The sequence below is a fragment of the Dermacentor variabilis genome, chromosome 7, assembly GCF_050947875.1.
Source record: "Dermacentor variabilis isolate Ectoservices chromosome 7, ASM5094787v1, whole genome shotgun sequence".
Taxonomy (NCBI): Eukaryota; Metazoa; Arthropoda; class Arachnida; order Ixodida; family Ixodidae; genus Dermacentor; species Dermacentor variabilis.
In genome coordinates, this window is record NC_134574.1 from 68658219 (window position 1) to 68802397 (window position 144179).

Below are 144179 nucleotides of genomic sequence, written 5' to 3' on the forward strand. Positions count from 1 at the left end.
AATTACCATATGTCTACGCTAGCCTTCCTGCATGAGGTCGATGGCGCTGCTCGACACAGCGATCACTGCGGTTTGTGAACCAGCACGGTACATATGTAAGCTGTGCGCTTCGGCATTGCCTTTTTTGCCGGCATACAGCCATAATATATGAAGGATCGCATTAAAAGAATGCGATGCCTATTTTTGAGGACAAAATTTCCGTAATGCGTGTGAGTGCGTCGTAGTGAACGGAACAAACACAACCGAAAAAGAAATTCGGTTATAATCCTCTTTCTCGAAAAAGCAAGAGAAAACGGGCTAACGCCGCAATAGGGCCTCGCATAGTCACGCCGCACAACGTTTATAAATATATAACCGCTGATGCGGTATGCTTGGACCATGCGGTATATAGAACAAAGATATATGTAATCCAGCACTTACCACTGCTTAGGACGCTCGCGCAGTTCGTAAACAGTCCCTTTGCTGGACAAGCGTAATTCAGACTGTAAGGTATGCTCCTATCACTTGCCAAAACTATTTTATTCAGGTGCGGAAACCTCACCCATCGAACCAAGTAGTCACGCAATGTAACCTGCAGCGAACAGTTTGAACGCTTGCCAAAGTATAACATCACAGCTCCTATCGTGGCAGAACGGTACCCACGATCACGCTGTTATGATCGTCGCGTATGTTTCCGCAGCTTAGAAATAGAGGATAATACTGCAATAAGGTCACATTAGTGACTGGAACATTCAGAAATACACAATTCATCTCCGAGGCTGATTGCAGACTCGAATATGCGCGCACACATCGCGTTGCGTGTTCTGTCCACCTCAACGCCAGAGAAAATTCCGGCCATGATGCCTTAAACCACTTCAGCACGTCTCACAGAACCGTTTACTACGTAGAAGACGCACGTCATACTAAACAGACTGCACGACCGCGAAAAAAGACGCCAGAAACTGCCGCCAAGCGTATACCTGCCATGCAAAAGACCGCTTTCACCCAAGCCAGTATGGCGCTGCTCATAGGCGGCGCCACTGCGTTCGCAATATGGCGGCGCCTACGAAAAAACGGTCTATACGCCATCCGCAGCGCCTATACGCGTAGTGCCCGCCGATGGACGCGCCACTGGTGGCGGCCTTGCGCAGAACACACGCGAGAGGAGCCAGCCGCGCGCCGTAGTTTGTTCTGTCGTTGATAGTGCTTCTCTGTCTCATTCACGTTTTCATAGCAAAACAGGCAACACCCTTCGCATGTGTTGGGCGGACAAAGCTTCCGAGGAATGTTGAAGAATTGTTGCAGGGTGGGCGATGTTGGGGGGGAGGGGGGCTCAAATACAGGCAAGAACGTGCCGGCGATACGGTTGTAATCATTCCCCACAAAGCATCATCAGCGGTAGCAACGGTAGCAATGATGACGATGCAATGGCTCAACGCTTCGCCGGGAAATTTCTTGTTTTCATCTTTTTCTTTGTCGCGTCGGTGTTTTTTCCCACTCGATCATAGACGCGTGAGCGACACAGTTCGTCTGCAGTGCAGCATGCGGTTTAAAGGCATTTCGCTAAAGTTCGAAATGCCGTTTGCCGCTTCTTTACCGCGTTGCGCTAGCTAGGCAGCACGACTGCATGAGCATATTGTGTTGTGTGCTACAGCTACTGAAGTTTGCAAGAACTGAAATTGTTGGTTTTATGTGGCCCGGTACATCCTCGCACCCGCTGTCGCGCACTTCATGTTCTTGCATCTATCTTATGCGTGGTTTCGCACATGTTTAACTGTTGCTAGTTGCTTCATGCGTAACTCTTCTTGATCCTTTCGAGCTGCGAGGATTTCACCCTGCCTTGTTTGTAAAGGGTATAAATCACGCTGTGTCTTAACGGAACGATACCAAGCAAGTAATCCTTTAACAGCTTTATTCTTTTCGCCCGAGGGCATCTTAGATATTGTGGTATTTGGTGAAATGTGTTTCCCACACACATCCTTGCTGCAAAGGGTTGTCGTCTGCTACTGCTCCTGCGCGTACTGTTGGAAGCGGCCGCTTGGTGGCTATCAGTGGCGCCTCTATAGGCGGTGCACGGATGGATGGATGGGTGGATGGATGTTATGAGCGTCCCTTTTGGACAGGGTGGTGGGTTGCGCCACCAAGCTCGTGCTATTATACTGCCTAATGTTCTACGAAGGTTAAACAATAAAAAAAAAACACTACGAACTCCCGCTACCAAATTTACTGATCCCCTATTGCGAACTGTGCTTTTGTATGTCTCCCTCTTTTGTCGTTTCCCTACTTTCGCCCACCAATTCTCCAATCGCCTCTTACTAATTCCTATTGCGGACATGTTTACTTTTCCACTGCTCTCGTTGAACCCAAGGGCTTCAAGGAGGCCTCTGGTGCCCAAATCAACCGCTGGGTAGACGTCTTCACATTTCAATAAAACATGCTCCGTCCTCTCCCTAGCTTTACCGCAGCAAGCACACCCTTCTTCTTCCTTCTTATATCTCGCTTTAAAGGTGCGTGTTGTAAGGCGTCCCGATCTAGCTTCGAAAGGTAATGAGCTTCTCTCTGAGTTATCGTAAATTGTTTCTTTTCTGATTTCGTTTTTTTCCTTTTAAGTAGTTACTCATGGCAGGTTTCTTTTCTATTGCCGACACCCATGACATTATTTAGTATAGGGGCGCCACTGAAAACCGCGTAGCAGCGGCCGTTGGAACCGCAGCCGGGCCTCGTGCCGGAGACGCCTGCTTCCACTGCAGGCTTGACTGAAGTGTGTGCGGGTTATTTGCCGCTTGTGCGCGTCCCAGCTACTTACTTACTTCTGCGGTGTCAGTGTGCGCAAAGGAATCGCGGTGTACACTAGTGGACAAGCGTGCGACTTCAGGGCTGTCTGGGACAACGTTGTCTCCAGTCTCCTTAAATCGCGCCAAGTGTTTGCCGCGGATGAGCACCAACAAGCTTGCCTACGAAGTGGAGCTCATCGCCAATATGCCGTTTTCATTATAACGCTCCGGCCGCTAATGGCTTGATTTATTGGTCCATCAACCAACGTTCTTTATACGCACACTTGCTTCGTTTACATGCCGTGTATTTTTATAGTATATAAGCTGAGGGAACGCCGTCGTGCCTGCGAATGCATGGTTCGTACAGGCGCGGCCACGTGAGAAGCCAGCGGCGGAAAAGCTCAAAAACCAGCAGGATGAGCTTGAGAAAAATAGCAAATATAGGATTTCGGCAATAATTAGGGTTGATTCTCTTTATGCTTGCGTCTTACCACTCACTGCACAGCATGAATTTTACATCTTCCATCGTTAAACAGACAGAGCGTTTCGATGATTTCACGGGGTCATGCGAGTGAGATATCAGAAGACGCCATAGTTGAAAATTTGCCTCCCTGGTCAGTCAAGAGCATATTGCTTTTATATTTTATGTTATGTTTTATTGTCACCACTATTTTTACTAGTATCATTTTCCCATGCGAATACAGAATTAACCGCATGTTCTATCGCCTGTTTAGGTGCCCCGAGTCTGAATAGCCAGTGCAGCGCTATTTAATTATTTAAAAGAGTACACTGACACAATATTAAGTTTGAAAGCAAATACAAAGCATGACATTAAATAATTCTTGTAAACCACGTGCTAGACTGAAATTATTTTCAAAGCACAAACAACTACAGCGAAGCAACATGATCATATATTGACCCATTTGATGCAAAAGAAGAGAACGAAAACATGGTGGGGGTGGTGGTGGTGGTGGTGGTGATGTTGAAGCAGGCGGGGTTAGCCTGGCATACATAGCCGGCAATTGTTCCGCCTGATCCTCCTTCGAGTTGAGATCAGGGGCTGTCACCAGGTGTCGATGAGCCCCGTGTCTCGCAGGAAGGCTATCAGCAGTCGTTGCGCTCTCTTCCTGAATGCCGCGGGCCCTCCGGGGAAAACAACGTCTTCAAAGGTCCTGTGCGTAAGAGCGCTCTTTTGTAGGTTGTCGACCATCGCTTTTCTTTCTGTGTCAAACTGCAGGTATAACCAAATGAAATGTTCGGTGTCGCCAATGTCACCATAGAAAACACAGAGAGGGGAAGCGCGAAGCCCAGTTTTCAATAACCAAGCTGGGGTGTACGCGGAGTCGGTCCTGATGCGGTACAAAAGCGTCGCTTGTTCGCGTGTAAATCCATGAGTCACACAGGATTCGTGTGGATTCTTGTGCATCTCTCTAAAGTGAAGGCGGATTGCACCCTTAGGGTTTTGAAAAGCTTTTGGAGCTTTCACTTTTGGGACACATGTCGGCGCTAGGCGTGCAAGGGCGTCAGCTTCCTCGTTTCCATCAATTCCTACGTGTGATGGAATCCACTGAAACCTTATGTCAAATCCTTTGCTCGTTATGTCGTCAACCAGTGCCAGAGACTGCCTTGTAAATTTCTCTAGAGGTAGGCCCCGATGTAACCTCTGTAATGCTGACTCGGAATCCGTCAGCACCACGACATCTCGTGCAGAAAAGGCCCGTAGTTTGCGCAAAGCCGCGGTGATTGCAGCGCCTTCTACTGCTGTAGAGGAAACTACGCGATCCAATCGGCCAGACCATGACACATCAACGGATGGTATGCAGAATGCCGCTGCACAGCTATCTGTTTGTGCGCACACCGAACCGTCTGTGTACACTTGTAGATGGCTTTGAAACACAGTGCGCAAGTGGTCCAGCACAATAAACTTTGCTTCGGCAGTTGAAATGGTGCGTTTCGTCGGTAGGTGGGGTACATTGAGGCTGCAGGTAATTCCCGAAAAAGACCATGGCGGGTCAAGGCGACTTCGTTTAGGCCATTCCAATCCTAAAGATCGGAAGGTGTTCAGCGCCGCATGGAAATGTGAGCGAGTTTTTGCTCTTAGCCGCCCGAGAAGCGCCGTGCCTGCGCGTGACTCGCCCAGCCTTAATAGCTGCGTCAGCAAGGCCTGAGATGCCAAGAGGTGGAGTGGAAGAGACTCTGCCTCATTAGTAACTTTCTTGTTTGAAGCCGCCGTAGGAAATCCCATCGCCAAGCGAAGTCCCTTTCTGTGCACTGCCTCCAAGCGCTCGAATTGACTCGATGACGGTGATATCAGAGGGAGCTGATAGAGAATGCGGCTTGTTATCAGTGCAGCGTTCAGTTTAAGCATGGATATAGGATTGTTTCCCCAACGTACACCTGCCAATGGACGAAGTGCGTTGACTCTTTGCACTGATGCAGCCACAACACTTTGGACCGCACCATGCCATAGTAGCTTGTTGTCGATGGTGACGCCCAGGAATCGAACATGAGTTGCACGAAGAATTGAATGCACTCTGATATTCAGCGTCAGACGTGTTGACTTGCGTCTCACTCCCGGGAAAAGCATTAAGCCAGATTTTTCTGCTGATAAAGATAGGCCAAGCGTCGATAAGTGGCGATCGATAGTGGAGATTGCGGCCTGGGATATCCGGGCCAAACGTTTGTTTTGGTACCCCGAGATCCAAATGCAGATGTCATCTGCGTAGATGGACATTATAACTGCCGTCCGACCTACTTTCAGGGCATCTGGAAGGCTGGCCATGGCAACGTTAAAAAGCAAGGGAGATAGGACACTTCCTTGTGGGACGCCGAGGGAAATTCGTCGCTTGTCCCTCATTATACTTCCGAACTTAACTTGGACACATCTATCAATGAGAAATTCATGGACGAATCGAAGAGCATTTCCCGAGACGCCCATGGCTTGGAGTCCGTTGATTATGCCTGTATGAAGCACACAGTCGTATGCCTTGGCAACGTCCATAAAGATGGCGAGTGTGGAAAGGCCGTCTACGCGATGGTGCTCGATATGGCTTAATAGATCCAAGACACTGTCCTGGGCACTCAACCGTGGACGAAATCCGGTCATACATGATGACGAAAACAAGCACTCGCTAGCACCACTAGCAAGAAATGGAAACACAGACAAAAAAGAAACATGATGGTTGGAGCATTGACCTCAACGCATGACACAGCTGTCGTAAAGTGAATCCGCATTACTTGCAGACAACAGATTTTCGAAGTTCAGGCGTTTCCCACTCCCGCAAAGTCATATTATGTGGCATTCAATACGAGTTTGAATGCCCTGTCAAAAGTCTTTAATGCTCACAGACGCCAGGTTGTACCGACAACATGCAGATAGGTGAGGCGAGCGTACACCGAACGTTCTACACCACAGGTCGCATTTCAGTGCCATCGATAAGTAGAGCAACAGCTGATTCCGTGCAACGCATGGGAGACTGCGTGACACCTTCTTCAAGGCGCCGTCACCTACTTTTTAATACGTATCCCTTTGTTCAAATCGTCTAAACACAATGAGCGCTTCACAGGTTCCCCATGTTCACCATTCGTTATGTTCTATGCCAATGCCCGCTGTACTGTGTGCACAGATAATCGCTTTCTGTCGTGCTGGACCAGTTGAACGACCAGCCTCTGTCGGAAGAAAGAATTTTACATCAACGCAACTTCACATCGCATCAGAAGGCCGTGCAAGCGCTACTGTGCTTCTTGAGATCGACCGGCGTGTGTGAACGCCTGTGATTGGAACGCCTTTTCTGTTTTCTTTTCCTCCTTTTCTTTCTTTTCTCCTCTCACTCTTTGTCGTATTTGCGAACCCTACAAGCCCCGCCCCAGTGCAGGTTAGCAAACTGGAAACTCGCCTCTGCTTAACCTCCCTGCCTGTTCTCTATCTTTCTCTCTCTCTCCACAGCTTCGCTCCGCATTCTCTGGCTTAGCTTGTCGCATTTTTTTTTTGCAAAGGGGGACATCCCGTTTTATCAGTAACAACCTAATGTTTATAGTATCTTCTGGACTGTAGACAAGGCGACCATGTTTAAACGAACCGCCGCGGTTGCTCAGAAGCTATGATGTTGGGCTCCTAAACTTGAGGTCGCGGGATAGAATCCCGGCCACGGCGGCCGCATTTCGACGGGCGCGAAATGCGAAAACGCCCGTGTACTTTGATTTAGGCGCACGTTAAGGAACCCTAGGTGGTTCAAATTTCCGGAGTCCCCCACTAAGGCGTGCCTCATAATCAGATGGTGCTTTCGGCACGTAAAACCCCACAATATAATGATCTAATCCAAGTTTAAACGTGGAAGCGTTCCCTAAAGGAGCAGCGACATCAAGCAAAAAAATAAAAACATAGTAATTGCTCTAAAACTGCAGGAAACAAAGCGCGATTGCTTATCTTCTCCGTCGAACAGCTGCGATCCACCGCCGCCGTCGCTCTTGGTAGTGAAGCAGCCTGTTGCGTTTCGCCTGCGACACGCGGTTTTGCCGGCGCGACTGCGGCGGGGCGGCAGACATTTTGGCCCGTTCATCGTCGCCGCAACGCTCCCCGTCAGGTGTTTCCAGGCGTTTCCAGGCATGTTCCGATGCCACGTGTCTTCATGTGCGTGTGTGAGTGTATGTGCCATTGTGCCCAAACCGGGCGATGCGAAAGCAGGGGTCACCCTCTCATTCCAGTCATTGTGCCCGAACCAGGCGGTGCGACAGCAGGGACCACCCTCTCATTCCAGTCATTGTGCCCGACCGGCGGCGCTACGACAGTGTGCGTCACCATTAGCCCATTGTACATTCACGTGCTCGTCTATTGAGGGGTTCCTTCTTGCCCTCAACTGCGAGAGTATAAAAACAGCTGCCCCCGGACGCCAAAAGGAGGGCTCCGATTTCTTCTGTTGAGTAAAGTGCTCTCCCGTCTCTCTACTTCGGTCAACCTGACCGCCAACTCTTTGCGATGTTAAAATAAACAAGTTGTTTTGTTGTTACCAGTCGACTCATGCTTTGCCGGGACCTTCGGATGCTTCCAGTTGTACCCCAGGCCGCCAGGCCAACGCTACCCTTGGGGCTTGCGACCCAGGTACAACCACGGGCGTCAGCGCCGAGTTCCCAACAACCGATCGCACCAGCGGTTCGATCCAAACATCTGGTTGGCAGCGGTGAGATCGCCTCCGACTTCAAACAACTGTCTGCCAGCGGTGAGATCGCGACAACGGAGGCCAGCAGCGAAGATATGCAGTTGACTGTATGCTGAGCAGCTCAACAACGATCCGGGAGCAGTGCAACGAGCCCTGTGTGACGACTGGTTGCCTGCAGCGGAAGGACTGCGCGGAATTCCTGCCTGCGAGGTTTGGTGAGTGCGGGACTTTCTTCTTCTGAGCTTTGCCAGGCTTTTGTTAGTGTCAGAAACAGAGCTGGTAATTGTGGTTGTCGTTGCTGCCGGGTTAGTTTGCGGCAAGACAATAGTAAGCAATAGAGAAAGCAGCATTCAGAGCAGCCATGGATTTGAAGTCGTTGCGCAAACCGAAATTGTTGGAGCTTGCAAGAGAGTTGGGTCTGGATGTCTCGGACAAACTCAGAAAACCAGAACTGCTAAAGGCTATTCTTGAGTTAGAGGCTGAGGATGACGAGCTGTCGGAATGCCTTGAGACTATTGAGGAGAGGTCAAAAAGAGAAACAGGAGCGCGAACTTAAAGAGCAGAAAGAAAAAGAAGAGCGCGAACACGCTTTGGAAATGAAGCGTCTCGAGGTAGAGATGGAACGCGCTCGTAATGGAAGTCAGGCACACGGTGCAGGAGAACGCGTATTGTTCAAAATGACTGACCTGATGCGGCCGTTTAAGCTTGGAGAGGACATTGGTTTGTTCCTGGTTAACTTTGAGCGAACGTGCGAGAAGCAGGGGTTCTCTCGGGAAACGTGGCCACAGCGCTTGCTCACTTTGTTACCCGGCGAGGCGGCCGACGTAGTCGCTCGCTTGGATAGAGAGGAGGCAGAGGATTTCGACACAGTGAAATCGAGTCTTCTAAAAAAGTACCGGCTGTCTGCGGAGGCGTTCCGTCGGAAGTTTCGGGAAAGTGAGAAAGGCAAGAATGAGTCATATACAGAGTTTGCCTACAAGCTAATGTCAAACATGCAGGAGTGGCTCAAAGAAGAGAAAGCGTTTGGTGACCACGATAAAGTTCTGCAGTGCTTCGGGCTAGAACAGTTTTATAGTCGGTTACCGGAGAACGTGCGATACTGGGTCTTGGATAGGCCAGACGTTTGTACGGTGGCTAAAGCCGCTGAGCTAGCCGAGGAGTTTGTGACGCGTCGGGCTCGCGGAGCTAAGGACGGTCAAAAGGGTGAATTTGGCTCGAAGTTTGAGAGGCCGAAGTTCACACCCATGAGAGCAAAGGGGAACACGCGTAGTGCGGATGCGAGTGGAAGCAGTGCGACCGAACCTAAGGAGACGGCGGCAGCCGAAGCCGAACGCAGAAAGCGGTTCGAGATGAGGCAAGCGCGCGTTTGTTATACGTGCCAGAAGCCGGGTCACTTTTCGGCGCAGTGTCCGGAAACAACACCAAAAGTTGTGTTTTTTTCAATAGGCAGCACTGACGAGAACATGAAGCTTCTCGAGCCTTACATGCGAGACCTCCTCGTGAACGGGAAAGTGTGCCGAGTGCTTCGCGATTCCGCAGCTACGATGGATGTAGTTCACCCGTCTTACGTAGAACCCCATATGTTCACGGGCGAGTGCGCGTGGATCAAGCAAGCCGTGGAAGCTCATAGCGTGTGTCTGCCGGTAGCAAAAGTGCTTATTGAAGGACCTTTCGGAGCGCTTGAGACGGAGGCGGCAGTGTCATCTATGCTGCCCCCCCAGTACCCGTACCTATTTTCAAACAGGTCCGATCACCTCCTGCGCGAGAAGGGGCTTTTGTTTGGTGAAGCTAGTGTTCAGGCCTTAACCAGATCGAAGGTTCGGGAGCTCGCTGCAAAGGCGGTAGTTGCGGGGCCGACGTTATCAAACAACGAAAAAGGGTCAGAGGCGCAGCAAGCTGATATTCAGAGCACGCCCGAACTGAATAAACTTGAGTCTGTAACGTTAAAGGCGCCAGATACTGGAGAGGAAACGCCCGACACGGGAAAGTTAGAAGAGCTATCTACTGATTTGCTCATCGCGCCTACGTCAGACGGACTTAATAGGTTGCTAAAAGTCAGCCGGTCGGCTTTGATAGCCGAGCAAAAGAAGGATGGTAGCCTAGAAAACATACGCTGCAATGTCAAGGCAGGTATCGCCAGGAAAACTGCGCGTTTTGTGGAAAGAGGTGGAGTCCTGTACCGGAAGTATCTAGACCGCAGAGGAGTGGAGTTCGATCAGCTGATCGTGCCTCAATGCTATCGTCAGGATCTGTTGCGCTTGACGCATGGGGGTTCGTGGTCCGGACAACTAGGAGTTAAGAAAACTAAGGACCGTCTCTTGCAAGAGTACTATTGGCCAGGGTGTTTTCGGGACGCAGACCACTTCGTGAGGTCATGTGACACCTGTCAGCGGGTGGGCAAACCAGGGGACAAATCGAGGGCGCCGTTGAAATTGGTACCTATCATTACGGAGCCTTTTAGACGGCTCATTATTGATACAGTGGGACCTCTGCCGGTAACAGCCACGGGGTACAGACACATTTTGACTGTGATCTGCCCAGCGACAAAGTTCCCTGAAGCAGTGCCGCTTAAAGAACCCAGCTCAGTTGAGATAGTTAATGCACTACTGTCCATATTTGCGCGAGTTGGTTTTCCTGCAGAAATTCAATCAGATCAGGGCACAGTGTTTACTAGCGCTTTGACGACAACTTTTCTCGAAAGGTGTGGGGTAAAGCTGCTACACAGCTCAGTGTACCACCCACAGTCGAATTCCGTTGAGAAGCTCCACTCCGTCATGAAGCGCGTGTTGAGAGCGTTGTGTTTTGAACATCGAACTGACTGGGAGCTGTGTCTGCCTGGGGTGATGTTTGCTTTAAGGACCGCGCCGCATGCGGCTACGGGGTTTTCGCCAGCTGAACTGGTGTACGGTCGCTCGCTTCGGTCTCCGCTTCGCATGCTTCGAGAATCATGGGAAGGTAGGGGCGACCACCCAGTCGTGGTGGAGTACGTACTTAAGCTCCTCGAACGCTTAAGAAGGGCACAGGAGTTGTCAGGTGAAGCAATGACAAAGGCCCAGCAGAGGGCCAAGGTTTATTATGATCGGACAGCCAGGGCCCGTCGTTTTGAGGTGGGCGATGAGGTCATGATATTGCGCACATCGCTAAACAACAAACTAGACGTGCAGTGGGAGGGCCCAGCACGAATTGTTCAGAAACTGTCGGACGTTAACTACGTGGTAAGTCTGCCAGGAAAGCGGAAAGCACAGCAAGTTTACCACTGTAATCTGCTCAAACCTTATAGACAAAGGGAAGCAGTGGTGTGCATGATGGTAAACGTTCCTGAAGAGCTTCCGGTCGAGCTTCCGGGACTAGGCTCAGTGACGAACAGGGAAGACACCGGTCAAGTCATTAGTGACCTTATCAGTAAAGCACCGCTGTCGCCCGAGCAGAAAACCGAACTACACCAGCTATTACAAGAGTTTCAAGGTCTGTTCTCTGAGAGGCCTGGTAGGACTTCTGTACTTACTCATGATATAGAACTTACCTCCCCAGAGCCAGTAAGATCCAAGGCGTATCGGGTGTCACCCCGCCAGAGCGATATTATGGAGGCGGAGGTAAAGAAAATGCTACAGCTCGGTGTTATTGAGGCAGGTGAGAGTGATTATACCTCCCCTTTGATTTTAGTTGAGGTACCGGGCAAGGAACCTCGTCCTTGCGTCGACTACCGCAGGCTTAATTCCATCACTAAGGATCAAATTTATCCGATCCCTAACATCGAGGAGCGCCTTGAGAAAGTTAGTAGCGCTCAGTTTATTTCCACCCTAGATCTTGTCAGGGGTTATTGGCAGGTTCCACTTACAGAAGAGGCTAGTAGGTATGCGGCGTTCATTTCACCAATGGGAACATTCCGTCCTAAAGTGTTGAGTTTTGGTTTGAAGAACGCGCCATACTGTTTTTCAAGCCTCATGGATAAAGTGTTGCGGGGACAGCAAGAATTCGCTTTACCGTATCTAGACGACGTAGCGATATTCTCCGCATCCTGGTCTGAGCATATGGCACACTTGCGGGCAGTGCTAACCCGCCTGCGCGAAGCGGGCTTGACAGTCAAGGCTCCTAAGTGCCAGTTAGCACAGGCCGAGGTTGTCTACCTCGGTCACGTGATTGGTCAGGGTCGTCGCCGCCCCTCTGAAATAAAAGTGGCCGCTGTGCGAGACTTTCCGCAACCGCGCACAAAGACCGATATTCGGTCGTTCTTAGGTGTCGCCGGCTACTATCAGAGGTACATCCCTAGGTACTCTGATATCGCGGCTCCCCTGACGGATGCTCTAAGAAAGACAGAGCCTCAAACAGTCGTCTGGGACGAGACAAAGGAAAGAGCGTTTAGCGCCCTAAAGAGTGCCCTAACAAGCCAGCCTGTGCTACGATCGCCAGACTATACAAAAGGGCTCGTTGTTCAGTGCGATGCTAGTGAGCGAGGCATGGGCGTTGTACTGTGCCAACGGGAAAATGGAGAAGTAGAACACCCCGTCCTGTATGCTAGTCGTAAGCTGACCAGTCGTGAGCAGGCGTATAGCGCCACCGAGAAAGAGTGTGCATGTCTCGTGTGGGCCGTTCAGAAATTGTCATGCTATCTAGCCGGCTCGAGGTTTATCATTGAGACGGATCACTACCCTCTCCAATGGCTGCAGACCATCTCTCCCAAAAATGGCCGCCTCCTGCGCTGGAGCCTCGCTTTACAACAATATTCCTTTGAGGTGCGTTACAAAAAGGGGAGTCTCAACGGTAACGCCGATGGCTTAAGTCGAAGCCCCTAACGTAGGAATCAGCCTAAAAATTGTTTGTTACTGATGTTTTTCTTCCTGAGGCAGGATTTTTTTTAACATATTGCTTTTGTTTAGTGTTTCAAAGTGATGATATGCTTTCTAGTGCAATTTTTCAATTTGTGGACGCGTTCTGAGTGATGCTAGACTACTGTAAGGAACTAGGCAGTGGTATAAAAAGGGGAAAGAGCCTGGCAGGGCTTAGTGAGGGTTGTGCCGTGCTTGCTGACTGAGCGGTTGAGTTTCAGCGTAGTTCTAACGCTTGCCGGGAACGAGAGCAAATATGTGAACTCTCCCGAAGTCACTTTGCAGTGTCCCGTGCGAACCTGAACGAGAGAACGAGGCCTTCTCTGTGCGCTGCGCTCAAGAAACGTCGAGGGACGCCCGACTTCGGTTATGAGCATCATCGAGCGACATCCCTCCGGACAGCGGATGCAGTCCCCTGTCCATCGGGATCTCCTTCCCCCGACGGGGCGGTCTGTTGCGTTTCGCCTGCGACACGCGGTTTTGCCGGCGCGACTGCGGCGGGGCGGCAGACATTTTGGCCCGTTCATCGTCGCCGCAACGCTCCCCGCCAGGTGTTTCCAGGCGTTTCCAGGCATGTTCCGATGCCACGTGTCTTCATGTGCGTGTGTGAGTGTATGTGCCATTGTGCCCAAACCGGGCGATGCGAAAGCAGGGGTCACCCTCTCATTCCAGTCATTGTGCCCGAACCAGGCGGTGCGACAGCAGGGACCACCCTCTCATTCCAGTCATTGTGCCCGACCGGCGGCGCTACGACAGTGTGCGTCACCATTAGCCCATTGTACATTCACGTGCTCGTCTATTGAGGGGTTCCTTCTTGCCCTCAACTGCGAGAGTATAAAAACAGCTGCCCCCGGACGCCAAAAGGAGGGCTCCGATTTCTTCTGTTGAGTAAAGTGCTCTCCCGTCTCTCTACTTCGGTCAACCTGACCGCCAACTCTTTGCGATGTTAAAATAAACAAGTTGTTTTGTTGTTACCAGTCGACTCATGCTTTGCCGGGACCTTCGGATGCTTCCAGTTGTACCCCAGGCCGCCAGGCCAACGCTACCCTTGGGGCTTGCGACCCAGGTACAACCACGGGCGTCAGCGCCGAGTTCCCAACAACCGATCGCACCAGCGGTGCGATCCAAACAATCCTCGGAAACTAAGCGTGCGCCTGGCTAGTTTTTGCACGTTTTAAAGCCCCCGACTACGCAACAGTTGTCTGAAGACATCGCTGAAGGTTGACAGAAGTGTCAAATCACGGTTACGAACGCAAGCTGGACAACAAGCGCATAGGCGCTGACGGGAACAGTGCTCCCCCGAGCCCGCCTACGATTCGCAGCCTTAGCGATAGGCGGCGTTGTCGGCGTTTTGCGCAAGGCGTATAACGAAGGGTTACAGAGAACCCAAGCACTTCGTTGCAAAGGCGTTCAACTGTATTACACCTCTTTGACACGCCGGACACGCATATGCCACGTACCACATAGCACAAGCTAGAGCCCTTGTGTGCCATCTACCTTTCATACGGACTCTGAAATTAATTACTTTCTTCCTTGCGTCACGAGCGGGAACGTGTCAGATTGTACAATTCTCGCCTCGTGGCAGATAACGCTTTGGGACGCTGTGCTAAACTACACCCCCCCCCTCCCCCCCCCCCCCCCCGTCGGGGTCGGCTCTCATTCCCCAGTCATCTCCTCGTAGCAGAACGCTCCGAAGACGCTGCGAGACATCGTACCGCTTTTGGGTTCGGCCGAGCTTGTACCGTTTCTTTCTGGAGTAAAAAAAAATCACCAACGATTACGACATTCCCTAATGCAAAATCTATACGTGCTTTCATTCTATGATATATTAGATGGCGCGAACAATCTGTCTCGAGTGGCACATTGCAAACGGAGCGAAATGCGGCGCAACTATCTCGCAAATCGGGAGATTGCGAGAAGCAGCGCGTGAGTGACCCATGCGCGCGATTCACAGCAGCCGACGCAGACAGACATCCGCTCATGCAGCCCTTCGTTTGCCTATATGGTACCGCTGGACGCACTCTCTGCATGCCAACGGTGAACAGACGATGGTACGCTACTTTGGCGCCATCTCGTGTAGTTGTCGTCGCCGCAGAGCCCGTCTTACACAGCACTAGGCTTTTCTTCTCGCACGTTCGTCATTCCCTCCTCTTAACATTTCTTCCTCGCGCTCTCTTCGCTATCGCCGCCGCCTTTCATACCCTTCTGCGCTCCGCGCTCGCTCTTTCACCCTTATTCGATGGGCTCTTTCGCTCGGTTACGCCGAAGCTCAATAAAGGAACGGGCACCTAGGAGCTGCGCTCTAAAATTATGGACAAAAAAAGGAGACATACGCCGCCCTTTTTTTTTTCTTGAGCTGCTTCGCCGATCGCGCATGTCTCGGTAAGATCCCGTTCTCCATCCGTTATAATTATTTTTATCTTTGCAATGCTTCGTCATTCTAAGGGCTCAATCCTTAACGCTTCCCAGGCTTAAGCCTCCGAAGAAAAAGCGATGCTAGTGGGTGCGGCAGTGCCTACGTTCGCGATAAGTGGCCGGCCACGGAAGCAGCCTCCTGCCCGAGAGTCACATACGTGATAGGAAACAAGAACAACTCCGCGCGCATGACGAGCAGTATTATCGAGAGTACATTGTAATTTCTAGTTCGCGTTGCGTGAGAATCGGCGCATAATTTGTGTGCTTCTTTTTGCTGCTGTTTAGCTTCCTGCGAATGCGCACTGCTTACTTCTGACACGTTGCTGGAACTGCTGCGCCTCAGAATCGCAAGGCAAGACACAAATTAAAGGGCTGCAGTCTGCCATAGTGGCGGGTGAGGCCGCAATGAAAAACGACTGAAGTCAATGGCCTAAGCAGCTACAGTCATGTTTGAGCAACTATTCGCGCGCCCATACACTAAACATGTTCGATCAGATTCTATCGGTTTTACGTGATATTTAACGGCAACGCAAAATAAAGAAAAAAACGACGGCATATATTCGACAGTTTTAGATTAGGGGGACGCATGCGTTTGGGGCTTGGGATCACGCAAGCTTGGGACCACGCTGCATCGCATGTGCAGGCCGTCTGCGCATGCGCAGTACCATGGCCCCAAGCGTGAGGGGGCCGCAAACGCATGCGTGCCCCTATTCTAAAGCTCTCTAAATAATCAAAGCACCTGGCGGCAGCGCCTGCTGAGCCCAGCCCAGCCGTTACATGCCATTACATTCGCGATGCCGCCGCATGAAAACGCCACTTGTCCAAACTCATCCCGCACCCGGTTTCTATTGGCGGCGAGGAGTTACGGAGTCGCCATCTATCGGAAGCGCCTCGCTGGCGTAGTATGAGGGATCACGCGGCGCGCTCCTCATATGCTTTGCTGTCAGCGCTCACTGAAAACACCACGCGTGAGCTCTCCCGGACATTTCTTTAAGTACTTTCGAAACGAGAGAAGTTTTTTACTGTCTAAATAATAATTTTGGGCACACTGAAAGCACACAATCGTTTACAGACGCTATCCCTTTATCGAATACGTATAGTGAACGCCACTGCTCGCGGTTGCCGCAATGGAGTCTCCCGAACCGGCTTCTTGCGTGAAAGGTAGGTAAACGCTGTGAGCAAACTATGTTAAATATGTTCTCATACTGTTTGTATAACTAAATGGAGCGTAATAGAACGAAGCCTCAATGCAGCGATCGCGCAGATTCGCAGCGACCGACTGCGCGTCTGCATGCTTGTCCGCGCACTGTTTCGCTTACTCCGCTCGCGCGTTTTCGCACCGTGTCATGAGCTTTAGGCCGCAGAATATGAGCATTTGACGGTATACAAGCAACCGTTGTTGCATGGGCGCTATCAGAGCTGTTCAAAAATAATTTCATTGTAGAGACTCCGAAGCCTACGGGAAATGTGATGTGCCGTCGCGACGATTCAATCTTTTATTTTCTTCTAAATTCTTTGACCTTTCAATATTATTTCTCGAGTTGCGTCGCCCTGTATGTTTATCGGTGTTCCCAGCGTGCAATTTCCCGCTGCTCCTTTTTTGTAATCCAGTGCATTAATTTATAACACAAACATGGCCATATACCATGTTTTTTTTTTAAATGTACTTCTTACCACTGCCTTTCCACTCCACTGAACTTGCCAGTATCTGTAGCATCGACAAGTTCATAGACCAAACCGTCATGACATTAGTCGGGCAGCGGACTCGGGCGAGCGTCTCAGTGCGCGTTTTCAGAACATCGCAGACCGGGCGCCGTAGCAGAAATCTTGCTCGCGTCTGCGCTTGCTGCATAGCCGAGTTGTAGCCGATGACTGTTTGCCGGTTTTATATTTCGCGAGCCAAGCTTCACGCAGCTTCTTGTCCTGCGGCTACGTATGAATAAGGCTGACACCGGCCTTCGTTACGTGCGTCCGGCACTGCGGTACCGAGCAGTTGCGCGCCTTCAAAGGCTGCCACTACCTATTGTAGTGCTTTCAAGCGTTGTAATGAGACACTCGAAGCGGGAAAATTTCGCCACTAAATGAGGACCGCAGCTCGCTTCGGTGCTCCCGAAGCAGCCGACGCGGCCGCAATGTCCACGTGATCCCTCCTAGCACGTCACGCCGACGGTGGCGCCAGCTTTTCCAGGGGTGGAGCTCGAGGCCAATACTTGTCAAGTGTTCGAGCGACTAGTTACAAACTGCGCGAGCGTCCGAGGCAGTGGTAGACGATGTGGTACATATCTGTTTTTTTTTATATAGCGCATGGCTCAAGCAAGCAGTATGACCATTGGAGGCCTTATAGTGGCGTTAGCCATTATTTGTTTTTTTGTTTTCCTTTCTTTCTGCCGAAGAAGAGGATGAAAGCGTTTTTTCTTCATTATTTTTATCAGTCTTGTTCGTCTCGTCCTCTACGACGCAGTTCCCCGTTTTAGAAAAACTGTGTCCTCATAAATATAGCCTTTGAATTCTTTTTTTTTTTTTTTGCGATCCCCTCTGAGTATTATGCTTACAGGTGAAACAAGCAATACCGAAGCAGAAACGTTACATGTATCATGCCGGTTTACCAACCGCAGTGATCGCTGTGTTGGGCAAAGCCATCGACCTCACACTGCAGGCTAACGTAGACTAGTACAGTTATTTCCAGTCTACCATACTTGAAATGCGTGCAAATGATGCCCGTTGCTAACGCAAGTGCTTCATAACTATTGGCGCTTACACGTTTCGACGTTGCATTTGGCTGGCCCTACATGAGCGCTCTTATGTTTTAGTGCCCGCGCCATACAATCAGACAGTGAGAAGATGTTCCGCCACACTGGCAATTCAGAGGCACCGGTTCTGTTTGTCGAGTGAAAACCTATACAGTAAAAACAGTTCGCAACACATAAACACAGCGCGGCCGATTATGCATGTCGCATTTTTGCACAGCCAAGGGACATTGTTGCATGTTGCACAGACAAGTGCAACAGTAGCTACTGCTGCACTTAAAGGCTACGCAGTGTTTGGTCAACGACCTCGTTTGAACTGACGTCACGTAAATTATGCGGAGAACGAGCTAAAGACATCGCAAAATCTTTCCGCAGCACGAGACGGCAACATATTCATGGAGTGCTGCACCACTCTCGCAAAAGCCAGGAAGGAGAGAAGGTTCCTTCAGCGCCCTTTCCTCCTCGCTCCATGAAAAGTTTTCTAAAGGGCAGAAACAAAGTAGAGACAAGCCTCGGTGCGCTGTAAATAATTTATCGTGACAACTTTTCTGTAGCCAGCTTCGGTTACGTTCCCCAGGTGGATATCGTGTAGTGACGTCATGACAAAGTAGGTGGTCACGTGGGAGCAGGAAATTGCTACGTTTTAACGCTCCCTTCTGCTCGCTCATTCGCCTCTTACGCTGCTGCTCGTCGTGAGTAGCGTAGCAGACGACTGACCGAACCGCACCCGCCGTGGTTGCTCAGTGGCTGTGGTGTTGGGCTGCTGAGCACGAGGTCGCGGGATCGAATCCCGGCCACGGCGGCCGCATTTCGATGGGGGCGAAAACACCCGTGTATTTTGATTTAGGTGCAGGTTAAAGAAACACAGCTGGTCGAAGTTTCGGGAGTCCTCCACTACGGCGTGCCTCATAATCAGAAAGTCACCTCTGTCACCCAAGGATTTCGGAAGGTTTCTACTTTGCCTGTTTTGTGCTAGCCAACACAGCAGTTAAAAACAATTACAAAATTTCCTAAGAGGAAGTTCAGCGTCGAACACAGCGTTTTTCTCAGCCAGTTGCGCTTCTGAAATAACTTTTCCTCATTAAAAATACTTGTGACAGAGAAGACTTAGCAACTGGCGAGGAAGCAATAAAAGGGAGAAAGACAGGACAAAGGTCCATTGTATTATTCTCAATCACACCCATGGAAGTACGTGAAGAAAAATAACATAATGCATGGTGTATGGGCATGGGTATGGGTGTATGAGTATGAGTGCATGGGTATGTTCCCATGCACTCATTCTGTTAGTTGCATGGTTGTGTTGGTGACTCAATTATTGATTAAAATCCCTATCCTCTAAAACATTCAGTACATGCCACAGTGGCATGACTCAGTTGATCCAGTAGATGAATATTGATATCTCCCGGTAATAAAACGTTTTTGTTCTCAAAAGTTACCTTTTATGGTATGAAGTCAAGATTGCTCATGAATTCTGAAGATGACAATGGCGAACGATGTATGCATCCAGTAGTTAGGTTTCTTCTATTACCACATATGCAAGGCACATTAGAACCAATCCAAACGGCTTCAAGGAACGCCAAAGGAGATATATACAGGAGTACGAAATGTCCGATGAAATGAAATTCGCAAAACGTCCACGACTGTCTGACTAGCGGTGACTATACTAAGCTTGATAACATGCGAAAGCAAATAGATTTCCATCTCGTTCACTCAGCTAAGTCTTCGGTATTCAGCGCTCGGCTTCGATTCTGTTGCGCCAACCACAACGTTTACTCGGGGCAGTCGAGATCGAGAACATAGTACCCAGGCGTCGTTCTTGGTATCTTCACTTTTATGCTCCTTAGCCTGGAGCTGCTTCAAATATACGCTCGGAGCTTTTCGGATATGACGGCTGAAAATAAGTGCGAAAGGCCAGAATCCCGAGCTGGTTTGCGACACCTTATGATAAACGAGCAAAAGAGGCGCTAGTAGGGAATCTCAAAACATAGCTGTTCGTGAACGAGCTTCCGTAGCATCGGCACACATTGGATGACACGAACTACAAGAGCTGATTAACCCGTTTCATGAGGTCACACGTGTAACATGGCGCTTGGTGACACAGAACGTGGCGTGGGAAGCCAACGCGAGAGAACATCGCAATGAGGCATTCCGTATCTATTCGAAGTCAAATGCTGCCAATGGCACAAGGTTTGGGCAGCGTGTCGCAAAGCCCACGAGCGTAAAGATGTACCGGTAACATCCTGCGGATGTGGCTGTTAAAGTATCAGTAGGATCATTGGTATCGATGGCCATACGTTCAAAGGGCGTGTCGATCAAAGGCGTGCATCCGAGAGGTGCGTTTACAAAACCTTCCTTCGTGCAAAACATTTGGCAGACGCCACATGATCTGACGTATCTCAGAATTATGCATTCCACAGCAGGCCAATAAAAGGCCACGAGAATGCGATTCACCGCCTTTTGAGTGCGCTGGTGTCCAGAAGTAGAATTCTCACGCAAATTCCACGAGTTTCTTGCCCATTTAACCTTATATTAGTGTAACAATTTGTTTCTTTCCAGTTTACGAAAGTTCTGCCAGGATATTTGAAAAAAGAAAGAATTGACTTGGTGGCTATTTCTGTGATACCCAGCAGCTTTTATATAGATCAATAGTGAATTTGGCAAATTTTCTTTCTATGTGCGGACCAACTTATAAGTTTTCGACTCATCGGGGGAAGACTATTTTTTTTTTTTTTTTGCAATTAGCAGTCTGAAAGACCGGCCTCAGGCGACCCAGGCACATTTCCCTCTATGGCACCAAACAGTGGCAATACATCATACTTGGCAATGACTGTTCCCGAAAACTAGGGAGATCTTATTTGCGCCTCAGGCTCGGGACCTACAATGCTACTACCATCACCCAACAAAAAGAGTAGAAGCGCCTGCATACAAGCTTTGCTTCTTCTGCAGTTATTCATCAGTGCACGATCAAAGTGTTGCTTCCGGTTTCTCATAGAACAGAAAGGTCTCGCCCGAAGACTTCGCCTTGCAATACCGCCGTGACAAGCACAATTATTAACGGTTGCGTCTTCACTACACTGGTGGTGATTTTGCCTTGTTTCTGGGTGTCACAACGTCCTGCGGTATACCGCTGATTGAGCTTACCCTAGGGCGACGTAAGACAAAGCGAGGACAGCTTGAAGGAGTCGTCCTTTTCGGTGCGACTCTTTAGATTGTGTCGATGGCGGTAAATAAACAAAGGTTAAATTGAAAGGAAAGCACTGACATATAGACCATTCACCGCAAGAAACGAGGCGCAGTGGTTAAAACAGAGGCATGTGCTTATGCCATTTATATACAACCTATTTTGCATTTGTTCTTCACCGTGTCGCCGAAATTTCGCCTCCAAGGTGGCAGAAGTAAAGCCCGCAAACATCAAAAGGAACGCTGAAAGCGAATAGTCTTAATTCTTCGGCTCTTTAGGCCGTTTTGGTGGTCGGCGATAGTCAAACTTTTACAGCCCATGCAAAGGCTTGAATGCAAAGGGCACGTGGCCTTGCGCAGTTGAGTTGCGGGGCACATTTATCGCCGAATTCCAAGTGTTATAGCTCTTCCAGACGCATGTGCTGCTGTGCGAGAGTTTTGAGGCATCTGAAGGTTTAGAGGCTGTGGTGGAGCGGTTGGGAAGGACAGCCCCTCTCTTCTCTCGCTGCCCTTTGTGCCGGACAGGAGGATGGCAGTCGCCTTTCAGGCTGGCGTTCATTCCACTCAAGACGACACATAAGACGATTCGGCTTATATGTATAGAGATGTCTCGACCAGCACCTTGTATAGCCATGTGCATATACTGTGGTGCAGGTCGAGGCATGTCTGATTCAATGCCTCACTCACGTTATGCCTCATATACTACCGCGACGAATGCGCTCGGTAACTGATCTGTTTTCTACGGAATAATGCAATAGGACAACAAAGTCTACGAAAATATACTCAGCACAAAAATTCACCTTCACGTGTGTCGTTTCTTTAATAATGAGAATAGCTTTCTAGAAGCACTCGGCTATTCGCTTACATTGACAATCATCATCGACGATTTCTGCGCGTTTTTGTAGAGCTTAGACGATTCTTTCAAAAACTTTTGAAACATTTTGACACTTCTGAAACTCTCATGGCTTTAGTTATCCGATCAGCTCACTGCTGATGTAATGGCGTGCCAGCCTGAAAGGCCTTCAAGCTGAAACATCAATCAAGTTTGGCGAAGCCGTTAGTGGCCTAAAAAGAATGGTGGAAGCAATGACACCACATAGTTTTGTGAATATTTCCTCACAAGAGATCGGTGATATGCTGAGCAGCAGCAAAATCACGAAATTTGAAATCAGTGGTTTGTAGTGCAGCAAAATGGCAAAGGTGGCGCAGGAATCGCATTCCCGATCAGTATGGGAAGTTGACTGCACTCAAAATAGAAGTTAGGGGAGGGGGAGCTGCCTATTTGTCAGCAATTAGCAAAGTGACGAGTCGTATACCCCTAACCACTGCGTACAGCGTACCACACATTGTTTGAGTGCGCAATAGCCAGGGCAGTCAGTCACTTGGTGCAGCAGCTCTCCGGCATCAGCAATCGTGAAAAGTGAGCTTGGCCTCTTCGCACAACTGGTGATGACAGTTACTATAAAACACATTATTTTAACGCCTCTTCCTTAACGAAATTTCGCGACTGGAAAGCATCACGAAGTTTAAGGTCGCACGATAACTTCAGGGAAGAAATATGAACACTATGCTGAAAATAACACTTTGTCGGATATATCTACTGGCTATACACGCTCGAAAACGCGGTATATTTGATTTACATGCATGGCTGCACAAGCTTGCACTATGCCACTCCTCTCAAATGGTGCACGGGATATCTCTGGACTCGCCGAGAGGGCGTTCCATACGAAAGGCTAAATAGTTAGCGAGGCTAAACAATGTGACATCTGGAGGGGCCACCTACAGATTAGCTCTAGTGGAATGCTACGGGGTGTGTAGGTGCTGTAGTGCGGCTCTGCCTCCACGATAAATCTGTGTTACACACAACATTAAAGCCCTTCAAAGAACACGCATCATACACAGGTATCGAGATTGGCCCAGCAATTAGGTAAGAACCCTTGATTAAACCGTCTACAGATCAGCCGTGCTTTGACTACACTCTCGAGGAGCAACCCGGTTTCCTTGGCCAGACAGCTGTCCACACGAAGTAGGCGGAACAGCCAAAAAATGGTTCGCTTAAAATTTTTTGCTCTGTAGCACAACATGACATGACAATAAATTGCAGCGAAAGAAGGTGCACTTCACTGAGAAAGAGGGACAATGTTCTAGTTTATTTGCGAACATGGAAATGGTAAAAAACACTGGTGTGAAAGTAACAAGTAAAGGAACATCCGATAGCAGCTTGTCGCTATCCTAAAGTGCCATCAGCGAAGCTAACGGAACTCTTAACAACAAGCAGTGTAATCACTGGTAGGATCTTTCGGTCGTGTCCTAACCGATAGCTAGTGCTCAAAGGAGCACTGACATGACGATTTTCACTAGTCGTTCTACTGTGATACGAATTATATGGACACTCCTAGGGAATTTTCACCATCGTCGTCACTGTGATGTTGCATATATAGTCCATGTGCGATAACATCGCAGTCGCGCGCCGTATGCTCACTTCACGGCAGCCCTTCGCTAGCAACTTTAGCATCAAACTGAAGCACCTTACAAGTGTTTGCCAGCCTTCACATAAGCATCATCCTTTTACGTGCAGGAAACATACAGTAGAGTTTGTGCAGCTTCGAAAATAGGTGTCAGTGCTTCTTTGTCACATGGATGGAAAATGAGAGAAGCCCTCACAAAAAGTTATGCAAATAAACAGAAAACAACAATGTAGCACGCGCAATAACAATGTTGCTACTGGTAACAGGTGAACAAACTTCCGGTGTTGTTTATGACAATGTAAGACAGTTATTATAAATGGTACATCACATTTAAAGTAAGCCACTCGTAGGAAATGCAGGTGATCTAGCACGTCCACAGCGAATGAAGGCACAAACTACTTCAGCATTCTTGCCCTCCAATATAACAACAGTGCACTGCAAAGCACTGCGACTTTGCTCTATGCACGAAATATTTTCTCGCCAATAATTTAGTAAGAATTTAATAAGAAACGCGAATAATTTAAACACCGGCCCCCTAACCAGGAGAAACGCATGGCTTGTTTTGGAAGTTTTGACACAGACAAACACATATGGTTGGCTTTCATTTGACGGGTGGGAAAATTTTTGAAGTTTTGTATTGCTTTATTGTTTTGTGTATTGTTGAAAACTAGCATGCTCAAGATGCGCTCAGAAGGTTCGCTGTCTGTAAGAGGTGTTATTAAGTGGTACGCAGACAAGAAATTATGTTTTCTGCAGTTGAATAAACATAGTGTTTGTATGAATGTTGCACTCTTTTTGATTAACAAAGCTCTTGATATAACTAAATAAGTTCTGGGTCCGACCAACCTCATTATACCTATACCTGTACTTGTATGGCAAAAATAAGCACAATTCTCATGTCAGTACTCCTTTAACGTCACATCACATAATTTCCATTATATTAACGAAAAGCCCAAAAACAAGCACTGAGTGGTTTTTGTTAATCAGGCCTATCTACGAAAGTTGTGTAAACAGCTGCAAAGTACACCCGGTCACAGAAGTTTACGGGCCACGAGATCTCAGAAAACGTTCCATTCCCGAGCAGCCTGTAGCAGTAGCCAGCAAAACCGTATACGACAACGTTGGCATATTGTAGTCGAAGCCCAAGATGCAAATACCACGTTGCGTTGTGAGGTGGCGGAGATGCTCAGATTTCATGGTCCGGAATATTTTGCAGCCAGGTGTACCTTCAGGCACGAACTGTGACTTCAACAAAGGCATGCGTTAGGTACATCCATGAATCAAGCATGCGTCCAGTCTTGAAGCAATGAATTGTGGAAAAGTTGGGCCATGCGTGTTGTTTTTACAACAGCAGAAAAAATTCACCTCTGCTCTCTTTTTCTTCTCATTTTTCTTTCCCTTCCAACAAAAAGTGAGACTATTATCACTGGGTGGTAGCGTCACTGGCCTGTTGAGACTGGGCAACAAAGCGCAGACTCATGCTGTTGGCACTCCCAGACTCAAGGACAAATCCGTTGTTGGCATAAAACTTGACCACGGTGTCCTTACAGTCGAGCGTGAGCCGGTAACAACCAAGCCGCTTGCCAAGTCGTACTAGCGTCTGGATCAGGCTGTCAAAGGGAAGAATACATTTGCTTTTGGAAAATGGTCTGGCTAAAGAAAAGTAAAGCAAAATGAATAAATACTATTCATTTATTTATGGAAAGACCTTGACTGTGTAATACAACTGTTTTTCCATTGGTCCGGCTGTATTGACGTAGCGCCACCGCCCCCCCCCCCCACCATAAGTAACCCTAGAAATTATTGCATTCCATTGGTAGTTAAGCCAGCAATAAAAAGGTCAGAATTAATTTGAGATCCCTAATATTTAGCGTCGCGTTCTCTTACTGCGTTATTGTAAGATGTTGAACCAGTGACTGGTAATGTTTAATTATGTTCCTGTTACTTCTCGTGGCGATGTCGCCCAGACTTTTCATGTGTGAATGCACCCCTGCTGCTAACTCGTCGGTCCTGCTACTAATTAGTTGGCATGATTTTATTTCATCCATTTCCATTTGCACAAGCAGCTGATTTGTAAATATTGCGCATGTTAGGATTGCCCTGTAAACGTCTGAAATTATTTGTCAGGACATGTTTGGCTAAGCGCATTATAGACTGCGCGCCTTTTGATTTTTCATGCCGCATGCCTTTTGCTTAATGACTATCAAGTCAAAATTCGACAGGCAGTAGCAGTGAATGAATAGTGTCGTCTGGTTTCTCTTACCAAAGAGCAGGTCTGCACATTTTGCCCCTCGATCAGTTATCTGCACCTCTCAACTGATTTACTAACGTGCACAAGTGTACAGTCAGCGCCAGCATGAAAGGAAACACGTGATATACGTATTCATGACAACGCATTTTTCTTGCTTTTACAATGAAAATAATAAGGTACAGAAGGTGTTATTTCTTCGGAACGAGAGTTACCTAGAAAGTACTTGAGGGCAAGGTCTGAAGTCAAACTGCTATAATAATCGTTGCTTCAGGACAGATTAGATGCTCCTTTTCACGCTGTCACGCCCTGTACAAATCGCAGTTCCTCTTTATTTTCGATCACTCACTAAGCTTGTTTAATCTCATTCGTTCACTACGCACCAACGTGAGCAAACAGTATGTGTACTCACAGCTTGCCCAGGTTGCGACCACGGTACTCGCTTGAGACAACCACATCCTCTATGTGACCCCTCTGCAACAACACGAACAAATTTGGACTTTATTTCTTTGTTTTAGACAAAAAGAGAAACATACTACATGTAGGTAGAATAAAGTGAGGTATTTATGCATAATGTGACATTTCATGCATTACTCTGGCTGTCAAAGTTCTTGTATCTGCGCATGTATTTACGACGTCGCGTCCGGCAATGCTAATGCAGAGAAAGATGACGTGTGAGAAGCTAAGAAGTTGTACGTGAGATGACGGCGGTGTCTGCCACGAAACGTTGCTGCTTCTATCGTAGTTAATAAACTCCAGGAATCAGAGACAGCCCTTTTTGCCCTATCAGAAATCATTTTTATAGAAAATCTGCATGGCTACTGCAAATGAACTTAAGGGAGAGATGAGAAATAACCAAAGGTTAAAAATAAAACAATAACGTTTGCGTACTGTTATCGCTACAATTTCGCGAACAGCTGGCAGATATGGTTATGTGCCACTGAAATTGAATTTGTAAACATGTAACAACCATAAATGTTGTACTAGGGTTCTTAGCAGGGCTTAACTGCTCATTTACGAACATTAAGGCGAAACAGCACCGACGACCAAACATGTGAAAAAAACGCACAGCACAATATGCTCACCAACAACTGCTTCTTTGTTTTGATTCAATATGTGCACTAAAGTGGTCGCTTAGACTGTTAATTAGCAGAATTTCACTTTTAGTCACTCTCTCATTTCAATTTTCCGTACAGGAAATGTTTCTATGTAATCCAGCACAACAAATAGAACTGTGTTATCTGCCAAAACCATATAAATATCGTTTTAACATTCCAATAGAACATTTGGTACACCGAAAAAGCCATGTAGATGTCTACCTTTGTAAATATTGCTATGATGATCTCTTGGCCACATTGCTTTAAGGCCACTTCAAAGGCGCCTAAATTTCACAAGCTCTAGTACACTTATAATGATTCATCATCATCATCATCATCAGCCTAGTTACGCCCACTGCAGGGCACAGGCCTCTCCCATACTTCTCCAACTACCCCGGTCATGTACTAATTGTGGCCATGTTGTCCCTGCAAACGTCTTAATGTCATCCGCCCACCTAACTTCCTGCCGCCCCCTGCTACGCTTCCCTTCCCTTGGAATCCAGTCCATAACCCTTAATGACCATCGGTTATCTTCGCTCCTTATTACATGTCCGGCCCATGCCCCATTTCTTTTTCTTGATTTCAACTAAGATGTCATTTACCCGCGTTTGTTCCCTCACCCAATCTGCTCTTTTTTTATCCCTTAACGTTTCACCCATCATTCTTCTTTCCATAGCTCGTTGCGTCGTCCTCAACTTCAGCAGAACCCTTTTCGTTAGCCTCCAGGTTTCTGCCCCATACGTGAGTACTGGTAACACACAGCTGTTATACACTTTCCTCTTGAGGGATAGTGGCAACCTGCTGTTCATGATTTGAGAATGCCTGCCAAACGCACCCCAGCCCATTCTTATTCTTCTCGTTATTTCAGTCTCATGATCAGGATCCGTGGTCACTACCTGCCCTAAGTAGATGTATTCCCTTACCACTTCCAGTGCCTCGCTACCTATCGTAAACTGCTGTTCTCTTCCGAGACTGTTAAACATTACTTTAGTTTTCTGCAGATTAATTTTCAGACCCACCCTTCTGCTTTGCCTCTCCAGGTCAGTGAGCATGCATTGCAATTGGTCTTCTGAGTTACTAAGCAAGGCAATATCATCAGCGAATCGCAAGTTGCTAAGGTATTCTCCATCAACTTTTATCCCCAATTCTTTCCACTCCAGGTCTCTGAATACCTCCTGTAAACATGCTGTGAATAGCATTGGAGAGATCGTATCTCCCTGTCTGACGCCTTTCTTTATTGGGATTTCGTTGCTTTCTTTGTGGAGGACTACGGTGGCTGTGGAGCCGCTATAGATATCTTCCAATATCTTTACATATGGCTCATCTACACCCTGGTTCCGTAATGCCTTCATGACTGCTGAGGTTTCGAGTGAATCAAATGCTTTTTTCGTTATCAATGAAGGCTATATATAAGGGTTGGTTATATTCCGCACATTTCTCTATTACCTGATTGATAGTGTGAATATGGTCTATTGTTGAGTAGCCTTTACGGAATCCTGCCTGGTCCTTTGGTTGACAGAAGTCTAAGGTATTCCTGATTCTATTTGCGATTACCTTAGTAAATACTTTGTAGGCAACGGACAGTAAGCTGATCGGTCTATAATTTTTCAAGTCTTTAGCGTCCCCTTTCTTATGGATTAGGATTATATTGGATTAAAGATTAGTGAACTCTAAATACTGAAAGCGGAGTAGCAGGAGGGGGAGTTAGAACTTTTTTAGCCAGGAAAAGAAACATAATAGTAATTTGTTTACAACCTGCTACACTTATATAAGCAGCAGTGTTTACGCACCCATAAAGTGAAAAACACAACTCAACATAGCCCCAATTGCTTGTATTTCTTAACTCAATCATGCTTCCTACACAGTGCACATATTATGCTGCTTCTACATTTAATATAATTCAGCAAAGCGTTGTATCGCACAATAATAAATACCATCTGCTTCCTTAAAAATTATTTGTTGCAGCGTGTTCCTAGGGCGTTTATTTAATTGTTCTTAGTACCTGATACAGTGGTGTATGCACCTTCAAGTATGTCGCTTATTTGGAGCTACATGGAATGGTGTAGTGAAGAGCTCCAAGCCAATTTAACTGCCTAAATGTGGTCACTAAAGTGCACTGAAATCTCAGCATGTAGGCATATGTTGCGCTGTGTTGCTGCCATTGGAATGCGGTAGCCAAGACTGGATATAAAACTTGCAACTCCATGCTCAGGAATGTATGTGTTATGGCTACAGTTGGTACTACACACGTCTACAACATTTAACTTAGAAAATACGGGTACAATATTTAACAAGAGATAATGTCTGTGCTTTAGTGTTCTCTGTTTCTTGCGCGCCGGAAGGAGAGGAAAAGACAGAAAGGTTAGCTAGTGCTAACTATTCTGGCTATTCTGTGCTAGGGTAAAGGGAATAAAATATGACAGAAAGACACATGACCGAGCTAAACCAAAAGAACCCCCCCCCCCGCCCCCAAAGAAACTGCATACAAGCGCAATGTAGCGCACGACGTTTTACAAAATATGTCATAATACCACATGTCCTCAAGAAGTGCAACAATGCATTCAACGCCGTCTGTACTGAAGAAGGCCTCGACCAGCACCCGAAGGTTTTCACTTGCGACAAAAGACCCTGTCTGTCTAACGCAATTGAGAGTTCTCTTTTCGAGGCGTAATATATAGCGAAGGCGTTCACAAACACGAGCAATCTTCTCCTCGCAGTCACGGTCTGCCGCACGTAAAGCTGCCAACCATTCCGATGAGAAACGAATAAGCATTTGGAAAGGCCACACCAAGCTGCAAGCGGCACAGAGGCGTTAAATGTGACGCTCAAAGCTCAGCACCAGAACAGTGAAGCTACTGAACCATAGCGGCGGATGAATTATAGCTCACGTTAACTCTTTAACCATTAAAACCTGAGCAGGGCTCACCGTGCAAATTTGTGCCAATATTACCTATGATGAATCCTACGTGTCCATGCTGCAATTTTCTCTGCTTTGGTTGCGGCGAAGGAATCGCCCGTGCCTGCTGATTCCACCGCCCACTCCCGAGATTGGGCACAGGTACGTATTATGTTTTTATTTTACACTTGTTCTACGGCCATACGTTCAGAATCGTGAGAACGTTTGCCTTTTTCGAAACGCGATTTGCTGTTCAGTGTCTTCGTAGGGTACAAGGAACGAAGGATATATTTAATATTTTTTTTAAAAAGCACGCTACGTACAAAGTGTCCGAAAGAAAAATTCAAGAAATCTCTTGACTTTTCAAGGGAAGCTTTTGGAAATTCACGGACAAGAGGAGAAAGGCGTTCGTTGGGTTTTCAAGCGAAATGACCTCAGGACACGCACGCACAACATCACGACACTAGCTGCCATGATGTCAAACGCATTGCCCTCACCGTGGCCAGTCCGCGGATGAACTTGAGTTCCGCGAAGAGCGTCGCCGAGGCAACCACCACTCCCCGGTCGGTGTCCTCAATTACTGTGACGTAGTACGTGGCAGGCGCTGTCTTCATTGCCCGGAACCTGTCTGGGGAATGAGAAGGACCGCCGAGGTAAAGTTTAGAGCAATTTCATGAAGTCTTAGCACACGGCTTCGTGATAATGCAGTTTGTGAATCAGACAGCATTACACGCGAAAATGCGTGCAGTTCATTTCAGCGAAAATGGGCATAGAAACAGCCTGCGGTTTTAAGTCAATAAAGAGTCACGTTTATCTAATGTGCAGTTCTACGCCACCAAGACAGATCAAGTGATGTGGTATGAAAGGTCCTAATGACTAGTAACTTTCCTTATTTCTGAGTCTTTTATTACTTTTCTGATGTACCGCGGTACTGTACACAAAGAGGCACAAGATCTAATATATGACTTTATTCCTCTAATAACATATGGTTCGGGGCTAGTTGTGCGCTCAAAAGGAGTCGAAATTAGCGAGACTCGACGGCTGCAACTCATATAAGCAGGGTGGCCAGCGCTTAATTCCTACGTGGGTGGCCGCGGCCTATCGTGAGCAAACTGTAGTCGTCTTTTTCCGAAAGTACGTAGTTATTATCGAAATTCGGAAGCACATTTTCGCTTACTTCAACCTTTTTACCAAACCAGCTGCGTCAATAAAGAGACGCAGTAACAGTAGGAGCAAGTGCAGTTATCCAAACACCCTTCTTGACTGATGTCAGCTATCGGCCAATAGCAGCCGCGTGTGGGAACCTGCTTTATCACAAAGTAAAGCGTCCAGAAAAGATTGAGGAGCCGGCTTCTGCTGAAGGAAAAAGCGCGCGCTTGAGAGAAAGGCGACTTCGTGCTCCGCTTCCGAGCGTTGCGTACGGCTGCAAAATTTGGCTGAGATGCTCACCGCAGCGCGTGCTATCCCTGCACTGCAAGGATAGCATGCAAACTACAAACACCAAAAACCATACATCTAAACAAAAAGGCTAAATAGGCGAAAACGGAAAAACATCGATTCTGAAGGCCTTCCCCGTTCATATATATTTGATTCCACGGCAAAAAGAGGAAAGAGACGCCGAGCACGGTGTTGTTTTTTTTAACTCACCTTTCGGCCTCCAGACGGGAGCGTTATTCAAAATCAGGAAAAAAAAAAACCCTTGGTCGGCGTCTCTTTCCTCTTTTCGCCATGACTACTCCCGACCAAAAGGGATTTCGTCAGACCCTGGACTTCACAGTTCATTCAAGATGAAGCCGTGGAAACCTGGTCGCAGTAGCGAACTTCAGCACAACTACCCCCCCCCCCCACCCCCCTTCCTTCAAGAAAAAAGGTAACCGGAAGGCGAGACTCTTCACAACACGGTAGATCCCTTCAGCTTACCTTGCTTACTTACGTTTGTCTGTGAAACACCGAGTCGGCAATATGTTTCAATGTCAATCACTCCACTCTCCGCCCTTGTACTCTTAGTTCTATTAGCCCAAGTCAAGACCACAGAGAGCGCAATTGTTTAAAAGGACTTGCGGCTGGGTCGGCCTGTTCGAATGCCAAGAAGGCACAATAAAGCAAAATGGGACAAACAGTAAGAAAGAAGCAGCACAGGGCGAGTGACGCCCCGTCTGTCCTTTCTTTGTGTTTCTCCGAGTTCGCTCTGCTATGAGAGAGTGAGCGATAAATAGAGCTTATCAGCAGTGAAGTAGCATTAGATGCATCTTACTCTTACTATCCACTCTTCACAAGACATAATTGCCAGTAGAGCGGCTGGTGAGACTTATGTTAAATATTCGCAGTAGCTTTCACAAATGACACAGCAACCTGGAGGAACAACGTAACTTGTTGCTGGTCTGCTTAATTCATACTTTATTGTGGTGCAAAGAGGAGCAAAACTACAAAAAGTAAAAGGAATTGTGCAGAATCCCCTGGCAATGATTGTCAACGTAGGCCAATAGCGAAACGCTTCTGGAACGCTATTTGCTTTACGAATGGAAAGATGCGTGTGACGGCAAATATTTCTTGCAGTGAGGATACTTAGACAGTACGAAAAAGAAAAAACAAAGAAAAGAAAGCGGTATACACGATAAACAAGACGAAGAAGACGACGGGACAGGCTGGAATTTACAACTAAGACTTGTGACAGCAGAAAGAAGAAATACGTATACCCTCCGGAAAGCCTTTCGGGCACTTGCGCAAGCAACCATCGTTGCCAGAGGGCACACTTGTCTTTCTACAGTCATAACTTTGGGTTGTAAGTTCCAACCTGTCCAGTCGCCTTCTTCGTCTTGTTTGTCGTGTTTACCGATGGTTTCTTCTCTACCCCATCGCGTGCCAACTGGCCCATTTCACTACGTTGTTATTTAGGTAGCGCTTGCTGTTTCATTGTATAATTCTACGGAGAACAGAGTCGTTAACCAGCACATCTATTGCAACAGTATAGGTGGACCGCACTAATTGCACCTCCGAAACGTGTAGTACTTGGCGCTCAGCGACAAGTGTACCCCTCAACACCGCTGCGCGAAAGCGTTCTTTGCATCAGCGCTCTTGTATTTGCGGTGAAAATCCAGCCCTAAACCAGCGACCACGAAAACAGGCGAAAGAGTCAAAGAAAGCCATTGGCATTAAAGCTATAGGCAACGGTAAATGGCTTTTGTCTTTTGTTTCTTTATGTCTGTATTCATTCGATTCCAACATACGCACCAAGCTTTTAGGGAAAAGGTATTAAAAGTTACATGTAAGTTATAACTGATTTGAGCATGATGTGTGAAAATCAGTGCCCGTATTCACAAAACGTTCTGATATACGCTAAAAGCGTTCGTGCCAGCCAATAGTGATGTACGACACATTATTATCGAAGGCGATCAGCCAATGATGAACAGCACTTATACGAACGAAAATCTTTGTGAATTCGGCCCCAGGTGTGCACTAAGATCCTGGGTTCCCCAGAATCGAACAAACGGGGTAATTTCACTTCTTTTTACAGTACAAAGAAAGGAAATCAATGCACAGAATTTGCTCAATGGAGAAAAATGCTCTGTGCAGTCGCTGAACAAGTGGCAGGTGCCAACAGGCTGCGATAGAGCTGTAGCACATTCGAACTCTGCATTGTATACGAAACGATGTTCACGCAGGCACTGGCACTTACCAAGGAACTGTTCTCGGGAGACGTCGCCACCCACTGTCAGCTGGGTGAGGAGTTCCAGGAAGCCTGCGTGTAATTTACGCTCGGCATTAATAACTCGTGCAACAAAACGACACCTCACATTCCTTGATATGCTCGTGTTTACAATAATGCATCTAGATGAGCCTCCAAAAATTTTTGGAATATTTTAACCTAACAAAATGTCCGCTTGGGTTGGCCTCGACTAACTAAAAGACCCATAGAGACATGCCAATGCCATTTGAGGCACAGTCAATAGACACACATCACGCATCCTTTAAATTTTCATGTAGGGAGTGTCGTCGTGACATCAGAGGGTATCCTTCTGTACTTCGAAGTTGCAAGCTCCGAAGTACATAGCACAGGATTACGTGCACAAATTTTGCGAAACATTGCCGAATGTGTACAGGTCACATTGAAAATGACTGGCACTTTATCAGCATGCCCTTGCAGCTATAAGCTAGGGTTCCAGAAAGCGATAAACGTTGTCTCCAGCAACTGTACTTCCTAGTCGTCTCTAAAAGCGCGATTACACAGACTGCGAAGATGCACCCCAAATGGTCTCAATAACGGGTAAGTGTTACCATAAGCAGAGGCTTATCCAGTCATAATGGACGCAAGAACGACTACCAGAAGCCAATACCAACTTGAGGTTGCACTGTAAAAGTCACGGGTTTTGACAGCAACAGCTCAAGGTGCTGAATCCGGAGGAAAGCAAACACCCAATGTTACAACAGCATTTTCAGTCTGATTCTGCATATAGACGACCCAAACGCATGAGAGTCGGCCATGTCAAACTGTCGTTATCAGCGACTGACATCATCGGCACCACGGTTTGGCCACAAGAGTTACAAAAAAAGGAAGGCTGGCTTGATTTGTGCAGTTAATAACCAGACTTTCTCCTCAAGGAAACGCAAACTGAAATTTAAAAGAATACTGTATGCGGTGTCACATGAGGTAAAGGTAAACTGGAGTGACATTTCTGACAGCATAGAAAGCCTAGTGTCAAATCGTGTGCCCCCCCCCCCCCCCCATAGCGAGCAGCTTCCATGCAAGAATGTTACGTTTGAAAAATGAGTGCATGCATCACGAAAAGCCGGCAAGAGAAGTTTTTGAGACCGAAGCAGGTAAAAAAATGTCGCGATTACCGCTTGCCGTAAATTATGTAGGGCTCGGAGCATTAGAGAAGCCATAAAGCTCCTTAGCATGACCTCTGAGATGCGGCAGCGCCCAAGGTACACTGGAAACCTTACAGGCCATGGTCTACGATTTACACCGTATCCCCTAACCACAAACCCCAAACGTCATCTGCTTAGGTACAATTTAAAGGCTGCTATTAAGTATACTAGACAATTACCAACTCTGCAGCTTTGCCAAGATTGCTTCATTACTCTATACACACACGGCTACGCACACACACACACACACACACACACACACACACACACACACACACACACACACACACACACACACACACACACACACACACATATATATATATATATATATATATATATATATATATATATATATATATATATATATATATATATATATATATATATGCTTGTGGAAGCGTATATTTGTGTCTATGTCACAATAAGAGCCTGTTGAAGTTTGCGCATGTTGTGTGTCTCTTCTTCGTTCGACCACCTGTCTTTGTGCGTGCAAAAGTCTAATAAGATGTCATCGCGCAGTTGTGGTGTAAACGAAACGTTGGCTTTCCGACTGCGGTCTGTCTGAGCCAAGCCGCCGCCACCAACAGAGTTCGAGCATGGACGACTCCATTACTGCGGCTCACAGTCTAAGCTGCAGTTGAAATCCAGTTGAAATTTGCGCATGTTGTGTGTCCATTGTTCGTTCGACTACCTGTCCTTGTGCGCGCAAAAGTCTAATAAGAACCATGTACAACGAACTCGCCCAAAACGTAACGCTTTCGATAACATCTATCGCACGGTTGCGACTTCGCGGCAGTATTGAACGCGTCTGTGAATTTTAACCTTGTTCCCGTGTCTTGTATCGGCCAGGCACAGTGCCGACGGGCCATCACATCCTGCAAAAGAAGTTTTTTTTCTGGCCCGCCGGAGGGATCCCGTTTGCATTCGTTTCGCGCAGACCTGACCGATGTTTTTATTTTCTTTCGATAATATCGAATGTAACCAATGTATTTTCGTGGCCGATTCGATTTCGTTAATGAAATTCGACTGTGCTACTCATATATAACCAAATAAGCAAAAGTAAAATTTTATTGCACTTAGCGTTCAACGTTTCTCCTTGGTGTCCCCCTTCAATCTCCAACGAAACACTGTGGGCGATTTGCGTAGCTCGAACAAATGATCGTGCTCCTGGCTCCTTAAAGAGTTCCCTCTCAAGGCCAAATCAGAAACATTCCTTATAGTACGGAAGTTGTAAAACGACCTTTAGGAAGCGTTTATACTGCAAGAACTTTTAACAAGGGTTTACGAATAGTGGAGACCGAAGGAAATGATTGTACGGTGGTGATGATGCAAGAGGGTGAGCTATCCGGTCTGCATAGATTCCCTATTTTCTCCCTTATTGATGCTGAAGGCCCACGTGACGTTTGCGTCATGACATCCACCTCAGCTTTTTTTTCTATTGGCTATAGATGCTTCCACCTACAGCCAATAGGGTCGGGCTACAGGTGGCAGCATCGTCGCCACCCTAGTGTGGCGGTCGGCGGCACGCATCGAAATGTGCACGAAGACGCTTCACTGAGGGCAATTTGAGCTGTTTGGTTACGAGACGCGCTTACTGCACTGAACTGATTATATACTGCCCTCCAATGCCACGTTTTTGTCACGAAAAGCACGGAACATTCCTACCATACGTGAAAGGAGTGTAATACACAGTTTCTGTTACGGTACATCCATGGTGTTCGATCCATGTTACGATCCATCTCGTTGGTGTTCGGCTTGCGTTTAGCCTATTCTGTTGGCACTGCTGCTGTGCCACTCTGCTTTCTGCTATTCTTACACTGGTTTTAAAAATGACCGTATTCCTGTGAAGTCAAGTTAAATAGCTAGTTATTGTGACTACTTCACCACTTGCACGCACGCATAACTACACTTGTTTTTTTTTTCGATTCGCAGTCAAATACAAGATTGTTACTAAGTTTAGTGGAGCATGGAACATGTTTTATTAGAATGTCAAGACGTCTTCCCAGCGGTCGATTTAGGCACCACTGGACTCGTTGAAGCCCTTAGGTTCAGGGAGAGCAGGGGAAAAGTAAACATGTCCGCAATAGGCATTAGTAAGAAGCGACTGGAAGATTGGGGGAAGAAAAGTAGGGAAACGACAAAAGACGGAGACGTACAAAAGCACAGTTCGCAATAGGGGATCAGAAAATTTGGGTGTCGTATTTCATACTGTTCTTTTTTTCCTTTTTTATTGTTTAACCTAGGTAGGACATTAGGCAGTATAATAGCAAGAACTTGGCGTCGCAACCGGCCGGCCCGTTCCAAAGGGGACGCTCATAACATAACACAACATAACATAACATACCGTACCATAACATACCATAACATACCATACACCATCCATCCATCCAGCGGCCAATACCTTTCTCACTGCTGCGCGCTATTCCAGCGGACGGCTTTGCGTTCTCTGTGTTTCACGAGAATTCCCGTGTTGTTCGCGTTGCTACCAGCTATTTGTACGCTATTTGTGCCACCTATTTGTGACAAAGAAGCTTGAGAACAAGTTAAGGACCACGCAGAGAGCGATGGAACGAAGATTGCTAGGCATAGCGTTAAGAGACAGAAAGAGAGCGGTTTGGATCAGAGAGCAAACGGCTATAGACGATATTCTAATTGACATCAAGAGAAAAAAAATGGAGCTGGGCAGATCGTGCAATGCGCCTGTTAGATAACGGTTAGACCATTAGGGTTACAGAATGGGTACCAAGAGAAGGGAAACGCAGTAGAGGACGGCAGAAGACGAAGTGGAGCGATGAAAAATTAGGATATTCGCGGGCGGAAGTTGGAATCGGTTGGCGCAGGACAGGGGTAATTGGAGAACGCTGGAAGAGGCTTTCGTCCTGCAGTGGACATAAAACAGGCTGATGATGATGACGATTTGTGCGCTGCAGGTGCGATGAGTGACGTAGTGGCGTGAGCTGTGACGTCTCTCTGCTGGCGGGAGACGGGCTCTTCTGAGGAGGAAGACGCGTAGGCTTTTGTTTGAATTTTCGGCCGATTTTACTACATACACCAGTGCAATACTTCGCAGGCACAATCGTCAGCACGTGATCTACGTACAGCACTTGTCTGCGCGTGGTTCGTGCAGTATTGCCATATTGCCATGTTGTCCGCGCGTGGTCCGTGCAATATTTCCATATTCGGCGATGCAGTGAGAACACGTCAAAAGCAGACTGATTGAAATGCGGAGAAAAAAAAAGAGATTCATCAATAGGTACGAATAAAAGCTTTTCACCTTTGCTGTACAGCGCCATCGACAGTCAACGTTCTGTATCCTCCTCAGACCAGAAGACAGCTCCAGCACATAAACGCGCTTCAAGTCCTTCCTTAATCATTATTCTTAAAGATTGGTATGTTACGAACGTGAAAAACCAGCGTCTGTTTCAATATCCCAATTGTACGTGGAAGCATCTCCAGTTAAGTGCGTCTCCTCAGGTTCACTGCCACAAAATACGCTTCCCTTTGCCAAAACGGTAAGATATGAAGCTGCAACATGTTCCAGCTAGGTTGGCTTGTTAATGCTACATCCTGGATTTTCATGTCAATTTCATGGTTGCCTTCTTGTTGTCTGTAACGACACAACAGTTTAGATAGAAGCAGCGCCATTTGTTACGAAATATTATGGCAGAAATAGATTCAAACCACTTCCATAGAGCTTTGCCTATACAACACTCAATATAAGGACTAACTTCAATTCAACTAAAATAAATTTTGGGCTTTTAAGTGCCAAAGCCACGACCTCATCACGAAGAACGCAGTAGAGGAGGACTCCGCCGGATCGACTTGGAACATCTGAGATTCTTTATAGTGCCCCTAAATCTAAGTACACTAGCTTTTTTGCATTCCGGCCCCATCGCAATGAGACCACCACGGCCGGAATTAAAACCCCGCGGCCTTGATCTCAACAGCGCTAGACCACAGCCGCCAGGCTATCGCGGCGGATTCGGAGTTAATACTGCAGAAAATTAAAGTCACTGTATAAGTGCCCGCACGAGGATATGTATAACTGACCCCGGTCGTAATCCCCAGAGCATAGGGGCCGGACCCTGAGTGGAGGCTCGGTTGGGGGCAGCTCCACGCTGATGCCTTCGACCGTGTCCAGGCTTTCCAGGAGCTTCGGGTCGAACAGCAGTGTGTCCTCTGGCTCCCCTCCATTCTGCGGGCGACAACCAAACACGACCGTAAGCATCCATTAGTATCAAGCGAGGCTGAAGGCACGTTAAGTTCACTGTGCGAGGCGATAAAAAGTTACTCAATACCGCTTTCTCGTCTACGGATGGTCGTAAGTCATCGCGTACTATAGAACGAACAATCAGGCTAAGAACAAGCAACGTTAAGCAGCTAACACTATCATTCTTTGTTTTCAAAGACCAACTGAGCAAGGTTCATTGAAAAACCAACTGCAAAGCAATTTCACTTTGGCTAAATATTGTTTTAAGGCTAACTGAAAATACCATAAAAGCCTTTGAGGAAAATATGAAACGCCTAATTTAGTATAGCGTGGGTGCAGAGAAGCCTCCGTACGAAATTCAACGTTAGAAATCCCAGCGGAAGCTTCACTAAAAACTTCTAAAAATAGCTCTTTGCGAAAAGGGGAGGGGGGAGAGGGGAAACACGCCACCATTGCCGCTCGCAAGAGGTGACGCATGACCTAAAAGTCGCGGCTCCTCACCATGGCAACCGAGATAGGGCGGTACCCGCAGCCCCCTGAAAAATCTTGGAGGCGCCGTGTTGGCGCTTACGACGTTACAGCGGCAACCACTGCAGGTGCATGCTTCGCCTACTTAGCTAGCGTTCAAAGAGTGCTGACACGAAAACTACACAATAACTAATCCTGCGGCTTTGTCAAGGTTGCTTCGGTAGTATACATATACCCGTGTTCAGAAATGCGTCTTAACTAGAAGCCCACGCTTGACTTCATTTAAATGACGCCTGTCGTGAACGCACCAATGGAAACGCAATGAGCGTCTTGGGCGCGTTCTCACCAGGGGTCGCTTATATCAAGTCAAGCATGGGCTTCAAGTTAAGATGCATTTCTGAATGCCGGGGACAGTGTTACGATCGCCAAGCGGGGGTAGTGATTTATAGAAGACCGCACGCCAAGTTTCATCCTAGACGCCAGCGCTCGTTTCTCCCCTGGCGGAACGATTTCATCTCCAACGGGTGTAGGCTTCCGCCGCCGCTTCCCTTCACGGTCGCGCGCGCGTTCAGTTCGCGCTGCGCGCGAAACGTCTCGTGTTCGCGACGGCGCCTCTTCGGATGACCGGAAATTATTATTGTGTTGTTAACTGTCACAACAGCAATGTAAATACGAAAGGGTTCATTCCACCAGTGAAATTCTGCCGATTCACAAGAAAATGGTACGAAAAATGCAGACGACAGACATGGATTACTGCGGTGCGCCGAGCGAAGTAAACAACTGGCAAACGAAGCGACCTCGTTCATTGATCACTCCTAAGTGTATGACGGTTTTTATATGTAACCCACATGAATTTAATAATTACTCGGTACATGATCCTTTTATTCATATAAAAACTAAGTTGTTCGACGAGCGCTTGTCCTGTCTTCTTTCTCGTGTTTCGTTTGTGTGTGCGCTGCCCAAGAATGAAAACCACTTCTGTTGTATGCGCTAGCAGTGGCCGAAGCTCACGCGTCCCGAGAAATTGAATATGTGCACGATGCATTGAACATGACCGGAGTTCGTTCCCGCTTCACCACTGCACCGATCGATCGAGTTACTGGACGATACGCGCCCGCGTCTTGGTCGCGTCGGCATTGGTGAAGCAGGAATGATTACTAATACTTTCAACTTCCGTCTCTTGAGCACTGTTAAAAAATGGCCAAGCTGTCTACATTGCTGTCTATATTCCATATTGTAGGGGACGTACTAGTTAAAGTTGTGTGCGCATGTCGTACTTGTGCTATGCAGCGATATATTTTGTTTATTTCCGCACAGTGTCGATGGAAGTCCGTTGTCGCCATCAGAGGCAACACAGATTTGTAGCAAACATATTGTGAGAAACTGCAAAAATGACTTTTTCCGGCGGCACATACTGACGATTTTTCCGGCGGCACATACGATGTCGTTTCCAATTACCTGCTCAGCGTCACTTACATGGTTAAGCAGACGCTGCCCTTTCGCCGCATTGCAGCCATAAAAATATACGTCAAGCGTACCCATCTTCTTAAAGGCAAATAGAAGCGTGTACAGTCTGTTTCACACTTAAGGGAAAACTCGGAACGTATTGCATCGCGATGCGGCAAGGAATTGAGTCGTGCGGCGGCAGCAGCTCGAGCAGCCGCAGACGCTCGAGAGGCGGAGTCGTGATCTGCGTCGTCTGCTACGGCGGCGCGCGCTGGCCGCATTGTCGGGAAGCGTGCTACTGCCAGGGGCAGTGCACCGATTTCATCGGTACTGCGGGAACTGAGCTGATATTCTTTACTAAACGTTGTGCCTCGCCAAACTCTGAACCTTCATCGGCGATAAAGGAGTTCCACAAACTTCTTTTGACAGCATGCTTCGTTTGTTCTTTCGAATGGCCGGGGTACTGAGCGCGTGCACGTATTTCTTCACTGTGTGTGCTACCGTAATAAGCAGCGACAAGACGCACTAAGATGTGCGCGCGCAACGTGCTCAGTCTTTGTTTGACTCGAAAGGAAAACAAAGCACTCAACAATGATAACTGTGGGGGTCGAACACAATAAAACAAACGGATACGATTAAAGGAAAGGTTTAGGTTAAGACAATGAGCTGGAAGTGATTTTTCCCGACAATCATTCGCGGCACCAGACAGACCCTGCTCGCCGGCGGGGAATTGGACACGTCACGCTCGGAACTTCAGTTAGTATCTCGTCATGTCCCCAGCGGCAACGATGACAGCGCTCATCCTGGAAGGCAGTGAAGTGTAAAATGACTTGATCAGGGATGTGTTCATTCGCAGCACGTCTCAGTCGCTGACGATGGTGGATCGAACCCTATCCGCGGGCGACTGATAGAGGGGATGGTGCGGCAGCGATACTTTCAACGAGCCCCAGACATTTTAAATGATGTTGGCGCCCGGGGATCGAGGCGGCCACTCCAAGAGAGTGACTGCGCGCTGCTCTTCCAGCAGATCTTGCACAACACGAGCAGTGCGGATCGGCCACCTATCGCGTTAGAATATATAGTCGTCTTCCAGAAACGGGCCGTCAAGAATGTATGGAATCAGTACGTCATCTATGACTGCCCTGCAGCGATGAACTTACCTTCGAGGCGTATCAGTGGGCGTCGCACAACGCTTAGTAAAACATACTGGCTCATTTCACGCAGTAACGATGAGATCGGCGCCCTGCAACTGACAGTAGAACGCTTCCCGACAAATGCGGCCAGCGCGCGTCGCCGCAGACGACGCCGTTCAAGATCCCGCCCCTCGAGCACCTGCGCGAGCTGCTGCCGCCGCCTGACTCAAGCGCTCGCCGCATCGCGATGCAATGCGCTCCGAGTTTTCCCCTAAATGTGAAACAGACTGTACTACACCCTTCGAATGAAATGTCCACGCGCGCACACGTAGGCACACACCGCGCGCCGCACGAAACGTGCCCAAACACGCGCAGTGCAGGAGGCAATCAAGGCGGTGCGAACGAGAGGTGGGAGAGGGGTACCACCCGCTAATAGAATTCTGCTTCGCATGCGGCGCTCTCAACGCCGGCGCAGCAGCGCCGCTCTCGGTGCCGTTCTTGTCCATAGTCTCTACTGCCCCATTGCGACAAATCGCCTCGTGAAGCTAACAACGTGTCCCCCTAGGACAGAGCGGTGGCGCCAGCAAGATGAGACACGTATTGGCGGATCAAGTGTTTGTTGGTTCACTGTCGCCGTCACGGACCGATGGGAGCAAGAAAATTCCTGGAAAAGTGTTCTACAGCGCTTCTTCACCGCCTCCTGTAACCGCCACAGTCCTTTGACAGACGCTCCAGCTAATTGCTGGGTCATCCCAGGAACCAAGACGCGCCAGCTTAAGCGTGACAATCCCCGTCTACGAAGCTCCCCTCTTTTCTTCTGTGTGTTCACTGAACAAAGGTGAGGGAATGTACGTGTGAACCCTCGCCCTCAACGCGGGTCCTTCGACGACTTTGTACGCTCCGATTGGACAAAGGCCGGGCGGCAGTTTTCCCTGACCTAGAGATCTAGGGAGGACGGAGGGGGTCTAAGGGAACTTTTTCGGCTGCTCAGTGTGCTTAAGTTCAGTCACGCTAGACTGATGAGACAACGTTCTCCACTCTTCATGTAGGTATTGTAAATAAACCAGTACTCTTCGTTCTCGATGAGAACATGTGTCTCCCTTCAACAAACGTTCTTAGCGTGGATGAGTCGGACAACGGCATGGGCCAGCTGCCCCTTTTGAAATGCCCGAACCCCAACTCTTACAATAGTACTACTCATCTTAGCCAAAGTGAAATTTCGCTGCACTTGGCGTTTAAGGGGACCTTGAAACACTTTTTTGAAGTGGTCATAGTATGTCATCACTATTAGGTAACGTTGCCTCACTACTCTCCTGCCGCAAACTTTTTTTATATCGAAGGCGTCAAGCCTAAGGGAATCATATCATGAGAAGCAAACAAAGGCGCCAAGGAAAACATACGGAAAATTACTTGTACTTACTTATTGAATTAATGAAATAGCAAATTAATGGCAATGAAAGTGGACGAAAAAACATTCTGCTACAGGTGGGGAGCGATCCCACTTCATCGCATTACGCATGCAATGCTCTAACCAATTGAGCTACCGCGGCGCCGTTTCCCCATCTACTTTCTTGGGTATTTACGTTTTTTTTTTTAATATTGCAACTAACCTTGGGAGTGTTAGCCAGCGCCACCACTCACAAACCTTGGCGGCGGAAGTGGAATATCCTTTCTGCCGCAGGTGTCACGAGTACGTGATCTTTTTGGGTGAAGGCAACTGGTCAATAAACCTACACATGCTACCTGAGGCATCGATGTTGCCGGATTCGGGACTCTCGTTATGTAATGAACGAGAAGAAAGGGGTTTAACTGAGGGGCCCGATTTTCACTAATCATATCATGAGAAGCCAACACACAAAGACGCCAAGGACAACATAAGGAATATTACTTGCACTTAATGATTGAAATAAAGAAATTATAAATTAATGGCAATGAAAGTGGATGAAAAAACAACTTGCCGCAGATGAGGAACGATCCGTAATTTCCGCTATGTTGTCCTTGGCGTCTTTGTTGGCTTCTCATGATATCATTAGTAAAAATCGGGCCTCTCGGTTAACCCCTTTTCTTCTCGTTCAAGCCCAAGAGAAGTTAGACGTAGTTATCGGAACGAAAAGCAGCTTGTTTTCTTTTTCTTGTTTCATTTCCATTAGCGCGCTGGAAGCTGCGCAAGGAAGCAATACCCCGCTGGCGCCGCCGAAAATTTGAACCCATCGGCGGTGAGGTGGCTCGCGACGGGATCCCGTGGCAGCCAAAGTCTTTATGTATACGCTACGTTTTCAATCTCCTGGTCCACGCGCAGCAGACGGAGCAACGCCCTACAATCGTGCGTAGACCGGCAGTGCAAAGATGAAATGGTCTTTCTGTGGTTTTTCAGATCGCAACATATTTTTCATTTATTTATCTCGTGTGAGCACCAACTGAATTAGTGAGAATGTCCTCGGAATCACGAAATCAGCCGACAAATGTGCGTCCAGCTGCTTGCGATGACGCTGAATGACGCCATATTGCGAAGGAGAGAGCAAGCGATTTTTCAATGCTTTGTCCCGAGATTGTAACTTTCCTGCTGCGCGCAGTGCAGCAATATTTGGCCCACACGTTCGCAGGAGCCTCGTTAACAGATCGGCAACGTTTTCTTCCTTTGTTCAAACCGTCTTCCAGGGCCCCTTTGATTAACCGAGTAGTCTATACTATTGGAACAACCTCGGGAAAGCTGCAGGGCTGGCAATCGTATAATTTTCTTATTAGCAGCACTTAAATGGCGCCTAAACAGACGATATGCCACATAGTGGTTAGAGGACAGGACGTAGGTTCCAGCTCGGCGCCTCCCGAGACCTCTCAGCGCGCCGATGGCTCTGCATGATTTCGAAGGTCATTTGAAGGAGACCTGCTGGTTCTCAGCGCTTGGGGTCATGCGCCATTTCTGGCGAGCAGTAATGGCGGCGTTATTTTTCAGTTCCTGTACCAAAAATGTCTGTTTTTGCGAGCATTACATGAAGCGTATAATTTAAACGCAAAATGTTTGACCGGTGACTTACACTATCTAAAGACAAGCTGTCTGCACATTCCGAAATTTCCTTGGAGTCGGCCTTAACCAGAAGTTACCACACGTTGTAGTTCAACACCAGCGCTAGCACAATCGTCGAGATCAGTTATACTAAAACATGCCTTATTAACCGAAATCCCGGCGCCGGTGCGACAGCATTACTTCACGGATTTCAATGTGTTTTTCACGTCCCAAAGCCGTCGTGGCGCTGCAAAAGTTCCCGAAACATGTCAAGCAAATGCTACTCTAATACTATGATATAATTTAGCCTTTATCTTTACCGGTAAAATACTACCTATAGGAATGAGCAGACATCGTCAAAATCTATGACGTCGCGGCGACCTTGTGACAGAACTTCAGGCAGCGTCTGGATCCGTCTTTCGCTTTTGCGTCTTTACCGGCTCAGGCACTGAGTCATGCTCTCTAATGGGCTGCAGAAAATAGCGCCTTTTTCACAATCTGTCTCTCTCTCGCTCTTCCCGCTTAGGAAGCCTCCTTCGCAGTAATAGTGGATTTTCTGTGTTCTAGACACCTAAGTTACTAATGTGTGCCGCTTGGCTCACATTCTTGTCCCTTGAACACACACACACAAAGAAATAGTGGCTTTAACGTAAATGAGAGTAGATGTAAGCATGGAATGGCTAGTAAATCAGATTGGTTGGAGATGATACCAGCCGCAAACTTAAAATGGCTGTAGTACATGTTCGCAACGGCACACCCCACCGCACCGCGCCATACTGTGCACTGGCCCATATGAACGCAATATAGTTTCTTGTCACAGACAGAACCTCATTACAAGTCTCGTCTCGGCCAAACAGCCATCGGCGGAACGCCGGACGTTGCCGGTTTGGACGTGCCGGCGCGCCCGGTGCGCCGCGGAACTCATGGACCGCTGGTACCGCTGGGTTGAAAAGATCACAGGCAATCCTGTCTCAGTGCCAAAGATGACAATCAAGTGTATAATGCCCTGTTTTTGCATTTTGGACTTCGCTTTTGGAAATGACAAATCTTCAGCGTACTAGAAGAGATATTTGAGTGATATTGTGAACAAACATTATGAAGAACTTGGAAGCAATTTTTTTGTTACTTGTATGGGCAGTAACTAGCGCAAGTACTGCGGTCATGTACAAAGGGTTGAGGAGCAAAAGGTCCCATTTTCTTGCTTTGAATGGTTGCCCGGATGATCTCGTTTTGTCTCGCAACGATGCCCGGATGTTCTCGTTATATTATCATCTTAAGTGCCCGGATAACGGCTCAGGATTTTGGCTCAAGGTCACTTGAACGTTGCCAACAACAGGTAGTAGTAGTAGTAGTAGTAGTAGTAGTAGTAGTAGTAGTAGTAGTAGTAGTAGTAGTAGTAGTAGTAGTAGTAGTAGTAGTAAAAAAACTTTATTGGGGGTCCTGAGGAGCTAAGCGGGGGCCTGCAGGTCTCTAACCAGCCGTTGGCTAGTCCCATATCGGAACAGAGAGGCCATGCCTCTCCGCTCGTTCACGGGCCCTCTGGACAGCCATAAGCTGGACGTCCTGTCTCGGGTCTGTGATGGCCTTCGTCCAGTCTTCTTCTCTGTTAAAATCCTGTAACACAGGGCACTGCCAGAGCATGTGATTTAATGAGCTAAATTCAGTGCCACAATCTGGGCAGAGTGGGTCAATGTCCGGGTGGAGCATGTTCAGAAAGCCCCTAGAGGGGTAGGAACCCGTCTGGAGCATGCGGAGCGTGCTAGCTTGTGGCCTGTTGAGCTTATGATGGGGGAAATGAAAACTCTGCCCATTCCCTCTGTAATAAGAGGTGATTTCATGAAAAGTAAGTAGTGGATCACTGTCGACGAGCTCTCCCGAACTCACCCGAGACACCATCCCATCGCGGCATACGAAACCTCGCGCACGGTCGTGGGCTATCTCATTGGGGTTCAGGTGACCCGGTAATACGTCTGGCCCCATGTGAGCTGGGAACCAGACTATGTGGTGAACAATGTCAGAGGGGTGTTTGCCGTTTATAATCCTGGCTGCTTCTTTGGCTATCAATCCCTATGCGAACGCTCTAACGGCTGCTCGGGAGTCCATGTACACCGTAGTGCGTTATGAGTACAGTAATGCGAGAGCTATAGCAGCCAGTTCCGCCACATCGACCGAGGAGGTCTTCAGCGAGGCTGCCGAGAGGAGTTCGCCCCTGTCATTCACTATGGCTACGGAGAACTTGTTGGCACTGGCGTGTCGCGCCGCGTCAACAAAGGTCTCTGTTCCGGATATGTTCTTTAAGAAAGTTCTAGCCCTCGCCAACCTTCGACCTTTATTGTGTTGGGGTGGACATTTCTTGGAAAAGGGTCTACAAAAAAGGAGTTCCTTGTTTGAAAATCGAGTTCCGTGGTATTTCCCTGATTGAAGCTAGGACGGAGGCCAGCCGCATCCAGAAGTCTTCTGCCTGGTTTGGAGTTTGATAATCCAATAATTTGTGCTGATATTTGTGCTTCTATTAATTCCGAAGTTGTGTTGTGTACTCCCAATGTCACGAGTTTCTATGTGCTAGCCGTGATTGGTACTGGCTTTTGCCCGCCATATTGTAGGACCTACTCCTTCTGAGCGACTCGCCGCCCGCACGAGCGTACGCGACCTTCCGGGAACCCTTCCACGTGCGCCGCGCATACACGTCCGACAACGTGCACGCCGTGACAAAAGACAACCGGCTGGCCCTGCACGAGGAAGCGACGACTCGCGTCACGAACGGCCGTCTCGGAAGCAGCTACCCAACGCGCAACCGAAAGACCACGCGTTCGTCCACACAGCCGGCCTGTACAGCTATATACAGACCAGAGAGCAAGCGGTGTATACATCTGAGGCAGGAAACAGGTGAATAGGTATACGCATGCATAATTAGGTGATGGCTATCACCAGCGGTGACTCAATGTGAACGTCGTTCTGCTGCGCTTTAAGCACGAGGTCGCGGTTTCGATTCCCTGCTGCATCCCGACGGAGGTGGAGTGCAAAGCCGCTGGTCTTGGATCACGTCAAATAACGTCGGGTGGTCCATAAGTTATACAGGAACCCATCACTAAAGCATTCGCGTCGTTTTGAGGCATGAACATAAATCAAGCAATCGATGGTCGAAACAAGCAATGAACTGTAATTTGTTGGCATCTGAAGAAGCACTGACAAACCGAAGCTATATAGCTATACAGCCCTCCATCACGCCGTTCCTCAATAGCCCACTTTACAGACTTTGATATATTTCATAGTGATTTCCTTTGATTTTTCTACTTCTTTCCTCGTCTACGTCCTCTTCATCAAATTTTCTCCTCTCCTCCCATAGCTACACCGTTTTTCCAGCGTCAGGCTAAAGATAGTACAACGCTATGCGATTAGGGTGCAGCCAGAATGATTTCCACTTATTCTTATACCATCTCGGGTAAGTAAACTGTAACTTACTGTCATATGCTCCGACAAGTTGATCCCTCTAAAGCCGTGTACCAATCGCTCGTAGTTAAAGGGGTTGGGACACCAAATTTTGAGGCTATAAAAAGCATGTTGTAGGCTGCTTCCGTATGTAAGGACACCCAGAACGAGGTATTGGACGCTGCAAACATTTCAAAATAACTTTAATTAAGCTCCAAAAAGTCATTAAAAACTCCTCCTCGTGGTCGAGACCCATAGCTAGCGCGGCAGTTATGACATCACAGAGGAGGGACGAAAACATTGACGTCATAGCACACTAGCACAAAACGTGACGTATGATGAGTAGCGATGAAATGCCGATTACGGAGCCTGCTGGACCGAGCGACCGAGCATAGCCTCCACTATGACCGAGCTACAGGCATATAGAAATCCTTTCTTAATGCAAAGAAGGGGTAAGGCGTGCAGACACGGACACAAGAGGAGAGAAGTGGACCACACGAACGCCGCACGGCGGCCCGGGAACGGCAAACTGCGTGTAACACTAGCCGGCCGACTCCGAAAGGGACCGGGATATGCGGCGTTCGTGTTGTCCGCTTCTCTCCTCGCATAGTCGCATAGTTCGGCAGCTCGGAGCGGTCTCTCGTTCGCTTGGCCTTTCTCAATGTGAGGGCCCGTCCACGTCACCGGCACGGGGACTCGCCGCACGCCGTTTGCCATTCGTCGGCCCCCGTGCGACGGCGGTTTTGCTCGCGAACGGTGAGATTTCCTTGCCGTAAAGAGGACGGGCCCGGGACCCAGCGGCCAATCAGCGACCGAGGAGGGGTCACTCTGGCATCGACGGCAGCCTCACCGCCTCTGATCGTTCGGCGCCGTCGATATCGTCGCTGGGCGTTTTTCGGTTCACTTCAAAGCTTAAAGCTTACGGCGCTTCGGTATGAATCACCGACTCTCACAAGCCGCAATATATTCTTACCGTTGTTGTCGCTCTTCGCAATAATTATAATAATCGCGACATGCACTTCCAATCGCCAGTTGTTTACCTCCGCTGGGAGAGCAAGCGTACGCGCGAGCAGACGACGCAGCATCGTTTTACGTCACTATTTTTGTGTGGCCCACGTGACCAAGCCATGTTGCGTTTCCTCCTCTGTGACGTCATAGCATCCCCCCCGGAGCTCAGAAACCGAAATCGCTCAGTATAATAATGCTATTATTAAATTATTTATCGGATATATATGAATCCCGCTGTGTGTATAGTGCTCCCTGAAGCATGACGCAACGTTTGAATCAACAAACGCATGAACGAAAATTTATGTCTCCACCCCTTTAAATAACTGGTCCGGCGTGTCCATGGAGCGCAGCTTGATCCTACCGACAGGATGACGCGCGGGAACAATTCCCCTGCAAATGCTGCGTGTATACGCTTTCTCGACGGAGCCGCAATAAAACACCACCATGTGTGTTTATTATCTGATAGCCTTCTGCGTGGCCGGTCATCTCATCACCCCCACCTGCGTGGCTTGAGGCCGCTATCTGCTCCGGCGCACTTCACCGACCGACGTGCGTACTGCGGGCTGAAACCCGGTAGCTGCAGAAAGAAAAAGAATGCGCGCAACGTCGCGCCCTGTACACGCATGCGCCAAACCAAATAAGCACGCCTAAAACATGGGCGTCCAAATATACTGCGCGGTACCAGGCGGCAGCACCGGCACGTGGTCAGGTATACGTTGCGTGTGCATACCGATTTGTTTCTTGGAGTTAAGTTATATTTGTGGTTTGAGAAAATATTGCACAGTATGGAAATATAAAGCTGACTCATTACCGTAGGGATTATCAGCGGGATCATCAGAATTATTGACTACTGAATGCCATATACCAATTGCCTATGTTCAAAGGCTAGGCATTCGTGCTCTAAGTGAAGGAGCTGCACTACGAAAATATTTATCTTGTTCGCCTATATACTCCGTCTGACAAAGCGTTTTCGTATACAATGCGCAAACGCCAAATACGGCGATCATTTCACGTGAGCCTATATGCCGTTTTTTTTGTTAAGTTCACACAGATATTTAAACAATGATCTAGGACAGCGTTGCGGTACGTTTTCAGACAGGTTTGTGGAAGGAACGAAAATTTACTGAGTGAATATTTGCAATACTCTAATACTCGCAATAATAGTTAATGAAAGTATCTTATTACTAATTAGCTTTTAATCATTTACTTCAGGGAACATATGCAAGAACTGCGGAAACAAAGCCTACAATAATAAAGTTTTATATCCTGAACATATATTTCTACAACAGCGTCAGTTTTGAGAAATCCGTCCCCAAGTCCCCAGTCCGTCCCCAGGCGTGATCGCCTGGGGCAATGGCGTCGTGTGCATAGTCGCTGGTCGTAAGCGTAGCGGAAGGATACAGGATGTCCACAGGTAAAGCGGGATCGCAGCCGAACAGCAAATAAAACGGCAAGTATCCGGTTAGATCATAGGTTGACGAATTCCAAGCGAACGTCGTGAAGGGTAAGCTGACGGCGCAACCGCAGTGGTTTGAACAAACATACATCCAAAGTCTGCCTCTGAGCACGTGCAATTCAAGTGTTCTGGATAGCCCGTTGGACTGATGGTGGTGAACTGTTGCAAGCTTGCGCCGGGTAGCGCACGATCCAAGAATGTCGGTGATGGCCTTAGATAACAACTGCGGGCCCCCTGTCCGTAAGGAGTTGCTTAGAAGCGCAGCGATGAAGGATGACGACGATAGTCGGCTATGTTAGTCGCACAAGTGGTCGGCGAGGCGCGCGTGATCGCATACCGTGTGGTATCATCGGCTGCCATTGGGACACACTCGTTCCCAGAGTGCGACACGGTGAACGGGCCAAGCAAGTCGAGGCCAACGCGAATGAAGGGCGCCTGCAGGATGTGCAGGGGTGGGAGGGAGCCACTGATGCACGCGCCCACGATTTGTAGGCGACGAAATACGAGTATTCCTGAAGCCGCAAGGCACAGCGTCCAAGGCGGCCTGTCACGTCTTTCATATTGTAAAGCCGGCGTAGCGCGTGGTGGTCGGTGACAACTGAGACCTGTCGGCCGTATAGGTAAGGCCGAAATTTTGCGACAGCCCAGACAATCATCTTTCAACGGCCCTGCACGCATTTAAAGAGCTTCCCCGACATCGCTCGCGGCCCGAAGTTCGTCCAGTCACACTGCGGTGCGCACAGTTTGCACACAACGGGGCTCCAGGGTGACAGAGTTGCGCAGTTCAAATTTGTCAAGGTCACTTCCAGAAATCTTTGCTGTGCAGTTGGCCTCTTGTTGCACCACCTTGCAAGACACAAACTTCGAAGGCGAACACTTTCCCCCTCGTCGGTGCACCTGGCCCGTTCGCCGAATGTTTCGGCAGGGGTGAGGTCAAGAGGCGACGGGTCGATTTCAAAGCAACGGCACTGCTTTCGCGAACCCAAAGTCGGCTCCGCCAACGTTCTGCCGAAAGTACCGCCTCAGTCAGCCCGCTTGCGCGCTCTCCGTAAACCCAAGCTGCCCCAGTGACCATGGCTCTCCGCGGCCGGGCTTGTTGTCGAGCTACGCGTCTCATTTGGCAACATCGCGTCCTACACGTAGCCGCCCGCACAGAAAATGCGCTTTACACTCTTCCAGCGTATGCACGTAAAAATATAAGAGAAGTAAGTTGTGGCAACTAGCGCAATTCCGTTGCTTAATTTTTGGCGAAATGAACAGCCAAAGGGCACCATACCGAGAAATCGAAACATGTAAATAGGTCATTGGCCAACTTATACAAATTAGCATACCTTAATTAATAATTCGAGCTTGTAGGGCACATGTTACATTCACAGAACTGAAGCACCTCAGTGCCTTTTACGGTGGTCGTAATATCTGACGGCTATGTTGACGAAGCAGTTTCATAATCATGACATTAAAAGCGTAGCATTCGTGAATGATTAAAGGCAATGCGCAAGAGACCAGGACTGAAGGAGGACACAAACGACCAACCAGCCCAAGCAATAGTTTTACTTGTAGCACTCGTACCGAAAGTCGGCTGTATAGCGGCGTCTCGTGGCCCTTCCATGTCCCGTCACAACAAAAAGAAGAAAAAAAAAAGCTATAAAATTGCACGATCCCCGTCAGCCAATGGCGACGCGCGGAGCTGTCTTCAGACCTGGATGATCCGTGAAAATGCGGCGTCGCAGTCCCTGTCGCTCAAAGTTCCCTATCGACAGTCTGGTGGACTGCCTGCGCGCGATACCACCGGCATCCGACCTGGGACCGAGGTGTAACACGACTCGTGTTACGCCTCGGGCCGTCAGCGTTAGTGCGTATCTCAGGCAGTGATAGCGTGAACGATAGCCGGCCGAGCGCTCCACTAAGCCTGCCGCTCGGTGCTCTAGCAGGTAGGCATCATAGCAAAACCCAGGGCTTGCGCGCTGAAGAGCTTATCGTTTCGTTTTCTGCTGGTACAGCGCTGTGTTACCGAAGTTTTATCGTTCGGTTATATTCGCTTAAATTACTTCTATCGGAACACTCGTCCCTATCGGAATACTCATTGCCTTGAATCAAGGCACTGAGCATGATCTCGTAATTCACTCATTGAGAAAAATAAGTACTATGCTTTTATCGCTACTTCCCTTCGCAAATTTTCGCATGCGAACCAACACTGTTATGAACGATTACGAATCTTTCTTTTTCTTTTTGTTCCGGAGCAGGATCGGAACATAACTTTTTTTGGTGGAATGGAACTAAAACAAGAAAGAAAAACATTTCATTCCGACACCCTGAACACGGGGCGTCGTGCATACATTCGCGGTCCTCGGGATTCGATCCTGCCACGTCTCCCATGCGCTCGATCCAGTGTCTTACACTAGTCGTCTACGCACTTCTGGTGAACATAATGGCCACCAGCGGGCTTATATTTGTTTGAGTATGTTGCAAAAGTGTACCTCGTATCGCGCAATGACCTGCTGGCGCCACATTGCTTCTTACATTACCACAAGCGCTTGACAGGCGTCAAGCGTATCAAATCCGACGCTCTTGGCGGTGAACATTTTAATGCGAAGCATTCTTTGCCTCAAACCGGGCACGTTGCGCTGGGCTGTTCTGTCGCTTCACTGTTCGGGTCTCCTTTAAATTATTATCACAAAAAGGCTATCACAAAAAAGTTCGAATCAGGGTGCTCCGCCATGATACGGTGTTTTACCGCTTTACCGTTTGACTTCTAGCGCCTACGACAACTGGCACTTTGAGGTGATCGGCGCGTCCTTGACGACGCACAGCAAGGGTTTGCCTCTGAAAGCGAGAGCACATGCGCGCCCGTCATATTCCAGCGAGGCACAGACGTTAAAATGGAATGCGCGAATATACCACCCCTCATCGCCTGCACCGCGTCACGTAGCAAAAACTTGTTTTGAAAGCTTGACCGTCTCTCCTGCACCTACTGCTCAGCGGCCACTTGCTTTTTGTGATCTGTCCCAGGAACACCTGTAAGTCGTTTAAACATCAGACTCGATGTGCCTTTCATTCTTTCTTTCGCGTGATATTTGCTATTATAACGGAAGTGCGACTTTTATTTTTTTTCGAGCACAGTAACAAAAGCGCGCCGTGAACAGAACGTGCGAGCCACGTTTTACCACGCTGCGGGCAGCAAAGCCCCAAACTCGGCACAAAAGATCGCTCACACTCTCCTTCGGCTTTCAAGGCGCCCTTCCCAGTGATTCGGAACACGTGACATCATTACAGAAGGAATAAGAAGCGCTTATTCTTTCAAACAAACGAGACAGTGGTGATCAATATAGATAACTCCTTCAAGGCGCCAAAGAACAACATACACCACACAAAAGAATGACAACGGGACAGAGCGACTCGATTAGTTACAATGAACCGATACCAAGTTGCCTGGCAACGACAAAATTATGCTGTTTTACGCGCGAAAACCCCGATCTTCTTATGAGGCACACCGTAGCGGGAGACTCCGCATTAATTTTGACCACCTGGGGTGCTTTAACCTGCTCCTAAATCTAAGCACACGGCTTTTTTTCGCATCTCGCCTCCATCGAAATGAGGTCGCCGTGGCCGGTATTCGATCCCGCGACTTCGTGTTTAGCAGCGCAACACCAAAGCCACTAAGCAACCAGGGCGGGTATCTTGCCCAACAAGTTTTCAAACAGATACGTCATCAGCCGCGTCTTAGAACAGGCATTCTTCATCGAAGACTACAGTCGTCAAACGCTTTTGTAACGAAGCGCACGGGACCTAAAAAATACTTCGTTATACAGGTTACATCTTTCTGAAGAGCGCACACCGTACTACCCGAAATAGAGCAAGCTAAACTTTTCGCAAGAAGCTTTATTTCCCATGAATTCAAGTGATAATTACTGAAAAAAAATTCCTTCTGCATACTTTGTTGATCATCACCATTTATTTATTTATTTATTTATTTATTTATTTATTTATTTATATTACCCTTGATGATCTCTTTAGGCTATTACATATTGACGGCGACACCCGCCGTGGTTGCTCAGTGGCTATGGTGTTGGGCTGCTGAGCACGAGGTCGCGGGATCGAATCCCGGCCACGGCGGCCGCATTTCGATGGGGGCGAAATGCGAAAACACCCGTGTACTTTGATTTAGGTGCACGTTAAAGAACCCCAGGTGGTCGAAATTGGCAGGAGTCCTCCACTACGGCGTGCCTCATAGTCAGAAAGTGGTTTTGGCACGTAAAACCCCATAATCTTTAATATTGGGTCGAGCTCCGCCACTGGGAAAGCTAGCGCTGCCGTCAGCGTGACGTGGGATGAGGAATCACGTGGACACAGCGGCTGCTTCGGAAGCGCCAAAGCAACTAAAAACGAAAGTTTAAAGTCCCACCTGCACTGCGGTTTGATTAAGTGGGGATTTTCCCGCTTCGGGTGTCTACTTCACAACACTTGAAAACACTATAATGGGTAATGGCTGCCTTTGAAGTTGTCCAATATGGAGGCTACCGTACGATGCCGCAGTGCCGGACGTACGCAACGAAGTCCGGTGTGAGCCTTCACACATACCTACAGGACAAGAAGCTGCGTGAGGCTTCGATTGCGAAATTTAGAACCGGCAAGCAGCCATCGGCTACAGCTCGGATGTGCAGCAAGCACTTCCGCAAGGAATATTTCTGCCACATCATCGGGGCTGCTATGTTCAGTGAGTTAGAAAAGCGCGCACTGAGAAGCTCGCCCGCACGCGTCCCTGCCCGGTTAATGTCACGAAGCTTTGATCTATGAGCTTGTTGATGGTAGACACTGGTAAGTTCAGTGGAATGGAAAGCCAACGGTAAGAGGCACATCAAAAAAGGCATGGCATATGCTCACGTTTGTGTTAGCACCACGCAATTAATGTATACTGGATTAAGAAAAAGAACCACCGGGAAGTTGCTCACTGATAACACCAATAAACATAGTGTGTGATTCAACTTGAGAAATAATGATATTGAAACGTCCAAAAATTTGGAAGAAGCGACAAAAAAAGTTTGAATCATCGCAACGGCTCATCACAAGTCGCCGTAAGCGTCGAAGTCCCTAGTTATAACGAAAATATTTTTGAACAGCTCTGATAGCGTCCACACAACAATAGTTACTTGTGTACTGTTGAATTCTGATATGCTGCGGCCTAAAGCTCACTAAACGATGCGAAAACGCGCGCGCAGCGAAAGCAAAACATCGTGCGTGGACATGCACGCAGATGCGCAGTCGGCCGCTGCGAACCCATGCGATCGCTGCATTCAGGCTTTATTCTGTTATGCTCCATTTGGTTATACAGACAGCCCACTATAAGCACATAGTTAGCTCTCAGCGATTGTCGACCTCTCACGCAAGAGACGGTTCGGGTGACTCCATCGTGGAGACCACGCGCAGTGGGTGGTGTTTTTACTGGGCGCCGCCAGCCAAACCTATGAGAAGCCCGTTTATCCCACAAACTAAGCAAGCGCGAGGCGCTTCTAACAGATGGCGATTCCGTAAGTCCTCGCCGCCAATATTTAGGACAATGTATATGCCACGCTTTGCTATATGACATGCGGTATATGTGGGTTATATTGCCACACCACCCTTTCGCTAAAGTTGCTCGTACCTTGTCTTACATTCTTGACAAAGTTAATCTCCGTAATTTTGGCAATGACAGCCCGCAAAAAAAAAAAAAATGTCACGAAACAAAACACCTACAGCGCATACCTTTTACGTTAAATATTCTCAGACTTAGCTATTAAAAGTTCGAAACTGTAACAGCAACCTGAAAATTAAGTAATTTCCTTGGCCCGGCTGTGCACTACATCCGGGATCGGCCACGCTAGAGGCCGCGTTTCTACCACAAAGCTCGCCTTCGTGCATAGCGTTCGCCGCCAGTGTTTCATGGTAAACGTTACGATTACATAAGCTACAGTTTCCAGGAAGCGTGAGAAGCAGTCAGGGATCTTTGAATGCTATCGCGTTCCACTCTTAAAGGCGAAGCTTAAGCGTCCTCCAAATCTTTTTATTAAACAAAAAAACCTTTTTCGGGGGGGGGAGGGGGGCCTGCATTTGTGGTTGTAGCGATGCAAGCGGTGTTCAAAGACTTTCCATTACCGCGTAAAACAATGAAACGCGTCACTTCGCGCGACTGCCGCCAGCCAATGGCGACGCGCGTAGCCCTTCTCACTTCTGCATGGATAATCCAAGCGAAGGCGGGACGCGCCGCCGACGCCTGCGCGCGCAAGGTCCCCCCCCCCCCCCCCCCCTGGACAGTGGGGCGGGCATCCCTGCGCACGATGCCACCGGCAGCTTACCTGGTATCATGGTTTTAACAGAAGATACGTGTCGTGCACATCCTGCCGCCCCTCGTCGGTCGCGGCAGCAGTTTACAGCAAAACATGCGAATTTTCGCATTTGTCGAGTGAAAAACATCGGAGGACTGAACCAACGCTGAAATCGAGACCCTTTTCTCTTCTGTAAACTGCCTGACTAAAGTATGTTGGTTGACGCCGGTTATAAGAGGTAGTAACTTAATATGAAACGAGTTGAGATCTTCACCTGTTGTCACTACACGGAAAGACAGTGGGCAGCATTTATTCCCTTTTAACGTTGCGCGTTACAATCAGGTCCGTGATTTACAGATTTATATTGCTTCAGTAACATTTTTGAAAGTCTCATGTCACAAAGCTGACACAGCTTCGACGTTTTCACGAGAAGTCGAATCCTCATAATTAGTTGTGTGGAAAAAACTGAAATTATAATAATTCCCTAAGGTGTTCAACATAAAGGACATTCATAGCAGGCTTGTGGTGTATTTTTCGTAGTTGTACTGAAATGAAGATGGTCGGAAACAGCTCGGTGCACAACGTAACATTAAATACTAAATTTAGTCTTCCTCCATAAGGCAGCAGTAGCTCAGGTTTAAAGTCTACATCATAACCTAGGCACTCCAACTGGCGCCATAAAGGACTGCTTCGTTGTTTCAATTCGAAGTTGTAATGAACGCATGGATTTCGCGAGCAATTGATACATCCGCATTTAATGACGGCCGGTCGGTGCCGTTGCGATAGGGATGTGGCGAATTGTCGAACGAAGGCAGCTGCAATATATATGGACCATTCCGCCGCCTTTCATGGCTTGGCTCTCGATCATAAAAGGAGGCTTCAATTTAGCACCTTCTATATGAGTGCAACAGAACGGAGTAACTACTTTTTTTGTTTTTCGGCACCCAATGCCCCGATTTTTATGCGGTCTGTTGCACTTAAAGAAACGTTAAAATATACTAAATGTAGGAATTCCTAATTTGTATAAAAATTGTTGAAAATTTCAAATAATCAAAATAGTCAATTATCAAGTTCACTACTCTAACTCGGCAATAAAAATAGATATCGGAATTCTGTAAACTGCCCCTATAATAATACATCTAGAACTTACAAAAATGATGCATCATACACCATTCTACAGATAATTTTTGAGTAGGATTTCTGTGAAACCCTCGTAAACACTGTGACGATTCCATGTCAGCTGTAACTTCACATATAAAATTTGCCCGCTTGAGAATGTCTAAATGATGCAATTTACAGAACAGCGGTTTCTGCTTTTGGTGCAGAGTCATGGAGTTGTAAACTTGCTACTAGTATTTCTCTGAAACGGAATTTTCGCTCATTACCAAAAACTTGCTAATTACCTTTTTTAATAACTGACGTTAGGGCGCGCGTTCCATGGCGAATTCGAAGCCGAAGAGTAGTCAACTACCATGTTTGCTTAGCAAAAATCCCGTAACTAGCCGCACTATTGAACAAAACGAGAACAAGGTGAAAGCAGGAGCCAACGTTTCGACAAGGGGACTTAATTGTCTTCTTCAAGGCCTGATATATGTGACCTTAATATGTGCTATGAAATTCATGGGAGTTGCAGTTTACAGCTTCATAATAGAGTGCCTCTAACAGTTCGGAACGGTCTTAAATGGAAGGCTTACGCATGTTTTAGCAGATCTTGGGGACGGATATCTCTGAAGTGATGCTAGCCCTAGGATTTCTGCTAAGCAAACAAACTACTCCGCGGCTTCAATGTCGCAACTAAAATGTAGGCCCTAAAGTTAGTAACTTGAAAAATATATATCAGCACGTTTTAGCTAATTCGCGAAATTATCGTTGAAATCTTGCTCGATGCTAATGTTGGCGTAGCCTATCGAATAAAAAACCGCAGGCGCCTGGATATGACACTTGTAAAGAAAAAGCGTTCCGCATAAAAAGCAACACGTGGTATACACGACTTTAAAAAAAAAACAAAGAAACCCACACGAATAATGCTCACAGTTCTCAGTAGGCAGCTGCCGCAGCACAGTCTCATTCCGCCGATGCTTATGCAGGCGCACGGCTCCCCGAGAATGAAGGCTCAGGTCGCACCTTGTCAAACAACGGCGCACACAGAGCCAGTGAAAGGTCGGCGCGTACACGCTTTCTTGCTAGACGAAAGGACTCACATACGCAGACTCGTATTCACAGTTTCTGTCCGATGTTTTTTTTTATTCCCCCCTCTTTCTTTCCCCCTGTCACATTCGCTGCGGCAAATGGTTATTCTCGTCAAGGTCTATATTGGCTGGTCACACTCGATTGCTAAGCTGCAGAGGCGAACGAGTGCTCGCTTTTTTTTTTCTCGGTTTACTGCGGAAACACGCGTTCACAGGTGAAGCGTGAACGTTGCCCGGCCTTTTCCGACTCTCCCCGCTTCGATTTTCAAGGTGAACGTGTCAGTGAGACCGCACTCCAATCTCGCAAGCGTGCGGTATCGCCGGCGGCCGCGAACCGGTGCGCGATCAAGCTGCCGTTTCAGATTGTGCGGAGGTCTGGGTGACGTATAGGAAACGTATATGCGAAACGTATATACGTGCGCGGGTTCAAGACCTTCGTAGGCGCGTGCGCCGCGCTCCCGCGTCGGCCAACGAGTCGGACCTGATCGCGCGGCGGGAACGCACTCGTGCGGCTCCTCCGAGATGGAATTCCACCGCGCGTGTAACTTCCTATTCGCGCATGCGCACTGCCGCACGCGTGTCGACAGGTATGTGACCGCGGTGGTAGCTTGGCACTCGTGAGCATCGCTGCAAAGAAGCCGGCCCGGCACATCTATAGCTGACCGAGAGATAATTGAAGGCGTGACACACACAGGCGTAGTACACATCTGCGCGTGTCCGTGCCTGCTGAAGTTAATTTTATCTGTCAATCGAAATTCTTCACAGCGCGGTCCCCGCACTTTCGAAGAAAACTTGCGGCGATCAAGTCGAGTACTACGCTGTGCGATCCTTGAAATATAATGGCAGCTTTTCGTGCCCGTACACACACAGTGAAATGCGAACGCGAGAAAGTTCGCAAGAGGGACTTCGTATCATTTACGAGTTAGAAGGCGATCAACGATCCTACTTTATCAAAATTTTCTCGTCTCGACATTACATTACGTCGAGTCATATGCACCTAGTTTCCTCCGCCCGGAACTCTTCCTTTGGAACTCAAGATAAGCGCGACATATTATCTGGCACTTAAAGGGAAGCTGAAAGGTTTTACAGAAAAAATGAGTGAACATCTGTATATAATGGTTTTCAACCCTCCGAATTCGAATCGTATCGAAATTGAGCGAAAGAAAGCGCAATTAAATATATTTTATTTCGACGAAAAGTGCAGCTGCGGACACGCCCAGCTCGCGCGTCTCGTTTCCGCCTGTGATTGGTCGGGCGCCTCGTGACGTCAACACTAGTGTTCGTCCGAACCGACCGCTACCGCTACACATGAAGCGCTGTGCCAGGTAGTTTGGTGCTGCTTTTCTGAGACGGTAATGGAAAATTTAGAGAGACTGCGTTTTTCTGAGGAGTTCGGCGTTACTCCCTACATGTACGAGCCGATTGCGAAGAGCCGGCCTCTCGAAGAAGCAAACGATGCTGGTGCGAGCAGTGCTTTCGACGCGAAGGAAAGCGAAGTCTTGGGATCTCCTTGTGTTGGAAATGCTCTTTAGTGAGTATGTTTTTTGCAAAGCAATCTAGTGATCTCTCCGATCTCTCGCCGATCTAGTGAGCTCGTTTCCGGTCAAACAACTGTAGTGTTGTGTTCCTGCATGCCTCCTCGTGGAACGTAAGCGGGGATGCGATCGTCGGCATTTGTGCGCTGTCCAAAGCTGTCGGCAATCTACAAAGACCATTTAAACGCGTGAAAATTAAGCTTCCCAGTTCATGCAGTACGTGTAATGACCTGCACGTAAAACCTAGCTACGCGTGCGAGTAAAATTATGGACCATTAATTTGTACGCATGCGTTTATTAGTGGCACGAGCATCGAGTGACGCTCTCGTTTCTTGCGCAGCACTTCCGGTTCACCTCTTGTAACGACTGGGGACGAAATTAAAATATAAATCAGGAAAATATAGTACAGTGCAAAATTCACGGGTTTCTTTATAGATATATCAAAGCATAACTTCGTTTACAAGTTGGGTTTCTGAAGTGTCTCGAATAGGTAGAATAAATCAGAAATTACTGATTACCGCACACTAAAGCACAGAATCGTAGAATTTAGCGACCCGCCACGTGAGCACGATTTTGGCGAAATTCCTGAAAACCAGGAAGTAGAAAGGGGAAGAACGACGTTGCCAGTGACGTCACACGCAAGAAGGTGACACAGCATTTAACTGAACGTCGAAGTCCGGCGCGAGACGTTAATGAATATCCGGATAACATTCGAACAATTACGTCCAGTACAGAAAGTCCTGTGGAGAAACAAGGCACATAGCATTTCGGGCCGTTAAATAAGACCATCCGATAAATTTTATTCCGTGTATATCCTACTGACGTCATCGTTAGGCTATCCGACAGCGTACACTGCACGGAGGTATGCTTTTTTCGGTCTCACTCAAACAAATTTAAGCGTTGATGTACGACTATATTTAGCGTTAGTTGTATCTTCCTAACAGTGTGCTATGCAGCAGCACTTTCACAGTCGGCTGGCAAGTCCCCAAAGGACACAAAAAGTCTCAAACATCCCTAAGAGATACAGACGTCCGACATTCCACTGAAGAACAGTGGATCTCTCTGCCACGTCCCACTCGGCAAGGTCCGGAAAACGCGTCACTGCCGAGAAGATTGGGATGCGGAATCAGCATCCGAAATTTTTTGCGAGCGTGTGTCAGCAGACGGCCTGGTAGATGGCCGTACGTCTCCTTCCCAGACGGATGCTCTCTCTAAATGTACGCAAAATTTTAGGTTATGTTACTAGGGACATCTCAGGACATCGCGCCCGAACCTTTTCGGCCCACATAAATGTATGCTGATATGTTCCAATTATAGAACAAAGCTATATATATCCACCTCATGCACACACCGTGCTTGATGTGTTCTCTGATAGTATCGACCTTCAAGACTTTAATTAGCCGAATATTCCACTCGTGCTAGGTAGGACTTGAAGAAAGGAACTGAGTAGTTTACTGTCATAAGGTCACGTGCGCGTTTGTGCACACAAGATGTATCTGTGAAGAAGTTTTTAGATACGTAGACGACTTTTTAATTACGATGGACCAACAGTATTCTTTAACTAGCCACGACAAAATTAACAGGACTTTGAATCTTTTTGAACTCCACGGCAATGGCTGTCTTTTTACGCATGATCATCCGCTTCCTAATGAGTTGCCGCTTTTAGATTTAAACATCAGGTTTTCAAGTGAACAGGCCTGCTAGCGCTGTTCACCGTGCTCGCGAGAAGACGACTGTTGCTCTACCGACTCTGCCTACTCTAAACTTGTTAAAAGAGCTATCGCGAGGTTGCGCCTACGGTCCGCGCTTGGAAGGTCCACCAGCTCGAGTCTAGTTTCGAACATCAGGTCCAGCGGTTTTCAAATGCCGGATTCCCGCGTTCGCTATCACCTCAGGTGGCGGAAACCTTGCTGCAGAAGCTCAAACTTCGCAATAATCCCAAGGTGGACGAGAAGGGTGAGCAGGATACCCGAAGAAAGGCAGAGGTACGTGGTACCTTATTTACACAAGGTGATCCACCAGCTCCAAGAAGGTGGCGATGCATGTTTTCCGCCCTGTACAAACTGACCCGCCTATGCCTCCGAATCCACGATGTGCTGCGGAAAGATGCAAAGTCAGGCACGAACAACGATACGCGCAGTGTTCCACTGGAGTGGTCTACACCAGGCCCCTCCAAGTTGCGGAAAACACCTACGTCGGGCAGACCGGCCGTTGCGTGAACGACCGAATGAGGGAATACGCTAACAATTTATAAAAGGATATGAGGCCGCATTTTTATGCGCAATGCAGATCGTGCTGCTCTATACCTGAACCGGGTTTCTTGGAGCTGAGGATCCTGGGCAGGAGTAAACATAAAACCGCTACAGACACATCATATTCATATCACTCAAACACCTGTTTCGTTATATGATGCGTAAATGAAATTGACATAGGTTTGTCGCATACAAGATGACTTGTCCTTCGCTCTTTGCCGCCCCGTGGTATCGAGTGTATGCGTAATATATGTGTAACAAGCCTTGTGCTTAATTAATAAACAGTTAAAGAGTGTATAACGTCGTCATTATTTCTGCTCAGTCTGTGCCTGGAAATGTTACCTTTCCGGCATCTCTTGCGTTACAAAATCACGCCGTTCGGCACACGCTGCATGCTACGCATTGCACAATTATGTCTAATGTGGTCGTAATGCGTAGCAATCACGCCGTTCAGTGTGTTCCGCGTGCGCTTATAGTACCCGCAAACATGGATATCCCGTGGACGTGTCAAACATCTGTGTGCTGCATCTGATGGACGACGTCCTTCGGATTTCTAAAAAAAAAAAAAAAAAAAAGAAAGAAAAACACGGATTTTAACATGTCCTGGGCATTTCAAAAGAAAATTACGTGTTTTAATATCCGAGAGGCGTATTAAAAAGGGCCAGTGCATGGCTTCGCAAGCCTCTACAACGTCCGAACGCTCGGTTCCGACAGCCGTCGGGACATTCGACGCATGGCCAATTTTCTAGAGCATACTGGATTTCTATGGATATCCGATGGGCAACCAAATGGCCGAAACTGGCTGACCCTGGGATGTCCACTGGTCATTTGTGGCCCCATTGCAGAATCTGCCTATCAGACCAATTGATCTCTCCAACTCGCTGCTACCTGCACCGTAGTAAAAAAGCATCACCACTTCTATTACTTTGCTCACGTTCACTCATTCATATAAAAACGCCGACCCCTACTTCCCGATCCTCTATCGGTGGCACTGGTCACGCAAGTTCGCGACCCGAACGATGAAATCAACGGCGGTAATCGTCATAACCAAACAAGGAACAGTGTGTATTAACATAAACAACGATTAAATTTACATCAATGCTGCCAAATTGCAGCGAGCACGCTTGAGTATCAACTAGCCGCCCGGGCCGGCCTCGAGAATGAATGGAGAGTGAAATGGGTTTCGAGAGCGCGTCTTCATCTGCGCGCGCGGTTTAGCGCTCTCGGCTGCGCGTTGGGGGGCCCCCAGAAACGGGCCCCCTAACTGTATCGAAAGGATGCGAAAGGGTGCCGGTGAAACAGGAGCGGCCGCCGCTGTGCGTTACATTTTCGCCACCGGTCCGGCGACCAACGTAAAACCCGTCCGCTCCGCAGCGGACGCGACGCGGTTCGTGTCGTTGATGCGAAGACGGCGTAAGTACGTACCGTTACGCGCATGGTGAGGCCGTTGGCGTGGCGAGCTGGCGCGGTACTGGTGGCTGTTCGACGTGTGTTTCGTCACGCTGCGCTACGTCAGGAAGGGGCCAGGGCTTGGAATGCGGTTCTCCTGAAGCGCGTGGCAGCTGTAGCAGCTGACTCCGCTGCTTCGTTACTGCAGACGACGTGACACCGGTGCCATCTGAAGCCAGACTCGAAAACAGCTGGCCCTTGGCTTCTGATGACTCAATAACTGGCTTTTCGAGGGAAATTATATGTGCACATTTTCACTATGCGCTTTGTATGTAAAATGTTTTGCAACTCATTTATATAGTTGAAAACTCTCAATTCGAAATTTTAATATATATATATGTTACTTGTAAGAAGAGTTTTGTGCAGCCAAGGCAATCCGGATCCAATAGACCGTCATTCATCATGGCAGTTGTTGTGGTCCCGAACGTCCCGAATTAGCGTGTCGGCGGTGTTGACGCTCCATGTGCTCACTTTAATTACTCCACGCTGGCTTCTTCGAGCTTCTCGACTCGTCACTTCGCAACGAACCCTCGCCGCATTTTGTGCAGTGAGCTTACGACGATTCCGTAGGCGCCCGCCGACACATCTGTGCCGTGCCGTCCCTCGAGGTGTCCCGACACACAAAACAAACACGGCGTGACGACGGCCGTTTCGTCAACAACCACTCCCTCCCAGGCGCCGGCAAAGGGCTCGTCGACGGCCGTCTCCTCCACATGGCGCTCAGACTGTGGTCGCGGCGTGGTGGCCTGCCGCTGCGGACGCTACTACGGCGCGTCCCCGCCCCGGCCCGCGCCGACACCGCGAGCGTTGGGATCACCGCAGCTGCGCTCGATGTGGCGCCTTGTCTGTCGCCGGCGTCGAACTGTGTGTGGCGTGTGTCGTGCATCTCGACGGGTGCCGGAGGCGGCGGTGATCGCGGCGCCGAGGAGCCGGTGGCGACAAGGCCCGACTTTCTGCGGACCCGGACGCGCGTTCAGCGCACGCGCGAGTCGCTGGCTAAGACCGGACGGTCGCTGCGAGCCACGCGCGAGAAAGTCACCGAGAACGTCGAGCAGACCAAGCGGATCGTGACCGAGCGCATGGGGCCTCTGGTAGGGCGTTGTGCTGTGCCCGTTTCCTCTCGTGCTGGTGTCTTTCTTTATTGTCACTGCTTCGTGTTAGTTTCGGTTCTCTCGTCTCTGCTTTGCGGCGAGTGGTGGCTACGTCAGGGCGAATACACGCCTCGCAATTTTACCAAGACGTGCTGCTACGGCAGGGTTATTGTGTTGTTCCTTTTATTTCCTAATGCCACTTTCTGTGCTGGAGCCTTTGCAAATACACGAGGCGTGGTGGGGCATTTCGTACACGGCAGAATGACGTACTATTACGCTCAGTACTGTGGCACTGTTTTTTCTTTTCCGGTTTGTTTTTTCTAGCGATGCTTGTGCCAATGCATTTTCTGTGTGAAGGACGTTTGTTTCAAAAGGGACCTTGTTTCAGGATAGTGATAGATTGAATCTGCTAATGGTGCTCTTGGAGCCTTGGTTAACAGGCTGTAAACGTGGCCAGTGTCGCAAAAAAAAAAGAATTAAAAAAAAAGAAAGCGCACACAAATCGCGTTTGCGACAGCGAAGTACAATTAAAATATCAAGGGTGCACATGCTTGCAGTGGACTTCTAATGACTGAGGGCTGCAATATTGTTTGAATTATCCAAAGTTGAATAATTTGTGGCAAATGTATGCTAGGCGTGTGCAAATAGTCTGAAGAGTAATCAAATAGTGCGGGAATCAAATGGCACGTCAAATATTTTTCAAATAATGAACAGTATTTTTCACCATTAATACGAAACGGTGTTTGAATCTTACTATTCAGTGTTTTTGGTAATTACATTTCACATTATGAAGCATCGTTTATTGCGAGCATAAATGTACAGGAGTGATGTTTGGCTCAGACGTTCAAGAAAGGATTGTCTAGCAGTTAAGCAAGCTAATTTACCACAATCGAGAACAGTTGCGTAGCCATGTGAATTCTCCTCGGTGTGAATATCTTGCACTGCAGCACCCCATTGTAGCCCAGCTGCAGATTTTCAGAGTGAAGACCAATTCAATCAATGAACATGTTCCCTGCTCACTGATGATTCTCGTCCATCACCTGCTGCTTTTGCCCTGTGCCCCTTCCTGTCTCCTCACTCATGCAAAAACTCGGTGGCGGCAGCGCGAGAACGTCATGACCATACCTAACGCCCTCTCACTGGCGCGGCTATGCTCCAGCCCCGTCCTCGGCTACTTGGTGGTGACTGAGGGCTACACTTCTGCCCTCGTCCTTTTCGCTGCAGCAGGAGTCACTGATGTGGTGAGTGCTTCACCCAAATCTGCTAATGGAGACGCTTTTGCCCCCTGAATAGCAAGCATTCTTCTTGCTAAAGCAAAGCATTTTTGTTTCTTCCCTGAGGTTCAGCATTCATCATCGTTTCCTTGACAAATATATTTATGGGTATATAGAGACAACTTGGGCCATTGTGTATGAAACCATAAATGTGCTTAGACACGTGTCATACTTTGCTGTGCATACACTTCTCAGCAACATTCTTCCCTCAACAAGCATCATACGTCGTCTTGGTCCTTTTGATGCAGACAGCAAGTAGCCACAGTCGACGAGGCTGTGCTCGTGTCACCCGCTACTGCTGCTACCTTGCGAACTCAAAAAAGTTTTGCATCATTTAGAATCAAACATTGCATTGAATGTGCATGATTCAATTAGAAAATGTAAGTACTGTAGAATCTCTAACTCCAAGGTGTCTAAAAATTTATTCGAATAAAACAAAATTCGAACAAAGGAGAGCACCTTTAAGGATACCGACCGTGTGGTACAACATGCAAGACCGTCGCTGGGTTTGCATTGAAAAAGTCATATTCCTCCATCGGTACGTGACATGTGCTGGAAGAAGCCTAAGTTCCGTCTTTAACAAAATTGCTTATTGACAGTTGCAAAGTTATTGTTTTCTGTTCCTGCTATCTGTCATTGTTTATAAATTCTCTTTACCGTAATGTAATTTGCTGTGCTTTTTGCAGTTGTTATTATCGTTCTGTTTTTGTTTTGCCCCTCCTGCTTGGACCCATTTAGGGTCTGCAGTATGCTCTAAATAATAAATAATAATACAAAGTCAAAAGGCGATAAGATCGCGCCTAGCACGGTGTTTGCTGTGGGTGCAAGAGGAAACATGCGAGGGTGAGCCGAGAAGGACGGGTGCTTGATGCGTGCCATACTCGCACGTGCCCAATGTTAGCGATGACGTGATTGAATGCGTGCTAAGAGCAGGGAGGCATAGGTGAGTGCGCGGTAATGTTACCAACCACACTCTGGAGGCTCCTTCCTCATTCTTTTAAGCTGGATGGAAAAGCAGGATGCGCATGCTCTGGTTCTGCCTCAGCTTCCCAAACACCTTTCCTCGTCATCTTTAGGGCACACAACATTACGGTAGCTAGTGATGCACTGAACCTTTGGCACAGGTTTGTCTGAAATAATTCTTACGTGGTGATTGGAGTTCGAATTCATGGGAGCTTTTCTCGATTCAAATACATACGACTTTGCCGGGACCCACAGAGCAGCTCGAATTATCCAATAATTCAAATGAACAGATTTCGAACTATCGGGATTTCTCTGTACTGCACTTTCTGTTGCATGAATTGTTTCATGTTACTAGTGTTTATAAAGCATAATGTTTATCTGTTTTATTTGTGTTATACCTATGGTTATGCGTTTTAAAATCAATCCTATAAAATGTTAAAAAACATTTCAGATTTCCCCGGGGAGCTCCAAATTTAGTGGCCGTCAGTTGTGATCACGTAAGCACACCATGACAAAATGCATGGAAGAAAGTGAAAAGCTGAAGGTGTCAACTACATAATTCAAATTGTAGGTGACGAGGAGCGCTGTGAAATGATTAACACGCTTCTAAGACTATTACATTGTTGTTCCAGAAAAGTGGGACTGCTTCGTGCAGCGAAACATTCCTCAGTACTTGCACTATACTTCAGTGAATCATTCTCGTGCTACATTTAGATTGTGCACCCAAATTTGTATGCAGGAAGTGCCAGCAGCATTCATTATGTTTGAGTAGCTGTTTGCTGCTGTTTTTCTACCGGGGCATGACACCACCTTGCTAGCAGTAGTTCTCAGAATACCAGTTGTATGCTATCATAGAAATTGTTAAGCCCCTAGTTTTCTGGAGCATGCTTGCTTTATACTGGCCTGCCCTTTCATGCACTACACTGCATATCTGTTTTTTTTTTTTTTCTGTATCCACTAACACTGAAAGGGCATTGTCGATGTTTCATTCCATATTTGGAAAGAGTGCACTGCAGTGACCAATCCCAATATTGGTGCATACACTTGTGCTTTATTAGAGTAAATTGTAAGGGTGACAAATCATTTTGCTGTTGTAATGTCGACTAAAAGAAAAAGTGTTCCTACAGATATACTGCTCTCCTTTTTCTTTTTTTTTTTGCTATCGAATTTTGTTTATGGGGTATGGCAATACTACAAGGCATGTAACAGCTACAAGCCCAAAAAACACAAAATTTATTGCATTGTAAGAGAGAGCTCCAATACACTCCAATTTCTGCTCCACAAATGAACAACAAAAAACGCCCTCTGATTTTGTCCCAAAATAAATTCCAGAAACGTAGGACCTTATTTATACTCCGCAATTGGCTTGTTTACCGAGCCACCCAAAAGCAGTTGTGACCACGGAGGAAGAATATGTAGGAGTTGAAACTCCCATCAGCGAGGGCACACATGGGCGACCAGATAGTCACAAAAATAGGATACTCCGATGGGGGTGCATGCAGTTGCGGCGCCTTGTGGCGCAAGGCGGCGCGTCATGCAAGTCGTAGCGGAAAAAAAAAAAAAAAAAAACAGACGCCCGGGCGGACAGCTCGGGTGCACTTTCTTCGGCGAAACCCGCGTCTTCCGTGCAGACCAGACGACAAGCAGGTGACACGGACGTTCGCTTCAACGGGCACGCTGAAACGTGTTTGTGCGCCCTTACAAGTCAAACACCAACAGTTCTTGTCGGTGTCTGTTAGAGGACCGCAATACTAACAGCGCTGCTACGCGCAAATGCCCTTCTTCGGAATTCGCTAGCGTAAGATGGGACGCAAGTGTTTTGTTGAAAAAGGCGAAACCGAGTACAACTCTTGGAGGGAAAAGGTGAGCATAATAAAAGTTCCGAATGACCTTGAAAGTGCAACCAAGGGCTGCGGCGATTGCTGGGGACGACCGCCAGCTCACATGGAGAGATTACGTCTGTGAGAAGCACTTCACAAGCAACATGATGAGACGGGATAAATACTACGGCGAGTTTAGAGACGAGGTAATCCTGGACCACCCGAAAAAAAACCTGGACTGCGTCCAGAGGCTGTTCCATGCATCTTTCTTCCGTCTCCAGCATCTTTGACATCCCCGAAAAAGAAGCGGACTCACCGGGAAGTGTCATCAAATATCAGTCATGCTACCATTAAATGATCAAGAATGAGCGTATACGACAAGCCAGGAATATCAACGGTGGTGAACATCAGCGATGTTCACACAGTGTGCGAGGCCCATGAGCTTGACGAAAATCAGCCTGGTAATATCCTCAAAGAAATTGAAGGCATGTTTGCCTACGACGAATGCCAGCAGCGCTTACAGCAATCCAGTCAAAGTCATTGCGTGGGTGAAACAACGGGGCCGCATACAACTGCAAGCTACAGGTTACCTAATTATAGCAGTCACCGAAGAGGAGGAGGAGGAGGAATAAACATTTATTGTAGAACCAGCACTTTATGATGGCCGGGCCTAAGCCTCCCACGAAGGGACGTCGAGGGCTTGCCTCGCCGCCGCCTCGCGGGCATGCTGGGTCGCCCAGGTTTGGTCGTCGAGGGCAGAGCTCCGCAGAACCTCATGCAACCTCGACGAAAGAGTCGTGGTGTTAGTCTGTGTGTACTGTGCTGGACACTCCCATAGCATATGCGGAAGTGTAGCCGGGTGAATTCCACAGCACCGGCAGTTGAGGGTAGTGTAGACATCTGGAAATATAAGGTGGAGGTGGGCGGGTGAAGGGTACGTGTTTGTTTGTAGTAGACGCAGGGTGGTAGCCTGCGCCTGGCTGAACTTTGGGTGAGGCGGCGGGAAGGTTCGGCGACTGAGGTAAAAGGGCTTAACGAGATCGTTATAAGTTGTCAGATTGTCCCTGGTGTCCAACTCATCTCCAGTGACTCCGGCGCGGTTGACTAGGCCTCGCGCAATGGAGTGGGTGACCTCGTTGAGATTGGGGAGGTGTAGGTGGACAGGTCCCGCATGGGCCGGGATCCATGTTAGGGAGATTACGCTGTCTTTAGAGTGTGGTGCCTGGCAGAGGTTGCGAAGAGCTTGGGGAGAAATATGGCCTTTGCTGAAGTTAGTGACGGCTGAGCGAGAGTCACACACTATGGTGTGACACGTGGGATCTAAAGTGACCAGGGCGATGGCCATTTCTTCAGCCGTTGCGGCAATGTGGGTAGTGACGCTGCAGGCATGGTGTAGGACTCCATCGCGGGTTGCGACGGCCAGAAATCGTGTGCCATGGGAGTATTGGGCTGCATCAACAAATGTGATGCCAGGTACGTGGGCAAGGGCTTTTATGATAGCTCCGGCCGAGCTTGGCGCCGGGCCCTGTTATATTCAGGGTGCATGTTTCTAGGGATAGGGTCTATGTAGATCCAGCTACGGATGTCGGTCGGGATCGGTTGTTTGGGGCCCTGTTGGTGATGGTAGGTGAAGCCAAGCGTGGATAGAATAAATCGTCCCGCTTCAGTAAGGGTGAGCCGTTCAAGCTGACAGCGTTGTTGGGCTTCAATAAGTTCGGAAAGGTTGTTGTGAACTCCCAGTTGGTTGAAGAGTTCAGTGCTGGTGCAATGCGGGAGACCAAGTGCTTGCTTGTAGACCCCTCGTATAATAGTGTCGAGCTTGTTTTGCTCAGCCTGGTACCAGTTGAGGTACGCAGCAACGTAGGTAATGTGGCATATGACAAAGGATTGGACTAGGCGGAGAAGGCTTTCTTCTTTGAGCCCCCTCGTCGGTTAGAGATACGTTTAAGAAGTCGTAGGGTGTTTTGAGATTGGGCACAGATCTTGTTGAGAGCCAAGGCGTTGGAGCCGTTGGTAGAGATGGTGAGACCGAGAACCCGGATACTAGGGACGTGCGGGATAGGACTGCCATCTTGAAGGCGTAGGGTGATGGCGTCACAGGGTCGGTGATCAGATTGGTGTTTGGGAGGGCGAACCCGCTGAATGGGCTTGTATAGCAGAAGCTCCTATTTAGCCAGCGAACAGCGCAGTCCAGTCCCTTGGAGATAGGCTTCAACCGTGTCAATCGCCGTTTGGAGGGCTGATTCCACTTGACCATCACTGCCTCGGTACGACCAGATGGGTATGTAGTCGGCGTAGATGGTATGGTTGATATTATCGACTTGTTGCAGTTGCTTGGCAAGGCCAATCATGACTATGTTAAAGAGCATGGGAGAGATAACTGAACCTTGTGGGGTGCCTTTGCTGCCAAGGGGAAGCTGGTCTGATCGTAAATCCTCGGTCGAGAGGGTAGCCGTGCGATTGGAGAGAAAGTCACGAATGTAATTGTAGGCTCGCTCTCCAAGGTGGAGGTTGGAGACCTGGTCAAGGATAGCTGCATGGGAAATGTTATCAAAGGCTTGAGTGAGGTCGAGTCCGAGGATGGTTTTCATGTTACGGGAACGATCGTATAGCACTTGATGTTTGAGCTGCAACATAGCGTCTTGAGTAGAAAGGTGAGGGCGAAATCCAATGATGGTGTGGGGATAGAGAGAGTTGTCCTCGAGGTGACTGTTGATGCATGCTAAGAAGGCGTGTTCCATCACCTTGCCTACGCATGAAGTGAGGGAGATGGGCCTTAAGTTATTGAGGCTAGATGGTTTGCCAGGCTTTGGGATTAGGATAACGTTGGCAGTCTTCCAGGCAGCTGGAAGGGCACCACTGCGCCATCAATCGTTGATGTAGTCAGTCAGATGGGACACGGACTCGTCATCGAGATTGCGAAGGGTTTTGTTGGTGACCCCGTCTGGGCCTGGAGAAGAACGACCGTTAAGCTTGCGTAGAGCAGCATGTATTTCAGATACGCTGAAATCGGCGTCTAGTGTAGGGTTGGGGCTACCGATGTAATTGCTGTGTGGACTGACTTGTCCCCTGGAGATATATCTGGTGCAGAGGTAGTCAAGCACCTGTTGTGGACCTTGCTGAGGGGTGTCCATATAAAGGAGCTTCTGCAGCCGATCATGTTGGGTGGTGCGGGTGGTGGTATTATCAAGCAGATGTTTGAGGGGTTTTCACGAGGAAGGGCGATGAAGTTGTCCATCCATCGTGTTACACAGCTCAGTCCATTGTTGCCGGCTGAGGGTTTGACAATTGTTGAGTTTGGAGATGTTGAGTGTTGAGTTTGGAGATCTTACTTCTGAGGCGACGGTTTAGGCGCTGCCCCTTCCATCGCGCTTGGATGGAGGCCTTAGCCTCCAGAAGATGGGCGAGGCGGCTATCCATGCGTTCAACTGAGGCATCTGTAGTTACCACCCGAGTGGCCGTTTGAACATCAGTGCCTAGCGCTTGCATCCAGGTGTTAATGTCGATAAAGCCATCTGCTGAGTTAGAACCTATGTGTATTTTTCGAAAAACATCCCAGTCGGTAATGGTGAATTCTTTAGTGGGTGCAGGGGCGGCAGCGAGTTGGGGTAAAAAGAGAGCAAGGATATAATGGTCGCTGCCCAGGTCTTCCTGGGTGTTGGTCCAGTGTGCATTGTTGATATGTTTGATGAAGGTGAGGTCGGGGGTAGAGTCGCGGGTAGTGGAGGTACCGAGGCGTGTGGGAAAGAAGGGATCCGTGATGAGCATAAGGCCTAAGTCGTGGTAATCTTGCCAGAGGTTGCGAGCTGCAGCTTCCGTGTGAAAGTAGTCCCAGCCTGTATGGGCGAGGTTGAAATCACCGCCGATGAGTAGGGGTTGCGTTCCAGCTACGTGAAGAGCCTTCTTAAAGAGGGTGAGGAAGCGACACCTTGCTTTGTCCTTTGGGCTATTGTAAATGTTCAGAAGGAAGATGCATTCTTTCCATTTCCGATTGGGAAATAATTCGAGGAATATATGTTCAATGTGAGGACTATTGAGATCATGTTCAATAACAGGAATACAACGCCGTACTAGGGTGGAGACCCGGTGAAGAGGCTGGGTGGTATGGAAGGTTTGATAACCGGGGAGCGTGGTCGGGGTGTTATTGGTTTCTTGAAGTAGGATAGCATCTGGGCGGCGGGTATGTTGGCGTAGGTATTGATTGAGTACCGGTTATTTCTGGTGAAAGCCTCGGCAGTTCCACTGCCAAATGAGGGCGTCTTGATTAGTGTGAGCCATGATGGGAGATGGTGGATGTTGCCATCGGTGTCCCGGAAGGGTCACAGACGGGGGCGGCATGGCTAGGAGGCGTGAGAATATCAGTTTCTAGGTTGGTCACGCGTTGGACAATACCAATGAAGGCTTGCTGGATGGAATCCAGTCCATGTTGGAAAGTGCTAACCGAAGAAAATGCGTTTTATTTTTTACTGTGCTCAGGTGGTTAAGGCGTAGCACCGATCGCTGTCCAGGCTGTCAGCGCTGAAGAGGCACATGTGACTGCCTTGTGCCAGGCGCGCGGGGGCCGAATGCAAGCAATACGCGCGACTGGTTGCCTTCGCAACCGAACCGGCGGTAATTTCTTTCTCGGCCGCCAGGTACCGCCAGCATGATAGCGGCTCCGCGGGCTTGTGACCTTCTCTGGTCGCCGCAAACAGTGGAGTTTCGACTCCTAAATGTTTCTTGCTCCGTGGTGGCGACTAACTGCCAAACAACACAGGGCAGTATTGTTTGGCAGGTGCTGAAGTAAGATGTGGCTGTTGGCTGCCTTGCTATCTGCGTAAAAACACCAATATTTTTTTTTCCACAATTGTTAGCCGCTTATGAACAGTGAGGTCTGTTGTCCCTCTTTGTAATTGTGCAGCTGGATGGCTGGGTGGCAAGGTCGTTCCCCTCTCAGCAGAGCATGCTGGGCACGGTGGTGGACCCCCTGGCTGACAAGTGCCTGGTTGCCACCCTCTTCCTCAGCCTCACCGTGGCAGGACTCATCCCAGGTGAGCCATTTATGTCCACTGTCTGAAGTGCTCTGCTCCTCCATCTGCAGTGGATGCCCATCATCAACTGTGAACGTGCCTTGGGACAAATATGCTCTGGGAAAATGTGCTCAGGGCTATTAAAAACTGAGCAGCCTCTCTACTGTGAGTGACGGCTCATGTACACTGCATTTCACAAGCATTCTTCATTCATGTAATGTATGCATGCAATAGGCCTCCATGCTTCTGTATGAAGTCATTTCCACATATGTGCGATATGGTAGCCCAAGCGAGAAAACAACAGAAAGGATAATGGGAGTCTACCTGTTCGATCTGCAGATGTGGGAAAGCACACAGAGCACAAGCCAAGTAGAAATTGATGGCGTAGCGTTGTATGCAACTCGTGGGCATCGGAGTATAGGCTGTTTCACATGGTGCGATTTTCAGCCAATGACATTATTATAGCAATCTTCTTGGCACTTGAATGTTCTTGTAAGTTGGTTTGACTGTAGCGGGTGAATCAAGATAAGAATGAACAGGTGGTCCTGGTCACTGTTCCCGAATTTGATGAAATTTGCTTTAGGTGCAGGTTTTAGGCCCAGGACAATGATTCTGAACATAGCTTTGTTAAAGAAGAATTTTGTTCGCCTAAAAAAAAAAGAACACAAATTTCTACCATCGAAAACACTTTTTCACCAGTTTTGCGATTTCTGAAATTTGAGTGAGCATAAAGAAGCAATCGTACTTTTCTCGATCACATTTTTTTCCCACAAAGAACAAGTGAAATGCTACCGTATGAGTATTTTGTCACAGTTGGCTATGGAAGGAATCTTGAGTAAAAAAATATCACAGACATGGTAAACGGACCGGAATACGCGTAATTCAGGATTTTATTGCTCTGGACTAATTAAAGTGAGAATAATAAAACTCGATGCACATGAACTTCTAAGTTTTCACATTCTTCCAAAATAATTTTCGTTGCTTTGTCCAGCACTGTTATATTTAAAGATAGCACTTGAACATAAGTGGGTTGCCAAAAACATCTAAATTTGAAAATAGCTTTTTGAAAAGGTCATTTTTAATTTTTTTGAAAGTCGCTCTGGTTGAAGTCAAGGACATTGTCTACCACTGTGCGTAAAAAAAAAATTGCATTATTCGAGTAACGAACAAGTTACAATGCGTCAAATGTGACCACACTCAACCTAGTGGCTGCAACATGGATTTTTTCCGTTCTGATTTATTTAGCTATGCAAGAACTCATTCAACGTAATATTCATTGTCCAAATATAATGTTGCCAACAAGCGATGCTGTCCCGTACAGGTTACGACCTTCTTTAAACGCACAATGGCATGTGTTGTATGCCAGTGTGGCTGAGGAAGAAGGCTGACGGTATTGTTGCCATGAGGCTATATTTTATTAATCTTGTCTTGCACCTTTTTAAGAACACGCAACATTTGATTTCACTGCCGAAAAAGTTGCTTATCCAAAGCAGCTGTCCTTGCCGTGAACAACTAGAGTTAGTAGTTTTGGGTCCGCTTGCACTCCCATATATGCCACCACTGAATACCATGTCTTGCAGGAACCGAAACCCATTCTCTTGCCTTCAATCGCCTGAAAGGTTCAGTGTCAGCTTTTGGAGCATAAACTAATGAAACCTTCGGTAGCTTAGGAGTTGGAGCTTGCCTTGCACCATATCGGAAGCAGAATTGATGGCAGATGAGGCGGGATTTCGAAGGTTGTGTAGCGTCACCTGGTGCTTCATAGTGCCTCTGATTCTATCGCAGGCATTTTTCTCGTGTCCATTAGTGCAAAACAACCACTTCACCGATGTGTACTGGTTGTTTTTCAATTCATGAATTTGACATTTGTTCTTGAAATGAACAGAAGCACCGTCACTGACATGAGTAATATGAGCGTACACTGCGATATGCTCTTCAAGCCATTTGTGTACCTTAGCCACGGCGTAGCATGCATGGGCCGAGTCATGGTACATGTCATTGCTTACAACAGCAAAACTGTGCTCCCCTTTCTGGGTCGTGGCCACCCAGGGGAATGTGGTGACTTGAGATTTTTACTCCAGTGATGAGACTGAACTTCGTCTGTTAGCATGACTGTCCAGTTCTCTGCAAAATCGAAATGCAGAAGAAAACTTGCTTTCTGCATAGACTTCTTTTCTTTACTGATTGCTTCGTCTTGAATGCGTTTGGTGTAGTTGTGGCTTATCCATTTCTTTAGCCCAAGCATGTCTGAAGGTGCTCCAAGAATGCACTCAGGTAGACTCTTTCTTTATTAAGTCGCCTTTCTCCCAAGTCGCATGTAATATTTCTTTATCTTCAGGAATTCTGAGGTCAGTCAATGTGAGAGCTGGACACTCTCCAAGTTTCCACCTAAAAGAAATAGGACTGCACAGGCAAATGTCACGAAAGTCTTCAGTACTTCTGACTGGAGCTCTTTTCCAGTGCACATACTGCCAATTTTAGGTTGGCACAATAAACACAGACACATACTGCCTGTGTTGTTGTGGGCGTGACCCATTTTGGTCGCGAAGGGTAGAACTTAGTCCGACTGATTGCAGTGTCAGGGTGAGCTTCCTTAAATGTGCTGTAAGGTTCACGTGTAGAGTGTGTCATGACATGTTTCGCAATAAATTCTTTCTTGCCATCCAGTGTAACACGAACCACATTCTTCTTGTTTCGGCTTGGATGGCTACAATTAAACTCATCATCAGTGCAATAATCCAATGCTGCTTCGAGATATTTCTGGTCTACCCTTTTTCTTGTGTAAAGGTCTGGGCTGGACCACAGACCATGACTTTCTTTGTATTTTCTGGATTTACGGATCGTGTAGCGTCTGCTATTTTTGTGCTATTTAAGTGCTATTTTTAAGTATAGTGGTGCCAGACAAAGCAACCAAAATTATCTCAAAAGAATGTGAGAACTTAAAAGTTCATGTGCATCGAGTTTTATTATACTCACTTTAATAATAGTGCAATAAAATCCTGAATTACAGGTATTTCGGTCTGTTTAGCGTGTTTATGATTTTTTTTCTAAATATTCCTTCCATAATCTGCTGTAATAAAATACTCATAAGGTAGCATTCCACTTGTTCTTTGTGTGAAAAAAATGTGATGTTCAAGTAGTGTAGCATTTTTTTCTTTATACACGGTCAAATTTCAGAAATCGTAAAATTGGCGGAAAAGTGTTTTCGACGGCCGAAATTTGTGCATTCTTTTTTTCAGGCAAACACCTTTTTTCACAAAACTCAATTCACATTCGTTGTCCTGGGCCCAAACCTTGCGCCTAAAGTAAATTTCATCAAAATCGGGAATGGTGACCGGGACCACATGTTCGTTCTTATCTTTATTCACCCGAGCACAAAAGAGATGAAAAACGGAATTTCACAACCTGGACTTGACTGCCTAGCTGATAGTAGAAGCTTCCAAGATGAGGGGAAATTACCTCATAGCGGTTAGTATGCTGTCCCTTTCGCTAAGAAGAGCTGCACTTTCTCGAGTGTGGGCATGCCACTGTTACGTGATGTGTGCCTTTCTATGCAGACGTTTGAGCACAATTTATGGCAATTACTTGTCTGACTTTCTTTCATCTTGCCTTTTTTTTTCATGGGCTATAGCCTGCATAAGGGGTGTATGCTTCGTGATAAAAGTTTAGTTGAAAGTAGCATCTGTCTTGTATTCTTGGTTCTGTCCCTTGTCTTTTTTACTATATCCGAAATTATGGACTTGTACCAACTAGCTCTAGTCACAGTGCTTGCTATGTTCTGTTAAGATGCTGTGATCTATGTTTGTTAATTTATTTAATAAAGATATCACATGTAACATATTTTTTTGCACTAGCACTTAAAGGAGCAGTGACATGAAAATTTTGTGCCCTGTTCGTTTAGGTAGCTGTCTACTCCATAATCACAGTATGAAGCCTCAATTCTTTGAGAGTGGCATGAATAATTCATTACCGCCATTTTATGTGGCCCATTCAAAATGCACACCAAGTGCAACATGGCTTTGGACATGGAAAAGGAGACTAATAGCATCACGAAAATCAGAGGTGGCAGTCTTGTGGTATCACAAGCAACTTGAGAGTGCGCCAATCAACCCGCTGCAGTGGTTGAAAACCCTACCATCACTGTGCCGCCAAATGCTGCCAGGTTGGCCCTTTTAATGGCACGTGTCTCTTGGAAACGCTGGGAAACCAGCTCTCTCCTTTTGTCCCATTGTGTGCTGAATAGGCTTGGTTTCTTGGCAGCAGGATCACAGTGCATGTGTGTGCAAGTTGTGTCTGGTACCATGAGGCCGCCACAGCATGTTTCGGTGACGTGGAATTTTTTGCATGAAATCGCACTGCACCTAGCATGGGTTTTAAGTTTAGTAGCGTTAAAAGGGAACATAATTAATTATGTTTGTTATGCTCTGGGGGCTTTGAGGCCTCATAGCTTAATTACTTGGCCAAGAGCTATGCTATAAAGAATTCAAAACAACACAAAGGTTTTTGTCACCACTCCTTTGAGAGGTTGGAACAGGACTTCTTCCATTATGCATCAGCGTGTACCACCACTGTCTTTGTGCAGCCACCATCGTCGTCATGCTGCTGCAACTGCAGTCTGTGTCATCATAGAGGCATACAGTTGTGTCAGTTTGCAAAGAATTGCAGTAGTTTTTCGCAAAGTTCGGGGCATTGTTCTGGAAGTAACAGCTGTTGTTGTGAGTTTAGGGTCCCAGTGATTGCTGAAGTCTGCTGATAATTTTTTTCCTTTGGCCTTGTGATGCAGTTCCCTTGACCGCACTCATCGTGACCCGGGATATCACCCTCGTGGGCTGCGCAGGCTACCTCCGGTTTGCCTCCCTTCCTGCACCTGTGAGTGACGCACCTACGCTGAAATGCAACTCAGTTCAATACTAGGACCACTTAAGTACTGCACTGCTGCATAATTTCACTTAGCGCTGCTATTCTAAGTTTCTCATTGTTAAAGCTTACACCAGTTTTTAAGTTAGTGTGCAGGTAAATATACTCTTGCGCATACCATGCTCCATGCAGCGCCAAGTACAAGAAGGGGCGAAAACCAAGCTTATGTGCGAAATGACGCAGGGGCGGTTCATGCAGCATGTTGTCTGCTGCTGAACCACACACCTTCACTTTCTAGCATGCGGCCACCCTGCCCTGCAGTGACACGTGAAGACCCACCCCCCCCCCCTTGATGGATAAACGTTTAATTTTTTGCGTGCCACCCATGAGACGTAGAAAGCACATAAGTACATTCACTTCTACTGCAGTGGCGTAGATTGCGAACGCGCTGCAGCAGAAATATTTTTTCCGAAAGCTGTATTGTTGGACATGGCAAATAGCATCACTGTGGTGCATTTCGCGCGAGCATTCCACTGGCAGAAACACTTTCACCGCACCATTGGCAACTGCAAATTGTTCAGTCTCTGTTTGCTTATGTATGCTAGTGTCACTCCCTCACTCTCTCACTGGCCTTTCGGAAGAAAAGAGCAATACCTCGGAATGATTTCGGCTATACGTGTATATGTGTTCACGTTTCTAATTCGCCAATGGTAGCTTTACACAGTGTTTCGTACGGCTACCAACTGGACAGACTGAGCACAAAGTAGCGGGACATCACTGAAACATGCCGTGCACAACTGTTCTGAAAACTAACTATAGTGTGACTCTCGCTCCTTTCGTTGACTTATACGCCATGTTGCATCAACAGAATGAATTTGTTTCGGTCTGTTGTGCGATAACATGTGAATGCAAAGCTTTCACCTGAAAAATTGGGCTTAAGGGCAGATACGGGTCTTGAAACGGTAAAAAATCGCAGAAAAAGTTGATGTTCAGAAAAGCTCACTTTCGCTACATTCATATTCAAGGATCCCTTCGTGAAATCTAAAAGGTAAATTTAATCGGAAAATAATAAAATACGGGCCAGGGTGGATGCAAAATTAGCAAAAATGGGCCAAAAATATTCGTACTTCGCACCGTCGCCATTTGTGAACGCAGTCCCCGGCGGCCTCCATCTTGGGCTTGTCTGGGAGCTCTTTTCTTTGTACGCTTGAAAATGCTTTTGAAAAGTCACGGAAAGAAGCATACGAGAAGCCTGCCATGAGTGAAGATACTGCTCCAAGAGAGCAGGCCTGGTCTTTACTACAACCCCTACTGCTCCCCTGGGAAATCACTGAAGCCTGTGCTGGAGGGCTGCACCTGTGGCATGCGCGAATGGTGCGCCGAAGCCTTGTAAAGGATCATCGGAGGTTTCACATGTCCAGTGAGGATCGCACGAACAGAAATGCTGGGACAAGCAACCTTGCAAAAAAGGCACGAACCAGCAACTGACTCTAGCCACAGTCCTGGGCTACTATAGGTCTATGTGTGACCTGTGCTGAATGCACATTTGTGTGAATGTGTAGAAGACGTATTCTGTTATTTTGAATTCTGGAATTTTACGTGCCAGAACCACGATATGATTCTGGATTAATTTTGACCACCTGGTGTGCACAACACAAGTACATGAACTTCTGGCATTTTGCCTCCATCGAAATGTGGCTGCCACTGCTGGGATTTGATCCAGATATCTTTTGCAGCCATAAACTTTGTGCAAAGGACTTGTTTTGTTGTGGCCATGAACTGTGTGCAACTATATTAGCAGAGATGCCATTTTCGTGCCTCCTGTTCAACAAGGATCTCAAAGAGAAATGTGAAGCGGGTGGTGCTAGCTTTCTTGCATTGCTGTCAACGACTATGGATGATGTTACAACAAATATATGAACTTTTTGCTGTAGGACAGGGCTGCATGGTGATGCAATTCATACTGCGATATTGCTAGGCACATAAAAGTTACAGTAAACTAAAAGTTCAGTTTCATTTTTCTATCATTTTTTTCGCCATCGCACACTGCCTCACAGAGCATCTTCGTATGTTCTTTCTAAGCATGAGCAAAATCTTTAGTGCCAATCTTTGGTATGAATGGATCTAGCCGGTGATGCTATTTATTCATTTCCAAAGTTGTCTGCTAAATTCTAATTGCCACTAATCATAAATGATAATTAGCAAATATATTGCTATCAGACTTACATCTGTTTTTTCTTTTTGCATTATAAGTGCACTGAGAACAATAAAGTTAGCATCACCAGATAGAGCTACTCTCTGGCGCTCTTGCCATATACTTTGTTTTTGCTTTTGACAAAGTGAAGTTCTTGAAAAGTCCTGTAAGATATTAAATGAATTTCTGTATTTAAAACTTGGTATCGTTTATTCTAATGCAGATATACAAAATGTAATTAGATATTTGCAATCAGCAGAAAAGAAAACTGAACAATGCTGTTAAATATTCAATTCACACCAAAATTCACAAAATTAGTTTTGGAAGCCACGTCTCCCCTTAATGTCGCCGTGAATGTTCTGGAAGCACGATCATTTCCATGGTCTTTAGATGGTTGGCAAGATAAGCCCAACTTATCTCTTTTTATCCCACGTTCATTGCAACCGCAGCTGAAGATGTGTGATTGCCCAGCCAAATGACCTCGTGCAGCGCTGGTTTGACAGCAGCGACATGCGGCACATGCATTTTCGTGCATGCACTTGGTCTTTGCCGCTTTCTGTACATTGCGCTATGCGGAGCATAAGCCGCATACTCGCATGATCCCTCTTACAGTGGACCCAGCTGTACCTGTGTGAATAGCAAATGTTACCTTGCTCTCTTTCTTTCTTGAGATGTTTTTGAAATTATGTGCCTTTGGTCTGAGTAATGTTTGGTATTTTGTTATTACTATTATAGTCGAACCCGGCTATATCGAAATCGCAAAAAAAACCTATCAGTTCGATATAGAGCATACTTCAATATAACCCTGCTAAATAATTGGACGCCTTAAAAGCACATACCATTTATAAAATCACTTTATTGATGAAACTAACTTGTTTCATACAAAATAGTCCTGCATTTTCTTTTGCTTGGGCAATTTCACTGCCTGCAACGCACGCACTTCTCCACATTGTCTAAGGAGTCGGAGCAGCTGAGGCCGCCACCTTCCACATTCGCGCAGGAGCACTGGAATGGCGCGAGCGCACCAATCACTTCGGAGGATCTGGGCCAAGGACCGTCGTCGCTTTCCTCATTATGCCCACTTTCACTTGTGCTCGGTATGATGTCGGCAATGTGTTCTCGTTTTCGGGCTCTCCTGTGGTCGCGACACCATCATTTGCGCTCACAAACTTGTCCACCGTTGATTCTTTAACAGCTTCCGGAAACACTGACAGCTCGCTCCAAACTTCGGCAACACCGGCAATGACTTTGTCACATTAATCAGAATTTACATTCATCACCGAGCACGCGGAAGTCGGCACGGCTGAAGTGATTTCGGATGAACCACTCGTACACGGCCGTGCGTACACATCGGGCGCACCGGGCACTGGCTCGTGAGTTTGGCCGCTTTAGCCCTAATCTCCCCCTTATTCTTCAATATCATGCTGAGAGTGCTCCTCGGAATCGTGCACACTGTGGGGACATTTGACTTCTCACCATGTTCGACCCGATTTATGATTTCGAGCTTCACAACGAAAGGCGAATTCTGCTGCTTCATCACGGCAACACTGCAAGAGAAGGCCCACAAGGCCCTCTAAACATGCCGATGCTGATAGCTACTGACTTTGCTACTGATAGCTACTGATAGCTACTGATAGCTACTGTTACTTTTCGCTTAATTAATAACATTGGCATTGGAATTGTAAGCGAGCAAACAAATTATGTAAATTATTCTGAAATATGCAGTATCTAGAAATACATAGTTTTGAAATATTTACAGTGAAATATTGCAGTGAAAGTATAATAGGTTTGAGGTTTCTGCAGGCAGCTAAACGAATCCGACCCCAACCCAAACTTTGGTGGATTTGTACATTACCACCACAAGCCACATCTGCACTTCACGGAAAGACAGTCACGGCAGGGGGGGTGCCAGACTCAAGTACGATGTGTGATTTGATTCGTGATGAACCCGTTTTATTCGTTATCGCTTGGGTCACCACAAGGGTGCATTGCGTGGATCATGCACTTCCCATGAATTTTCTCTGTTAGTATTATGTGACCACTGTCACAAGTGGAGGCAAGCTGTTTCCAGGTAGCTCTGTGGGTCTGTAGCACGCATTGTTGTGGTGAGTTGATCAAAGTTGTACGACGCCGTACCTTTAGTGCAGCATGAGACAAATACAGAAGTCATTTTTCTCATGCTTTTATCTATGTTTTGCTAAAACTGTGATTGCAGTTCGTGTACTTGTGTGATTGTGGTGGTAGTTTGGTCTTGTCTTGGTATGGGTGCTCGTAATAGTGAAAATCACACTTGGCTTTCTCTCTGCAGAAAACATTTTTGAGGTACTTCGATGTTAGCTTGGCAACCGTCAAGTTCTCTCCCACCAGCATCAGCAAGGTAAGCCAAGGACTTTTCTGAACCTAAAGGAGCCCTGTAGGACTTATTCTTTAACACGAAAATAAAATTGTCCATTCACTAGGCAGTGCTGTCATCAAAGTGGGAGCTAAGTTTTATTCCTCTGCACGATATGGTCTATCCTTAAAGGGAGAACCTAGCTTAGAGTAAATTCATTTTAAATGCAACATTTCTTCGACTAAGTCATAAGAAAGTGGCCGACATGATCCATTAAGCAGGTATCCATGCATTAAAACATAGGAGGCGTTTATCGCACATCACAGTCTTAATCGGCCGCTACATACAAATGAATTAGGTGTTCCAATTAAGCGTTGACTGTACAGTATATGTAGTATATATGGGGTGCGTGGTGGTGGTGCCATGAAGCCATACGAATTATTAGGCATGTCTGAAAAATGAGTTGTTGGCTGTATTTCATTAACATTACATTAGGTTGCATTAGAAAGCCGGTTAGGATTATGTATAATAAATTTTCTCACCAACTCTCCTAGCCAACAAACGAAACCATTAAGCTGTATGTAGGATAAAACAGTTTCGACCAACAACACTAGAGCGGCCGTATTAGGGGCCGGCGTGATAACGATTGTAGAGAGTTTTAGATTGGGGGATGCAAATAGCTTGCGCACACAAGAACTAGGGGCCACGGTGCTGCATAGTACTGTGGCCATAGTCCTTGCATACACAAGCTGCTTGCATCCCCTAATCTAAAGCTCTCTAATATCATCCGCATACGCTTGGACCGTGACACCGGGGGCATGGGCAGGTCAAGTAGGTCATAAGTAATGAGATTGCAATGAAACACACCTGACACCATCAGAGCTATGCATTACATCAATATTTCACAAGGTCAAACACATTTAATTTCTTCTTCTTTCTGTTTACAGTAATAAACAAGGACCTCTCAGCACTGCGCTTAATACTTGAACTCAGTGCAAATTAATACATCAACTTGTTTTTTGTTTTCATTGTTTTTTTGCGTTGTATTCATTATGGTATTTGTTTATGCTGGAGTTTTGCGTTCGCATTGCGCTCGTTATTGCATTCGGTTGACTGTTTCTATTTATGTTTCATTTGCTCTCCCTGCTTGGGCATCAGGTCTGCAGTATGTACTTAAATTCGGGGATGGCTTTTGGTCCTTAACACATTCCAAACCTGTCCTAAAGGATGTTGTGGGGCCCCTTATTAGGGATTTTTCATACACTTGTTAAGTTTACTAGCACATTGTTCACTGACTGTGGTCCAATTTGTTTGAGGGCTCTGGGGATATTGAGACTGCTGGCCACACCTGGTTTTTGTGACGAGACCAATGCTCATTATTTATTTGAGAGAATAGTTATACCGTTAAAAATGAATCGTTTCTTTCTATGAGGTCCTTTAACGCTTCTTTATGGCGCGCTACAGTAAACATGCTGTGATGGCACTGCCCAACCTCACCACTCAAAGACCTTCAAGATTTTGCAGCAGTGTCTGACGTAGACCCGTTGACTTGATAGACTATATATATTGACATTGCCATTATTTTGCCAGCAAATGCGGACAAGACAGATGACGATTATTGTTGTGCGGCAATACAACCCAAACGGTGTGATTTTGTTTAAGTGTGTATAGACGGTTTCTATGGCCTTCCCTATATACAGCTCAGAAGCGTGAAAAAAATAATTTACACTGAAAGACAACAAAAGAGAACAAATCAGCTGCTGATAATGCAAAAATGAAAGCACTTTACAGTGAATCAGTCATTAAAATATTTAGGAAATTTCAGTGGCCTTTAAAAAAAGGAAAAAGATGGTACGGAAAAGGTTAACAACTGTCTGCAGGAAGATTGGCAGCTTACTCTAAAGTCCCAGTTCCATTACTATGCTGAATTTGGCGAGTGTTTTCAGCGACTAGCCCAGTCTGCCACTGTACTGGCTAAATGGCCAGAGGATGCCAGATACATGGTATATTAATAAATAAAATAAATAAATAAATATTCTTAAATTATGTGTTGCATCCTGACCAGCTCAAATTTGACTAGCAAAAAGGAGCTGTTGCTAGCCTAACATACAGTAAAAGCTCGTTAAATCGAATTCCGTGGGGATGCTACGAAAATTCGAATTATACAAAATTTGACCTAACGATAGTCGGAAAATAATAGCTCGGTTAAGGTGTGTATATAGTCCAACGAGGCGCGAGCACACGCGCACAGACCCTACGTCGCATTGGCGTCAACAGTGTCTATACTTCGAAGCACTGGCGCAGTCAGCATGACCGAATGCAGTCCGACATGCCCTACGTCGAGATAGCTCTTGCTCCATTCGCGTGTTCATCGCACCGACTGGTGCGGAGAAAAAGTAAGGATACTAGTTTTATCGGCTTTACAAGCTTGTAAACATTCGCTTACTATCTAAATTAACAAGTACGGTGTCACGCGTGTACAGGTAAACATGAACACATCTAACTCGATGACCGCAGGAACTCGCTGAAAAGCGCTGCAGTGAGGAATCACGGCAGTAGCAGCGAGCGAATCGACCTTCGTACAGCTCTCGTTTAATTAACGTGAACAAAATTTAAAAAGCACATTGCATATGAAGCTACCGGCACTATGCGCAGTCTGCAAACATCGCAGATTGCTTTGAAGATGACACCCGTGCGGGCATGCACCTTGGCCATGTCGCAGATAGCATTCACAATACGACGCCCACATGGCTGCGCCGTAAGCGGCAGCCGCTGGAGAAAAATGTCCCCTCCCCCTCCCTCTGCTTCACCCCCGTGCCTCGCGCGCGCGACAGGAAAGGGTGCGCATCTGCCCCACCTTCCTCGCTAGAGCACACGAGATTGAGCCACGTTCACCGGCTCACCCTCGCGCTCTTTCTCATACACATACACATGCACTCATGCACATATAGCATATGGCGCACGGTCAGAATTTTATTGCCCTTTAGCTTTATACGGAACCTCCCGGAAGAGAAGCAACCTGCAACAGAGGCATGGCCATGTATGGCCAGGTCCAAACGCGTCTCTCTCCAGTCAAGCCTAAACAAAGGGCCGCAGATGAAAAAAGCAAAACTGCGTCGTCAGCATCGCCCACATGCTCTCGCACAATGGCACTCTCCCCATCCACGATGGTGTGGTGTTAGAATTATCAGTGGCGGTGCAGATTTCAGTGTGAATGAGCGGAATGTGTTACATATTGCTTTCAGTACATTGCTGGACAGACCGCGGTGGCTACTTCGAATTATCTGAAATTTCTAATTAACGAGCTTTTACTGTAGTTAGTTGGTGCAGTAGCAACATTGTTCCATAGAAGGTGCCCTCACTGAAAACACCAATGCTGTGAATTATCAAGGTTGTCAGGGAATGCACAGGCATTGAAAGCAGCAACGTGGCAGGTGCACTGTTTAACCAAGTAGGGAACTAGGGCTTCTTCTGTATTTCTGATGTCGTACCTTGTTCGTATTTTTTTTTCGCACACAGGCCAACACTGCTGTGCAGCTGGGACTTGTGGCAGCCACACTAGCTGCCCCCGTGTTTGGCTTTGTGGATCACAGTGCCCTGCATGCCTTCTGGTGAGTGCGGTCATGGTGGCACTTGAAGGTTTGGGTGACTTGTCGAGTGTAGCCTTTCCCTAGTTGTTCAATCCACTTGTCCACATCGTGTTTTGCCATATTGTGATTGCACTTTTGCAGACGGATGGGAAAATAACTTGAAAAGTACAAAACAAGGTGTTTCTTTTAGAGTGATCTTTCACTGTCAAATGCAGGCATCTGCGCAGGAACGCACTCATCATCATAATCATCAGCCTGGTTACACCCACTGCAGGGCGAAGGCCTCTCCCATACTTCTCCAACAACCCCGGTCATGTACTAATTGTGGCCATGTCGTCCCTGCAAACTTCTTAATCTCATCCGCCCACCTAACTTTCTGCCGCCCCCTGCTACGCTTCCCTTCCCTTGGAATCCAGTCCGTAACCCTTAATGACCATCGGTTATCTTCCCTCCTCATTACATGTCCTGCCCATGCCCCATTTCTTTTTCTTGATTTCAACTAAGATGTCATTGACTCGCGTTTGTTCCCTCACCCAATCTGCTCTTTTCTTATCCCTTAACGTTACACCCATCATTCTTTCCATAGCTCGTTGCGTCATCCTCAGTTTAAGTAGAACTCTTTTCGTAAGCCTCCAGGTTTCTGCCCCGTAGGTGTGTACTGGTAAAGCACAGCTATTATACACTTTTCTCTTGAGGGGTAATGGCAACCTGCTGTTCATGATCTGAGAATGCCTGCCAAACGCACCCCAGCCCATTCTTATTCTTCTGATTATTTCCGTCTCATGATCCGGATCTGCCGTCACTACCTGCCCTAAGTAGATAGATGTATTCCCTTACCAATTCCAGTGCCTCGCTACCTATTGTAAATTGCTGTTCTCTTCTGAGACTGTTAAACATTACTTTAGTTTTCTGCAAATTAATTTTTAGACCCACTCTTCTGCTTTGCCTCTCCAGGTCAGTGAGCATGCATTGCAATTGGTCCCCTGAGTTACTGAGCAAGGCAATATCATCAGCGAATCGCAAGTTACTAAGGTATTCTCCATTAACTTTTATCTACAATTCTTCCCAATCCAGGTCTCTGAATACCTCCTGTAAACACGCTGTGAATAGCATTGGAGAGATGGTATCTCCCTGCCTGACGCCTTTCTTTATTGGGATTTTGGTTTCTTTATGGAGGACTACGGTGGCTGTGGAGCAGCTATAGATATCTTTCAGTATTTTTACATATGGCTCATCCATGATTCCGTAATGCCTCCAAGACTGCTGAGGTTTCGACAGAATCAAACGCTTTCTCGTAATCAATGAAAGCGATATATGAGGGTTGGTTATATTCTGCACATTTCTCTATCGCCTGATTGATAGTGTGAATATGGTCTATTGTTGAGTAGCCTTTACGGAATCCGGCCTGTTGCTTTGGTTGACAGAAGTCTAAGGTGTTCCTGATTCTATTTGCGATTACCTTAGTAAATAGTTTGTAGGCAACTGACAGTAAGCTGATCGGTCTATAATTTTTCAAGTCTTTCTTACGGATTAGGATTATGTTAGCGTTCATACAAGATTCCGGTATGCTCGAAGTCATGAGGCGTTGCGTATAGACCTTTGCACTGAGGCTTCCACGGGTGCCACCATATTTGGACTACTGGCGCCGACTAGCGTCTGCTTGGCGGCGACGCCATACTGGACTGTCGTTGCTCAGCCTCAGCCGGCTCAGCGCTGCTGTTGCTATCAACAAACAGATCTAAAAACGTTGGTTGCTGTCTACATCTGTGTATCTCCGTATCTTCGGCCTTCACAGAGTCGTCTTGCCACTTTCGTGCTATTCTCACCAGTGTCGAGAGGCATCGGCTACGCATCGAGACGGAAACTTTCCTGCTGGCGGCGGCCGTAAGACTGCACGCGACTGCCGGATGGCGCCGGGAAGCGTCAGCTCAGCGCTGCAGCTGCTTTCACCCATGCTTATAGTATCTTAAGTCTCCTCAGCGTCGTTTTGGACCTTTAGTGCAAGTATCGCCAGTGGTGAGAGGTGTCGCTTTACGCATTACGGCGAATGCTTTCCTGTTTTGAGTGCCCGTGGCTGCGAATCAGTCCGTGCGATTGCGGAATGGCGTCGACGCCAGCCACTGTCGGCTTGCCGCCGTGAGACGACATCGCATCAAACGGGCTCCTTCCCCGGCTTGCTCCTGTGATAACGACGATGAGGATGTTCGCCATCTACTCCTCGAATGCCCCATATACGAGATACAAAGACAGCAGCTAGAACAAGAGCTACACTTCATCGATCCTCACCGGCCTTCCTCACTCGCAAAATTGCTGGGTCCATGGCCATCGAAAATAGCACAGCGAAAAGCATTGAATGCAATTGAACATTTTTATGTAGACACAGGCATCCTCAACAAATACTAGGCATTGCATTGAATAATCACACGATGTCACTAAAAAATTCTTCTATTATTTGTAATTATTAGTGCGTGTATATTACGTGTTATACATATTTGTTGGGCATGAATTATTTTAACACTGTAATTCTTCATCTGTTTATATGCTCATCGAAGTCTACATCATGGCCGTTTGTGTGTGTTTGTGACTGTTTACGAACTCATTGTGGTGCAACTTGCAATTGACTTTTACACTGTGATGTTCATAGGCATATAGGACTGTGCTGTGACTTTCACAGCCTATGAAGCGATTTTCTTTCATAATTTTTTTTTCATTTTTCTACATTATTTCTTAATAGTTGTTCCTGCTATGAGAAAAGGAGTAGCCGTCACCATTGTAAGGTGACTACGTCTCGTTCTTTTATTTTCATTTCAATAAAAAAAAAGACCCAACAAAGACAAAACTTAACTGACCTTGTTGGTTCATATTTGCATATTTATAGCCCATGTAAACATTAGGGGCTGACGACGGAGACACACACAGTGCATCTTACCTACCTCGCGTATCCAAGCTGAAGCATCGGCTCTGGATTCTTAGATGTCCGCTTCCCGTCGATAAAATGAATCGAGCAGACGCGCGACGACTCCGCAGGGAGGAATCCCTTACGATTTACACAGCTAATCCAGCGATACTTCAGTACCGCGTCGCAAGGAAACCGATACAACAGGCACATGATGCAGCCGCAGTCCTCTTGCACAACATTGTGCGTGCTGCACTGCACTTCTCTTGCTGCATTGCGCTTCTTCTGGTTGTTCGAACAACCGTACACAGCGCAGTGCTGCCCGGACGTTCGCATAGCCTGTGCGGATAAGCATAAAATCGCGAAAACGTCGTGCAGCCAATGCGGGAACTGCGCGCGTGACAGTCCAGCAAGAGATGGCAACTATGAGGCGCTAGCTACTCTCGCTACCGGGGGCCTGATATCCGTTTCCCACTCTCTGGTTCGAGGCTTCCGGTGCAAAGGTCTATACAGGGTGGCCAGTTTCTCTAGAACAATCTGCCCACCATCCTTCAACAAATCAGCTGTTACCTGATCCTCCCCAGCTGCCTTCGCCCTTTGCATAGCTCCCAAGGCTGTCTTTACTTCTTCCGGCGTTACTTGTGGGATTTCGAATTCCTCTAGACTATTCTCTCTTCCATTATCGTTGTGGGTGCCACTGGTACTGTATAAATCTCTATAGAACTGCTCAGCCACTTGAACTATCTCATCCATATTAGTAATGATATTGCCGGCTTTGTCTCTTAACGCATACATCTGATTTTTGCCAATTACTAGTTTCTTCTTCTCTGCTTTTAGGCTTCCTCTGTTCCTGAGAGCATGTTCAATTCTACCCATATACTTCCTTATGTCAGCTGTCTTACATTTGTTGATTAACTTCGAAAGTTCTGCCAGTTCTATTCTAGCTGTAGGGTGAGAGGCTTTCATACATTGGCGTTTCTTGATCAGATCATTCGTCTCCTGCGATAGCTTACTGGTATCCTGTCTATTGGAGCTACCACCGACTTCTATTGCACACTGCTTAATGATGCCCACAAGAGTGTCGTTCATTGCTTCAACACTAAGGTCCTTTTCCTGAGTTAAAGCCGAATACCTGTTCTGTAGCTTGATCTGGAATTCCTCTATTTTTCCTCTTACCGCTAACTCATCGGCTTCTTATGTGCCAGTTTCTTCCGTTCCCTCCTCAGGTCTAGGCTAATTTGAGTTCTTACCATCCTATGGTCACTGCAGTGCACCTTGCTGAGCACGTCCACATCTTGTATGATGCCAGGGTTAGCGCAGAGTATGAAGTCTATTTCATTTCTAGTCTCGCCGTTTGGGCTCCTCCACGTCCACTTTCAGCTATCCCGCTTGCGGAAGAAGGTATTCCTTATCCGCATATTATTCTGTTCCGCAAACTCTACTGATAACTCTCCCCTGCTATTCCTAGTGCCTATGCCATATTCCCCCACTGCCTTGTCTCCAGCCTGCTTCTTGCCTACTTTGGCATTGAAGTCGCCCCTCAGTATAGTGTATTTTGTTTTCACTCTACCCATAGCCGATTCCACGTCTTCATAGAAGCTTTTGACTTCCTGGTCATCATGACTGGATGTAGGGGCGTAGACCTGTACAACCTTCATTTTGTACCTCTTATTAAGTTTCACAACAAGACCTGCCACCCTCTTGTTAATGATATAGAATTCCTGTACATTACAAGCTATATTCTTATTAATCAGGAATCAGACTCCTAGTTCTCGTCTCTCCGCTAAGCCCCGGTAGCACAGGACGTACCTGCTTTTTAGCACTGTATATGCTTCTTTTGGGCTTCTAACTTCACTGAGTTCTATTATATCCCATTTACTGCCCTGGGGTATAATAGGGCTCAGTGAAGTGGTGGCGTAGAGGTAGAGCACCCACCTCGCGTGCAAGAGGTCCGTGGTTCGAATCCCGGTGCTGCGCAATTTTCCACCGAATTAAAAAAAAAATCCGCGTGTTGATAAAATTGCATAAACAGGCTTGGAGTGTGGCCTGATCCCGGTGACCAGAACTGGTAACGCACTCCCTCACCAGAGCAGGATTGGCCAACCTGGTGCAGTACTTGGCCACAACCTCCTCCTCCTATATGAGCACAACAATCAAACCCCGGCCCTCAGTCCCCAGCAGCTGCGAAGCAACTGACCACGGCGGCGGTCAGACCTGCGACACAGCAGAGGGTGCTAAGAATCCCTGGCTCTGGACAGGCCGCCATTGGAATATGAACCTGGAAACATTTAACGCTAGAACATTATCTAGTGAGGCGAGTCTAGCAGTGCTATTGGTTGAATTAGAGGGCAGCAAATGGAACGCACTCAACAAGATTACAAAGAACCATCCGTGTGATAATCCAAGCAGGGCAAAAGTAACTATACTTCATCTCGCAAGTCGTTTGCAGTACTGTCGAAGGTACGAGGCGTAGATTGGTAACATAGTTCCGGGCATAACTGTCTAAAGATAGGCGGTATTAGAGTGTTTTATTTTTGCTTGTTGCATGATACATTACAGCGATACGTGACATGCTATAGTACCTTAGTGCATGAACATCATATACCACAAATTACTGTGGTGGTGAGCAGACAATGCGGCATGTATGAACACATCTCGAGGGACATTTGGCCTTCCTATTGGCTAAGGAGTCCTGCAGCTTCCACAGTGCTACAAATGACTTGTGAGAGGGCGTATAGGTACTATCATTCTGATTCACCTTCTAGACAAACACACATCTCTCCATTCTAGCATAGCATCAATGGACAATGCTCAGCAACTCACACAAAATACGAATGGGCTGCATGGCGGCCAGCGGTTTTTGCTGCACCAGGGAGTGCTGGGTAATTGCTTGGAAGCCAACTGCAATCATAAGGCATCACAAAGGCCCTTGCTTTTGTCGTATACCACAGTGCGTCAGCTCAGTGTCCCCAACACGCACCGGTCGAGTAAAATGTGCTGGCCACCTTGTAAGACAGTTGCCACGTTTGAATCGCTGAGCACTACACCCAACAGTGAGGAGCTGCATCTGCAGTGGCAAATACCCTGCTGTCCAACCCAAAAAGAATGTTTGCTAGCTAATTATGTTCACAAATTTTCACATCGTCACAGCAGAGGCGAATTTGTTTCAATGTGGGCATCCCTCAGGAACTATGTTTTGGAGTGTGAAGGCAGAGAAGGCGTACAACGGTGCAGTTTTATATCCAGAGGTTGTACTGCATTATTAATTTGTAAACGAATATATGAAAAGTGGTGGTTCGGCGTGATGCTACTATAAAAACAGTTCATGCCCTTTGGGACGTATCTTTGTCCCCAAACAATACTCACCATCTGTATTGCTTGTGTTTCCTTTCTTGAAAAGTCTGCATTTGCTGCTTTCTTGTCAAGAATGCTGTGTCATGCTGATAACCTGCATGCCGTTAGTGACCTGGAAGAATCGGGTGCTGTGTTAAAGCAAGGAAAAGCACGCACTATAATTGAGGATTATTCTTCTGGGACAGAGATATGCCCCAAATTGTGTAACCTCTTTCTTTTTAAGTGTGCAGTTGAACCCACCTATAACAATATTCAAAGGCCACAAAAATTTCATTGTTTAGTTAGGTTGCACGCAAAAAACAAAGGGGACAGAAATCAAAACATTTTAATCAGAGAGACCAGTCGAACCCTCATAGCATTATCGATTTTAACATACATTTAAACCTCGATAAAACAAACTTCAGTATACTGTAACAGAATGCTCAATGTAATACATACAGTACAGTTGCCGATAGATTTTTCGGACTCCGAAAATTCGGACTTGATGAATATTCTGGACTCCATAAATGCACCATCAGGGTTCCCATGGAACTAATGCATTTTCGCGACTGATTTTTCGGACGAATTTAGGCTGCAAATGTCAATTTTCCAGACTTAATCGCTCATTCGAAGCCATGCTGCCCCATCTTGGTGGCCGCCATGTTGTATTTTCTGCTGGCTTAGCCAGGCTTGGCTTCCAGTGGCTCTCTCTATAGCCTCCAAGATTTGGATGTGCAAGCTTTCAATAGAGAGCGCTGCATCTTTCGGTCTCAGAGGGCATGCCTGCTCTTCCTTGGATGACAAAACGCTCTAGGGGATGGCACTTTTTCTTGTTTATTTCTTTTTTTGGTCAGCACTAACATCATATTCACTTAATGTGGGGTCCATTTTTATATATTAATTTATCTTGAAGTTTCAGTTGCTACTTGCACGTGGCGTGTCCACAGAGCAGGTGTGTATCGGAGACAACGCCACATCTTTGTGTTTGTTTGTGCGGCTTTGCATTTGCGTGATCGACACCACCTCATGTGCCTTCACGAAAGCCAATTGGTGCGAACAAACGTGGTTTCTTTCTTCGAGCTCCATATCGATCTTCGACAACGGAGATCGCAGATCGCCAATACGGTGATGCTTTTGTCAGACTGTGTACGGAGACAACGTCACTCTTGCACAAATCCAAGCTAACCTGGTCGCTTCCAAGCATAGTAAGAAGCAGGGCATTATGAGAGATTTTTTTAAGCCGCTCTGAGCCTAATATATTTTATTTTTTGGCTGAACGAGTTTTTTGGACTGTTCGATTTTTCTGACTATCTCTTGGTCCCCGCGAGGTTCAGAAAATCGGTCGGCAATAGTATGTAACTTTTTATAACTTCTTGTACCTAGAACGCCATGTATTTAGAGCCTTAGTAAATAACGGAGAGTATTCACAGACAATTTCAATATAACCAAGTTTCACTGCCGCTGCGAAGGCATACCGAAACAACAAATGAAAAGTTCCATGGACGCAGATGTCTAAAATGTTGAATTACACGCGGCTGTTGCTGATGCAGCTTTCAATTGGCATGCCACGCAACCAAGAGCAACCGGCGAAATGAAGGAGTGTCATGTTCCATGTAAAATCCATGTGTGATAAGATCCTATCAAACCCCGCACACTGTATGCTTTGGGTACGAGTGAAAGCATGAGCGGGTGAGCTGAGAAAGATGGTTGCTTCATGACCGCCGCCTTCCCGCCGAAGCAAGGGAAAAGGGGAGCCAACTCGCAGTAACACGATCAAGCGCGCATGAGTGGAGCTGGAAGTGTGGGGGCAGGCTTGCGCACGTCTTTTCTAGCACAGCCGTCACTGCGCATTGCTGATAACATACGCAACCCGCGCACCCTGTTTTAAGAGGAAATCTGCCTCCTGTTCAAAGAGTGGGCGTGCCGAGATCGCGTGGCATTATGTGTGCCATCCTCTCGTGCGTTTAGTATTGGAGCTTGTGTAATCTTGACTTTTGGAGACCTGTTGAACAGAGAGGCAGAAGAAGCAGTCACTCCCCATTGTCAGCACTTGTCATAATGTCGTCCCACTGCAGGTGACAGTGCAATGCAGTCCACTTTTAACAGTATCGAGAAAAACGAAAAATATGATTGTTATAACCGATGATCGCTATATGTCGTCTGACTGCAGGCAGCACTACAGTGCCGTTCACTTATAACGATATCGATAAAAACAAAAAATACGATTGTTGTAACCGATTATTGCTATATCTGGACTGCTGTAAAAAAATAGAAAAAAAGCCATGCAACGTGTCATTGTACCACCGAAACCGAATTCGCCACATGCACTAAATAATAGACATAGAAAGTAGGCGGTGAAAAACAAAACTATTTCTAGCGCCAAAGATTGTGTCAGGTGTTAGGTGTGCTGAAATAATCTGAAATCTGCTCTTGCTTCCGAGGCAGTTTCAGCTTCACATCCGCGGTGTGCATAGCTTCCAGATGCTGCATGAAGACTGGCAGCAATCCTTTGAAATGCATAAAATCAGTTAATCTGTCGATCAACGACAATGCACTTTGTTTGGACATAAAAGTCAAGGTCCAGGAGCCACTGTCAATCTCGTCAGTGTCGCTGCTTCCATCGCCAATGTCGCACAACATCGCCATCTGTCTTGATAGCACATCTTCGGCTATCGCCTTGTCGGTGATCTCATTGCAGAATGAGGCAGCAGTGTCTGCAGTCAAAAACTTGTGCATCGACGCATCATCTGTGTCACCAGTTGCGACATGCTCGGTTATGTCAGCGGATTCCACCGTGTTGGTCTCGCTATCAGTAGGGGAGGGGGGGGGGGTTCGTCCTGGCACACAAAGCCTGCCTTTTTCAAGCAGTTTTGTATGGTGAACTGCTTCACTTCGTACCAAGCACCATAGACGAAATCCGTGGCCTTCAGAAGGCTGATCTTCAGGTCAGGGGGCCCGTCTGCATGGCCCGACGTGCTAGGAGCTGAGCGGTCAATGACTAAGATTAGCCATTCCAGCATGCACTGCCGATACAAAGCCTTTAAGTCGGCTGTCACGCTGGCATCCAGCAGCTGCAGGCCTGCCATCGTGTTTGGAGGCAGAAACATCAATGCAACAAATATTAGCTTCGGGTTAATGTCGTGTGCGCGGCACTTGTCCTGTAGCAACACTGCTTTTAAAGCAAAGCTTTCTTTGCCTCTTCCTTCTACTTTCCTGCTGCTGCTGCTGTGGACTGCTGTCGTGCACAACGCGTTGGGGGTTGGTCCAGAGTTCAGAGCGTGTATATAGATGGCAGCAGGAGTAAGAGAGAAGAGGTGACAGGAGAAAGTCGTTTTCCCTCCACTATGTTGAATGTGCACAACGCCCTCTGGAGCTCCCTGGCCGTCGCCACATTAGCCGCTTGACAGCTGTAATTATCCGTGACTCCTCTTAGAAGCATTGCAGAAACTGCAGCGCTCCCGTTTTTACTAACGTGCAAGGCCAGAGGGGACACAAGAACTGTAGGGAGGAGAAGCAGAGGGAGAAGAGGCAGTTCCAGTATAAGAGAGGGGGGAGGTGACATGAGAAGGCAAGGAAACCCCACTACTATACGGCAGCGGTTGCGGGGAAACAGCATAAGCTTAAGTTCAAGATACGGTACAGTACGTGGCTGCTATTTCTGAAAAATAAACGACATGCAAATATGTCACGCAGGCAACTTGTGCAGGGCGTGCAGAAGCAGAGCTGCAATAATTAAAGTGCACTGCAGGGTCTAGGAGACACTACGGAAGCGGTCAACTGTGATATCAACACTTCTGTTGCCACCGCATTAGATTTGTGGCTGTGGCATTGCTAGAGGTTGTGAATTCGATCCCAATCGTGGCAGCCACATTTCGACGGGGGTGAAATAGAAAAAACATATGCACTTAGATTTTGGGACATGTTAAAAAACATCACGGTGTCAAAATTAATCCGGAGTCTGCCATTATGGCCTGCCTCATAATCCGAGTGTGGTTTTGGAACGTACAGCCCCATAATCCCAATTTAAGTTTGATACTGCCAGAATGCGATGTGCCATGTGAGGAAATCAACCCTGTCAGAAGTTATAAAATATGGTGCACAACAACGCCTCAAGCAAACACCTCTCCCTGTGTGTTCTATGTATTATGCAGACAAACAGCAGTGGTGCATGCAAGGTAACATTTAACATCAACTCACCACTCTCCTGTTAGCTTTAAAGTTGAACAAATTATGCTTTAGCCGCCAACATCACCGCTAATTATCATCAATCAAAGCATCCAGCACGGAAAGCCTTGCTTACATCAATTCCCACTGTGTGTGGGATCTGCCATATTTTTCTTCCTTGACTTTCAATTATGCTGTCCAACTCGAGCAGCCATTCTTCAAACAGGTCGCAGGTCAGCCACACCTTCTTATTGCTGCAATAGCAGACCGAGATGTGCTGATTCTTGAAGCATGCTGGCTTCTTGGATTGCCCGATGACGAAAGGCTTGAGGCGATAGCTCCCGTTCATGCTGATGCACAGCAACACAGTCGCCCTAAGTTTTGAGTGCTTCCCACCAGGGCATGTATCTCCTTTGAGTGTATGCGTCTTCGATAGCAACATTTGAAAAAAAAGAAGAGCACTGTAAATGTCCTTGTCCACGTAACACTTCAGCACGCTCGGCAGCTTTGTCAATAGCCACTGCTGCTTCACCTGTGTATCCAAGGATGCTGCTTCCTCTACCACGTTTTCATAAAGGATGCTGTGCCTATCTTTAAAACGCTCTATCCAGCCTTCTCTAGGCTCAAAATTTGGCCATCCCAGAATAAAAGCAAAGTTTTTCGCTTTGGCGGCAAGTATTGGCCCATTGATTGGCACATTATGTGCGCAGGTTGTTGTGAACCACTGGTAAAGCGACTTTTTTGACATCAGCTTACAAAGGGTCCTTAACCCTTTTCCGTTGATCAGCATGGCCATTAATAGTACCCGCCTTCGCAATCGTGGTGCTCCCGCTTTCCAGAATGGTCCATATCGTCGACTGAGCTCACTCACCTTGAAGCTGCATCGACAGTCTTGCAAGATTTGCATCTTCGTGTCAAGCTATACAGCTCTGTGCTTTGTCAGCACCATCTTCGAACTGGGCTGTCTGCTGCTTCGGTGGATTCAGCTGTGAAGCTAACTTTGCGCTCGCTAAGAAAGAGACCAGGGGAGGGGACGAGCGCCACCACGCCGCTTTAGTTTACACCTTTTTTAGAGCGCAGCTCTTTGGCGTCCGTTCCTGGGTTTCGCGTCGTCGTCGGCGTTGTCGTCGGCCTCGTAACCAGCTCCGCCCCCCTTTCATCCCCCCAGCGCTAGCAGCGACCGACTGATACCGCTGGATGCCGCTGTCGCCGCTAGAGAGTCAAGATAACGTGACTGCATAGAACACCGTCGCCGCCATGCAGAAAGAGGAGGAAAGGGTCCCCCCCCCCCCCCCTGTTCTTGTGTGGCGGATAGGGTGCTCTTCAGTTGCATCAGTCAGTCGCTGCTATCTCTTCCCTCCTCCCTTTATCGTGTTGTCCGCTTGCTGCGCGCGCTTCTGCCCCCATCGTTTGCCACTGGGTGTACACGCCGCCCCCCTCCCCCCTCTTCCTGCGAGTCTCCGGTTGTCAAAGCGCCGGCTCGAACTTAATTCCTTTCTTCGCTCCTCCTCCAATGCAACCCCTGTGCGGTGGCAATCAGAGAGCCAGATCGGTGGCGGCGGATCTGTATATGTGCACCGCCCGAGCCGAAATTGCCGCTGCCGTTCGCCCTGTGTGGTGGCAATCAGAGAGCCAGATCGGTGGCGGCTTGACATAAAGACAAACAGCAATTTCCTAACACTTATGCGGGAGAACATCCCGTTCCTCTCGCTCGTAACGCGTCCCACGGCTGTGACAACCTCGCGAGGCACTTGTATAGATCTCGTCTTTGAGAATCAAGCATTGGTGTACCAAGTCGAACATATATCAGTCTATTTCTCCGACCACAAAGCTTCCTTCATGACTGTCAAGAACTGTTAGTGGAGTCTTTGTTAAAGGAATACGTGTTAAAAAAAAAAAAAAAAATTCTGTGATAGCGCATACATGTGTTGCTCGATTTCTTTGCCTCAATCTATCGAAAAGGTGAAACAGCTTATTTGCTGCGCTCAAATTTCGCATTAGGAAGTAACGTAATCGTCGGTAATTTTTTTTCTTTCTCTCTCTCTTTCGGTGCGATCTCAGGCGACACACAATGCACAAAAACGCGAAGCAGCTAGCACCATATTGCGGTGCGCTACGCCAACTCACGATGCTCTCCGGTGCGTGGGTGGTACAGGTGAGGCGGGACGCACTGTGCAGTAATAGCAGCATCTACGAACTCGCATAGCTAAGCTTACCACCCCGTGTCAGCGTCGTTTCTTTCAGGGGAACTAAGCAATGCGAATGTCACGATCATTCTGCATGGAAAATGCTATCCTGGTGGCAATATTTTGAAGATTATATCCAATATGCGGTCAATAATATGTCATTATATGGTTCTTTTCCCCATAGACGTAATGCATAATATGACACTCTTATGTTGATGCATCGTTATAACCGATATATCATTATATGTGGTATCGCCATAAGTCGACTGCACTCTATTGGGGATGGAGTGCATGCGAGAAAGTGGCTCGCTTCATTTCATACTGCTGATGCGAAGATATTGTCAGCATGGCATACAATTGTATCTTTCGTCGCCGACTCTCATATTCAGTTTTTTTCTTTTCTTATTCATATTTGCTTTTTCCAAGTGCCTCATAATTCAGAAAATTTTGCAACCCCTTCCGTTTAAGAAAATATCATCAGCGACTATAATTATTTGCATAGAAGGTCCAATTTCAATATAAAGCAAATTGGCAATTTTAGCATCTTTGTTATATGAAGGCTTAATTGTACTTGAGCATAACAATGAGCAACCATGGCACCATCAACTTTTCTGTCTGTGCTATGATAAAATGCAATGTTCTTAATATGTAAAAGCTCGTTAATTCGAATTCTGCAGGGATGCTACAAAAATTCGTATGATACAAAATTCAAACTAATGAAAGTCAGAAAAAATCACTTGGTTAATGCGTGTAATTGTCCAACATAGCATGAGCACACACACGCACACACTATGCCATGCTGGCGAGAACAACGTCTATAGTTAATGCACGGGCGTAGCCAGTGTAACCGGATGCGGCCAACGTGGTGTGACGTGCCCGAAGTTGAAATGGCTCTAGCTCTATCCGCGCCTTTGTCGCACCGACTGCACCGACCCACATTGCATGGTGTGGAGGAAAAAGGTGCCCACGATGCTTCGCCGATGGTTGCAGACGGCCGTTCAAAGCTGTGTGCATGTTGGGAATCATTCTGGGCATGCTCCGACGAGAGCAGCCGACATCGCGTGTGTCGAAGTATAGAGGGGACAGCATTTCAGCTGGCGCAGCGTAAGCGGCGTAGCATGACTGGCCGCAGGCGAAGCGTGCCAGAAACCTCCTACTAGAAACATGGTTTTACGCCACTGAGAGAAAAGTGGTTCATGTTGACAAAGGAAACGTTAGCGCTTACTTCTGCAGCCCTTGAGGGAGCACGGCTTAGTGCCAACAGGGAGGCGAAAGCGAGAGAAAAGGAAGTTGGAAAGGAGAAGGTGCCGCTGACGCTCGCCACAGGAACAAGAGCTGCGTTCTAAAAGGCAATCGCGAAATGCACCATAACCTGCTGCGACATTGGTCTCCATTGTACTCTTGTACCGGCACCGGCTGCATACTGCTGTGTGTAGGTGGTGTCCAAACATGTATCCCAGCTATGCTTTCCTTTGAGTAACAGCATCGAATCTCAAAGGATATGTTTTTTGATATTGCAGGTGCCGATAAACGTCACGGCTGCCATGTTTTAGACATTACGTGGTGCCGCTTCTCAGCAGAACGTCTTGTAGAGAAAGCGCAAAGCCTCCGATTTGTAACATAAAAAAAAAAAAGAGGAAACATGCAGCACTGCATCCATGTTTTTATCTTGAAGGTCTCGAGAGAGAGGGAGAGAACAGCCCTGGCAACAGAGGCGTTGGCTGTGCCTAGCCAGGCACAAGCATGTCGCTCTCCAGTCAGGCCTAAACAAAGTGCTGCAGATGGAAATGTCAAAGCTGTGTGGTCTGTGCGGTGACACTAGCACCGCCAGCGTGCTCCTGTGCACTAGCACTTTCCCCATGCACAATGACGCGGAGTTCGAATTATTGGTGGTGGTGCAGATTTTGGTGTGAATTAGCGGGATGCATTACATATTGCTTTCACCATATTGTTGGGCAGACTACAGCGGCTACTTCGAATTCTCCAAAATTTCACATGAACGAGTTGGGAATTAATGAGCTTTTACTGTGCAATGTTCTCATGCTATGTTATTGGTTAAATTGCAGGAAGGGAAAAGAATGTGAAATTCTAAAAAATAAAATAACGTAGAAATATGAGCTGCCGCGTGCTTCACCACATCATCTGCCTCTCTCTTCCACAACTCTGAAAGACAAATTGACTGCGCCAACGGACATCTTCAAGGGCAGCTGTCAATGAAGTCGGCCCATGTTTTAGAGGGGTAGCCAGAAGATGCGAAAGAGGTTGGCAACCTAGTGAAGCGTACTTCGGATTAGTGCAAGGTCGCGAATTTAAATCCCGGCCATGGTGGCAAAATTTTGATGTTGGCACACTGCAAAAGTGCTTGTGTACTTAGGCTTGGGTACACATTAGTGAAGCCCAGTAGGTCGAAGTTAATCTAGAGCCCTCCACTACGACATTTTTCATAGCTAGCTCCGATGTTGCTTTCAGACAATAAACCCTATTGATCAATCAACCATCAACTAGTGGCATTTCTCTTGCTCTACTTTTGTTCTCACCAAGAGAGCTTCTACAATAACCCAAGCCATTTTGCTGTTGATGATCGTTGTTTGTCTCTTTGCAGGTACCTGACAGCAAGCACGACAGTGCTGTCAGGTTTAACGTACCTGTTTACAAAGGACGCTTACCAGTTCATCAGGAAGGACAAGTCATAGCTGTCTGGAGGATCAACTGATACACAAGTGCTGGGTTATGGGATGAGCATCCACCGAGCTAGTTCTTTACTGAATGTTGTTGAACAGCGAGTGCCCCTCCTTTTTCTTTTTTTGTTAAAGTTTAACTGTTTTATTGTTTCAAGGCAGGTGAGAGAATTGTTTCTGTTGCAATTAAAAATGTATTCTTGTTAGTATGTATGTTTGGCAGACTGTGGAAGATATGCAGATTCCTGAAAGATTGAGTTATGCTTATAGTTCTGTTTGTTTGTTTACGGATGCCATTAATTTAGTGTCAATATGACAGATGGGTGTCATGCAAAAGCATGTTCAGTTGCAGTAAATTCGATGCCATTAAGCTACCGTGCTGGGGCTTGATGACAATGACTTGGCTCCGTCACAACGATGGTAATCACATTCTGTCATTGACAGATTACATATTCTGACGTTATACAGCCGCCATGCCGTACATCTATCACCAGAGAGCAGTGGCCTTATATGACCGGCACATCTCTGACAGTGCGGTGGAGACCATGGGGTGAGGTGTCTAAAAGGACATATGCGACGTGACGTGCTGGTCACCTGTTGTATTGGTGCAGAAATGCGAAAGCAAGCTGCTGTTATCAGACGGTATCTTGCACTGGTGTTGACAGTGGTGATTTAGTCAGTGATGCGGATGATTGATAGCTGTGTTGCGTCAATTGCACAGATATGTTAAGATGTGTATGGTTAATGATTGATGATGTGTGCTATAGTGGTTGACAGTTTTAAGGGAGAGTGCATTGCCTTTATTAGGTGAAACCAGGCAGAGGCCTCTCTACCGCCACAAGCCATTTAACGGAGCTTGTCGAAATTTCGTGCTACTGGAAGAATGATATCTATTGTATGTTGCGTCAATGGGGCGACCAGTGCACTAGGTTTCTCAATGAGTGCATTTATTGTTGCCAACAGATTAGCATTCAGGGTGGTGCTTTGCAGATGCTGAGGCATCAAATCAAACACTTCCTCTGAACCTTGTTTTATACATGCTGTATGGCCTGATAACCCTGTGTTTCAAGGTGGGTGCTGAAGATGGCCAGCACCACATAAGTGCAGTCCCAGGCAAGTAGTGCCCTCATTGCTAACTATTATTCAAACAGAAAATGGCAAATCACTTCTGCGAAACCTTGCAAGGAAGAGGGAGGTACGTGAATGGGAAGAATTGTCATCCACCTGATTGTAGCACGAATGAGTTTCTCAGAAAGACAGCTTCACAGTGGAAGAAAAGTCTGTCCTGGTCCGGAGGTTGAGACCTGGACCAGCACCTTTCCTCGGCAGTCACTCTACCGTCTAGCCTCCTTGTTAGTTCAGATGGTAGAGTGACCTCTCCAGAAAAGTTTTGGTTCTGGGTTCGATGCCCGGACCAGGATAAATTCTGATGCGATAGTGTTGAGGGCCCCGCGTCGTGTCCAGTGTTGCGTGTTGTTTCGGCAAGATTTTCGAACAACCCATGCCCAGGCCCTCCATGTTGCGCAAGGAATTTACTGAACTAATTGAATTTCTCAAGCTAAAATACATAGAAAAATTGTAAAGTACTACTTACGCACAACCTACAGACATGATAGCATCAGATTGTAGTCTGACTATACGACAAAACACTTCTGTTACATGAAAACTCAAAGCCCCTTTTCCAGTATTTCTACCATTAATGGACTGGCCACAGCGTCTGCCATTTGCACGCACTGGTGCATGAGTATTTTGCAGGCCATGGAGTGGCGCGCCCGGTTCCTTGCAATACCTTCAGATGGTGCTCGCCTCTGCCACATTGCAGCCCATGAAAGAGGCCACGTTTCTACCAGAAAGTCCACCTTCGTGCATAGCATTCATGGCCAGTGCTTCCTGGTAAACATTACAGTTATATACGCTCCAGTTGCCAGGAAGCGTGAGAAGCAGCCAAGGATCTTTGAATGCTATCGCATTCCACTCTTAAAGGCGAAGCTTAAGCATCCTCCATATTTTTCTTCAACTGTGCAGCTTTCGTCCTGAGGAACCGGTATGGGTTTTCTTTGTAGCTTCGTACTACAATCAAGTGGATGACAATTTTCCCTTTCATAAAATTGAAACAGAGGGCCAGTTTTGTGTGCTGTTAAAGATGGTCTAGCGCTGCTTTTAATCCATAGCTACTGGTTGCAAGTAGTCCACTTCAATCAGTCGTAGAGGTAATTCAAAGGGTGGTCTTAACTACTGTTTTGGCGCTGCCCTCATTGATATACATATTTAATTAAATGCAGATTGTGGTGAGCAGCGCTTGGGGTTTTTCTTTTAATACTTCAAAGTAACTCTTCTCTTATTGATTACATTGTATGTGTTTTCTTTATCTTCGGAGTTCTCTGTTCGTGGAATGCGTATTGCATTCTGAAATTGTAGCTGCTTTGCCAATGCTGTGGGAAAATCCTTTTTGTGCTGAGCAGAAGGTTCGTCTCATAGTGATTGCTCTGTTTCCACACGCTCTTCGCTTTATTAAAACATTGCGCACTATAAGAGCATTGTAAGACAGATGGGAGCTGCATTCTCGATGCGATGCACAATCAACTTCAGGTATACATTTGGGGGCCTGTATGTTCCCAAAAACTAGCATTAACATTAGATGCTGAAGCCCACAAAAACGCACTTCAAACCAGGTCCTATTGTTAAGACTCACTCGATGATACTTACTGAATTTTTATGATCTCGATTGTTAGCAGCATACACTGATCTCCGTAGAGTGGCAAGTTGGGTTTGTTGGTGGAAGATCATCTTGTAATAAGGGCACTATAAACACACGGACAACACAAGTAAAAGTTGTCTGTTTGTTTATAGCGCAGTACCCCCTCATTACAGCATACACTTATCTCATAAGCTTTCATGTACATTTCCTGCTAAAGTTTTTTCAAGTTTCTTTGAAAAATTCAAGGTTCATGGCATTGCATACTACGGTTACATGCTGCATCCAAGCCTATTACATGGACAATAACATGCTTTTTGTTACCACTTCATACTGTGCACCAGCGTAGTTCTAAGTCTTTGATAGAATAATGCGTGACATGCCATAAGACATGGTTGCATGTGTGAAAGGTAGATAGATAACCACACGTAATAGTATTTGTACAAGTAACTATTAATACTAGCATACTGGTAATTGCCTACCGTAAAATTCCGAGCAAGCGCCCCTTTCTGACTTCACTGCTGATTTCAAGTTTCTGCTCCGTTACACGAAAGCGCCCCCTCCTCTTCCGCTCCATACCCTTATCATGGACCGCACCCAGGCAACACTGGCCTGCCACACCCTGTTAATGAAAAAAAAAGTTTCTGCGGCTTTTTTCTTTTCTTTTTTTAAAGCGTGTTCCTGTTAGTGACACGGCAACTCGCCACACGCCCTTTGCAATTCACGGAGTTCCGGCCGACAGCGGTCTTGCTGGCACAAAGCGAGATCTGCTGTCGCAAAGTACGGAGGAGTGGTCACGGCTACGCTCTGGAGGCAGCCTGACTGCCACTGATCGCTCGCCACCGATATCATAGCTAGGCCTTTCCTGGCTCACTTCGAATCTGTAGCAAGTGGCGCTTCAGAGCGAACCGCCAGCGCTCCCAAGCAGCAAAGTTTTGTTACCGTTGCGGCCACTTTACCTCTCCTTGCAATAATTTCACACGAAGAAGAAACGTGCTGATATTTGCAGTGCCGCCAGCTGCGATGCGAGAATGGTCAATCCGCAATTCACTTTCCACCGTAGGTAGCCATGTACAGCACCTGAGCTTGACTTGTATCGGAACTCTCGTTAATGCTAAACGTTTGACCGTGGACTTCATGCAGAATGCTGTGAACTGTTTTTGCGACCGACTCGGAGGAGTCTTTGGATGGTTTTGAGAGTGATGGACAGCACTAACAAATATTTGGCTTACTAAAACTCATGTTAAACGAAATTTTAAATCCGCTCCCACTGCATTTGTTTTCTTGTGGAAAAATTTTGTCGTCGCCATCTTGAATTTTGGTGCCGTTACAGGATAGCACCCCTCCACACTTTGCCAGTAATTTCAACTTGCTTGATAGGGGGAGCATGCTCGAAATTTTTTGGTTATATTGTGGAGCCTAGTACGTACTAGTATGCTGCTACTTGTGTGGTTGCAGCTGGTACTAGCTTTGACCAGACATGTTTTGCACGTTACATAAGGTAACTGAGGTCTTCATTCAAAAGTATAATTGATTACATTGACCAATTACTGGCCTATGAAAATAATCAAGCAATTACTAAAATGTAATCAGTTCTATTTACCTTACTTTCCTCCAAACATTTATGAACGTTCCACAAATACAACATAAAACGACCTGTCGTGGCTTTTTCGATGAAAGCTCTGCAGACATTCACACATTGTTTATTCAGTAACATCAGAAATTTTCGTCGGTCATCTTTCCTCCTTGTTAAGACAGGGGCAATAAAAACTAGCTTGATGTGTATGCTAGAGGGAAGGGCGGCATTAGAACATAGAAATACCTTGTGCACAAGATTGTGGTTACTCAATGCTACGATGCTCGCATCTGGGTTCCCTATATGCAGCGTGGCTCTTTATTGTTGCTGGTGCTCAGACAAGGTGCTCCCAGTAGGGCCAATGAAAAGCTGTAAAAATTGTACTTGGGTGGTTTCTTGGGATCAGTGTCCAGAGTGGCCATCACTGTCAAGCCATAGCAGCGCAGGATCAATTTGCCAGCACCTATCTGGTGAAGTTCCTGCTGGTGCCCTTTACTCAATGGCCATTTATATATAAATCTAGGAATTGTAAGCGATGGTAGCAGAAGTTCGTGTGCCTCAAAAAAAAAGGGGCCAAATCTGACCAAAGCTGTAATGTGATTGAATGAGTAACTGCATCTCATTCAGCCTTAAAATACTGTGTGTGTGGTACAGCTATAAAATTATGTGTACATGAATCGTGTATCAGAGAGGAGCATGCATATTTGACTGCCACACATTTGTGTGTCTATATCAGAGAATGAGAAGAAAGGAAAAAGAAGGGCTTGATTTTCAGTAATCACAGCCATATAAAGCCAACAAGCAATGAAGCCAAGGAAAGCACAAGCGCAATTAGTGTAGTGTTACTAGAAATGTAGAGAGCAATGAGGAAAAGGGCAAATGAAAGTGGACAAAAGGTAATTTGTCACCGGTGGGAGATCAACCCACAACATCCAAATTACGCAACCATTGCCCTACTAATTGTGCTACGGCAATGGCCATCAGTCCCTCCACTGTCTTGGATACTGATGTGTACTAGATCTAGGGCTGGGAGTGTTGGCCACTCATGGCCATGGCAGGTGGATACGGAACATCCTTTATTGTCCAATAATGCCACAAAATATGTAAAAACTTAAAGAGAGCAGGCACATGTCTAATAAACCCTCGTATGCTACCTAATAGCATCAAGGCTGCCAGATGGGAGACCCTTGCTACGAATGAACGAGAAGAAGGGGAAATAGAGGAATCATATCAAAGAAGTCAAAGGCTGCATGAAGCAAACAAAAATTGAGAGCAGCTCTTGTTACCTATAGACGCCACTTAAAATTGCTCCCAAAAGAGCTGTGTGAAAGTGCAAGCCAGCCATGTTCAGGTGTCTGTGGCCAACCTGCTGGCCAACTACTAATTATGCACTTATGGGTTAAATATGCACAATTATGGGTTAATTATGCATGTGTGAGGCTAAACTGGTTCTCGCCACATTCAAGGGATTAAAGCTACGTTACCTGCTAGATTTCCTCGTCAATAAAGCAGCTGGTTGCATGTGATTGGTTACTGAAAAACTATTTGAAATACAGTGTGCATTTCAACATAATAGATGTAGTCCATCAATTACAAAGCTGTAAATATGTAATTGATTGTAAGTAAATAAATACATGTAATTTGTTGCGTATGCTTGACTTTTACACGTGCCGCCATTGTTACAGCATGTCTCGTATAACCGGATGGAAGATGTAAATATATGCTGATGCACAATAGGAGGAGGTAACAAAAAGCATGTACTTGTCGAGTCTATGAAACAAATTAAACCATTCTTTGCAATCTGACCAATTTATTGTTTAGCTGGTATTATTTGATGAACTTCTTAATTAGTTGAATTTAAGTCAGTCTTTTTTTTATTAGGGAGCTGTAGAACATTCTTGGAAATATACTACTGAGCAATTTGAAGTTTACTGTTTACCACTGTTTTAAAGAAAGCCCACAGATAATGAAAAATGAAATATTATATGGCTTCTTTATCGCCACAATCTTCTCATACGTACAGTGCATGAACGAGCTCAACAATTACTGTGGTGCACTGCCGCAGAGAAAATGACCGCGCATCATAGAAGGCACTGTGTGCGAATTTGCTGCGAGCAATTGCTTTCCTTTGCACTGCATAAAGCAGTGGGCAAGGTGAATCATAATAGTGAAAAAGAAAGCCCTGTGATGCTAGAAAAAAGGCTATATGCTGTCAGTTTTTAAAGCCCTTAACGCTGCAATGTGAGCCCTGCACAGTCGAGAGGCTAACCAGTTCTAAGGTGGCCGCACTAACTTTTTCAATTAGAATCGTCTCAATGTAGATGTCAGCTTTAGAATTCAAGACTGGGTCTCCTGCTTTTCAGTCCTTCCTTCTCAACTCTCTTATGCCAGTCTGTGCAGACTGTAGCAAGTTGGGTTATGTCAGCACTTCAAGCGGTCATGCCATTGTTTTACTGCAGCGTGAAATGTGTTTCTTGGTGCCCTGCAGAGGATAGTATTTGCACCCACTGGGGGGTGTGCACCTTTTAGTGTTTCCAACAGGCGACCAGGTTGTTCAAAGAGAAATGTTCCACCTTCTGTGTTTCTTAACGACAGTGGACTTTGAGGTCTGTGATCACCAACCATATATTCTGCGCTTCTATGGAAAAGAATGCTGAATTTGCATATAAAGCCAGTAAGTTTCCCTGTGTATGCATGTGATGAAGGCAAGTTGCATGAGCGGGATTCTTCGACAGGTGAAGAACATAACAAGTAGCAGTGAGTGAGGTCCTGACTTGGATGGTTTCAAGAATTACTATTCCAAGACAAATAAATTGTTTTATATTGACAGAGCATGTACATTGAAAGAGGTTCTAGATATGGCGCAATTCCTGGCCTCAAGTGCCAGGCTAAACATGTCTGTTGTCAACATCACTTCCGTCGCTGTCCCTCTGTGCTTATTGTTATCACAGACTATCAGGGCCACTGCTTTGTGCAATGCAAGGAATACCAAACAGCGGTGCATGCATTGTTATCTTCTAATAAACAGTGCACTAGGCTAAATGTTGTCTGATTATGCACTCAGACTTTGAAGGCAATTTCATTACAGTGCATTAGTGGGTAGCATATTTCTTAACTTTTTCTTCGTGGTCATCAGGCATTTAGATGAAACGAAAACAGCCAATACACGATCAATCGATGGAAGCCTAAAAGTGATGTTTTGTATCATGTTCAACTTTTGTACTGGCAAAGCTCATTGATTATTAACTGATTGCTTAAGCCTTGACAGATTTCTTGATTACACAGTGCATATAATAGAGCCTGGCTTGCTCGATGAGTGTCTAGCGATAAACTTGTACTTGCGTACTTGCATATTGTGCCAGCATATATTTAATGGTGGCTACGGTTACGTGAAACAGCCTGTACGCATAGAATATGACTAAATTTGGTCTCAATTGTTCCAAATGTCGTTTTGGTTTTAGAATGCAATTGCAACCGTCAACAGAAGTGATTGCATCCAAGAGGTGCAATATGGAAGCCTATAGCAGTACATTACGGGTATTGTTGACCAAGTTGCTCTTTTGAAATATTTTTGCATTTGGGACGAACACACTTGGGCAGTTGTTGAACTTCTGTGTCACTGACTACATTAATTGACCATAGTAATTGTGCAAACAAGTGGATGGCTTTCACAAGAGTAGCCCAAATAAGTGGCATGGCTTGTTTGCAAATAGGCTGAAATGGGTACAAGATAAAAGCACAAAGAGAAAAGTAATAACAGTGTTTAAAATTTTGTCTTGCTTTAATAGAAACTCCCCTTGTGGATTATACTTTTATATCTATGCTTCCTTAGAAGACAGCTGCAGTTAATTGGAAACATTGAAAAAGGGGCTATGACTAAAGTGATCATAATCATTGATTACAATGCTACCTTTCATTAAACAATTGGTAGGGCTGTGCAAATAGAGTAGTCCTTATTACTAAAATGAGAAAATTTGCTGTTCGAAATTGACGAATATACTAGTTTTTGTTTGCATATTCACGTGTGGAGGGAGATAGACCGATACAACTGCAGACCTGTTCTGGATCATTTTGCTGCAGGAGAGTCATGGTTTTATATGGAGGCACGAGTTCTTGAGCAGCGAACGTACCAGGCAGATAACTTTTGCGGAAGAATTTCAGTCATTCATTACTTTAAACAACCTATATGTGAATCTGTTGTCTCGATTTAGACAATGCAATTTATTACTTGGCCAGTTTTACTGCGTTTGCATACTGTTTAAACCATGTGATGCGCTGTAGTATCAAACTTTTAACCAAACGCATTGCCTTGTGTGCATCCTTTGGCATGCTATTTCTTTGTTTTGGTATTGTTATTGTCGTGGTGCTGCAGGTATGTGAAAGCTGTTTCTCATCTACAACCTCCTTAGTTGGCTAGGCATTGAGTGTTGAACAGCATTACATGGCATCTGTTCAATAACCAAACGTTCTTTTCTTTTGCCATACCGTCTTTATGCAATCCTTGCTTGTCACTTTGTTTTGAAAACACAAAATTTTGATTTAATATTTGGAAGTATTTTTTTCTCAAATATTAATTCGCTTAAGTTTTGAAATTCCACTGTTTGAGCAACCGTACCAATTGGTGTAATGACGTTCTGCAGCTGTTTTCATGTCAGGCCAGTGTTATGGATCTAAAAATAAACACTTCAGGTCACATTAAGATATTACTGCCTGGTCTAATGGGAACTGTCCTAGTGTGGCAATTTTCATGTATTTTGAACAAGAATTCAGATTTTGTACACTCCAGTAGGTGTCAATTTTAGGGGCATGTAATCTGCTTGACTGTTGAAAGTTGTCAGTGTTCTACGTAACTGAGGTGTTCTTCGTACTCAGGAATGGAGAAAGTAAAATTGATGAAGCATTGTTCAGGGATGTGGATGTTCCTTAAAGGCAAACTGCAACAAACATTTGGCTTAGTTTCAGATAGTGTAGGTATACGAAGTGATCATTTCTTAAGTTTTCTGGAATTTTTAAGAATTGTCTGTTGCAGATAACGTAATTCTAGTCCTTGAGTTGGATTATTCAGAGAGACTGGCATTATTTGCATGAGAACTCAAAACACATATTCAACTCATTAAAGAAAATCACTAAGTTTTAAATTAATTTATTGCATGTATTGCAATTTATAAATTGTAGCGTTTGACTTTGCAAGGCGCGCTCACTTGGAATGGATTTCCAGAATGACACCAGTTCAGAAATATGCACCAATCAAGCTCGCTGTAAAAATGCACTGTTCCACCAAAATGCCCCTTTATACATTGAAGCACAAAAGTAACTGGAACGTCCCTTTAGTTCATCCCACACTTAGGGAAATAATATCTCCAAACTGGTGTAATCCTAGAATTTAGGTCATTTTAAGTCTTGCAAAGTCACAGGCTGCAATTTGGAAATTGCAATACATGCTGTAAAGCTATTAAGACATTAATCAGGGAATTTTTGTTAATTTATTATGTGTTTCGATTTGTCGTGTTAGTAATGTCAACCTCTTTCAGTAATCCTGCTCTAGGACAACAATTATGCTATCGGCCACAAGAGATTTGAAAACTCTGGAAAACATTAAAAATGGTCACCCTCCGACAGCCGCCTCGTCACAAAATCTTACATTTGAAATATGAGTGGGTGCATTACAGTGAGCTTGCACAAAGAGACATTTTTGATACTTGAACTGAAATAAAAACAAAAACGCCACCATTACGACTCGCCAGAAGTGACGCATGGCCAAGAACGTGGAGGTTGAGAGCCAGCGTGGCTCTACAACTTAACCACCAAGATTAGGCAGCGCCCGTGGTTGCCTGCCGCGTGCTGAGAAATCTCTGAGCTGACATGCAGGTATTTACGTCATATCCGTTAACTGTGAGGTACATGCGTCATCTACTTAGGTGCCATTTAAACGCTCCTAATAAGAAAATAAGGCATTTACAAGCCCTTCAGCTTTCACAAAATTTATTTAATCCTGTGTACACCCATTTATAACCAAATAAACTGAAATGTAGTTTTTTTGCAGTTGGCCTTTAAGCAGTGGTGTAGTAAGTGGATTGTTTTTGTACAAAAGCGTCATTGTCTGGAAACATTTTTGTTGATGCTCAAGAGCTACGTCATTTATGCTGTAGTAGATGTATAACCGATGATCAAGTGCCTATAATGGATTTGACCATTGGTAACATTGTAAATATATGGGCCTTTTTGTAGTTTTATATTGCTGAAAGAAAAGCTTGTATTCGAAGAAGTATTACTGGCAGTAACAATATGTCTTGGAAGCATATGCTGCACAGTAATCACAGAGGATTCTTTGAGAAGGCAGAAGCACATCTTTTTCCCTTCATAGGTAACTTATGGAGAAGTAGAGCTAGGCTGTCTCACTTGTGCCATGTGGTTTGTTGATCTATGACAGCTGTACAAAAACGAAAGATAATTGCTGTTTGGAAGTTCATTTTTTCATCCTGTTGCCTTAATTGTGTGGCTATCGCTGACAATAGTGCCATCGTGGGGAAAAAATATGAAAAGAAAGCAAAACGCACACAAGAAGCAAGAGTGTTGACGGAAGTGTGAGGGTTTTGTAAATGTTTGACATAGGAGTAACCTGTTTTTACAGTAGCACTCGCAAAACATTGTGTCATATTATTTGTGTAGGTAATTATGTCTCCTGATTGAAAGCACTCAAATGGTAGCGCACAAAATGTTTGCACAAGTCATACCTTCCCTTGCGGGTCTTCTTAATTGGAATGTGAACATACTGGGAATAAAACATGCAGCCTGTCTCTGGTTTTCACTGTCGTCTCTCTCTCTACTATTTTTACAGCCGCATCTGTGTCTGTAAAGTCCTCATCACGAGCCTCTTTATGTATTAGCATGCCCGCTTGCTGAATGCTGACGAATGCAGGACAATCGAAAAGTCCGTGGTCCGCACCGAAAACTTGCGACAAAGGGGCCCGTAAGTCACTCTGAGCTGGTAGGAGAGCGCACGGTTTCCCACTCGGCGTCGCTTTTCTCCCCTCAAGCGATCTCTCTTTTCGCCGCACACTACTCGTACGTGACACAGCGTCAGTACTGTGAACATCATGCGGATGCCCTTGTTTGAAAATATCAGTTCAGGCTCCGCTCTTTTAGGCTGTGCACGGTTGCTGCAGCGTACACAGAGCAAAATGTGCTCCTGAAATCAGCTTATTGCGCACGACAGGCAAGCGAGACGACAAAGAAGAGCGGGAATGTGATGCAGACAATGTATGCAGCATGTGCTGTGTGTGGTAGCCCATTCAGAAGCTAATTAATTCTGTTAGTTCTAAATTAGATTTCACCATATTTCTTGCGTCTTCAGAATCGTTAAATAGTACTGCAGCTGAACAGACTAAAAGTTTCCGAAACTTCACTGAGCTTTTTTTAAGTAAACAGAATGTGGATTCCATGCATGAGCCTCTTACAGAAACGTCAAATATGAGAAAATCGACTACTTTATGCCCAGCATACTTGAAAAGCACTCATCCAGCCCCTTAAAAAAAATTTTATATCAAGGATTGTCAAAAACAAAGAACTGAACCCACTTCATGGCGACATATACACACCAAGAGCAGACACCCCGGTGTAACTCGGTTATAACTTCCAGTAACTCGTTTTTTCCCAATGCCTCCTCTAAAAAAACAACTATGCATGGGAGGTCACTTGCTTTGCCATTGGAGGTATGCCGCCGCTTGTTGCGTGTGGGCGTCGTACAGAGTAGCGGGAGATTTTGTGACGAATGGACGTTTTTCCAGGGCTCCATGGCGGCGACGAAATCGGAAGTTTTTCGTACATGCTTTGAGCTTGCTTCTGTTTTTGATTTGCTAATTTTTTTAACCTATATATAATAAAATAAATAATAATGGGGTGGTTTTCGTTTTTCTCTCATTTCGTGTGCGCGGGTGTGTTTCGTGTATATTTGGTTTTGTCGGATAGTCTGAGCGTCCTTTCGCGCCACTGCTTCAACATGTTTAACCGGGTGGGACATTAAGTCTTTATAGCCTTCAAATAGTAATTGGCAAGACTAATAGCTAGTAGTGGTTTTACTATGTATGCTTTGGTATCAGGAATATTGCTTTGGTAGGAAAGTGAGAGTGTAGCCATATGGTTGAACACTTGCGAAAACGTGTTGTACCTTAAGTCTTTGCGGCATTGATTGCCTTTAAAACATGGTGAGAACTATTTTGCGGCATTTTAAGCATTTAGATTCTGTGCGTATCGGTTTTTGCTAGAAAGAACGTGCTGTGCATTATTATAGTATTAGCATTAGAAAGGGCCGTGCAATACCTGGCAAGGAAGCCGGGAAAGTGTGCAGTGTGCGGGGGGTCCCTGAATGCAGACGAGGGGATGGATGAGAAGGGGAGTGAATCGAGTTAATCGTCACATGCTGTGATGTCGATGCTAGGCTGAAGAAAATGGAGACTTTCCAGGATGAGTTTTTCAAACAGGTCCAAGAGCTCAAAAATTAGCTAAATATGGAGCGTGATGCACGGAAGGTAGTGGAAAAAAGACTTCAAGCAGCCGAGGGAAAGCCTACAGGCCGACATTGTGAACGAGAATGGTCGCGACATTGGAATGCAGCCCCGACATGACAGGAGAGGGAGTGTCAGCAAAGCACGTGGAATGGGTGCAACGTGGGGAAGGGGTTGCTGGAAAGAGCGGCACCTACCTTGAGGCCTCCACACAAAAAATGCAGGAACGCAGGGGTCAATGCCTTTTGTCAAGTCCGAATCACGCGGAAAAGGATAAAGGAAAACAGAGAGGGAGGAGAGAGTGAAATGGTGATTATCACTGGCTACTCAAACCTGGCTAGGTGCTCGGAAGCAATTGTGGAGAGGGTGAAAGGCGATAAAAAGTGGGCGTAGGGACATTTCAAGGGCGGACATTGGGTCCTGTCAAGGAGCGAGCAAAAGCAAACTTTGCAGAAAATGCCCACGTGTGCAACGTTGTCATCGTAGCAGGTGGGCTAAATGAAGTCCTAAACAGGAAAGGGACAGGAATAGCCCGGCACTTGGCGAAGAGGGTAGACGACTTGCACGAGCTGCCCCCTCATGTGCAGATCGTGGTGTGCATTTTGCCGTGTGCCTGTACGTGACAGTAATGTACAAAGAGCCGTAGTGGCTGCTAATGAGGCGAAATGGAAGGTGAGCTGAGCGAAAGGTTTCGAGGTTGTCGAAATAAACAGGATAATGAGACGGTATGGTGGTTTTGCACGAGACGGGATCCACTTAAATTACAGGCTTGGACGAGAAGTGGGCTAGCGCCTTGCTGGTCGCGCTGTTGCTTTTTTAGGGGCCCCGCGGGCGCTCAGGAGGCCAGAGTAGATAGTAAGGAAGAACGTCCCCTAGGGGTACCTCAGAAGAGCATCGCCGTCGATAGCAAGAAAACGAGGAAAGCAAGAAAGAGAGCTCGCCATGCAATAGGCTACATAAACATGCAGGGCGGCAGAAGAAAGGAAAAGTGGGCAGAGATTGAGGAGCAGGTAAATAAGGAACAAATAGGGGTGTATGCGGTTACAGAAACGCACCTTAGAGACTCAGAAGAGCCGCCAGTTATTGAGAATTATGTTTGGGAAGGGTGCAACAGAACTAAGTCGGAAAGAAAGTGAGGGGGAGTCGGAATGCTCATCCATCAGGGAGCCAAATGGAAAAGAGTAAATTCAAAATGTCAAGAGCGTCTTTGGTTATCAGGTACAATGAGTGGGAAAAAAACTTGGCTGAGCGTTACGTATTTGTGGACCGGGAATAATTACACAGAGAAGAATAAAGAGTTAGTGGGATGCATAAGCGCTGATGTTAAGGGTTTCGGGAATGGGGCTGAAATTGTCCTATTAGGTGGCATGAATGCCCACATGCAAGATCTAGATGGCTATACTGACAACAACGGGAAGTCAATGCTAGATCTTTGTGAGCAACATAACATCGTTATCGTGAATACAGGGCCTAAGTGTGAAGGGCAGATCACGTGGGAAGTGGGATACTAGCAATGAACCATTGATTACTGTCTGACGACAGAAGGAATTCATGATAAGTTGAGATAAATGGTCATTGACGAGGGAGGGTATAGTAGCATAGGGAGTGACCATGAACGCATCATTTTGAATATGGGATATGTAGTTAGGAAAGAGAAAGGAGTGCAAAATGGCCAGTCCACATTTTAATGCTTAAAAATAACAAATATAGTCACTATAGTCGAGGAAGAACTTGGCAAATGGCCAAAGAGTGGGCATATAGTGAGCCTCTAAGTGTAATAACGACAGAAATACGGAAAGACAAAACATGTTCGTTGGAAAGGAAAAAAGAAATCGAAAAGTTGGTGAAACAGGGAGATACGAGAAGTGATCACCGAAGTACAGAAAACATCCCGAGAGCACTGCAGGCAAAGAAGGCGCAGTTACCATAAGATGAAAGCCAGTAAATGGGAAGTACACCGGGAGAAAAAGTGTATTGTTCAAATATTGGTGCAAGCAAAGATAAAGAAAACGAAAGTTGGTTGTCAGAAATACGTGAGGACAAGAAGGCTGCACCTAGAATAAATTGGAACGACATAAAATCGTTAGGCAGGAAGTCAACAACATTACTACAACGTATCCTAGACAAAGATGCAGACAAACTGGAAGGGGAAGCAGCATTAAATCACATCCGAAAATAACAGCCGAATCTTTCCAAGGCAATGACGAGGCTGTATTTGAAAAAAAAAAAGAGCATGAAAGAACCAGATGGAAAAGGAGCTGGTGCTCACAAATTTTAACTGGAAGGAAGCCGAAGAGAAAATTCTTAAGCGCACAGCCACAAGGCTAGACGAAGTTCCCGTTAGGCTGATTAATGAACTAAGACCAAAAAGGAAGCTCTTGTGAAAGCAGTGAAAAAAGAAACATTAAAAGATAGATGACTACCAGACAGTTTGTGAGAAAGTAGAATGAATTTAAGTTATGAAGGTAAGGGAGAGAAAGAATTTATTCGCACAGACCGTCGGCCATTACATCGATATATTGACACGTGTACTTATATTTAACGGGCGACCAGGTTTCGCCGCCTAACAAATGTTATCGCACAGCGCGGGACGCGTCTGCATGTATCCGAAGTTTCTGGAAAGTTATCGATGCTTCTATCCGCTGTCTGTTGTCGCCGAACCTTGTGTTAGCCGATTTAATCGCGTGACTCGAATGTTGTAGAAATTTGTGGAAGGCATGCGGGTCCCAATGGTTAGTCTGGAACATTCGATGACTTCTGTATAAAAGCCGACACATTTGATCCGCTGATCAGATTTTTCGACGATCGCCGACCGTGTTCGCCGCTATCGTTGTGCTAGAAGTGTAGCCTGTTTTTGTGGGCACAGGTTCGTCCAATAAAAGTTAGTTTTGTCTTTCACAGTATTTGCTACTGTGTTCTGGTTATACTGGTTAGCAATGCAAGCAGTCAGATTAAAGCTGCAGGCATGGACAAGAGAAGAATGGCATTTTGGGAGAACTTCAGAATGGCTTCAGCATGGGTAGGCGTTTGGATGATAATGTACTTTTTCTTACTCAGGGTATTGAAATTTTAAGAGCATAAAGCAGACCATTATATGTGGCCTTTTTAGACATTAGAGGAGCGTATGGTGATGTAGACTGCAACATTTTGTAGCATATTCTGGAAAGGCAAGGCTTAGGCGACGATTGTCTACAGATTTTGGGAAAGATTTGCCTAGAAAATACCGTTTGCGTTAAATGCGAAGGAATGAGGAGTGAGGAGAAAGTTGATATCAACAAGGTACTGAGGCAGGGGTGCCCTTTATCCGCTCTGCTGTTTATGATATACATGGTGAGGATGGAGAGGGCGGCAGAAGGAATATCAGGTTGAATATCGTACAAACAGGCGGTTACAGTAGTAAAGCGGCAGCTTCCAGGGTTATTTTATGCGGATGACATTGTGTTGCTACCTAGCAAGCAAAGTAATTTGCAACGTCTGGCTAATATCTGTGGGCAGGAAAGCGGGAATTTAGGTTCGAAATTTAGGGTTAAAAAATTGGGTGTTATGGTATTCATTGAAAACAGTGAACAGACAGTGGCAATACAGGGCCAGGAAATACACCGTGTAAAAGAATACAAACACCTTGGTATATGGATAAACGAAGGAAATAGATATACTGAAACACAGGAAAAAAGCAATGACAGTGAAGCGGAAGAGAAATATGCAGCCATAATGTAACAGAGCGCTGGGGATACATAGGTACGAGGTGCTCCAGGGTATGCGGAAGATTGTAATGGTTCCAGGAATTACTTTTGTAAATGTGATTGTTTGCTTGAAATCGGGGGTACAATCAGGACTCGATGGCAACCAAAGGTCAGTGGGACGCCTCGCATTGGGCGCTCACAGCAAGACTACAAATGAAGCTGTGCAGACTGATGTGGGCTGGACAAGTTTTGAAGTGAGGGAAGCTCACAGTAAAATTGATAATGGAGAATGACTGAGGAATATGGAAAGAAAATAAATGGGCTGGGAAAGTGTTGAGGTATTTGTACAGGAATAACACTGATTCACAGTGAAGAAAAATAACTAGGAAGCTTACCAGCAAGTTGCGACCGGTATGGTGAGCAACATGGCAACAAAGAGCGTCAAGCGCAAAGTCAGAGAGGCTAAGATAATCTCGTGCATGCCGGCAATGGAAAAGAAACCTGCTATGAGTAACTACTTAAGAGGAAAGAACAAAATGAGGAAACAATCTATGATAGCTCAAAGGAAAGCTCGTTACTTTTCGAAGCGAGTTCGAAGCGGATGCCTTAGGGCACGCATTTATAAAGCGAGATACAACAAGGAAGAAGAAGCATGTGCTTGCAACTTTAAAGCTGGGGAAACGGTGGGGTATGTTTTATTAGAATCTGTGGATTTCTGCGCAGTGGTCGATTTAGGCATCCCTGGCCTCCTTGAAGCCCTTGGGTTCAGCGAGAGCCGAGGGAAATTAAATATGTTAGCAATAGAGGTTCACGGAAAACAGGGGGAAGGCGGGAGATGGAAATTGAAGACGATGAGCAAAGCGAGAACAAGGTGGAAGCGGTAGCCAACGTTTCGACAAGTGGACAAGTCTTTTTCAAGTGGACTTGTCTTGAAAAAGAGGAGCCCACTTGCTGAAACGTTGGCTCCCGCTTTCACCTTGTTCTCGTTTTGCTCATAATCTAGCAATAGAGATTAGTAAGAGGCGATTGAAAGATTGGCGGAAGAAAAACGACAAACAACGAAGGCGTACGAAAACAAATTTCCAAATAGGGGTTCAGAACATTCAGTGATGGGAATTCTTCCTGTTTTCCCCCCCTTTTTCTTATTTAACATAGGTAGGATATTAGGCAATATAATGGCAAGAGCTCGGTGGCGCAACCCACCGCCCCGTTCCAAAAGGGACGCTCATAGTTTCCATCCATCCGCGGAAGCGGCGGCGCCGCCTGTGCACGGGAAAGAAGAAAAGAACCAGAAAGCTCGCGTTCGCGCATAGCGTTCACCTCAAGCGCTTCCCAGTAAATATGGTTGCAAAGCTGTATCCAACTTTTCTGTACATCGGGGTTTAGTTCGCGGGAGTGCCACCACGTGGCCTAGTGGTCACCTGGGCCACCAATACCATTACCACAATTACCTAGGCCCCCACGTGGCCTAGGTAATTCATAAACAAAAACAACTTGCAAGATGGGCTGGGTGGGAATCGAACCAGGGTCTCCGGAGTGTGAGACGCTACCATTCAGCCATGAGTTCGATGGTTCAAATAGAACAAAAGCGCGTCTAGTGAATGCGGTGTTGCCTTAGAAACGTGCCGTAGAAAGTTATACTGCGGCATATATCGGTAATTATGAGCATGTAAATTACAAAAGTCGCAGTTAAGCGAGTATCGAAGTACGTTTCCGCTACATTTCTTCTGCTCTTGGCGCACACGCAGAGCCATCTTGCGGCAAACACAGAAGACCCCCCTCCTCGCTATGTACGACGCTGCACCGACAGGTGGCGCCACACTCCCCCGCATGTTAAAGCCCCTTAATAATTTATCAAGGGACTTTACCGCTTGTCCCCTTCGTCTCGTTTGAGCGCATTGGGGCCGTGCGGGGACCGGTGCGAGGATGCCCTAATACTCTTGCGTTTAATAAGTTTTTTCGCTCTCTCCCCTTCCAACTTCCAGCGTGCGTCACTCGAACCCTCGTGTTTAGGCGACGCGGCTCCTATTTCCGCTCACAGCGCGATTCCTAGGTGCAGCGTGCGATGCGAGGCGCCTCTGACGTGATCGCTGCGCCGTATAGCGCGTCTGGTGGGAAAGCGTACCCTGCGATTTGTGCCGTGCTGCTGGCGAGGAGTCGTGCGTCTGCGTGGTGCTCCCAAGCGAGCTAGAGGACGATCCCATCGAGGCGTCAGCTCCATCATCGCGTCCGCCTTCATGGGACGTCGCGACCCGGCTGTACGCGCCGATCACGACACTTGGCTCGCGTAGATCGTTTCTCCCTCCGAGACACCGAGTTCTTTGGTTCGTTCCGCTTGCTCAGGCGCACGTTTCGTCTTTGTGTGACTCAAGAGCATGCCGAGCGAATGAGTGGGCGGTGCGAACGGGGTGCGATAACGCTGTCGCGTTCCACTCTTGAAGGCGAAGCTTAAGCGTCCTCCAAGTTTTTTTTTTTTTCAAGCAACTTTGCTTTCCGTTCTGATGGCCTACCGCAGCAGCTGCAAAGAGAGAAAAGATGTGCAGGTATTAGGATATACGCACGAAGAAGTTGGTTTTGCACCTTGGGGCCAAATATATGACACAATAATTGTGCGAACTGTTTCTTTGTCGTCGTCCGTTGATATGGCCGAAGCTGCTCAGATTGTCACGTCACATTTACTGGTTGCCAGGCCACGTACACATTTGGGCATGACATATTCAGTACTTGCGTTCAGCTTTCAAGGCACTGCCCTGTCCCGCTTATTCACGTGCGTGAAAGATGATCACTATTTAAGATTATTATGCAGTAATACATGCAGAATTCGGCTGTTCTCCATATTGACTACCATGTTGCCGTTCGGCCTTTAAAATATATCCGCAATGCAGACTAGCAGGTATCGAACGCCAAAAAGGCTGCCCACGCACTCAAAGGCCTCGCGCACAACTCCTCACACTTACTTCTATTGAAGAGTTTTGAGACTGTCAAGTTCATCATTAAGTAATGTTGGCAGTTCGAGGAATTAGACAGTCGGCAAATGAGACAATTTGTCCGCATTGTCGTTGCGTGAAAATCGGTATGAGCCTTCAAAGAATGACACCGTAGAGTGCATTGTAATTAATGTCATGGAGTCCGAGTCCCAAACTTCAAAACCGTACCTCGCCCTGTAAGGACTCACTCTGTAAGACTGAGGACAAATCATCTCGCTTATATGCGTAGTCACCCTATAGTTGGCGTCGGCCATAGGATCTACTGGATCGCCCTTCAACACTTGCCTACATTATCGCCTTATTTCGTACCATCGGGTCTCAGCAGAACTTTTTCAACAGCCAATGTGTTTGTCCCAAAATTTGGCCTCCCTGTCAACGCATGTTATGGTATTTAAGTTAGTGCTGTCCTGAGATTTCCATCGGTTTCACCTTTCCCAAAATGCCCGCATTTTTGTCGGCCTCTGTTCATATTTTGGAGGCTTCTTGATGGACGTTGAAACCACGATAGCACCGCCCCCTGACCATGCTGCTCAGAAAGTCTTTTTATTTCCCTGAGGCCATCTGCGAGCTTCTGTCCTTCTTGCTGTTCCTCAACTTCCTGCATTCACTGCCAATTGCATCCCACTTTGATGACTGCATTCCCACGGAAGTCGGCACTCACGCAATGACCATTGGATTGAAGCCGTTTAAATCAAATTTGCCGTGGAGCCGACAGCTGCTTTTCGCCACTTCAAATATAACTATTCCATTTATGAACGCTATTGTTAAGCGTATAACGTCACAGTCTAGAAAATCATGCAAATCCCACGCACTGTGGGAATTGATGTAAGCGAAGCTCTCTGTGCTGTTTGCTTTGATTGATGTTATTTAGCAGTGATGGTGACTGCGAATGTTTCATTTTCTTAAGCGTTTTGTGCAATACAAGAGTATTGAGTGGATGGTAATTGTTACCTTACGTGTAGCGCTGCTGTTTGTATGCGTAGTACACAGAACATACCGGGAGACGTGTCTGCTTGAGGCGTTGTTGTGCGCCATTGGTTATAACCTACGAGAATGTTGAACCCGGCTTAGGAAACTCGGCCGCTCCGGTGGCAGTAGTGTTCCTGTATATGCTCCCGCAGGGAGCGGAGTTGCGCATACCTTTTCCTGCGCCGCTGGCACTGCTACTCGCCGAGCGCGATCACGTGGTGCAAAATGACGTCAATGATCAACGCGCGCTCCGAAGCCAACTTTACGGACACGGCGCCGACTCGTTTCTGTCAGTGCCATCGAAATTGCAATCAGCGGACCGTCGAGGGCGCGTAGCAACGATCGGCTCCTAGTCGCAGGTACGGTATTCGAGCACAATAAGTTAATGACTTCGGTGAAGTGCTACGAAGCAGATCATTTTGACACTTGTATTGCAGTGTGACGGGTTGCAGCGCACCAAACTGTGCAAATCGCATGGAAGGTGGCAAAGCTTTTTACGCGGTGCCGTGCGGACGGACGAGACCGGCCGGCTCCGAAAGGGGCCAGGATATGCGAGGTCCGTTCGCCTTCTTTACAGAAGTGAGTTCGGCTTGTGTAAACTAAAGCGGCATTCATCTCGATTATCAATCCTGTAGACGCTGAAATGCGTACGCCTGGCATGAGAGATTGTCCAGTTGTGCAATTTTTTGTGTATATGTGCAGCGCGACACAGACGTGGTACAAAGAAAGGACGACACGTCTGTGTAGCGCTGCACATATATGCCAATAATGTTAACTTAACAACTCGCTCAGTTAGCTTTGTTGCTTGTACGATTGTTCTGACTATGCGGCTCCAGAAAAGTGTGTTCAGAACAGAGTAAATACTAGCCGGTGAAATTGGCCCGCTGCACCATGGCTTTTCTCTCCTCCGTTTCTTTTTTTTGTCGGCGTTCTGATATTCCATGTAAAGTCGATTGATGTGCTGGTGTTCATTGTTTTGTAGTAAGCGAAAACACCGTGCGCTCCGGCTTATAGGACAGTTGGGTTAGCTTCAGCATTCAGCGCCGGCAGTATCTTGCTTGTTCGATCAGCCTTAGTCGACGTGAGGAATGTGAAATTATTTTTGTACGTTTAATAAGCTCTGTTCTATAGTAAATTAACCTGAGTAGTATGAAGAGATAGAGAAAAATGTGCTGTCATATATGTCTGCAATGTGTGAATAATTACTTTGCCAGTTTGTCATCGTATATGATTAGCTGGTCCAATAAAAATAACCTGTTGTTACTCTTAATAACTTGTTGCCTTTCCAGTGGCTTTGAATTCAGCCCCCCCCCCCCCCCCAAGGCTCCAAGAACCAGCACGCATCTCCTGCTGCCACTGGCCATTGCTCATCCATTCCGTTGTACGAAATAAATTTGATCTAGAAGCTCGTGCACCTTGAATCTTTTTCCACTTGCAGATTTGCTGCTACGAAACAGCTGTTAAGTTGGCGGTATGAATCGTAAAAATAAGCTTTGCACAAGATGTGCGCATGTGAACATTTCAAATGCGTTTAAATTTACGTGTCTGCACCACATATATCGAAAACGTGCAGCGGCTGTGAACGACGTTTAGTGATGAATGACGGTCAACGGTCATTGACATAATTGCAGGCATGATCAGTCTGTTGGCAACATCCATTATTCGTCTCGTTCCGGCAGCCAAAATGTGCTCACAGAATTGTCTACCACACGTGCGTGACGTTTTCTCTAAACACCCTTTAAAACATTTCTTGTCTTCGGCCTCCGCGAGAAAACATCACATGCGTGCTCAAAAACATCGCACCGCTTTTTGTTGCAAGGTAATGCGCTTTTGCGCGCGAACATTTAAGCTGTTCGAGCCACGGGCGTAGTGAGGATTTTATTTCGAGGGATCGAGGGGGTCCTATACTTTATATGTGCATTCGTGCGTGCGTTCGTATATGTGCGTGTATATATGTACACGCCAACTAAAGAATTTCGGGGGGTTGGTACCTCTACGGCTACATCAATCATTCTAGCTTGGCCTGCATTAAATAGTGTCATCTTGCTCAGCGCTTGCGTACAGTTACCGCATGTAGCTCGCGACCAGCAGGCAAAAAAGCAAATGGAACACCGCGCGGCATTTGCCTCCTGCGCGCGCGAGGAGTGGCTCCACTGCAGAGCTGGATCATGAACCGGACCTATGCGCAACTCTGCTCCCTGCGGGAGCATATACAGGAACACTAGGTGGCAGAGGAGATTGGCGCCATCCATCGGGAGGGCGCGAAAGCAAATCTGCTTTTCTTGTACGACCACCTAGATCGGCGGGCGCCCGCGCTCGCCGATCCAGGAAGCAGTGCCCTTTCGCCCCTCCTATCAAATCCTCTCCCCTTGATCTCTCTCGCAACTCCCTCGCCTTCGGCTGTCTCCGCGCGCGCCCTGCGCAAGCTTAGCCCGCTGCATGACGTTTCTTGTTTCGTTATACGGTGTTATCGGGAAGCGTGCACTGCTGTGCGTTAACCGGCGTGGGCAGTTTCGTCAGTTTCGTGGCCCTCGATACCTGTGTGCTTGCGCTCCGCGATGTTTCATCCGTCTCACGACTCGTACCACTCGTGTATCGTGCAGTGCTGCACGAATACCTCAAAAACAAGCCCTGCAAAGTTGTTCCGGGTGCCTAAAGACAACAGGTGAGCGCGCGGACCCAAGGACATCAGAAGGCGCATGTACACGAACACGACTCTGTGCATGTGTGCGCTCCATGAATCTCCAGACGTCGTTGGGCCTTGATTGTGCTACACTTCGCTCTTAGCAGTAGAGAAAGCTGACAAATACATGTTCCCCCTCATTGACGCCTGGTCCATGACTTGTGTTTTTCTGTACCAAGTCTCATTCTGCAACTTCAGTAACTTGCCCATCTTTCCATTCCGGCCCCAGTGCTTTTTCTGTGTGTCACGTTCTATCAATGTACTAACAGCTGCAAAATTACTGTTCGTGTTTGCGTATTATCTCAGTAATCGCCGAAGGGAAAACCGCGCGAACAACCTTCATGTGTAGGCATGATAGGCTTTTTTTTTCTTCTGGAAAGCATGAGCATTCCAAGTGCCCTGAATGCTGATTTTTGCAGCTCGTGTTTATTACACAAAGGAGTGCCTATTAGGAACGACTTAGTGCCTTAAGTGACGTAATCTTATTGCTAAGCATTGTACTTGGGGTGAAAGAAAAGTTGTGTTGTTAGTTTATTTTACCTCGTCTTTGAGCAAGAGGCCTTTCTGCGAATGTTTTCTATGTGCTGCTGTAAAAGCTGACTACCTTCTGTTCCCCCTTGCCGCTGTTACTGAAGTTGTGGCCAAGTGCAAGATAATGTGATAATGTGTATTTCAGTTTTTAGTACCATGCTATTTTTGTTCTGCCATGTCTTTTTGATTTTGTTCAGTAGTAATGAACATGTCACGCATTTCATATACTTTCGTGAAGGTTTATAAGTAAGCTCTGTTTTTTTTGGTATGGCTGTAAATGAAACAATATTAGCATTTTATTCTATTCTTTAGGTATCTTGCGTGTTTAGTTGTCATGACTATGTCATACGCGTCGTCCAGTTATGTGCAATATCTCAGTGCGCAAATAAGCTCTTCTACAGTTCAGTCTTTAGGGCATTATATAAAACTCTTATATACATGTGTACATGAAGCGGCCTTCGCGTTTTCTTGAGTTTTATATATATTTTTATTTTGTTATTATGAACTTTTGCGTTGTTTAGTAATCATGTACAGTCGCGTTCATAAAATTGGAGACCATGCGAGCCCGTGGCCGTGTGCATGCGCGCGCCGTCTGGCGGCTAAGTGCCTGCTGTCGAGAATATCGCAGTGCGCATGCGCGTCCATCCTATCTCGCTCGCCTGCGTGCTCGCTCGCTCGCTGCGCACTGGCGCGCGGGCCGATTATCGTAATTTGCGTTCGTTGCCACCAGGGGCGCGATCAGAGATCTTTGTTCGTTTCGCGTTCTGTCCAGCTGCTGCAACGTCACAAAGTGGCAGTATGTAAAATTTCTGACAAGGGACGGAGAGAGCTGCCAATCGACAAGCAGTGAACTACCCAGACGACAAACGTCCGGGGAGATTGTCGTTGTTTTTGGTGACGTCAAAACGACGACAGGCTGTTGTCCATCATTTTGATTACGAGCACGTCGCCTCGAGCAGAACGCGACTAGAGATGTGAAGTTCGAACGGTAGTCCGCTCGCTACGAGACCGGCTTCGCATGGCACGAATGGTTCACCGCCTACTGACTGGCTGCACTCTCACTCCCGTTCTCACAAATTTTGCATACTGCCACTTTGTGACGTTGCAGCAACTGAACAGAGCGTGTCGAGATCGTCGAAAACAGCACCTAGATCGAGCGCGTCGAAAACCGCGCCGAGGTTGGACCAAGGGGATCGAAGATGCCGCGCCGCTGCTTCGCGAACAACACTACTGGCGGCGGCGGCCACAAATTCCTGTGAATGGCGCGCTTGCGGGTGCGCAGCGAGCGAGCGAGCAGGCCAGCGAGATAGGATGGACGCGCATGCGCGATGCGACGCTCTCGACAGCAGGCACCGAGACGCCAGACGGCACGCGCATGCACACGGGCTCGCATGGTCTCCAAATTTATGAACGCGACTGTACATGTCATGCATTTTTCACATTTGTTTACTTTCTCAGCCTTTATCATACGAAGTTATGCGAAAATGTTTGTTTTAGGAAACGGAAGTCAATAAACGGGGCCAAAGACTGTTGTGTTGGAAGTGGAATTTATATATGTTCTGACATATGTTTGCATACTCAAAGTATGTACAAGACGGCGTGCGTGCCGCGTGCGTGCTAACGCATAAAGAACCGACGGCGCACCACGCGCCATTTCCCAAACAATGCCTGGGGTAGCGCACGCGCTTAATAAAAAAATATTATACGTGCCGCGGACAGGCGAAAAAAAGCAAAAGTAAAGGCTCGTGGGGTATGGGGAAGGGTGGAAAGGGAACGAAGCGGGTCATCATAATAAAAAAGAGAAAAAAAGCAACAAAAAGCGTTAGGATGTGGTTTCGCGCGCCTGCTGTTTCTGTTGCCGTGACAACATAAACAATGGTGAGAGCCGCCATTATGCCGTAGTCTCGCCTTCATGCTAGGGCCGTAACTGAAGGGCACCTTGGTGTTAGCGTCGAAAGAGCGTCTGCTCAAAATCAGCCAATGGCAGCCATACGGAGATACACCCCTGGGGGTGAACCTTGTCATTGCCTCACATGACACATCGCTTCGCGGCAGAAGGGTTGGCAGTATTATGGGGCTCTACATGCCAAACCACAATCGGAAAGCACGCGATAGTGGCAAACTGCGGAAATATGCACCACCTGGGGTTCTTTAACGTGCACCGAAATCTTAGTACACGGATGTTTTCTCATTTCGCCCCCATCGAAACGCGACCGCCGTGGCCGGGATTCGATCCCGCGACCTCGTGCTAACGACGCTCTTTACGCAGATCTTTCGTCTTATACGTGGTCGTGAACCGGAGCGAAGGGCAGGAGAGTGTATACGCCTTGCCGAAATGAAACATTCGGAATAATCCTTTGTTCGACTGTTGGACATATGTCAAGGGCCTAAGATACGAATCACCTTCAAGTCGGTATCAGCTTGCAAAGTGGCAACTCAGATGAAGAGACAGAGAGAAAGGCAAAGGAAAGACAGGGAGGTTAACCAGAGATAATCTCCAGTTGGCTACCCTATACTGGGGGAGGGGCAAGGGGATGCAATAGGTGAGAAAGAAAGAAGGATAAAAAAATAAAAAAATAAACTAAACACACACACCCACCTACACACGAACAATTTCTGTGGGCACTGTCACGCAGCCAGCAAAGGCTGCGTAATACTAGGAACTCGGATGAAACGTTTTCAAACGTATATGCTTTTAATTATCATACGGATGATTTTGTTTTAATTTCCTTTATGCCGTCGAGAAGCGAGTGCCACAAGGGGCTTTGTTAAGCCCGGTGTTATTTAATTTAGTCGTCATCCATCTGAGAAGAAACCTGCCCCGTGACGTCAAAATCACACTGTATGCGGACGACATCTGCATTTGGAGCGCGGCGCGTTCCCGCAGTACCACTCAGCAACGTCTCCAGAGAGCACTAGCAAATATATCGGCCTACCTAAATACAAGGGGTCTGAAATCGTCCCCCGACAAAAGCGTTGCCATGGCTTTCACGCGGATGTGTATGAAAAAAATACCCACTAGTGATGGATGGTCGTAGCCTTTCATACGTGAAGACGCAAAGGTTTATTAGTGACGATCGATAGAAACCTCACATGGTCGCCTCATGTGAAAAGCTGAGTGAGAAGATTTCCTCGGCGTCGCACGTATTCCGATTTTTAGCCGGATCACAGTGGGGCAGCAACTGTCGATCAATGGTGCTCTTCCATGAGGCCTACGTCGACGGAACACTACAATATCACCTCCCGATGCTGCAAAAGAATCTCTCGCACAGGGAAGAGAAAACTTGAGGCCGCACGGAACAACTGCCATCGCGTATGTCTCGGCCTTCCGAAGGGGTCCTGTCGCTCAGGAACAGTAGCAGAAGCTGGATGTCCGCCTCTTGAAGTGTTATCTTCTCAGGAGACACTTCGAATTCACCCCTGCCACATTATTCATACGAAGACTCACTTTTTAAAAGATATTTCTAGAACCCGTGCTACATCTAGCTTTGGGCAGGTTGTAGGAAGCATATCTATTTCGATTCCTGCTCAGGCATCACAAATTATGCCAAGAAACATTTCACCATTGACACTGTCCCCACTGGAAATCGTGCCATATATCCCTGGAATCAGTGCGAAAAAGAAATTGCCTCAAGCAGCGACTTATCAGATAGCTTTGGAGTATATGCACAAAGAATACGCAACCGCAACGCACATTTTCACAGATGGCTCTACAACTCCACATCGCTCATCGTGCGGACTTTTTGTTCCCTCTACAGTGCAACGATTCTCGTTTCGTATTGAGCTAGCGACCTCATCTACTTCAGCGAAGCTATATGGCATTAACGAGGCCCTTGTGTGTGTACTTCGACAGCAACCACCAATGACATGGGTTATTTTCACGGATTCAAAAGCAGCCCTACAAAGTATGTGGAACAGGCACAAGCGTTGTAATTATCAACCTGCAGCATTTGACATTGCTTATCTTCACCATAAGGCTAACAGTGCTGGGCATTACATCAAGTTCCAGTGGATCCCTGGCCGTGCCGGCATTTCGGGAAATGAAAGAGCAGATGAAGTTGACAGAAAAGGACTCCAATACCGCAATTTCAAAAGAACATTTTTTACAAAAGCCGACGCTTCAAACATGGCAAAAAATATGCCTATCAAGAAAAAGACCGCATCCGGAATCTGCCACTTCACCAAGATAACTTCCTGTGTTACATTGACCCAGAAATGATACTGAAAATTCCACTACCACTTCCTCGACACTTAGAGACATTGTACCATCGTCTTCGACTGAACGTGGCATACACGAACAATTATCTGTACCGCATAGGGCTTACCACTGACCCATACTGTGATAACTGTCACAACATAGAGACAATGCCCTGCGCACCGCGACGAGAGACAATTTTTTGAGCAACAAATGAACATGATTTGCCACGAACCCTTAACATTATCACGAATCTTAGATCCGATGCCCAGCCCTTTAAAACAGCGGTGGGTGTTGTATTTATTGTTGAAATAACTGTCAGAAATTGGTCTAATAGGAAAACTTTAAAGATTGCACACTTCATATACAAAAGCCTAAATTTACGCGCCATGTCACCTGTAAATATTAGTATCAGGTCCACTTGGACCTGATACATATTTATTTTTATTCTCTTTTTCTCCCACTCTCCTCTGGAATCTTTTAATCCCATTCCCCATCCCTATACAGAGTAGCATGTCAGCGGTTATATACGCGCCGGCAAAATTCTCTGTTTTCTAATAAAGAGCCCTCTCTCTCTCCTTCCCTGCAATGAGGTGAAAGCCGACTAATAAGCATTTAAATTTTCTTTATTCTTAAGACCTCCTATTCATACAAGGTTGCTGTCTTTTACAACCTCCTAAATTAAAAAGTAAGTTATGAATGATAAATTACTGTGGTAAATGTAACGCACACACAAAAAGAAGTCCTAATCCATTTCTCAGTATTGACTAAGTGAAAATGTAGCACGTCTATACCGTCAAGTTGTATTGATGCGATGAACAAGGCAATTCCAAATGAGAGTCACGTATCGAACTCATTATAGGGCGAGCTTGCAGTGAATAAAAAACAAACGCTCAAAGTGCAAGGATGCCTGCGCGCAAAGTAGTGCTTCCTCTGAATCTGATCTACGAATCAAACCATTGGTTCATCAGATTGGAATGCTCGTTCATTGCAGCCAAACTCGGGCGCTCATATGTGATCGAGAATGTACGCCAGTGTTCGCTTCACGCGCGCAATATGATTAGATAACGATCGCCATTGAATTCTTGAGAACATTCTGGATATTAGAAATACATGCAGGCGTGTCTTGAGCTAACCGATTACTTTGGGACAATGGTTAGACGCTAAAGGAAGCTCACTCAAAAAATAAAAAAAATTATAATTTACAATTGCTTTAAGTATTAGGTCAAACATAGTACTCGTGGTTTTTTAAAAAGCGCCTCCAAGACTGCACAGCGGTGCCGACATACCGAAAATTCAAGAGCTTAACACTTTCTGATTACTGGTATTTATTATACCAGCATTTGGTGGTTCAATGTAGCCCTGTAGTCCAAGGGCCGGTTTCACCACGGGCACTGTGTCAGAGCTCATATTTCACTTGACTGTACGTATGTCAGCATTAATTCTCACAAACTCACAGTATTTTCTTCTTTAGGTCTTAATATGAGATAGCCAAAATACATGCAGCAAACCCCTCATCCTAATAATTCAGTACTTTTCGTTCTAACATACATGTCCGCGCTGCTCCGTATGTTACAAAGTACTGGAGATGTATCCAGTTCTTTCCCCCAGGCAGTTGTTTTATTCCGAATGCCGCAAGGAAACCGAGCCTGACGCCTGCGACGCTCTGAAATCTAATCGGGAGCGCGCACAATGTTCTCGCACACCTTCTGTGATACACTTTAGCACTGAGGAGAAATGAGAAATGTAGGAGAATCGACCGTAAAGGCAGAAGGGTACGGTTTGGCACATGCGTTTAAGTTTATGAACTTGATTTTCACCAAGAAAACCTGTCTAAGCTTTCACGCTTACTTTTTAAGAAGTTATGCCGGATGCTTTTAACTGCACCGAATAAAACTATTAAACGAATACATGTATTGGTGACATCATTTTATCATTCGACTGTTCAGATTGGTAACCTCTAGACGTGGAGTTAGTTGAGAAGTTGTGTGCATAATTAACGAAGCTACGTTAATTAAATTATCAATAATTGATCTTTGGTGGCTAAAGAAAAGTAGTTAGGAGCCCGTCCTCGAGGTTGTCTAGCCGAACGACGAAATTTCGATTAAGCATGCTTCTGTAAGAGCCATGCGAACAAAAAGTTTTCAAGTAAACGCTCTTGGAAAGCGTAACTCACGCAGAAAAGAACGTCTGTAAAGTCGCATAAAGAGCAACGCTTCAAGACGGGACAAAAAGAAAGAACCACGCACAAACACTACTTTAACAACTTCAAGCGCTGTTTTTTCTGCGATAGTGAACCAACTAGCTTGCCAGTTAACGTTTGGAAACCTGTAAACCTGACCGCACCTAGCCTATTCTGATGTCATCAAAAGTATGGCTCCGTGAGCACGTTTCTTGTGGCCAGTCCGCTTTCTATTTTTATAAACGCTGTTTGTTCAAAGGTACGCAGTTTAAAGTTTTAGGGTCAATATAGGAGCGAACGTGTGCCGCCGAAAGTTTGCTTGGACGCAGAAGCGACGCACGACGCAATGATGGTGCAGATTTAACGCGTCGACGGCATCAAGACAATGCGCTGCCGCCGAGGGCAGGAAGATAACGAAAGTGAACGTCTCGGTAGCTGTTTACGTAGTCGTGCCGATGGTGACGGTGTCATCGTGACGAAATTTGCGGCGGCGATATTTTTGGCGTTGATATCGCTAAATATGGGTTTAAATAAAATCTATATCCCATTCATTCCCGAGAGTAGATGTAAGCGGAGAAATGCTCGCTCGCTCGCTCACTCACCCACTCTCTCTCTCTCTCTCTCTCTCTCTCACGCACACACATGGGCGCACACACGCACATACGCACACAAACACGCATGCATATATACGACACATCTTCGCCTGCATTCGCATCTACACACGCCCACGCATTCACACACGCACAAAAAAGTACGCGCGCACGCACGCACACGGAACTGCATGCTCGCGCACAAACGCGCGTATGCTCGCACGCGCATACACGCTCTCGTGCGCACGCAGATTCAAATACGGAGACAGAAACACTTGCGCAAATGCAAGTACACGCGCAAGCACGCTCAAAGCGTGCACACGCACATACACTCTATTTTCTTCCCTGCTGCTTCACAAAAAACATGCGCGTGCGAACAAACTGAATGACACTCGCTCTGCAATTACTATTGGAACTGTAGCTGTAATAAATCGTTTTACGGTTTAAATTTCGCGCTTCTTCAAGTCAATGCGCCCTCTTCCGAGAGGGTGCAGAACCATTTGCTCTTCTTGTGTGATAACCACCCATTCCCGACAAACATACTGCTTTGATGCACCACCAATGTTCCGACTAAGTGCCATAAATGCATATTATGTTACAAGGGACTACCCTCTCGGCGCAGTCAGTTGAAACTTGTCGATACTCGGCCGATATAAATAAAGCACCTAGAACTGAACCAAATCTTGAGTTTTCTGTTTTGGCCATCTGGTGGGAGACTGTCGAACTCCGTCCTACGTGGCGCTAAAAAAATATCACGCAGCATGGTGGTGAACCGCTGCCAGCATGATGCGGAACGATAGGAGCGAGGGATTAAACGACTTGGGCACCACCTGCAACGCTTGCGCAAGTGATACGCTCGGGTTTTCATAAGTACCACGTGAATTTGCAGACTGTTTCAAAAATTGCTTTTGGGAACAGTGATGAGCCATGTGTAGAGAGTCAAGAGATGCATCGATCGAAAGCTGAGTCTCCGGACTACATACACCGTAGCGGCTATTACGACAGGAGGCGTAGTTTCATCACTGCCTACCGTTTCTGTCTCGAAAACAGAGTACAAATTTTCGTCGTTTCCATGGCTCCGTTTGCTGAATCTTTAACCGCTCTGGGAACACAATTCTAGCTTGTCACCGCGTGATCACTGCATGTCGCTCGTGTGGATTGTCTTCTAGAACATGTCTGTCACCCGCCTTTTTCAATAATCGACCTGCAGCTTTTATGATTTACGGAAAACCCGCTGGTTCCATTGCTCCGTGCCGCGACCGCTTGGAGCGCTAGTTGGTACGTGTCCAGAAAAGCTGGATATGTGCGGTTGTCACGCCGGGAAGCGTGTTTCTATTTACGCCAAGCCCAGGGCTCGGCGCTGCACCGCCATGTGTCGCCCGCACGTACGAATTTTCTAGGTACTTTTTCACCGAAGCGCCATGGCACATACCCTAGATCCTCCTAAGTATTTGGTTTTGCGTCCCTGGCGGTGCCTGGGCGCGCAGTCTACTCGTCCTTGCCGAAGCGGCAGCCGTAGCATACGAAGCAGGGAGTGACGTAACTACAGCTTTGTCTGTAAAAAAAAAAAAAAACCGCCTAGCAACTGATTCGCGTATTGACAGTGCTACGGGAAGGCCACATATAGTGAGGACTCTTGAAGAGCAGCGTGCCTGCGAGGCGCGGCGAAAGTGTGGTTATGTGCACATCTCTCCGGTCTACTCTTTGTAGGAGCACGAAGTAGCCGCGCCAAGCCAAGTCGCAAACTGTTGAAACGTCGTGGGCTAATAACTGGGTAGAGTGCATGTGAATGTCGCCATGTGAATAATTTTAAGCTACGTCGCGGTTGTCAACAGCCGCTCTGTCCGACCACCTTCACAGCGTGGATGGGAGAACAATATTTTTTCGTTCATTTTAAATGAAATATGCACGTCCGCGTAGTATCGTCGAAAGTAATCGCTCGAGAACACACGTACGCATGCACGCACACACACACACACGTGCGCGCGTGCATGAGGGCCGACATACACGTTTCTGCAAAAAGCGGTCATCACGTCGCCGTTTTGTCCGAAACATTAATATATTGAACGTATCTTCAAGCGTATAACCGCTCTTCAGGCATCGTTGCTGCAGCCAGACTGTATCAGCTAGATTGTACCCGATCCACGCAATGATGTCTCCAATTGCAGCTGCGTGGTCGTTTGGCAACGCATTGTACCAGTCGCAAGGTGCATTATTCGTTTCGAAAACCGCCAACTGCGCTTCATATATGACAGCAGCGGAGCCGCACTTCCTACGAGGTACAGAAGTTCGCATAAATATATGTTCACGTTTCTTGAGTTCGATGTCGACAACCGATATGTTTTCCGGCACGCGCAAGTCTCGCGTGGCAATGAATACCACGCGTTTTGCAACGATTGCCTTGCATTATCAAAAATAAGGGATTCTAGATGGCAATTTTTATTGACTAGACTTCATAGCTGCGGATGTGGTAATTTGCGCAGTAATTGCTGATACGATTACACCCGTCACATCCGCTTATGTATTTCCACTGCGCTTGCTCGGCCCCCGTCGAAACTCTCTACACTTGAGCGTGTTCATCGCCTCGTGTCAGCCTATCATATCATAGCCAATTTCTTCGTTATAGGCAATCATAGGCAATTTGAATAATTTGGAAAGCAAGTGAAAGTGACCTCTTACAAGCGAGGAGAACGTTTGATTGGGCTGTCCAGACAACGCTGCTGGTCACCGCCCGCTGATCGCGTGGACGGTTGCTAAATTTGACGTCGGGAGATTCGAATAAAAACATACTGGAGTAGTTTTACGTTATTGGGCCCTCTATATTATGTACGCATTCTTAGCAGAACGCTAACTTAGTAGAACGCTTCTACTAATACGTCCCACGTTCGTCTACTGCCCGCGCAGGTGAAGAACAAACAGTGAAATAGTTAGTGGCGTGTAGAAAATATCACTTACTTTATTATTGGGCTTAAAACGCAATGCATGACGGTAGCTGAAATCCTGTGTTTACCTTCAGCTTTTAACACAATAAAATCAGCATACTTGAAACGCTTACGAATCACCTCGTTCGCCCACCCAAAGGAAGCACTTGGTCCACATTATGCCTACAAATTTCCTAGCTTTAGGCGATCGTGGAAAGAGAAATGAATTATGCAACAACATCTAGCTCAGGTTAAGATCACGGTTAAAATGACTGGACCTTTGCACAGGTCAAATACCACATTGTGATCCTTCGATCCCCCTGGGGCCTTATAACGTAAAACTATTCCAATCTGTTTTTATTCCAACCCTTTGACGTTAGATAACATAATCGCCTACGCAAGCCTCGGGCGGTGATTCGCAGCTTTGTTTGAACGGCCCAGTCAAACGCCTTCCTCGTTTATAGTAGGTCACTTTTAATTGCTTTCAAGGAGAAAAGAATTACATATCTTGACAGGCTTTTTCTTATTCGCTGACAAAGGGCGATGGGTACGCACAAGGGGAGAGGGTTTTTGTGGGGATGTGGCAAAGCAGTGAATGTAAAATAACCGAAAGAGGAGGGTGGTTCCGGCGTCTGCGATTGTTCCGCTTCCCCTTGCTTAGCTTGCGGTGCACATGGATTGTGGAAAATTGCGGCAGCGTGCAACGGAAGGTTAAGACTGTCGCTAAAATGAATCCTCGGCAGTAAAGAGTTGACAGAGCCACGTCGCGCACCTGCCGAAAGAGCTCGACAACGTTATACTGTCACGGTAGAATTCTTATTATACAGAAACAAACTGTCTCCAGCAGCTCCGAGAAGCGAGTACCAGAACGATCAGTGGGCACGCATTTTCGGTTCCTTTTGGAACGAGGCAGTGTTCGGCTATCTTGTAAAAGATATTCAATTTTTTTTCTCCATATTACCGCATCTGAGTTTTCGAGGTTTTGTGACCTCGCGTGACAGACAGGTGAAGTGGGCGCAACCTGAAATCTTTTGGCTAATGGCGGAGGGCCTTATGGCGAAAATGTTGCAGAACCAGAAGGAATTATTTGTCTTTTTCTTTGGTCTAATCATGCGTAATCAGTGTGCACACGTCGTGTCATATGAGTAGTTTTCGCGTTTATCGTGACGTCGCGTAACAGACATAATAAGGGGAGCGTGGGTGGCCAGAAAAAAATCTTTGCGCAATCGTGGAGGCCTTGCCAAGATGGAATAAAAATTGTCATAGCGCCCATGAGTGCTCTGCAGGGCAGTACTTACCTGTGCGAAATTCGTGAGAAATGGAGGCGGTGCATTGATTCGCGTGAACAAACACAGTGGCTCTATAATGCGTACGCCTTTCTTCAGTTCAGATGTCCTATTGTTCACCTGCTGCGTTATAAACCTTTGCATAAAATGTAAATTTCTTGCAATAAGTCCAGATAACTTAGTTTACTGCTACGCTAGCGAACGTCCAAACAATCGAACCTACTTTGTGAAGTAGCGTTAAGATTATTTGTAATGGTTTCCCTAAAAAAAAAAAAAAAGAGAAACATAACTTTTATGAGTACAGTTTGAAGGCTTTTTTGCCTTGGCGCAATTAACCGCAGCGTAAACGTCCATGTGCGGGGGCCTGCACTAAATTCCATGTTTACAGAGTCCACGCGGCGTACACCAATATCGGGCTTAATTTTCTAGCTTTTCAATATGATAACGCATTCTAGAAACCAATTTTGGAAGCAACTTCCTTAATTGTTAATTTTCTAGAATATCGCCAACCATTCTGGAACGTCGCTTAAAAAAGCTAAACAAGCTATAATGATTCTCTTTAGTGGAGCAGCAATTTCTAACTGGTCACTAAAGGGAAACATTTTCTCTAGGTAGACGGAAATGACGCTAGCGCTAGGGTCAGAATCGCTAAATGGCGACATAAAAGAAGGCTCAATCGGCTTCAACAGAATGCGCGAATTGAGATGATGAATATTATTCTCTATTTAAAGGCGCAAAACCGCTGTGGTGATAGGCCACGAACAGGGTTGTAATATGATAAAAGAAGGGGAAAAAATGTACTCGAAGATGTGAAAGGTTAAATACACTGTTCTCAAATACTTCTTTCTTTTCCAATCCTCCGAAACCTTGTTAACCGTGGAAGCGGTGCTGGCGGCCAGTGCAGCTGCCGGACGCCGCGGCTTGCAGACTAACTGCTGCGTTCTCTACGGAATCACGCAATGGTAGAACAAGCGGTACCCAGACGTCCTGACTGCAACATATACATGTGTTCGAGCGCTGTCCTTTATCAAAACGAAGCCTTTTATACCTTCCTTCCCAGGGTTCAGTGCGTCTGCTCGGTCAATTTGCCGCCGAGGAAAGCGCACCGACCTCGGATATAGTGCAATCATAACTGGGTCGATCCCAGTGACAGTGCAATCCACAGTGGGGGTGGTCCGTCTTGTCGGACGGGCCCGTAATCGCAACCCTGCAAAACAGCGTGCAGACGATGGACGGACTTGCAGCATTTCAAATCCACTTCGCGAGAGGTTGCCCTTGCTTCTACTGACACAGATTCCAACATGTGCGTTCGATCTCCAGGCGATAACTTTCCTTGGCTGTAGTTTATTGCTAAGCATCTATATATCCTGCGTTTACTGCTATTACAATCTTAATTGAAACACCTGTAAAACCACCTGCTTCTCGGCCAATATCCCGTTGAGGGCACGAGCCACCCTTTGGAAACAGCGAGAAATTCGCTGCGCGTCTATCATCGTATACTCACTCACTATGGCGTCTTTCTACGAGGTCACCCGCCGTGGTTGCTCAGTGGCTATGTGTTGGGCTGCTGAGCACGAGGTCGCGGGATCGAATCCCGGTCACGGCGGCCGCATTTCGATGGGGGCGAAATGCGAAAACACCGGTGTGCTTAGATTTAGGTGCACGTTAAAGAAGCCCAGGTGGTCAAAATTTCCGGAGTCCTCCACTACGGCGTGCCTCATAATCAGAAAGTGGTTTTGGAACGTAAAACCCCAAATATTATTATTATTACTTTCTACGAGGTCACGTGCGTCGTGTCGCGTTGTGTCGCGTCGTGTCTTGTGAGTGGACACAATTTCACACTGACTATAAATGCACCGCTTTCTTCACTGAAAGCGGTGCTTCACGCGTTCGTCACGGAAATGCGCAGCTCATCTCTTGTCGTAATACCTAAGCTATATCGTTGCCTACAAAGACATCAACGTAAGGTTGCAATTCTGCCGTGGTTTCTTTCTTACCTTTTTTTAAGGTAAAGTGGGGAAGGCATTGAAATCATTGCCCCGGCTATTCAGACATTACAATGATGGTGTAAAAATTCAGTATAATGAGGCCACCGTCTACGAAGGAAACTAGCACTCTGTGACGCCGGATGTGCGTCGGCGTTAAACGTTGCGCAAGGAAGAAGTAAGACTCCCAAAAATCGAGCAATTCTGAAGGAGGTGTAGCTGCACTGCGGTGCAACATTTCGAAAGCTTTTTATGTTCGCTCAACACGCAACATACACGCCTTTGAAACATATAGCCTCAAGTTTTTCTTTTTTGCTTCTATATCACTTGCAACAGGGCTGCACTATCCCGCCTCTCGTCGTGACGTTGATCCTTTGCTTCGCTTAGCACGACTCGTGGCCTACTTGACTGGCGTGCGAAACTACTGCCTGTAAGTGGGTCGATAGCATCTCGTACTGAACGTTTCCTTTTTTTTTTCTTTGAGAAAGACCACCCCTTCCGCATTATATTCTCGTAAGCATAATTCCAGAATGACAGCGAAACACGCACTTTGGCCTTACGCCTACAGCCGTGTATATTGATTCATTTTGTTTTACGGAACGCTTCGTAGACGGCCAGTTAATTCAGCGTTACATAAAATTGGGATCATCGATTGAATCGATCGTCACTTCGCCAGTAGTCGTGAACTCGAAAGGTGTGCTCATTGCGCCGGCTCATTGCGTTGTACGTTGCAGCCTTTCTCCGTCTTAGCAGGGAAAGAAGCCTGGCACTGACGTTCCTGGAGTAGCTGCGTTGGTTTAACATGCGGTAAGCTGGAAACGAAGCGAAATAAGTGAATACAATGTTCGTTTTCGATTACCTCCTTCGAGACATATTTACCTGGTGAAAAAAGAAAACGATAGTCACGAGCACGTCGTCAGAAAAGCTATCGGGTAGGGTTTAAATACGGCTAGTTAGCGAACTTGAAGTTCGAAATGTAAACAAGGGAGCCGCACTATAAGTTGCGTTATTTAAAATTGAAATTAAGAGTAATATCCTAATGGCTGGTCACTGCGTTTATATAAGGTTAAAATAACATTTTTTTACGGCTTAAATCTCCTAAGGACCTCAATAAAGTTCTTGACTGACTGACTGACAGAAAAAGGAATGATCTGAACTGGTGCCGCGCGCTATGTTTATCTACAGCAACAAAATACGACGGCCCCGAAAGCCGTCAATAACACCATAAATTTGGACAGCTTGCAAACGTAGGTTAAAATCCTAACTCTGTGCCAGAAATTCTTCGCGCGCATCTCACAGTTACACATCGCTGCTTTATGACAACTGAATTGTTAAGCAGCCGTTCACTAAGTGAAATAATTCAGGAAACTCGACAAAAATTTGCAGTAGCACTAACGGTACGTATAGTGGAGGATTTCAAGCCTTAAGATTAGCACATATTGTCCATTATTTCTCGCTTACTGCATTCGCAGCGGTAAGTAACCTAGTTGCGCGTCTGTCAGGCCGAGGTAGGGTCTTATGGAGGATGAGCCAGGCGACGCTTATACTTTCAATAACGAAAGCTTGGGCGTTCCAACCATAGTAGTGAATTGTGTTGTTTAGGTGGTGGGCATAAGAAAAATAGGTGGATAGTCACCGTAATAATATCTTTAGCTTATTAGTAGAGTACTTTGTTGGGTGAGTTGGTGTGTAGCTAAGCCGACGTAGTATGGCGTAAATTAAAAAAAAGAGGAAGAGGAAACAACGAAAAATGAAGGAGACAAAGATTTGTAATAGGCTCATTCCAATAGCCTTTACGGTTGGTTATGTTATCCACCGCTGCCACCGGTGTGCGTCACAGCTAACGCCAGGAATGAAAAAGAAAAGTTCCCGCCACGATCGAACCCGGACCCTCTACGCCGGAGTTTCTACTATACTAGTCTACTAGTACTATTTTGCCAATGTTACTCTACCACTGCGCCTCGCCAGCGCTTGCTAGCTGCTGCGGAAACATGTCCTATACACGCGTCCTAGCTCGCGAGGAGTCGCGCGATGGGAGATGCGCGACGCGTAGCGTCGATACGTGCACACTTTGAAATACAGTTGTGTGCTATTGAGGCATAAGACTTTAGTGGCTCGTGCGTGTCCGGGCGCAGTCCGTGGTGGACGCAGGGAAGCGCTGATCACCGGCGTGGGGAGCAAGCAGAGGAGGCGCCATGCCTGTAGCGCTGCGCGAGTGGTCGCGTTGGAGGGCGCGGACATGCGCGTAGGGGTGCGCGCATATGGGCGACAAGATAGATAGGCTTGTCGGTCATCGGTTGGTCATACATAGGCTTTCGCCTACCGCAGTTTAGCTCAGCAAAGTGCCCATGGAGTTTTGCACCAGGGGGCAGGCCATGTAGAAGTCGCATAGGTATAGCGGTAGAAGGTGGATGGAGTAGCTACCATCCACCTTCAAGGTGGGTGGAGTAGGATGGAGTAGTGGTAGAAGGTGGATGGAGTTGCACTCCGCCAGCAACTGCATATTTCGCTGCCCCCACGAGCTTTATCTTAAAGCGATCGACAGGGTACAGGCGTACCGAGGGCGCAGACGGCTCGTCGGTGCATGGGCGCATTCTTCTCGCCGCTGAGCTTGTATTGAAACGACAGACAGCACGACGGCCACTTCGCTCGCTGCTGCTGCAGCGCTTCCTCCAGGCCGCGTTTCGAGAGTGTCCGCGGTCGCGAGTGTGATGTGTTCATGTTTGTCCGTGCACGCTGTCACCGTGCTTGTGAATTAGTGGTAAGCTAATGTTTTTAAGTTTATACGACTGATAAATCTAGTATCCAGTATCTGAAAAATCTATTTGTCTAATCTTCGTGCTTCCGGATTCGTCTTTCGTTTTTCCAAATTTCATAGCAATCTATATCTCTGTAAGTGCAGAAGACTGCGAAATCGCGCAATCGCTACTAATTGCAGCTCAGCCTGTCGAGGTGGCCAAAGCGAAATGCGCCAAGCGTGTCAACGCGCTGGCGTGCCCGCGAGAAATTCATATGGGCTTCTATGCCGCTTGTCGGTGCATGCGACCGTGGCGTACATGTTTCGATAGCTGGCGCCTGTGCTAGACGTCCTGCATTCCGATCCTGCTGTTGGACCATTTATAATGTTTATTTAACTATTTATTAACAGTAACTTGCTGAAAGTGATAAGTATACAAAGTCACAAAGCTGTTTGATGCCAAAAGGACGAAGTTTGGCCAAATCCAATGTATTACCCATTATTCCCATGCTGGCTCAACCGCCCCGCCTGTATTAAATTTCCCTTAAAGAAATAGCGCCAGAGTTCCCTGAAGTGGTTGTACGAAACTCTATGGCCGCAGCATCGTATCGCGCCAGTTTTCCCATGCAAGGATGTTATGTACTTAAACTTCTGGAATGGAGGTGGCTCTCTAAAACTAAAGCGGGTCGCCGCCATCTTGCTAGAGGCAAGAGGCCCAAACCGCATGAGCGGCCGTTGCACAGCAGCACAGAGTATGTTCGTCTTGTTTATTGGTTGTTTGGTGTTGCAACAGTGCTTAACTGATTGTGGCATGCTTTCCGAGGGCAGTGCAACATCTCAGTAGGTCACAGCTGCACCAGTCGCGTAAAGATGACGCCGGGTGTAACGTCTTACTTGTAACATAAGCTGGCGTCGTCTGCCCAGGGCTGTCGCACGTCGTGCGTGCGTTTGCTTCAGTCGCCATGGGTTGGTAAGGTGCTCGTAAGATGCGCGTATGGCAATATTAAATTTACGTCTGCGTCTTATAAATACTAGCTGGCGCGTCACTGCGTGCGATTGTTATGTAGCTCATGCATGGGCTACACGTCAGAAGGAAAGAATTTGGATTTCACCGCTGGCTTGCAGATGTCTCGGGTTGTGCTCGATTCCACGTGTGGTGTGCTTGCGCGACGACATACTCTGTTTGGCTTGTAACGTGGGCTTTCCGTGCAGCGACTGCGCTTTAATGGGGTAACTAGAAAAACATGCGCGCATGCAGGAGGACACGTGGACAGCACGAGGGCTGGACTTACAAGGAAAGACCTGCAAGTTAAGTGCTCGTTCTGATGACCACTTCTCTTGCGTACGCGTCCTTATGTCTCATAGGTTTTCTGTTCAATACTTTGCGCCAACTAGCCCAGCAAGAAGTTATGTTGTAAAAGCTGGGCTTGAAAACAAGAGCGTGAGCTTTTTTAAAGAATATTGCAGAGCGCTGTCTAAGGTATTGTGTACAACACACAACTAAGAGTACAAAACGAGCGCATTGCGAAGAAAAAGTGTGAACGCTGCTTTAAAAATTGTAATATTTAAACATTAATGAGCGCAGAAACTGAGCTACAAACTTAGCTTGTATAGTGAAGCATTATGCATTGTGAACGTTCGAGCACCAATTGGAAATATTTCCTGCTGTTACTGTGTCTGTTGAGCTTTTCTGACTGAGGTTTCATTTGCCGTGTACGTTACAATAAGAAGT

The 144179-nt window shown here is 46.7% G+C and overlaps 2 protein-coding genes across 3 annotated transcripts; one reads left to right on the forward strand and one right to left on the reverse strand.

Annotated features, from left to right (window-relative positions):
* Positions 1-23205: 23205 nt before the first annotated feature.
* Positions 23206-64724, reverse strand: Gnpnat (glucosamine 6-phosphate N-acetyltransferase). Of its 2 annotated transcripts, none has more exons than XM_075698569.1 (6): positions 64513-64724; positions 38709-38853; positions 33463-33525; positions 30284-30414; positions 26206-26267; positions 23206-25155 (listed from the first exon to the last, which is right to left on the reverse strand). In XM_075698569.1, the coding sequence occupies exons 1-6, from the start codon at positions 64522-64524 to the stop codon at positions 24969-24971; spliced, it is 600 nt and encodes a 199-aa protein (XP_075554684.1). In that variant the 5' UTR covers positions 64525-64724; the 3' UTR covers positions 23206-24968. The 2 variants fall into 2 exon arrangements, with proteins under 2 accessions (XP_075554684.1, XP_075554683.1); XM_075698568.1 differs by lacking the exon at positions 64513-64724 and adding an exon at positions 59144-59265.
* A 197-nt stretch (positions 64725-64921) lies between these two features.
* CLS (cardiolipin synthase) lies at positions 64922-114002 on the forward strand. The gene is made up of 7 exons (XM_075698566.1): positions 64922-65627; positions 66731-66868; positions 74585-74714; positions 79477-79562; positions 84053-84121; positions 87596-87687; positions 102848-114002. Exons 1-7 carry the CDS (start codon positions 65250-65252, stop codon positions 102936-102938), a joined length of 984 nt encoding a protein of 327 aa, XP_075554681.1. The 5' UTR covers positions 64922-65249; the 3' UTR covers positions 102939-114002.
* The last annotated feature ends 30177 nt before the right edge of the window (positions 114003-144179 follow it).

Coding starts and splice junctions, on each gene's coding strand:
- Gnpnat (XM_075698568.1), bottom strand. CDS start 59,179: ATGAGACTGTGCTGCGGCAGCTGCCTACTGAGAACT. Junction 30,415..33,462: donor CTCCCGAGAACAGTTCCTTG/GTAAGTGCCAGT, acceptor CTCATTCCCCAG/ACAGGTTCCGGGCAATGAAG. Junction 25,156..26,205: donor GGTCGCAACCTGGGCAAGCT/GTGAGTACACAT, acceptor TCCCTTTGACAG/CCTGATCCAGACGCTAGTAC.
- CLS (XM_075698566.1), top strand. CDS start 65,250: ATGGCGCTCAGACTGTGGTCGCGGCGTGGTGGCCTGCCGCTGCGGACG. Junction 65,628..66,730: donor CCGAGCGCATGGGGCCTCTG/GTAGGGCGTTGT, acceptor CGGTGGCGGCAG/CGCGAGAACGTCATGACCAT. Junction 79,563..84,052: donor TTGCCTCCCTTCCTGCACCT/GTGAGTGACGCA, acceptor TTCTCTCTGCAG/AAAACATTTTTGAGGTACTT.